Source organism: Musca vetustissima, unplaced genomic scaffold (assembly GCF_032173495.1).
Source record: "Musca vetustissima isolate MV318-11 ecotype Yass unplaced genomic scaffold, APGP_CSIRO_Mvet_v1 utg14119, whole genome shotgun sequence".
NCBI classification, from domain to species: domain Eukaryota; kingdom Metazoa; phylum Arthropoda; class Insecta; order Diptera; family Muscidae; genus Musca; species Musca vetustissima.
The window spans coordinates 1-144,179 of NW_026878456.1; the positions used below are offsets into that span (position 1 = coordinate 1).

The 144,179-nt window shown below is 34.7% G+C and overlaps 2 protein-coding genes across 2 annotated transcripts; one reads left to right on the top strand and one right to left on the bottom strand.

Annotated features, from left to right (window-relative positions):
- Positions 1 to 8,694: 8,694 nt before the first annotated feature.
- Positions 8,695 to 87,710, bottom strand: LOC133323204 (cAMP-dependent protein kinase type I regulatory subunit). Its single transcript, XM_061532157.1, has 8 exons — positions 87,689 to 87,710; positions 85,215 to 85,269; positions 84,945 to 85,143; positions 15,659 to 16,018; positions 15,376 to 15,595; positions 11,812 to 11,966; positions 11,597 to 11,736; positions 8,695 to 8,843 (listed from the first exon to the last, which is right to left on the bottom strand). Exons 1-8 carry the CDS (start codon positions 87,708 to 87,710, stop codon positions 8,759 to 8,761), a joined length of 1,236 nt encoding a protein of 411 aa, XP_061388141.1. The 3' UTR covers positions 8,695 to 8,758.
- Positions 87,711 to 88,151: 441 nt separating this feature from the next.
- LOC133323206 (glutamic acid-rich protein) lies at positions 88,152 to 93,317 on the top strand. Its single transcript, XM_061532160.1, has 7 exons — positions 88,152 to 88,399; positions 88,974 to 89,021; positions 90,183 to 90,559; positions 91,052 to 91,835; positions 91,898 to 92,221; positions 92,294 to 92,961; positions 93,071 to 93,317. Exons 1-7 carry the CDS (start codon positions 88,157 to 88,159, stop codon positions 93,315 to 93,317), a joined length of 2,691 nt encoding a protein of 896 aa, XP_061388144.1. The 5' UTR covers positions 88,152 to 88,156.
- The last annotated feature ends 50,862 nt before the right edge of the window (positions 93,318 to 144,179 follow it).

Genomic DNA, 144,179 nt, shown 5'->3' on the forward strand with positions numbered 1-144,179 from the left:
ATGTACGTAAATCTGTTACACACGGATACATTTTTGTATACGTACATATATAGATTTGTATGTAAATGCATGTATGAAAATATGCAGAGTCATTTATTTCCAGGTTTATCTGCTTTTGTTGCAATTCATAAAAAATCCGAACGAACAAGTGATTATCACTAAGCACTGAAAGGGAGATGTAAACCAAAGCCACTAAATAAGGTATGTGGACTTAAATAAATGTATGTGGTCCACTATGCAGATACATATTTACGTATATACTACCATATTTGATATTAAATTAAAAGTTAAATGTCTGAGCAAATTCTAATTCCAGCAGGGATTTGTCATTTTGATGTGATGACAGAATGACACGAATCTTCATCGTGGTCACAGACACCTGTTTGACACATCTTGGTGTATGTATCCCAAAATTAAAAAAAATCAATTCCAGATATAGATCCTGACTGCAGAAATAATATTCGCCTTTTTAAAAATAATAATTTTTTCCTTCATGGATAGATTTGTGTGAATTAAACCAAAGATTCGTTTACATCAACGTGGCATGAAGAATTATGTGATCTTCAATTCCACAGTTAGACAAGTAAAAAAATGACAGTTGGTGTAGTCGACCTATGATTTGCGGAGTTCTACGGAATTGGCCCATTTTTCCGGTAAGCCCCATGTAATTGTTACCACCATTATTAGGTTTTTAGCCGACTTGCCTCCAATTTGATTCTTCAGTTTCTCATGGGGTATAAAAAGTTCGGCCCGGTCGAACTTAACGAAGTTATTACTTGTTTTTTTTTTGATGCCCTCGTTTGGTTGAGTGTACAAAAAAATCATTAAAAGACATTTCATTGTTGTAATTTTTTTCTATAAAATATTTCGCATCCAAAACACCATTTCATTTACTTTTGTATTTAAAATGTATACGATACAAATGGGTTAATTTGACTGCAATCCGTAACGTTGGTCGTTATCAGACGTCGCATGACAATTTTATACCCTTCACCACACTGTGGTACAGGGTATTATGCCTTTCTGCATTTGCTTGTAACAGGCAAAAGGAAATGAGATAGACCCATAATTCCTTTTGAGAATATGCATAGAATAACTTTTTAAGTCGATATATGCATGCCCGTTCGTCCGTCCGTCTGTTTGTCCATGTTAAATTGTAAACAAAGTACAGCGTATAGGGCAACCCTGCGGACAGTAGCAACACGTAATGTGATGGAGAATTATCGGGAAAATATGAGAGAGGAGAAACGTATTTTCAGAAAAAAGAAGAACAAGAAAAACATGAGCGTGAGCAACTCAAGATGTACAGGAGTCTGAATCAAGTCCCAAAATTTTACCAACGAGTAAAAAACCAAACCAAAGGCTTTGGTACAGGCACATCCTCCTGTATAGATGAAGAAGGAAACCTGCCCCTGTATTCTGTAACTTTTTAACAACATTCGATATTGTCTATTTTACAACAATTTCATTGTTTTTACAATAACAAAAGAAATTTAAACAATATCGAATGTTGTTAAAAGTTACAGAATAGGCCTACTGGTGACAGATACAGACAGCGTGTTGAGGATCTGGAAGGAGCATTATGAAAAGCTTCTGGTATCAAATAGTGGCGGTGAAGAAAATACCCCAGAACCAACAAGAGATGATTGTATAGAGTGTATACCAACTGGCCAAGATGAAGTCAGAATAGCAATCAATCGGCTGAAGAATAATAAAGCAGCAGGTGCCGATGGGTTACAAGCCGAACTATTCAAGACTGGTGGTCAGATGATGGTTAGGAGCATGCACCAGCTGATTAGTACGAATTGGCTAGAGGAATGCATGTCCAATGATTGGAACCTCAGCATCCAGTGTCCCGTGCACAAAAAATGAGACAATACGATATGTGCCAACTATAGAGGAATAAGTCTCCTTCCCATCGCAAATAATGTGCTATCCAGTGTGCTGTGTGAACGATTGAAGTCAATAGTCAATGACATTATTAGACCATACCAATACGGTTTCAGACCTGGCAAATCCACCATTGACCAGATTTTCACTCTGCGCCAAATCCTGGAAAAGACCCACGAAAAACATATCGACGCACACCACCTATTCGTCGACTATAAAGCCGCATTCGACAGCTCTTTTTCATTTAGAGGTGTTTTAAGCCATGTCAACGTTCGGCATTCCTGCAAAATACGGCTATGCAGGATAACTTTATGTGGCACAAAGTCAGCAGGTAATGTCGGAAAGGACCTATCGGAGCCCTTCAATACGGAACGAGGATTCAGACAAAGTGACGGAACTACAGCTTCGAGGTAGTTAAATATGCTCTTGAGGTGTTTTAAAGAAAATTTCTCCGAAAGATCTACGGGCCGATCTGCATCGATGGTGAATATCAGCGTCGAAGGAACCACGAGCTCTACACTTTATACGCGGACATTGACATAGTCAGTTGTGTTGAGCAGCAGCGACTACGGTGGCTTTGCTATGTTGTGCGAATGAATGAGAATGCCCCAACACAAAAGGCATATAAGCGAGCGTACTGATGATTCCCCTAGAAGGGGAATTAGATGGAAAGACCAAGTATAAAACAACAGCTTTTTATACCCTTCACCACACTGTGGTGCAGGGTATTATGTCTTTGTGCATATGTTTGTAACAGGTAAAAGGAAATGAGATAGACACATGGTTCCTTTTGAGAATATGCATAGAATCACTTTCTAAGTCCGTCTGTCTGTCCATGTTAAATTGTAAACAAAGTACAGGTCGCATTTATGATCCGAATTGGATGAAATTTGGCATAGGTCACTTATTCGGCCCAAGGACGAACCCTATTGAAATTGGGAAAAATCGGTTCAGATTTAGATATAGCTCCCATATATATATTTAACCGATTTAATGTAAACGGCCCCTAAATATCTTTCGATTTGCACGAAATTTGGTACAGCCTAATCATTTAGGTCTAGAATGATGTCTGCCAAGTTTAGTGAAAATCTGTCCAGATTTAGATATAGCTCCCATATATAGTTTCGTCCGATTTCATGTAAATGGTGGCTCAAAGTCCCTATATATCTTTTGATTTCCACGAAATTTGGTATAACGTACTGAATTAAGCCTAGAGTGATGTCTGCCAAGTTTCGTGAAAATCGGTCCAGATTTAGATATAGCTCCCATATATAGTTTCTTCCGATTACATGTAAATGGTGCCCCAAAGTCCCTATATATCTTTCGATTTGCACGAAATTTGGCATAACGTACTGAATTGAGCCTAGAATGATGTCTACTAAGTTTCGAGAAAATCGGTCCAGATTTAGATATAGCTCCCATATATAGTTTTGTCCGATTTCAGGTAAATGGTGCACGAAAGTCGCTATATATCTTTCGATTTGCACGAAATTTGGCATAACGTACTGAATTAAGCCTAGAGTGATGTCTGCCAAGTTTCGAGAAAATCGGTCCAGATTTTGATATAGATCCCATATATAGTTTCGTCCGATTTAAGGTAAATGGGTCTCCTAAGTCCCTATATATCTTTCGATTTGCACGAAGTTTGGCATAAAGTACTGAATTAGGTCAATGATGTCTGCCTTGTTTCGTGAAAATCGGTGCAGATTTAGATATAGCTCCATTTTATTATAGATTGATTTTATGTAATTGACGTACTAAGGAACCAATAGAAACAAAACGTTCTGAAATTAGTACAACCTAACCTGTGACAAGTTTGTTTGAAATCGCTTAATATTTGGATAGAGCTTCCATATATATTTTCGCCCGATTTCAAGTAAATTGGGCATCAAACTCCTCATGTTAGTCAGATTGACATCAAATTTTGAACAACGTATTGAGCATAGAATTACGTAGTTGCGTTTTCTAGAAGTACCGACATAGCCCAACGGATGACCTCTTTATACTTGTTTGAAGTCGATTGACATACTTTATGGATAGATCTAGGTAGATTCACAGTTAGGTAAATATCACATATTTTTTTTCATCCAATTTTATGTTAATAGTCCTGTTAAATATACCCATAGTGGTGAAGGGTATCATATAGTCGGCACCGCCCGACTTTACTACTTTCCTTACTGGTTTAAGCTCGGCTTATATATATATATATGTTCAGAATGACATATTTCTGGGTTCATTTAATTTGGTATATATATATATATATATATATTTATATTACATATTTTATTTAGTCCGATTGTATGTTCTATCGACAAGATATTGTACGTATTTACAGAAAGTGGTGAAGGGTATTATATAGTCGACCCAGTCCGACTTTCCTTACTGGTTTTCCACTATTTTAATTAAATTTATATTTTAGATTGGTTTAGGTATAGATACATAATCGTGAATAAGTGTTAGAACGCATATGTTTGTTGGTATATAGATGTCTGACCTTAATTCATATTATTCGGAGGAGGTGATAATTAAGAGAGAAGGAATTTTTATATTTTAGCACATTTAAATTTGTTAAATAAAATTTGTCATCAATACGAGACTTGACATAGACGATATTTCTTTAATGGGAAATGTAGATATTGATTCTGTACATTCAGTGGGGGGAATGGAGAAAAACTATACAAAATTGTTTAAAGAAGAAGAAAAATATTGCCTCGAAAAGTGTTCTGTCCTAGGAACATTTCTAAGTTAATTTACTTATGGGGTATTTGTCTTGTCTTTACAATAATACGATTGCAGAGATTATAACAGTACATGTGATAATTTTACTTACATACAATTACCAAAAGGAAAATCATTACACAATTTTTTTAAAGTTTTTAAATAAAAATATTATTTTATTGTTTGCTTTTTCATTATTATTATTATTGATAATAATAAGTAGTAGTTAGTTTATAGTTAAAAAGATTTTATTCAGACTGATGGGAAGGAGGAGGGGGTCTTGGACTTGATTTTCAAAGAAATAAACCTACTCGATAAATGTGTACATGTTATTAAACTGTTTAAAATATTTCCGGAGGGGACTGAAACATAAACGATGAGAATTTATGTAACTATTTAAATAAAAAATAATAAATTGATTTTAATTACTTTGCTGTACTTTGTATATAAAGGAAAACTTATTTTTTTACAAGTCCAGGGTGGTATAAATTTCCTTTAGATTTTAATTGTTATTAAATTGTTCATTTCCATACCATTTGAATTTGCATGTGCAGGAAACCCGCCGGCGGGTAATAGAAAACTAAATACATGGTAGTATAAATGTACGTATGTGTGTATGTATACATTTCAATATCAACACAGTTGTGATATTGAAGAGTTGTTCTATTTATTGTTGTTGTTTGCTTTTATTTTTGCTAGTTATTAATTGTAGAGGCGCCAGCACTATTTAACAATGTTTGCTTCTATTAATTTTTATTGGGTTTTTTCTTTATAATAATAAGTGGTCTGTGTTTTCGGGAAGTAATAAATAATATATATATATATATTTATATATATTAAATTCATTATATTTATAATTATTACTATAACACCTTTTCTATAAAATGTTATACACAGAAAATTTATTTAAAATTTCTAAAAAAATAAAAACAAACACTTCTTACGAAATGGAACTTAAAAACATTTGAATCATAATAGAATACCTTTAAAGAAGTTAGTGTGTATTTTTAAGCGATTTTTCTTATCTTTAATCTGAATTACAATTCATATTTCTGAAATAAAAGAATTTAAATTAAAAAAAAAATATTCCTAGGAATACATTTTTTAATATATTATAACCGTAAAGAAAATAAAACTTCCTATGAAAATTGATAAAACCAAAAATACAGACCACAACAGTGTCAGACAAAACAGTTAGTCGTTACGTACAATTTGTATAAAGCCAAAGGTCTCAACGTTTGTATTTTATCACGAGCCTCTCTGACATGCCCAGAGAGAACTTTTTATACTATATTACGGATGCTAAACTGAAATGTCAAACGAATATCTAAATGACCTTTACGGTATATCGAATCTGTTTATAGAGGCAGTGTCAAAAACAGGAGCTATTTTTAACCTATTTGTGAGAAGTTCTTCAATCCATCAATACAGTCACTAAGATTGAAAAAAGCGAATACCGAGAAACGGGCAATTGCTTATATATGTGTATCTAAAATACGAGGTGTCGGTGATATGGAATTAAAATTGTATCTTTGGGAAAAAACCTCAGAGAATTTAAATTACCATTTCAATAATACCCTAGGGTTAATATCAAACATCCGAGGGGTATTTTTGTAAATATTTTAAATATTGCGAGCTTCTTCGTGTTGTCAACAGGCAAACGGACATTGTGAAGGACCAACAAATGACTAAACATGGAACTTTTCCCAAAAATTTATATTTTTATACATTGAATGTATAAAATTTTTTATCTGACACTGTTTTTATCATTTTAATTTACTTTTTTCATTTCAGAGGTTATGGTAGTTTCTTTTGAATATAAAAGGGATATAATTAACATATTTCTCTTACATTTGCTTATTATATTTCATTCTTTTGAAAATTGTCTTGCTTTCTTCATAGAATTTGTCAGGCTATTGCTGACGTTTTATTGATTGATTTATTAATCTGTTGTTTTTTTTAATACATAATAATAGTAAACTAAGTAGTTTCTAATATAATAATGATTTAAAACAAAAAGGCAAAAAAATAATAAAAATGTTAATAATAAGAATTAAGAAAACAAAATAATGCTTTAAAAACAAAATTAAAAAAAAAAAATAAAAAAAACTGAAGTTACTGTTTTATTGTTGAATTCTCATGAATTATATTTGAAAATAATATTATTTTCAATTGTTATTTATTGTTTTAATTATTTAGAAAACATACTAGAAAATTCAGAACAATATATTTCAGTTTTTCCATTTTCTATTAGGTCTCTAACTAATACCTTGGTTATGCGTTTCAAATTCATGCACTGTTATTGAACAACGTTACCAACAAATATTGGGAAAACGTATTTGAAAATAAAAATATGTGGCCTGTTCTAGAAACCTGCAAGAATGTAAAAATGTTTACTACGATAACAATTTCTCTTTTATGATATCGAATAAAAATAGTAAAAAATAGTAGATTCTTGCGTCGGGAACAGAGCAATAACTACAGAAAAATCTATTGCGTTTTTTGATTGAGAACATAATCTTGTCGATACATTTAACTGTTTTTTTCGGCTGTACAACAACCTTGTTTTGTGATGAAATGGTGTATGTTTATAAACACATAGGCAATGTATTAGTTAGCCCCCGTAATTCCTTGAAATATAACAAAATAAAAAAATACATTTTTAAAACCATACATTATTTTTAATTTTTTTTTCGTTCTATAACATCTCGCATTAGAAAGAAATGTATTTTAAGTCAAAACACTACACTAACTGTTGGGTGCAAAAACAAAATCAAAATCACCGCAGTTGTCCTCATAACAGGAGTAGGTTACCTTAAAGAATTAGTAATTTGAAAAGCCATATAACCTTCATCATGAAGACGAAGAGAAGTGTTTAAAATAAATTTCAAATTTTCTGAAGACTTGCATATTAAATATAATGGAAGATTTTTCCACAAAGATCATAGAGCCAAGAAGTTGACAGATTTTTCTTTAAAAATAGTACTTAAAAGTACTGAAATGTAGTACATATTGAAGGTATTGAATTGAAGGTATGAATATTTAGTTTTCATAAACAAATTATGTAGGTAAAATATAAAATCAACCAGTTCGTTTAAGCGATTTGGTTTTGTTAAATTTGATAAATATAAAAAAGGGAAGCAATAATTGAAAATTACGGTTATGTGGAAATTATTTAAACTTGTCTTGTGAATTCTAAATTTTGGATTAAAAATCTACGTTGGAACCTGATGATTTTGTTTTATTGCATATTCCAACCTGTGTATGTGTGTCTTACAAAATGCACTCCATTTAAATTAAATGTTCTCTATATATGTTATTTAAAAAATAATGTGGGTTTTACTAGCATTAGGTATAATAAAGTTTATATCTTAATAGAATTAAGATTCTTCAGTTCCTTTTGTTAGCATTATATTATTTTGTTTTCTTCAAATACTTCTTTGAATAAATTCTGAGATGGTATTGAACATTGAAAAAACCACAGCATATTCATAATAGTTAGCAGTTATTACAATTTGAATGCATATCTTTTGAGTTTACATTGAATTTGTGGGGGAAAACAATAGCTTAACAATTAAAACATCAAATGAAAGTGAGCGTACGTATTGATGAGAGATGAACATGTTTGTTGTTTTGTTTTGGTATTTATTTTCTTTTTTGTTTGTTTGGGTCTATAAATGTTCAAGTGATCCAGGGCCTAGGTGTTATGAAATGGCGTTTCGGTTTTTTGTTCCTTAATGAGCTGCATGAATTTGTAGTAGTTTGCATTACATAAATACATATTTGTTTTTTTTTTATTTATTTCAAACCATTGTTTTTTATTTTTGGCTTTAACTGCAATTTTCTCCAAAATAATCCATAGATATTTTTTGCCGAATTTTCTATGTTCTATGTTCACGTTGATTAGCAGTGTATTTTACAAAGTGTATTATTCTTTGTTGGTTTGTTTTGTATTTCATTTATAAATATATTTCAGTATTTTTGTTTTAAACATTTAAAAAGATGTTTGATTTTTTATTATATATAATTTTTTTGTGGTTTTGTTTTAATAAATAATGTTGGTTTTCTTTTGTTGTTTTCACACATATCCAAAATATTATTTAATTTATTTTCTTTTTTGTTGTTGTGGTAATTTCCGTATGAAAAGTTTTTAAACGGACAATGAAACAAAGCTGTTATATTGGGTAATGTTGCGTTTCAAAATATCTGCACAGGGTCCCAATACACGTTCAAATCTGTAAGAAAGAAAAATTATTTATTAGTTTATATAAATTATACTTAAGATATTAATGGTAGACAGTAAGGAATGGAACAAAACTTAATGGGGTTATTTAAATGATTATTGGCCATTTGATATGAACTTAAAAAAAGGACCACAACAATGTAAACACCTGTAAGGAAAGATTCAAAGCTATATATATATTAGGTAGAGCCAAATTTTTTGTCGATTTAATCCAGCCCCTAGGATGATTCTATGGGCAATTCTAAGCAACTTTGGTGAAGGAACCATAAGTCTATCTTGATTTCATGCTATTTGGAAAGAGTTAAGTTGTTTGGAACATAATTTAAATTAAATCAGACGAATATATCTATATGGGGACTATACACATTATTATAGTCTCAATTCAGTAATCTATGTCAAACCAGTGGGCGGAGCAGAATAGTCGGACGGGACCGGCCATGTGTTACCCTACACAACTACCACTGAAGTCTAACTTCCTGTGGGTCTATATTCTGTACAAATATACAATATTTCTCCATATTTGTACTCTCTTTACTGATCTTTATTCTTTCCCTGACATCTTTTCCGAATTATAATTTTCCGGAGTGAAATTTAAATCATAAGATAATTTTTTTTTCATTTTACACACAAATGTATTGGCTCATTTGACCTGTTAATATTGATCTATAATTATGAAAACAGTCTTTCCCATTATTTAGTCAGAATGCCTTACCCGTAAAAAATATCTAATGTTCGGCTTTAAATTGTGGTCTCTAGAGCGACATTAAAATTAGTTTTCGGTTTCCCTAAATATCATCTGATCATCACAACTAATATAGGTGTCGTCATTGAACATAACCAGAACCTCATACAACATTTCTAGTCATCAGCGCTACGATTCCACCTTGTAGTGTGGTAATGGTAATCAGTGTTGCCAAAACTTCGTTGGGGAAAAATGCCAGATTTTGTTGAAAAAAATGCTAGAAAGTGCTAAAAATTTTAAAAAGTGCCAGAAAAAAGTGCTAAAAATTTCTAGAACAAAATTGTTAATATTTAATAATGAAATATTAATCAGAAACCCCATTTATTCTTAACGGTTATTCGTTGTCGATTTAACCATGTTCGTCCGATTGAGGTCGCAATATTTAAGTCAGAGCTTTGGAATTTTGCACATACGTTGGCACTACTGCTATGAGATTTGATATTGGAAATGGAATATATCGGTCGTTTTTGGGTACACCATACCCCAATATTTGTTTTTTTAAGCTTTTAGGCACATTTTTATACCCTTCACCACACTGTGGTACAGGGTATTATGCCTTTGTGCATATGTTTGTAACAGGCAGAAATAATCGAGATAGACCTATGGTTCCTTTTGAGAATATGCATAGAATCACTTTCTGAGTCGATTTAAGCATGTCCGTCCGTCCGTCTGCCCGTCTACCCATGTTAAATTGTAAACAAAGTTTTTAAGTAAATAGCCCACTAAAGTTCCTATGTATCTTTCGAATTGCACGAAAGTTGGCACAGCGTAATTAATAAAGTCTAGAATGATGTGTGAAAATCGGTCGGCTCCCATATATAGCTTCGTCCCATTTAAGGTAAATTGTGTACCATCTATCTTTCGATTTGCACGTAATTGGCATAGCGTACTGAATTAAGTCTAGAATGATGTGTGCTATGTTTCGTGAAAATCGGTTCAGATTTAGATATATCTCCCATATATATATATATAATTTAAGGTCATTGGTGCGTCAAAGACCCAGCCCGACTTTACAACTTTCCTTACTGGTTCAACCTAAATTGCTGTATATTTGTATATTGTGTCCTACCTGGATATATAGTCTTTTTACTAGAACTTATCAGTATTGGTCCACTCTTAAGGGTAGCCCTCATCAATTGCTTAATTTGATTGTTTAAATTTTGTTTTTTTTCTATTTTTTGTTTTAATGGGGTTTGAAGTCTTCCTACTAAAATATAAATGCTAATAATGTCCAAATTTGGTTAAGGTAAATAGCTGTAATTTTACATTGCGTACAAATATGAATACAATTATCAATTTCGTCCCATTTGCGCACTTTTAAGGGCTTATAATCTCATTCCCAACAGCGACTTTAATATAAAAAAAATATGTTTGTCGGAATTTTTCTATTTGGTATTTATAAAGGGGTACGCTCGCCTTTTCGGTAATCTAAAGTGGTTATAACTTGGCATTCGGGATTCCCGCTGAATAAAAACCTTAAAAAAAAATTCCTAACAAATTAAAAAATGCTAAAAAAAGTGCTAGGTGCTATATCAATTTTTTTGGTGCTAAACGAGTTCAAAAAGTGCTAAATCTAGCACTAAAAGTGCTAAATTGGCAACACTGATGGTAATACTAATCAATATTTGAATAGCAGATCGTCTTACACCAACATAATTGGTATAAATATAAAGGTCAATCTTCTTTGATATATTATTAATTTCTCGAGTCTATGTCCTTCAGGACTGGGTCCATTTCACTCGCTAAATATTAAACGATACTCATCAAAACAGTCATGCTTATTCCATAGTCAAACCCCCTTGTCTGTGTAAAATTTCGAAATGTTCGGATCATAATCGTGATCTCTAGAGCGAACAGAAAAACAGTCCATTTCACCCCCTAAATATTAACTGATAATTACAATATTCTGGTCTGATATTCTTTTATTTTATACTGTTCTTATAGTACTTTAAAATATGTAAACCATATTGGTTAAGAAATTAAAAAACAATTATTTTACTCACCTCGCTCTATCTAATTTAACACATTTTAAAGGTCCTCTAGCAACAACGGTAGCCGCACGTGGTCTATCCAATAACAAAGCAATTTCGCCAAAATAATCACTTGGTCCTAAACGTCCAACTTCAGCAGGTTCATCTCCTTGCTAATGAGGTGTAAATTAGGAATTTTTAAAAAAGAAATGTAAAAAAAAACAATTCAATTTTATGAAAAAACTCACCTCAGCACGTATTTGTAATACAACAGCACAGCCTTCAACAATAATATAAAAGTCATCACCAGCTTCACCTTGTTTAACAATTGTTTCACCATCTTCAAATGTAACAGTTTCCAAAGCATCAGCCACAGTCAAACGTTCCCATTTATCCAAACTCTCTGTAAAAAAGAAAATGTTGATATTATTCAATGGAAATTTTTGGAATTATGAAAGAATGTATATATATTACATATATATTGTAAAACTTCAAGTCGATTAAACATGTGGTAACTATTTATATATTGGTCAGGAGATGTGGATCATTTGCTGAAAGACCGGCATAAATAAAAAACTGATTTTGCAGGAATAGAGATATTGATTTTAATTTTTTACACAAAATGAAGTCTGGTATAGCGAACAATTCTGCACCATAAACTTAATAATTAGGATTTTTGATTTATGTCGGTCTTGCAGAAAGTGAGCGATATTTGCTTCAAAATTGCACATATAAAAGTGTGGACTTAGTTTAAATTATTTCGATTTTAATATTCAAAGAACCTACCAACTCAAATCAAAATATAGCAAAGACAGATCATATCCTCAGATTCCACGTTGGTTGGTGAGAAATATTAGGAACGTACCAATAATAAGAAAAATATTAGGAAGATACAAGCAGAAGTGGACCAAAAACGCCAAGGTTTGGTAAAAACATAAGATTGAACTGAATTTGGATCAAATCGGATACTCCGTTCGCAAGGTGATATAAATGTATATTTTATTAAAATAACTTACAAAGCGGTTACTCTATTCAAGAGTACACCAGGCACCAATACAGACGGGCATTTTTAAAAGAGAAGAATTTTGATAATTTTCGAATTATGATTTCTTGAAATCCTTGCATTTTAAGTATATAGTGTCTTCGGCAATATTACTGATAAAATATCGAGGAATATTTTGGTATGCAACTTTAACCCTCAACCGACTCATTAAAGGGGTCTTTTCGGTCCCCTTTTCCAGGAGTGATTGAAAACTCATTCAAAACGGGGTTAAAGCTGCTCAGAATATTCTATAGTTTATTCTGAGACTTGACGTGGATTTTGACTTTGTCATTCTTTGTCATTATATACCTAAAATTAAGTTTCATGTTACTTTAATGCACTTTGTCGAAAAAAATACTGGGAAATGTCTTTGAAAAAATACAAGAACATTTTGAATTTTTGGTTCAAAATGTATGACTATATATTCGGTATATACATTATATATACAGATTTCTATGTTCAGTGACTTATGCTAAAAATTGATGTCCTTTATACCATCCTCCTAAAATGACATCTTGTGGGAAAAATGGGTAAAAACTAGTAATAAGTACGATATTAACCCTAAAATTAGTTTTTGTTTTTTTTATGATTTTTGACGTTTAGGCTGATTTTTGAGTTTTAGTCTATTCTGAGACTTATAGTAAAACTTTATGGCGAACATTTCTGAGCAGATTTAACCCCGTTTTGAATGAGTTTTCAATCACTCCTGGAAAAGGGAACCGAAAAGACCCCTTTAATGAGTCGGTTGAGAGTTAAAGTTGCATACCAAAATATTCCTCGATATTTTATCAGTAATATTGCCGAAGACGCTATATACTTAAAATGCAAGGATTTCAAGAAATCATAATTCGAAAATTATCAAAATTCTTGAAAAGGGGGAATATTACCCCCCTTTTAGGTTATCTACCGACGTAAACTTTCCAAACGCTGATACACGTGTTTTCTTTTTTAGCCCCTCTTTCATAATCTGTTGGAATTTCCCGGTAATTATCAAAAAAATTCAAATTTGTCGGACAGTGTAATAAATTGCTTAAATTTAGCAATTTAATTTGTAATCGACAGACTTTATTCGAAGTGGGACTTCGAATATCGTCCGTCTTTTAAAACATGGCATTTGGCATGAACTTTCGACCAAGGACGACTCCTACAGCAATCAAATGACCAACAATTTTTATACCCTCAGTCTTATTGCTAATTAGGTATATACACATTTGCTGAATATTAATTTTAAAATATCGTGCGAAGGTAAATCAGATTTAAAATAAACTTTGCACAACCTAATATTGTAACCATGAATGTACATTGTTAGATGATGGGACTTATCGGTCCACTCCCTATGGTGGCTCCCCCACAAAGGGTCAACAGTTTTAAAACTTGTAAAGCGAACGGAGTATTCAATATCATCCAAAATTTACACATCGTAATATTTTTACAAATCCTAGATCCAGTTCGAAGAATGGGCCATTCTTACTGATACCTCACAAAGTGTCAAAGTTCAATATTTATAAATCCAATATTAATCGAATGAAATGTCCAATTTTACCCGAACTCTGGACATCAAGTCCGAAGATGGGACATATTGGTCTATTTCATCTGGTAACTCTCCCACAAAGTATTAAAATTTTGAAAATTTATCAAGCTAATGGAACGCCCAATTTAATAATATTTGTTCATACCTAAATCAAGTTCGAAGATCCCCAAGGGTCAGAAATTTTGTTTTATATTAACATGCGAACGGACTCATAGATTTGCAAAACAAAAGGGTCAGAAATGTTGCCGAAAAGCAATTTTACAATAACATGCGAACGGACTCTCAGATTTGAGCAACCTTATCGGTCCACTCCTTCTAGTACCTCCCTCACGAAGGGTCAAAATGTTGAAAACTTGTTAATTCAATATTAAACAAATGTGCAATTGAATCAAAATTTTGCTAATCGTTATACTTTAACCAAACCTAGATAAAGTCCGAAGATTGGACCCATTGGTTCACCACTTCTGGTATCTTCCCTTTGGGCTAGGCATGGAAGACCTTAATATTTATACTAAATATAGATTGAGTGAAATTATCGGCTATATAGGTTCATCATCTGGTACCTCCCCTAAATACTGTCACAATTATGACAAATTATAATGTTAATAAACAATAGCACACCTCGACACTAGAAAGTAATTCGGTATACCTCGGCAAACCATAGGCTAAGCGTATCCATCTATCGGCATCACCGACTGGCACTTTTTTGCTTGTTTTCTTCTCAGTTGAAAGTCTAATACGAACTTCATATAGATGCAGATCTACACCAACATCCACATAAGGTCCAGCACACGCAAAAATGTAAACCTTTTCACCATTCACAACGTCGAAGTTACGTGGAATAGGTGTTTGAACAACAGGCGGTGGGCGGTAATTTTTCTAAAAAAAATGTCTTCAGCGATGAAGCACATTTCTCTCTTGGTTGGTATATTAAAAAAGAAATTATGGTATATGTGATTCTGAAAATCCTCAAGCAATTAAAGAGAGATCATTACATCCAGAAAAAGTCAGGTTTGTTTGGGCCGCACTTCTTCGAATTTGTCAATTCTATTGAATAATACTTCTTGGACAATATGCGATTTCAAGAAGACGGTGCCACATGTCACACAACTCGAGCGAATATTATTTCAAGAGACATTTCCTGGCCGCGAAATTTCTCAACCTGGCAATTTGACACCAAAATACTTTTTATGGGGTTACGCGAAAGTGATTTTATAACTATTACAATAAATAACTTACCCAAAATCGAAACACGCGACAGGAATTCTTCGTACATTTTACGTTTGCGTATGGTTGAGCCCATCAAAATGCGACGATATGAATCACGATCAATTCCCCATAGTTTGACATCAGTTTTGGCACGTACAGTAGCTGCTCTGGGTGTACCATAAATCAGGGCCAATTCACCGAAACTACCGCCCTCACCGATTGTGGTAACCATTTCGGAATTGACGAAAACCTACAAAAATTAGGTATTTTTTAAAATTGTTATACCATCAATATATAAATAAATACTACTTACCTCAACTTCACCCTGATCAATTACATAGAAGTTGTCACCTTCATCACCCTGTTGTATGATATTTTCACCCATTAAATGTGTTACGGGGAACATGGCATCAAATATATCCGAACGTTCGTTTTCGTCCAAATGTGAAAAGAGTACATTTTTGGCAATGGCCTTGGACAGGGCAGCCATTGTTTTATAGTCTTTGGGTACGACCTTTTTCACATAGCTGGTGGCGTCTTCTTCACTGACTGGTTCGGCGGAAATACCGCCACGTCGTCGTACTGGTGGGGCGGCTGTTTGTGGCATTGGACTGAGATCTTCACAATCATCGGGACTGGTTACCTGTTTGGTGGAATCAAGTTTTACTTGTTCCTGAAAGGAGAAAAATACGAATAATCATATGTTAAGAATAAATATTGCGATTGGTATTTTTCTGTTAATTTGGTAAATAATTTTGTATTGTTATTGCGTAAAGGAGGGTGGGTCAAGATTGTCCAACACAAAATTACGCTATTATCTGATTTTGGGATTCAATTTGAATTATCGGAAATTGTGATATGTTAAGTTTTTTGTAGGTAAGGAAATTATTTATATAAATTAAGGTTTTAGAAACACTCGAAATTATGTATTGTAACGTTTTCAACTATAAATCCATGGCGCCCAATTGGAATATTTAAAGTATTTAAAAAGCCTAGTCTTTAAATATGCCCCTGTGACTGGATGCAAATATAACAGAGACGATAAACAGCTCCTTCTGCTTCTTTATTATCTTGTGACATTTATTAATTGACAGTTTGATGAGCATTGGAAAGTAAAAAAAAAACTATGCAAACATTTCAATGAAGATTCCCTCCTCGTCATAACATTACGCAGTATGAACATGCTATTCCTTTTATCCGCATTTTTTGAAAAAAGAAATATATGAACTGATGTAATTCGCATCAACGCTTTATGTCTTATTTCCGAGAAAATTGACAATTCTGTTTTATGCGGACGCAAGGCATTTACAGTTGCTGTGTGTTGTTAAAAAACAACACAATTTGATTCAATGTTAATAAGAAATGTAGGGGATTAAAAAAAACATTTCAAGGCGGCCTGACTTCCTGAGAAAACCACTGATGGAGAAATAATAAAAAGACATAGTAAGCAACGATATGCACCATTCGAATTTAAGGAAGTTGCAATTGCTCCTTTGATATTAAGTTCAGTTTACTGAAGCTGGCCATTTGTAGGCGCTGGAACAACAGGCGACCGACGACACTTTTTCGAGCCAAATTTTCTTCAACGATATTTGGGGTTCTGAGAATAGTCAAGTAATTGATAAAGGCTATTACATCCTGAAAAGTCACTGTTTGAAGGTCCGAAGGTGTGAATGGACCTTCGAAAGAGTCCTGGCCGCGAAATGTACATATTTAATGTAAACGGTCCCTATATATCTTTCGTTTTGCACGAAATTTGGTACGGCCTAATCATTTAGGTCTAGAAAGATGTCTGTCAAGTTTAGTGAAAATCGGTCCAGATTTAGATATAGCTCCCATATACAGTTTCGTCCCATTTCATGTAAATGGTGCACCAAAGTCCCTATATATCCTTCGATTTGCACGAAATTTGGCATAACGTACTGAATTGAGTCTAGAGTGATGTCTTCCAAGTTTCGAGAAAATCGGTCCAAATTTAGATATAGCTCCCATATATAGTTTCGTCCGATTTCATGTAAATGGTCACCAAAGTCCCCATATATACTTCGATTTGCACGAAATTTGGCATAACGTACTGAATTGAGCCTAGTGTGATGTCTCGAGAAAATCGGTCCAGATTTAGATATAGCTCCCTTTTATTATAGATTGATTTTAAGTAATTGACGCACCAAGGAACCAATATGCTGATAGGAACAAAACGTTCCGAAATTAGTATAACCTAACCTGTGACAAGTTTGTTTGAAATCGCTTAATATTTGCATAGAGATTCCATATATATTTTCGCCCGATTTCAAGTAAATTGGGCATCAAACTCCTCATGTTAGTCAGATTGACAACAAATTTTGCACAACGTACAAAATTGAGCATAGAATTACGTAGTTGCATTTTCTATAAGTACAGACATAGCCCAACGGATGACCTATTTATATTAGTTTGAAGTCGATTTACATACGTTATGGATAGATCTAGGTAGATTCACATTTAGATAAATATCACATATTTTATTTCATCCTATTTCAAGTTAATAGCCCTGTTTAACATACCCATAGTGGTGAAGGGTATCATATAGTCGGCCCCGTCCTTTCAAGTGAGTGAGTCTTTTTCAAGTGAGTCTTTTATAGATAGGGGTTATAATTAAAATTTAAACAATAACATTACACATCTACATACATATGAGTCGTTTATTTTGAAGGTGGTTTAAGTCAATTTTAGATTCTGATACATACCACGGTTTTCTAGTACAGTTTACTGTCATGTTTAAGAGCCCAAAGCCACAAACAAAATTAATACCGCTTAAGTATATTTTTGAAACAAATCAAACCCAAAACTTTAAATATCTCAAAATGTACTGAAGGATATATGTATCAACGAACACAAATGTTCGTATGATTTGCATTCAAATCGGAATCATAAAAGTGAAACCATGAAATGAAAACAAACCCAATTCTTTTCAAATTTGCCTGAATTTCAATAATAAAAAAAAAACGGGAAAGGTGTATTTAAAAAAAAAACAAGCTTTGATCTCTCTATATGTCTTTTTGGTAAATCAGTGGTGTCCAATTTACGTAGGGGTTGCGTCACAAACCTTGACGTGGACGCAGCATTTGATTTCATTTACATGCATTTTAAATTCTCATCAATCGAATTGTGAAAGATAGGCCATGAATTGTAAATTTCGATTATTTTGTTGTCGGATACACAACAGCAACAACAAAAGGTTCAAATATATTCATTGATAAATACATGGTTAACAATTTACATTTTTTTGTAGGAGGGGGGTTTCAAACGAAAGGAATAAAAAATAAGCCTCTTTAATTTTAAATTCAGGAAATTAATGAAATGCTTAAATGTGTGGGTCAATGGTTAAACAACAAAGAAGGAATAATAATTTATTTCGAATATTGTGGATTTATTCTACAAATAGTAGGTTTTATGGTAGAGGCAGTAAACATTAATAGTGATTTTTATGGATATCGAATAACAAATCTGTATTCTTCTATATATTCTTTATACCGACTAGAATGAAAGACAAATTTCGAACTTTGAAAATTTTGAATTTAATCGCATATGCAAGTTTCGCATCAGGGCTGAATAAATACAAATTATCAACTTGTATCAACGACATTTGTAAAGCAACATAGCTCAATATGCCTGATGAGCCGCTTAACCAACGACGAAACGCGTCGCATAATGGTGGGTACGTAGGTTCTTCTCCTGGCTTTCCTTTTCATTGCAACACTTCGATCAGTAAGCTCGACTCGAAAGAGTATAAATAATCACTTAAAAATTCTTTATACTCCATACAAATATATTGTCAGGGTATTATAGCTTTGTGGGGTATTAAGAGTTTGTAACGCCGCGAAATATTGACCCTAGACCCACCTTTTAGTATACCGAATGTCATATATTGACCAGATGAGTAGATCTAGACATGTGTGTCCGTCCGTCACTCCGTCTGTTTATATAATTTGTATACACGATACAGGCCACATTATGGACCCATCGCATGTAGGAGATTTCTGGCCAAATAAGACCCCTCTTGTTTTTAGTAATTATCGGTTAATATTAAGGGGATGAAATGGGTCAAAAACTTTCTTTCCACAATTTTGATCCGCATATCACGAAATTGTATACAGAATAAGGGGCATGTCCATGGAATACACATGACTGTTGTAATAAAGATCGGTCAATATTTAGCAGATCAAATGGACTCAGACCTTTGTGTGATAAATTACCAAATTTGTATTTATTTACACCTGAAGGACATGAGACCTTTAAAATTATAACATTTATATTGTTTTGTATACAACTATCAGTTGTAATTCGAGAATTTCATTTGTAATTCATAGAATACCTTTCGAAATTCATAGGACTCCATTTGAAATACAAATAATTCCATTTGAAATTTATAACATTTGATTTGGAATACATAACATTTCATTTGTTATACATAACATTTAATTTTAAATTTGACAAATATTATTTGTAACATACAAAGAGTATTTATGAATATGAAATGAATTGTTACGCATTACAACTGAACTATTATGAATTACAAGTGAAATGTTATTAATTTAAAGTTTTTGAATTTTAAACTATTTTTTTGAATTTCAAATGATAACTTTTAAATTTCAAATGGAATTATTTTAATTTCAAATGAAAAGTTTTAAATTACAAATGAACTCTCGAATTACAAGTGAAATATTTTGAATTGCAAATCGAGTTTTCGAATTACAAATGAAATTCTCGAATTGCAATTGAAAAGTTTTGAAAAAGGTGTATAAGGCGAAAATGTCGCGCTGATCGTTATGTAATTTAACAGGAAGTTCGAGTTATGGCAAGGCCGACATCTACGGCGATGATCAGATGATAATTAGGCAGTGAAATGGAACGGAAACTGTATTATTGAATTGTTTCTTAGGTCGAACCTCACAAATTTTACGCGGATAAGGGTACTGGCCAACTATTTAGAATAGCTGTTTTAAAAATGATCGCTCAATATTTTGAGGGTCAACTGAAGCAACTGTGTAAAATAAGCAAATTTGAATCGCATGACGTAAATGTTTACTCCATGAAAAAATTATTCCGAAAAGATTTTAACCTCCAATCGTATTCTTATCTTATCATTAATGTGGTCGTCGTAACGATGTCAATGCAATAAAATGACTTTATTAAAACTAAATTGAAATGTAATAACCTCTTACACTTTCATACATTTTTTAGGTCCATCCCCATATTTCGTATGCTGACGGCCTTAGTTTAATTTTAAACCGAAGTGGTTGCAATTTGAAATTCCGCGTTCTTTGCAGAAAATGTTCGATGTGGTTATATATTTTTATAAATCACCTATATATGAAGGCACAGCGCCAATTGTGAAATGATTCTACATATGTATCCCAACAGGCGAGGCGTTTTTGTTATATATCTATATCTGAACCGATTTCAGGGAAAATTGCCAGAGACTAATTTATATTACTTCAGTACGTTGTGCCATTCGGCCTTGCTATGGATCTTTTCACGCAGCTTAGCAACATCATTTTAGACTTAATTCATTACTTCAGTAGTGTTGGCGGTTTATTTGGGATACCATTTGTATTTTGTTTTTATAAAAAAACAACTATTTATTAGTGGGGAATGTATGGCATTGATTGCCGAGGGGAAAGGCAGGGAAGACTATAGTTTCGGATCACGCCACTGTTCCTCATCAGTTCCCTTAGTTTTTTGTTGGGATATTCTCCCCAGAAGCTATTGCTTCTATACAAAAAAACCTTTCAAACCCAAATGTCTCTTGTAACAAAGCGAAGTACTTAGCTGACCAACGTACCCTATACCAAAATTCGTGCAAATCGAAAGATATATAGGGACTTTGGTGCACCAATTACATAAAATCGGACGACAATATATATGGGAGCTATATCTAAATCTGAACCGATTTTCATGAAACTTAGCACAAATTATTATAGACCCAAATGCCAGTACGCTATGGCCAATTTCGTGCAAATCGAAAGATATATAGGGTCTTTGTTACACAAATTACCTTAAATCGGATAAAAATATATATGATATAAATCTAAATTTGTACCGATCGCCACGAAACTTTGCACACATCATTCTAAACTTAATTTAGTACGCTATGCCAAATTTCGTGCAAATCGAAAGATATATAGGAACTTTTGTACACAATTTGTACACCTTAAATCGGACGAAGATATATATGGGAGCTATCTCTAAATCGAAACCGATTTTCATGAAACTTTGCATACATCATTCTAGACCTTATTCATTACGCTGTGCAAATTTCGTGCCAATCGAAAGATATATAGGGACTTTGGTACACAATTTACCTTAAATCGGACGAAGATATATATGGGAGCTATATCTAAATCTGAAACGATTTTCACGAAACTTGGCATACATCATTCTAGACCTTATTCATTACGCTTTGCCAAATTTCGTGCAAATCGAAAGATATATAGGGGCTTTGGTACACAATTTACCTTAAATCGGACGAAGATATATATGGGAGCTATATCTACATCTGAACCTATTTTCACGAAACTTGGCATACATCATTCTAGACCTTATTCATTACGCTGTGCCAAATTTCGTGCAAATCGAAAGATATATAGGGTTTTTATTACACAATTTACCTTAAATCGGACGAAGATATATATGGGAGCTATATCCAAATCTGAACCGATTTTCACGAAACTTGGCATACATCATTCTAGACGTTATTCATTACGCTGTGCCAAATTTCGTGCAAGTCGAGAGATATATAGGGATTTTATTACACAATTTACCTTAAATCGGACGAAGATATATATGGGAGCTATATCTAAATCTGAACCGATTTTTATGAAATTTTACACACAGCATTCTAGACCTAATTTATTACGCTGTGCCAATTTTCGTGCAAATCGAATGATATATAGGGACCGCTTACATTAAATCGGGCGAAAATATATATGGGAGCTATATCTAAATCTGAACCGATTTTTCCCAATTTCAATAGGGTTCGTCCTTGGGCCAAACAAATGAGCTCTGCCAAATTTCATCCAATTCGGATCATAAATGCGACCTGTACTTTGTTTACAATTTAACATCTACAGACGGACAGACGGACGGACGGACGGACGGACATGCATAAATCGACTCAGAAAGTGATTCTATACATATTCTCAAAAGGAACCATGGGTCTATCTCGATTATTTTTGCCTGTTACAAACATATGCACAAAGACATAATACCCTGTACCACAGTGTGGTGAAGGGTATAAAAATCCATTCATAGATCTTCCAATTTTGGAAGAATACCTGTAGGACTTCCATAATTAATTGAAATTTCCACACTTTTTTTGTCTAATTACTTTAGTGCCAAAGTTGCAATTAGTACAGCTTATAACAAGTACTGGAACTAACTAAATCACATTAATTGAAATTTCCATCGCATTATTTCAGTGTTTTTCATTTAGTTTCTTGCTGAAAGAATCCGGAAAAAGATATGATCATTGACGACATCATTTGGTTGTCGAAACTAGCATAACATTTTGTCATGAACCCTCCCTTCTCCTCCTCCTCCAAACATGATTAAACTTGTTGCCAATCCTCCAGTGTTTATCGTTCAATGTCGAAAAAAATAAATGGCTGCTTTGATAGATTGATGGGTTTACTGATAAAAAGAAAGAAAAAAAACGGGTGTCTGGTTTCGCTTTTAACCATTTCCAAGTGTATGGTATAGGTTATGGTATTTCTTGATTTGAAGTGATTAATTTTTTTTGTTTTGTTTCAAATATCGATTGAGTGAAAAGCAATCAACTGGTGATGGTGATGATGATGTAGTAGTGTGTGGGCGCATTGAGGTCTTTGCAGGTTGAGTACTTGCGTTTGTTAATATAGAGCAGCATAATAGTGATTGATTGTATTTGTTGTGATTTATAGTTGGTGGTACATTCGTATGGCAATTGCGCATACATATGTACATACTACATTCGAAATAACAATATATGAAAGTCGTAAAAGAAGGCCACAAATTTATTGACGAATTACAAAATGGGCATAAAATGTTTTTAAATGTTGTAGACGTATATATGATACGAATAATTAAAAAATAAAGGACAAACATGTGCTAAACTTTCGACCAGACCCAGACTATGTATACCTTACACCATGAGGTGGGTATTCAAAATACACATTTTTTACGAAGAGAATTTATTTTGAGGCGCCAGAACACCCTGCCTACTACCTCCTCCTGCTTGAGTCTTTCATAAATAAATACATGCTATTTCTGACCTATGCTTTGTATTTTCTCCAGTCATTTGACATATCCATTGGAAAATATGAAAATTTTAGCATAAATGTACTTTGTACGTTTTGACGTGTGTTGTGTTTTTTTACAGTGACTAGGTTTCTGGCTATAAGTGTACCAATATTGATATTTTTATAGAAAGATGAAAAAACCAGTAAGGAGAGTAGCAAAGTTCATTGTACAAAATTGTGTGGCAATCGGACACACAAGTGCACAATTTACAAAAAATTAGAAGAAAATATATATGGGAGCTATAACTAAATCTGGACCGATTTTCAGGAAACTTAACACACATCATTCTAGACCTAATTCACTACGCCATGCCAAATTTCGTGCAAAACGAAAGATATATAGGGACTATGGTGCACACAACGATATGCCAAATTTCGTGCAAATCGAAAGATAAATAGGGACTTTGGTACACCATTTACATTAAATCGGACGAAAATATATGTGGGAGCTATATCTAAATCTGGATCGATTTTCAGGAAACTTTACACACATCATTATAGAACTAATTCATTTCGCTGTGCCAAATTTTGTGCAAATCGAAAGTTAAATAGGGACTTTGGTATACCATTTACATTAAATCGGACGAATATATATATGGGAGCTAATCTAAATCTGGACCGATTTTCAGGAAACATAATACACATTATTGTAGACCTAATTCAGTACGCTGTGCCAAAATTCGTGCAAATCGAAAGATATTTAGGGACTTTGGTACACCATTGACATTAAATCGGACGAACATATATATGAGAGCTATATCTAAATCTGGACCGATTTTCAGGAAACTTAACACACATCATTCTAGACCTAATTCAGTACGCTGTGCCAACTTTCGTGCAAATCGAAAGATATGTGGGGACATTGGTATACTATTTACATAAAATCGGACGAAAATATATATGGGAGCTATATCTAAATCTGAACCGTTTTTTTCCAATTTCAATAGGGTTCGTCCTTGGGCCAAATAAGAGACCTATGCCAAATTTCATCCAATTCGGATAATAAATGCGACCTGCACTTTGTTCACAATTTAACATGGACAGACAGACAGATGGACGGACATGCATAAATCGACTTAAAAAGTGATTCTATGCATATTCTCAAAAGGAACCATGTGTCTATCTCGTTTCCTTTTGCCTTTTACAAACATATGCACAAAGACATAATACCCTGTACCACAGAGTGGTAAAGGGTATAATTACGAGCAATATCAAATAAAGAGAAGCACTTTTTCGGGACTTTTGGGCACCGACGTGAAATAGGGAGTCGTTATCGACGAATATTTCGAGGTGGCACTCAATAAATGCAGCAACCAAATTTAATGTACTTAGTCAAAAAATAATTAAATAGTAATAACACATCGTTAACAGCATAAATTTATCAAGTGGACCAAACTATTCATCAATTTAATAGAAGAGAAACTGAAGAGAGCAAGCAATGGAGGACCCCACACATACAAACACACACAACCACAACGAGCCACTGTAATCTGTCTATGGCAAATATTTAAACAATTTTCCACTAGACTGGGTGTTGTTGACATGAACAAAAAAAACCTCCCAAATACCCCCAATTCAAGTAAATATTTATAATGTTTTCTTTTTTTTCATACAACCACAACAAAAACAAAAACTACTACTATTAATACTAATACTACGACGTCATAGATGACAAACAACAATGTTCAGCAAAAATGTTGTAAATATTAATGGATGTGTGTTTGTGTGTATGTTCGTCTAAATATGGTAGCAAAAGAGAGCCAGAGAGAATGAGAAAAGAAAAGTAAAACAAAAATCAGTGAAAAGCCTAAAAAATCTGTGGCACTGCCATTTTTAATGACCTTAAAAATATGAAAAGCTTTTATATATATATATATATACAGAGGCATGCAAACAAACACACACACACTCAGCCTCATATATATAACACTTTTTGTTTTTTTTTTTTTTGTTGTTGTATGCATAGATGTGTGTTTAATATTAGCAAATATTTTACACATTATTGCTCTTCAGTTTTACGTCACTTAGAAAAGTAAAAGAACAATAAAAAATAAAAAAACCACATCAACCCACCTATAACATAAAGACATGACAAATAAAACAACAAAATTTATTTAAAGGTGGACTAACTTGTATATATATGCATGTAGATATGTTTATTTTACAGTACTATGACGAACTTTGAAAGGGTTGTCATGAAAGGGATTATCCGTATCATTTGACCGATAAAGGACAATTAAATACATTTAAAACACTAGCAATCGTTCGGGACCTTCATAAATGGCAGGCTATAGAAAATTATTGTCAATTTGGTTAAAAAAAACATGCTTCAAACTCTCCAACATATCGAATAATGGGGAGTGCAGTTATATGCGGGCTGGCTCTGATAAAAAGTGTACCGATATGAATAATTTTTGGTACAAAGATTTTCTACCCAATGATGATTCAAAATACTAAAGTACCGTTATATATGGGAGTTATCCTCAAAATTTGTGCCGATGTCAAGAATTTTTTTGTAGGAGATTCGGTATCTAATGGAAACTCAAATCACCAAATTACAGGCAATTCGGTTGAAAGGCGAAGCGATATATACTAGGAGCCTGTGAAAAATTCCAAATCTCTATCTTAAATATTGCAAGTTCTGTAATGATTTCAACAGACGGACAGACAGAGATAGAGACATCCTTCGGTATTTCTATAACAAGCATACATTTGATATTGCATTGAACATCTGGTAATGTGACAATGGTTTCCCTTGATGATGCCTGAAATCTTTGAAGAAATAAAAAAAACCGTTCACACATCGGCGTAAGCCTTCGCTTTAAAAGTGGAATTCTATTCTATTTATTATCCTGAGTACCACAGTCTGATGTAGGGTATAAAGATTAAAATCAAATTTGGAATTTTTTTCATTTCAATTTGAAAGTCTGACATTGACGAATACGGATTGCTTACAATCTACAACAAGTAAAAAGTGTCAGTCGATGTTGCCGACAGATATAAATCCTCAGCCTATGGTTTGCGGAGGCTTTCGAAATAAAACATAGATTGTTTCTCTATATATACGATATATGTTTTCTTTTTCAAAGAGTTGACCATCTTTGGAGAGTTTCCAGATGAATTTGAATTTTTTGGATAATATCCGACAATTCGTAATTTTCATTTTAGATTAACAAATTTTCAAAATTTGTGACATTTTGTGTGAAAAGTACCAGAAGGAGTGTACCAATGGATATTCCATTCGCTCCATATGAGATGTACAAGTTTTCAAATTTTTTTTCTTGGGGAAATTGGGGGATTAGAAGGGGTAGATTGGTGGACTAGAAGGGGGGATTAGGGGATTAGAAGGAATTGTCCGATAAATACCATCTTCCAACAATATAATGGCATGGTTAAAATATCCGTTCGCAAGATATTATAAAATTAATGTTCAGAAAAAATTTTACCGTTTGCGGCGGATGTACTAAAAGAAGTGGACCATCTTCCAACTTGAGTTAATTTTGAAAGAAATATTACGATGTGCATATTTGGCCTCAAATCGGACATTCCACATTATTGTTATTGAATTAACAAATTTTCAATGATGGACCGATGGATTCCATCTTTCGATTCTATCTAGGCTATGAAAAATATTGCAATGACCAAAGTTAGGGACTTTGGCGCAACATTTACATTAAATCGGACGAAAATATACATGAGAACTATATCGAACTCTGAACCGATTTTTCCGAAACTTACCACTCATCATTCTAGACTCAATGCTTTACGCTATGCAAAATTTCGGGTAAATCGAAGGATATAAAGGGACTTTTGTGCACTATTTACCCAAAATCGGCCGAAAATATATATGGGATATAGTTCCCATATATATTTTCGTCCGATTTAGGGTAAATCTGAACCTCTTTTCACGAAATTGAAAACACATCTTACTTAATTCAGTACCCTATTCCAAATTTCGTGCAAGTCGAAGGATAAATAGCGACATTGGTGCACCATTTACATAAAATCGGACGAAAATATATATGGGAGCTATATTTAAATCTGAACCGATTTTCACGAAATTTAACACACATCGTTCTAGACTTAATTCAGTATGCTACACCAAATTTTTTTCAAATCCAAGAATATATAGGGACTTTGGTGCACCATTTACATAAAATCGGACGATAATATATATATATATATATATATATCTGAACCGATTTTCACAGAATTTAACACACACCGTTCTAGACTTACTTCAGTACGCTATACCAAATTTCGTGCAAATCGGAAGATATATAGGGACTTTGGTGCACTAGTTACCTAAAATCGGACGAAAATATATATGAGAGCTATATCTAAATCTGCACCCATTTTTCCCAATTTCAATAGGGTTCGTCCTTGGGCCAAATGAATGTGTTGTGCTAAATTTCATTTAAGGGGACCCCCCATTCTCGGGGTCATAAATTTTTTTTTGATATAATTCGATTCTACAATAATTCAAAAATGTGTCTACAAAATTTAAAGTGAAAAACTCAAGAACTCTTGAAGATATAGCCGATTTATTGTGTCAGCATCAAGTGACGGCTAAAGGGCTTCTCAAACTTTAAACGCGTTTTTCTCTTTTGTGAATGGCGGGCACGATAACTCAAAAACTAATAACCCAATCGATTCCAAATTTTTACACGTTTCTCTGTGAGTGTATAGCTATCGTATGAACTAGGATAAAGCCAATCGGTCAAGATCTTGCTTATTTTTTAACTTTGTTTTTGGTCAAAATCGGCGATTTTCCAAAAATATTTTTTCAAAGGTCCGCCATTTTGTTAATTTTAGAGCAAAGTCAATAATCCTAGAGCCAGACATGTACTCTTTCTAACACCGTTGGAATTTTCGGATTCCGATGTTCCAGTGAGGAGTTATCATGCCCGCCATCAAAAATAAGGACTTTTCTTTAATTACAAAAAACAACAACAAAACAATAACAAAAATTTTTTGTAAATTATTTTTCTTCTCTTTTAAATCTTCAAATATATATGTGCAAAGTTACAAACCTTAACAAGCATTGGTATTGATTTACCAGCCCATTGAAAATCTTGAAAAATTAAAATCGAGAATGGGTGGGGTTCCCTTAACCAAATTTGGCATAGCGCAATGAATTAGGTCTAGAATGGTGTGTGTAAAATTTCTTGAAAATCGGTTCAGATTTAGACATAGGTCCCATATATATGTTCGACCGATTTAATGTAAATGGTGTACCAAAGTCCCTACATTTCTTAAGCCCATATTGGATATGTTTTTCAATCACAAAACACACGAAATATACAAAATTATAATCACTTCGGTGGGCAAATTATGGTAAAATCATAAGAGTAGCGAAAATGCTTAGGAAACTTTATATAGGTAAACCCTTGAAAATATCGAAATATTGCAGTACCATGAGATTAGTATGAGAGCTATTCCACCAAAAGTGGACCTAAATTAATTTGGTAAGTGGATTTGACAATTGATGGATCCCCAATTATAAAATTAAATCTAATTCGTTTGTAAATCGTATTTAAAGTCTGAAAAATGCTGACTAATGGGAGGTATCGTTATATTGGGGGTTACCGTCAAAATCGACCAATATTAATTATTTTATGGTAGGAAAACTTAATGAGATGAATATACATATAATCAACAGAATTAGATGTAATTAACAGAATTAGATATACGGAATATTGGGCGGTATGAGGGTTAAATTTGTTTTAAAAACGTACCCAAAGTCTAGAATATGACGAATAATAGTTATATCTTTAAAATCTACCAATATTATTAGGTGGATTTGCAATTTAATGAAAACCCAAAATACCAATGCCGTTAAAAACGTGGCCACACTCTCCAAATTACGGGATATTGGTGGGTAGCGTTATATGACCGATATATCCTGACGCAATGCTATGCAATGTGTGTGCAACAATTAAGAACTCGATATTTTCGACATATTATGGTGGAAGATATACAAATTAATTTCAAATCCACGAGAGTCGGGAAAATGTTTGAAAATCGAATAAACGTAGCCTGTGGAAAATCCAATTTACCGTTTAATTTTATATTGTGTCTCATTCTGCCAAACAATGTTGTGTAATTAAAAAGTTAATGATATTTTTTCTTTAATGCTAACGAAATTAGAAAATATGAAAATAAAATTCGTCTGAAAAAATAAAATAATTAAATATTTACAAACCTCTGACGACATTGTTTAGACGTTTGTGTATATTCCCTTGCTTAGTTTAAAATTTGGGTTGATGTTGATTGTTTTCGGATTCGGATGAATCGGTTAATAGCACTTTTAAATATTTCGTTTTTGTATTTATTTTAATAACTTATTTTAATAACTGAACACGCTCAAAATAATTATATTTACAAAAATCCGAAGATTTCCAAATTATATTGGCTTTACAAATGCGATTTTTTTAATTTTTAAAATACTGGCACATTTAATGTTGTATATAACTTTTTTTAATATTATTGGATTATCGAATTGATTGTGACCACTTAAGTATGATTAGTTTCGTGCGAATTTTTTCCTTGTCGTAAGCGTCACCAAAAATCAACTGAAAAAAATCAAACCGGCCACTTTATCAAAAACGAAACAAAAAAATCCTATTTAACACACAGCGCGACCAATGACAAAACCAATGTCACAAAACGAAAAAAAACAAATATCTATGAAAATTATTAACACACTCGAAAATATAGAATAAGAAGAAAAACAAAACAATTTAAACATTTTCATATTTATTAGGCATCGGCAAAAATATAAAAAAATATAGGCGAACATTTTTGTATTTACATAGAAAGTATGAAAAACGAAAAACAAATAATATATCTGTTTGTGTATTAGGTGGGAACGTATTAGGGAATGTGTACACATGGGTTGGAAAAATAAAAATAATTAAAAAAATAACAAATCAGCTCAGCTTATTGCGTTGATAAAATCCAATTGACAAGTGGCTAAGGGGTTTCCCTCCTTAAAAGGGGAATTACTACACACTTTATAGATGAGGACAAGTTACCAGGAATACGTTCTTTCTCACGAATGCTCACGGCGAGAATTCGAATGTTTTTTTCATTGTACGAAAAATTCACGAATCGACGACGCTGCAAGCGTCTTTCGCGAGCATTTGTTGCTGAATAGTATTCGCTCGAAAAACTCAAAAAAAAAAAAAAAAACAAATGTTCTCGAATGCTCGCGAGCACGGTTAAAACAACAACGAACAATAATATCATAAACATACACACAACGAATGCATGTGTGTGTGTGTGTGTAGCAGAAAGTGTGTGGAATAACAAAACACATGTCCAACAACTATTGAGTTCATGAATGTTTGTTGTTATTTTGTTGCTGTTTTGAGCATTCGCAAGAATTGGGGAATGTTTGTTTTCATTCATCAGAGAATGTTGTGTGCTCTCACTCGTTTGTTATGTGTGTGCGAACATTCTTTGGCGATTGCTCGTTTGGTAAATTCTTTCGTAAAATGAGCACAACACGAAAATAATGTATTTTAATTCGTTCGCGAGCGAATTTCTGCGCACCCTGCAACTTAACGATGTTGATACCCATGTCTGCTGTACATGCAGTCATTTTGGATTGCCAATTTATTTTTATACCCTAAACCATAAGTTGACTGTTATTTGGTATTCTGAATTCACATTGGGTAGTAAATCTCCCTATCAATATTGGAAGTTTCACCAGATTTTGTAATGGCCCCCATATAAATGTACACCCCATTATTCAATATTTTGCGGATTATGGGTCCATATTTTAATCGAATTGGCTCTAAAGTTCGGAAGGAAGGTCAAGACGATGACAATAACGATGTACATTCTGGTCGCCCGAGCACGTCAACTACGGATGAAAACATTGAGGCAATTGAGTCGTTTATTTGGAAAGATGTTTAAGTCCACTTTTGAGATATTATAATATTTTGGTTTTTAATATTTTAATATTTGGGTTGGATGGATTGGGGTTGGGTTTGTATTAATTTTTTTAATGGCTTTAAAGTCTTAAGCATGATATAATATATAACGTTATATATAATTTAGTTTCGTTACAACCCAATGTATTTATCACTTTCTATAAAAAAATGTTCACACAAAATATATGTACATGAAACAAACAAACAAATAAATGTACGTATGCTTGGTGGGCTGAATGGATGGATATATGTGAGAATTTAATAAAAATTTAATAAAAAAACAACATAAGAAATTCTAATATGAATTATTAAAAATAAATTGTGCTAAATATTTCTTATTGGTGGTCTATACTACAAAACCTTAATATGTTCGACATTTGTAAATGAAGGTTATTACTAAATATGGACTTATACTAAATATTTTCTGCGAAGAAGAAATTAAACCGCTTTGATTGGGTAATGAGCCAAGAGCCATAAAAATTCCTACAACGAGGAGTGACATTTATATAGAGCCTATTTCAAAACATGATATATTAAAAGATGGAAATTTCCCTCTATGAAACCAAAATGCAGAATTACAGACGCTTTGGTTAGAAAAAATTTCTAGGACCATGAAAATACCTTAAATGGAGCGTAATATACATGAACAGTTTTGGGTACTCTCCTGAACTTTGAATACCAATTTACAGCCACTTCGGATGGAGAATCAAATCGAAAAAAAAAACACAAAAAAATAAGTTTTAGGTCCACTTCATCCCAAAATTATAACCTGATCATCACCGAAAATTATAGGCGTTGTCCTTGACCACAACTGGAACCTCATGGAACATTTCAAAGCGATCAGCGCTAATTCCCGACCTCTAGTGTGGTAATGTTTTATTAAATAATATCTGAATACGTAAGCATCTGTAAAGATTTACGTATAACTCCCACATTCGAGTACATACGACAATATAATTGATATCAATTGGATATACTATAAACTTCTCGGGTCTATGTCTTTCGGGGGTAAATATATACGCTTTATCAAAGCATGCCTATTCTTTGGCCTAATCCCCTTCTTCATGTAAAAATCGAGATGTTTGGGCTATAATTGCGGCGTTTGGAGCGAACAGAAAAACGTACAAAAATTAAGTATTTAGTCCATTTCATCCCCTAAATATTAACCGATCTTTAGTAAAAACAATAGGGGTATTCATTGGGCCGAACCCTTCCTACATGCAAAATTTCGTGAAGATTGGTCCATAACTGTGGCCTGTATCGAGTTTACAAATTATAATGGACGGACGGACGGACACACATGTCTAGATCGACTCAGCTAGTCGAGATATGACGACTGCACAAAGCTATAATCCCCTGAAAACATAGTTGTGACTGCACAAAGCTATAATCCCCTGAAAACATAGTTGTGTAGGGTATAAAAACTTCACATATGACGGATTTTTATACCCTTTTGATAAAATTTGGCACAGCTCATTTGTTTGGCCCAAGGACGAACCCTATTGAAATTGGGAAAAATCGGTTCATATTTCGATATACCTCTCTCATATATTTTTTTCCGATTTAAGGTAAATGGTGCACCAAAGTCCCTATATAACTTTCGATCAGCACGAAATTTGGCACAGCGTATCGTAAAAATCGGTCCAAATTTAGATATAGCTCCCACATGTCATTTCTTCCAATTTTATGCAAATTGTGCAATAAACACCCAAAGTCCGTCTGATTGGCAAGTTTCGTTGAAATCGGTTCATTTTTAGATATACCTCCCACATATATATTTACGTTCGAACGTTCGTGGTAAATGGTGCACGAAACTTCTAGCGTTTGTCCGATTGACACGAAATTTTGTACAACGAATCACATTGACACTAGAATGGCGTATTGGTTTTTTTAATTGGTGGAGATGCAGACATAGTTTCCATACAAACGACTCAAAATCTGCCGAGTGAAGTGAAATTTAGCATAGGTTGCCGATTGATCGAATCACTTATAGATAAAGTCACATATTTAAATTCGTTCAATTTCCATCGAAGTAGTGGTGAAGGGTATCATATAGTCGGCCCAGCCCGACTTTACTACTTTCCTTACTGTTTCCTTTTGAGTTCTTAATATACACCCCAAATTTTCCACCCACCAAAATCAAGTTGCACAGTGTAATTAAAAATTAGTTTTCTTCAAAAAAAAAAAAAAAAAGCATTTTAAAATTTTAGAATTTAAATTCACAACCATTTGTGTTTTAATTTGCATTGTCTAAATGACAGAAGAATAAGAAAAGAACTCATTTAAAAAAGAAAAAAAAATAGTAAAACAAATTGTGGGAATTACAATGCAATTTTCCTCTCACACTCTCTCTCTCTCATCCTAGCTCTCTTGTCTGCCATTGTCTATTATGCATTTCCTTTAAAAATATATATATTTCCAAGACATTTGAAAGGAAATTAAGTTTACAACGCTAGGAACAACAATAGATTAATTTATTACAGACTTCCGTCGCGTCATCGTCGTCGTTGTGGACGTAATTGTTGACATTCGTTTAGTTACGTTACTTTGCCAACGATCCGAGCGACCGACCCGATGTTCTTCAGCGGGAGAACTATGTTTAGCGCGTAGTTGTTGTTATTGATTGTTGCAACTTTTAATTACCACTAATGTGTGTTTACTTCGGAATCGGTTGATGGGGGTTTTCTGATGTGGCACAGTTGAAGTCATTTTCATACTTGAAAATGAAAAAAAAAAACTATTGGCTTAGTTGTTAATGTGTTGGTGTACGAGTATTGTATGTGCGTAGGAATCATTTAAATGTAGACTATTATAATTACAAAGTGGTAACAAAATGACAATACAATGCAATTTGAGACTTGTGCATGACATTACCAAAACATGCAATTGGAGTTCTCGGAATATAAATGTTACCCTCAAATAGCCTAAGATTCCAAATTAATGTCTGATATTTTCCCAAATTCGTAAAAACAATCGTGTCGGGATATAGTGAACTAACTAAAGGCATTTTCACAATACTCAGGTTGTTATTAAGTACATTGGAAAAATTCTAGAATAGAAGTTTGCTTCGTACACCTATAAATTGACTTTAGAACCACTTTTTCGCAAATTGTTACTCTTTAGGGTACTGCATGTATGGAGGTGTGCTATATCCAGACACGACTGTAGTATTATTGAGAGTCTATAGCATATAAATGTACCTAAAATCGTTTATAACGACGATCAAGGGACCGATAAAATGGGCCTCTAAAAGCGATAGTTATAAGCAATAGCATAGAGAGGGTACAATTATTTTCAGAACTTGGTGATACCGTCATTATAACCTATATATCGATTTCGATATTATTATTATTATTCCCTCAACTGAAAATGCATTTAATTCGTCATACACTTAGCCACTTTACTACTGGGTATATCAATTCACCAAACGGTGCCATGTATAGATAACTTGAAACTTATGTAGGTAGGGGTAGGGTAGGTATGTGCTTGTAGTAATCAGTATTACTGGTAACCAATGTTATTGTTGTTATTGCTACTGCTGTTTGAACAATGCAACGAACACACACACACACACAAATACATACATATGTCTATGACAGAAATACGATTAAAGATAGTAATGTATTTTAGCTAATGTTCATACGACATCTAGGGTTACCACAGGTAGGGCAAATTTTATTTACTTTGAGATAATGGCCTATTGACAATTGTCATGTGCCATAGAAATTAGGTGCGAGAAATACAGATATTTGAAGCTAGTAAAAATGGTAAATTGTATCGAAGAATCGTAGGAGGTTTCTATAACTAGGAGGTCTACAAAAACCCATAAAGGAGATTTACTATTAATAGAATTCCTATTGGAAGTCTAGTTTTAATAGAAAAAGTGCACGGCCGGCGACTTTACGATCGATATGTATATGCTAAAGTAGGTCTTCTTTATATAGATAAATATAAAAATTCAAAGCTATTAAAAATTATAAACAGGGTAGAAAACATTTAGGAAATATAAAATCATTAAAGGAGATCTTCGATTAGTATAAGACCTCTAAGAATTCCAGATGTTTGGGGTATAGACAAAATATTAATTCACATCCGAAAGTTGTCAAATGTATGTGCATGGACGGGAATTTATCAATTGTTTTGGTATAGGTGATTCCGAATATAGTTTTAAGACCAAGGAAATGTATTCTATAAATAGAACTCATATAATTATAAATCTATAGGCGACCGATAGGTGATTTTCTATATAAAAGAATTTTCAAACTAAAATATAATATATATTAGAAGACTGGCAGGGGGGAAGATCAACGTTTGCCTTCCCCCCCCCCCCTTATCGGTGTCTAATTTTTTTATTTAATTTGAATCCACGCTAATTCTAGAATGTTCCTACAAAATTTCAAGTGAAAATCCCTTTAACCAATATGAGGTCTTAAATCTATCGTAAAAACAGGTTTTCTATTCATAGAAAACCGGCAGGAGATATTCGATCAATTGAATTATATATAGAAGGAAAACTTAGACGTTTTCCTTCTATATATAACCGCTATGAGGTATTTAATCTATCGAAGATTAAAAAGATTTAGGAGCTCTTTAATTTATAAAAGATTAATAAGAGGTCTTTCATTTGTTAGATGACCAATATGAGGCCTTCAAACATTAGAAGGTCGAAATGAGGTCTCCTTTGCATGGAAGACCGATATAAGATATTCTTTCCATAGAATACCAAAAGGAAGTCTTCTATGTAAAACCGATAGGATCGCCAATAGGAGGCCTTCAATCTTTATAAGGCTAAGAGGAGAGGTTTTCTACCAATATCAGGTCTTCTATCTATAGAAAACTGATAGGAGCTCGTTAATTTTATAAAAGGCCGAAAGGAAGCCTTCTTTCTATGAAAGATCGATATGAGGTCTGTTTTCTATAGACGGCTGATATAAAGTCTTATTCCTACAGAAAACCGATTTGTGGTAACGTTTGCATAGAAGACCTATCCATATAAAACCGATATGAGGTCTTTCCTTAGAATATCAATCTTTAGAAGACCAAGAGGAGAGGTTTTCTACCAATAGGAGGTCTTCTATCTTTAGAAAACTGATAGGAGGTCGTTCATTTTATAAAAGGCCGACAGGAAGCCTTCTTTCTATGGAAGACCGATATGAGGTCTGCTTTCTATAGAAGACTGATATAATATGATATAAAAGGAGCTATTCTCATTGTCAGTATATTGAAGGTCAGTGGCTGTCTTTTAGAGTAAGGAAGAACACATCTCGCTGAATGACACCAACTGATATTCATAATTTTGCATTCCGGATTATTGAAATATTCAATGTAGGTCTATGTTCTGACATAGCCCCCATATAAAGGTCCAAACTTATTTTACATATTTTCATGGTTTCCTATATTCATTTAACAACTGTGAATGAAGCACATCGAAGCGAATCGCCAAAATTGGTCATGAGTAAAGTCCGACAGTCAATTCTGAGTTCAACACCACAATTTGTTTGTCTGAAATCTTAAGAGAAAGTCTAAAACAAAAAAACGAAGAATGGAAGGCGACAAACGCCTTTTTCACCGCCTTCATAGTACAATAGACAAACGTTAGAATGCCATCGATCTAGAGGAATCCCGTTGGAGGACCTTTAATTGGTCTTATATTTTTCTCAATCGCAATCTCGCTAATTAATTAACCAAATACTGTGGTATATATATATATATATATACTTTAATAAACATAATTAATACAACGTTGACATGGATGAAAGAGTTAAGATACATATACATAAATATCATACAAATGTATGTATGTATGTAGCGGTTATATCAAACGACAACAACAATAAAAAAATTATAGATAAAATTAATATCAAGAGAATTGCAACCGTTTGACGCAATACCATTTTTTATATGTGTATATATGTGTGAGTGTGTCTATCCACAACTGTTTGTATTCATCCAAACATCCGCACATCCATCCAATATACATACGTATGTGTGAGTGTGTGTGTGTATTTGTGTTATTTTTGCAAATCAATTCAATTCGATATCACATTCCGTTAAATTGTAAAATAGAATTGACGAAGGTGGATGCGAGGATGATGCAAAGACAATAACAAAATTGAATTTGAAATCGATCTCTGCATAGTTCAAATGAATTCCAATCATTCATTCATTCATTCCGTCATACAACATAGAATACCAATAAAGTTGAAACAAGTAGTTGCATAAATAACAGTCAGTCACTTGAGATGCGGAGGTCAAACAGACGTGACTCATCATACTACTATCAATGTAAAGTTTTTGTAAATAAGCAAAAGTGATGTACAGTAATTTGTAATTCAGAGAATTACAAACAAATATAACAAAAAAATTGTTGTAGGTTCAATATATATAAATATATGCACATGTGTTGGTATAGCTCCACATAAACCATATAACGTTACCGACTAATATTTTAAAGGCTTTAGACATATTTCCGACCAAAAGGGCTGCATTTTCGCATTCCGGATTATTAAAGGTAAAAAAATCTTTACGGACAATTGTCAGTGGGTCCTAGGTTTATTTTCTAACCAATTGCCAGTAATTTGCATTCATGGAGGTTGAAAAATATAAATTCTAACAGGGTATAAAGTTTCCAAAGCCATTTTTAAAGATTATGATGACCCTAGGTATGGTAGGAAAAAAATTCTTCTTAGACCCCATACAAAGGTCCTGACAAATTTTTGATATTTTTATGGTGCTAGGCGTACCCAACTGGCTGTCTTTTGGGATTCAGAGAGTAGAAAAAACATAATTTTTTTGATAATTTTCTCATTTTCTAAGTGAAATATCGAATTCCGGGCTCTTATTGTGAAAACAATTTTGGTCGTAGAAAATTTTGAATAAATGTAGATGTTTAAATAAACCCGAAATAATAGTACAGCCCTATATTAGGTATGTTCATGACTGGTTGTAATTTAGGAAATTTGTCAATATACCTTTTGGTATAGCCCAATATAGGCTGGAGGTCTTTTTATAGAAGAGATGTAGCTCTGTTTATAGAATAGCTGGATCTCTTCTTATTGAAGAGCTGAAGGTCTTTTGGAGGACTTCTTATAGAAGAGTTGGAGGTATTATTTTCGAAGATTTGGAGGTTTCCATATCAAAGAATTGGAGGTCTTCCATATATGAGGCTATAGTCCCATTTTCGGTATTTTGAAGGGTTTTAGGTATTTATGCATTCCAGGTTCTTAAATGTAAAAAAATCGTGAATTTGTTCCATTAGCTTAGAAAAATCTGGGTACTGTAAACAGGTCTTCCAAAAATTAGTACACTTTATCCAGACAAGATTGATTTTTCAATATACAGTCAAAATCATTTATAACGTCATATTGATTATAACAACGGTGTCCAAACGTCTCGAAAAATGTTCTGCCCTTTATTCGATATCACTTATAACGATCAACCAATTTTATGCCGACCAATTTCACCAGTCAGTAAGGATGCATTTTGGAGGATAAAAGCCCGCCTCATGATATTGAAGGTCTATGACGGATTTTTCAATTTAAATGCCTGTAAATTGGTATTTTGAAGGTTTATAGGTATTTATGCATTCCAGGTTCTTAAATGTAAAAAAATCGCGAATTCTTTCTATTAGCTTAAAAAAATCTGGATACTGTGAACAGGTCTTCCAAAAATTAGTAGACTTTATCCAGACACGATTGGATTTTCAATATACAGTCAAAATCGTTTATAACGTCATATTGATTATAACAACGGTGTCCAAACGTCTCGAAAAATGTTCTGCCCTTTATTTGATATCACTTATAACGATCGACCAATTTTATACCGACCAATTTCACCAGTCAGTAAGGATGCATTTTGGAGGATGCATGATATTGAAGGTCTATGACGGATTTTTCAAATTAAATGCCTGTAAATTGGTGTATATTTCGCTTTCTCCTAGAATAAAAAAAAATTGCCTGGCTGGCTATTTATAATGATAGCCCCCATATAGCCCGCATATAAATGCCCCGACAGATTTTACATATTTTTAATGAGCCCATCATGCGAACAGACCGAATTTTTTAAATATATTTTTTATGACACATTTAAAATTCATAATTGTGAAAAATAGGCCGAAATTGTTAAATATATTTTTTATGACAGCTTTTTTAATTCATAATCTTGAAAAATAATAAACATTCCAATCACTGTACTCGTATACACCTCTAAGCCTCTTTTATTGTACGAACGATTGTTCGTGTTGTTGCATTAAATATGACACCGGTAAAACGAAATGCCTACAACAGATACTTTACCATTTACAGCTGCAACACTAATTTATCTATCATCGATGGCATTGAGTGACGAGGGACTTAAGAGACAGCAAGAGAGAGAGAGAGAGGTAAGTATGGCAAATCGATTCTGCATTTATGGCAATGACTACTTTAATCACGATGTTAATTTGATGTTGAAATGGAAAATAAAATTGTTTAAAAACTTTTTAAAGCTCTCATAGATAAGGTATATGTAAAAAAAACAAAAGATGGTTGTTTAGACCTAGAATCTACATAAATTTATACAATTGTAATTAATTATGTGAAAACAAAAAAGAGAAAATTGTATTAAAAATAAATGCATGTACATATAATTGATCTCTATTAACCACCATATTAAGACATACCTCGTAAAAATATAGTCTCTATCATATTTTAACGCCGTCTGTTGATGTGTAAGTGTTTTTGACATTTAATTTTATCACCAAATTAATCTTGACTTGTGAACTCATATATCGACCTTGTCAATAGTATTGTAATCGTAATCGAAAAATTACACTATGGAACAAAACGAAGCTCATGGCCTGGGAGGTGGAAAAACAATTTTTAGGATAAAAATAACCCAAAATTGAGGTATATCTTTTATTGCAATGTGCATATATTTTTCTCAATGGACGGTATTTGAATATTTTTAATGTATTTACGGTCATACCCGATACATTTTCCGAAAGCTCTTTCAATGTCCTTTCCAACGATATATGAAAAAGTGACTCACTTCGACCGGTTTTCGTACAGTGGACCTCGACTTTTTAATACCAGATTCATGATTTCATCTCACATTTACTCCACGACCTTTAAATTTGTCTGTTATTGTAATTAGTTAAATACTCTAATTAAAAATTATAAAAATTAATTAATAATTGTATACCATTTATGTGTTCTAAATTCGAATTTCATTCTGTTACACTGTGTACCAAAACTGTTATACTATCCGTCTTCGCTTAAAAAAATCTAATTTTATTTTTATTGTTTTGACATATTAAAATTAAGCATTAAAAATGCTTAAATTCCATATGAAGCGAACAAAATGTCCAATTTCATTCAAACTTTGGATATCGTTACGTATGGGGTACATGGTCACACCCTTTGAAATACCACCCCCACAATATCTAGCGAATGGAATTTGCGGTTCGATCCTAATTTTACACATTGATTATTTGTAAATTTTATATGAATGAAATAGAATTCCCGCAACACTGATGTTCTATATATGGTCATATTTTAGCATAGACCCCGTTTAAAGTGCCAGTTTAGGTAATAGGTACTACTTGAAAACTGTTTCGGAGGATAACAGAACTTTTGGCCGAAATTTTCTATATAAGCCATTGGTTCCGCCCCATTTTCGGTCCTAGTGGTAATTTCAAATATAAGTCTCTGTAATTAACGATTTTCTCTCTCAGAGGATAAAAAATCATTTTGATCTATCCATGCCCATATAAGCCTATATAACGGTCTCGACCGATTTAAGTACATTACATTTTAATTCACCTCGTCGCGAACGCTCGCATCGAACCTTAATCTGTACTAACAGGACGATCCATCGAATTAGGCTCATAGCGTACGTTGCAGTAACATATTGATTACCTTCTAATATTACATAAAATAAGATCTTGTATTTTTTTTAAGGTTGCGTATTCTATATTTAAAAAAAGATAATATATTATGGAACACCTCTCCTATATTATAAAACAAAATCTCTTATAAATAAAATTGCTCGCCTTAAAGTGCGACATTTTTACATTTCATTGTGGAATTTTAATTAACCTATAAAAATGCTAAAGCCTCAACGACGACAACTGTAAAAAAAGTAATTAGAAAAATATACAACACAAAAAAATTAAGTCCAAGCTAAAAAAAAAACAACAACAGCAAAGAAACAAGCGAATAGATGCTATTTTTTAATTAATACGTATTTAAAAAAGTGTGTGTGTGTGTTCACACATAAATTGCACTTAAGATAATTTAATTCAATTCTCTATTATGTAGTTCCAGAGAAAGATTCCTATTGCAATAAAAAATATTCTTTAAAATTTTGCAAATATTAACCGAATTAAATGCAGGTCAGATTCCTTGAAATATTCGTTGGAGCTTGAATAACGAGAATAAAATGCTACACCGTTTCTATGTCGTAATCTCGACAGAGATCGCAATATTTACGATAGTGCTTTCATATTTTGCACTGACATTTCTATTACTTCCTAAGATGTTTGGAATTTTAAATGGGATATTTTTTTAATACAGCTTCCGTATATCTGTATTTTGAAGTTTTTAGGAAAGTCTGACACACGTCTATGCAGAAAATAATCAATACAGGTCTCTCTTTTGAATTAGCCTCCATATAAAGATCCCGCCCCATATTACGTCCCCCCCCCCCCCCCCCTAGTTTTAGACGCATACTCCAGTCGAAAGGACTGTCATTTGGTTTTAAGGACTGGCATACAACTAGGCAGAAAATTATAATTATAAAAATCCCACCCTATTTGAGGTATTTTGAAAATTTTAGCCATATTTTCCCACCGAAGTGACCGTAATTTGACATTCAGGGTTCTTGGAGGGCGAGAAACATTTTTACCAAAATGATTCGATAAAGATCAATGTCTTGACACATCCCCATATAAAGATCATCTCTGCTGAAGATGTTGGATATAGGTTAACATACCCTCAATATAATACGCAAGACCGACCAAAATGTCGGTATTTTGAAGGTGATGAAAATATTTCTTCCCGGAAGGTATCCATTTCATGGTTTGAAAAGTATGGGACTGGATAAGATATTAAACTAAGACGTTAAACCAATTATTTTTTTTTATTTTCAGTCCGAATTCTTACATTAACGAAAATGGATAGTTTAACTATGTCACAACGCAAAAAAAAAAAAAATCAAAACCTACTACAAAATAAAAAAAAAAAAACAGTAAAAACAGACCGATTTTCAGGAAACTTAACATACCTCATTCTAGACCTAATTCAGTACGCTGTGCCAAATTTCGTGCAAATCGAAAGATATATAGGACACATGGTACACCATTTACATTAAATCGGACGAAAATACATATGGGAGCTATATCTAAATCTGGACCGATTTTCACGAAATTTAACACACATCATTCTTGACTTTTTTCAGTACGCTATGCCAAACTTCGTGCAAATTGAAAGATATATAGGCCCTTTGGTATACCATTTACATTAAATCGGACGAAAATACATATGGGAGCTATATCTAAATCTGGACCGATTTTCACGAAATTGAAAACACATTATTCTTGACTTTTTTCAGTACGCTATTTCAAATTTCGTGCAAATCGAAAGATATATAGGCCCTTTGGTACACCATTTACATTAGATCGGACAAAAATACTGACCGATTTTTACGAAATTTAACACACATCATTCTTGACTTTTTTCAGTACGCTATGCCAAATTTCGTGCAAATCGAAAGATATATATGCCCTTTGTTACACCATTTACATTAAATTGGACAAAAATACATATGGGAGCTATATCTAAATCTGGACCGATTTTCAGGAAACTTAACATACTTCATTCTAGACCTAATTCAGTACGCTGTGCCAAATTTCGTGCAAATCGTAAGATACATAGGACATGTGGTACACCATTTATATTAAATCGGCCGAATATACATATGGGAGCTATATCTAAATTTTAACCGATTTTTCCCAATTTCAATAGGGTTCGTCCTTGGGGCAAATAAGTGACCTTTGCCAAATTTCATCCAAATCGGATCATAAATGCGACCTGTATTTTGTTCACAAAAATACATGGACGGACAGACGGACATGCGTAAATCGACTCAGAAAGTGATTCTATGCATATTCTCAAATAAAACCATTTGTCTATCTCGTTTCCTTTTGCCTGTTACAAACATATGCACAAAGACATAATACCCTATACCACAGTGTAGTGAAGGGTATAAAAAATTTGATTCTTCCACAGATTATGGTTTACATCATTTTCCAACTACGGGTATAAACTACTACTACTTAATAAACAAAATTCACGTATTTGGGTTCTGAGAATCCTCAAAAACTCGAAAACAATGAGGGAACGACTGCCACCGTCAATTCGGAGCGTTATGGTCATATGATATTCGAGTATTTTGAAGAATACAACTTGGAGAATATGTTGTTTCCGTGAGATGGTGCCACACAACTCGATCGAATGATTTTTTTTGAAAGATAAAACACTTTTGAACCGCTCAGTGCACACATCGATTAATTTCTTAGAATGAAAAACTGAAAAATGCGACGATTATATGTGGATTTTTTTTTATCCCTTTAGAGGGCATAACTGCGCTAATCTTTATTATTCCGGAAAGATATTATAAATTAAGAAAGATATGACTATACCAAGGCCTTGGACACTAATGGGTCGATTATGGATATCAATCAAACTCCAGTTGCTATTTCAACTGGCAACGCCACTGAAAAAAAAAAAAACTTGGCATTATGAATATCAACTTTTCTCAGTTGCTGTCTATAATACTGTTTTGACACTTCAGCAACTAGAAATATTGTAAACAAAGACAAAATTGAATAGAATATTTCAGAAAAACTAATTTTAAGTGATGATATTCTCACTGGAACTATTTTTTGGTGATGAAAATAATGTGCAAGGCGTATCATCTATTGGAAGGCATAAAGAGATAAATCCCGACGGTCAACAGCAATTCCTCCTCTTTTAAAAGTGTGTGCAGCTCTGAGGTTTTTTTTTCGGAGGCAATGACTTCAACCTTGGCATGGCTCAATCTACAATGTCGGTGGTTTTGACCAAAATGGTCCGGCTAATAGAGGAAAAACTGTGTAAAATTTGGATTGTTTTCAAATTAATAGAGGAGGAAAAAGGGGAAGAATAAAAATGTGTTTTATTCGAAAGCAAAGTTTCCGGGAGTTGTCGGATATATAGATGGCATACATATCATGGTCCCAAAAGAAGATGTTCACCATTTTGTAGTGATTTTATCCATTATTCCAACCAAATAAATGGTTGCCGAAAAAATTCTATTTGAAGCAACTGAAGTTGACAACAGTTGCCATCCATAATTCAAATTTGGCAACTGGCAACGCCACTAAACTATGGTTACCATCCGTAATCGACCCATAAAATTTAAGATTTTTCACTCGGTTTGTAGGTTTATAAACACAATTGTCATATTTGAGAATCGTCAAGTAATTGAGAGAGGCCATTACATCCAGAAAATGTCACTGTTTGGTCGACGCTCTTTGGTTAGAAGGTGTGATTTGATCTTACTTCTTCGAATATTACATTGGATCGGGGCGTTACATATCATGGAAAACATATTTTATATGTATGTTTATTTATGTTTGCTTTTAAAACAACAATTATCACTCCCGGCTATTGTTTCCACCTCTTAAGTTTATTTTCAATATGATTAATATTTAGCCTTAAAGAACAACTACTAAAATTGGATATCACTTTTATTTAACTTACCAATTTTAAGGACAGGGAATTTGACATATTGTTCTATGCAGTATTTAAATGCTGGGAAGGTGGGTATTATTTTTTTTATTTTTACAATATTTGTAAAAAAATGATAATCTATAAAAATATTTTAAATTTGGATTTTTCAATATAATCAGGTGTATATATATATATTTGAACACGTATTTATTTATGTTAAAATTTTCTTAATTTTTTTGTTCTAAAACACATGTGCTTTACACCACTCACACGACTGGGTGTTTTTCTTCTCTGAAAACGCAAGACAATATAAAATATTAAAACACTTGAAAACGCAAAAAAAATCGAAAAAACGAGCGACCGAATAAGCGAACCAATAAAATATTTAAATATTTTTCATAACAAACGTCTAAGAAGAAAAACAAAAAAATATATCTATTTTTTAATATTTATTTTTCGATACACTTCTCACGACGAACGACAAGATAAAATAAACGACGAGAGATGAGTAGCAGCAGCAGACGACGGCAAAAGAAAATCCCAATCACACACAGCAAAATAAGAAAAATAAAGCGACTACTTGCGAGGAATAACGTCGTCCGTTGCCGTCGTGAACGTCATCCACACTCAGTTCACTCGAAACAAATGTTTGCTGCGAGTAGGCAACTTTGTTAAAACAGGGGGTGTAGGAGTGAACGAACAGCAGAGGCGGCAACAGCAGCATAGTCATCATAAGTAGTGGCTGTTCACAACGTAAGCATCATTAATTCCATACGCTGCGGCCAAACTGAGCGAAAAACAACTCAACATACAAATAGCACACTCCATTAGACCGATAGCTGCTAGCTTAACAGCCAGCCAGTCAACCGACTAAACTAACTGGCCCACCATCAACCATTCATCTATCCATCCATCCATTTTGGTCAATTTAACAATAAAAACACATTGAAATATTGAAGGCAAACAATAATCATAACAATAGAATAATACAATAACTACAACAATCATTTCATATATAGCAATGTAACCACAATTACATACACACACATACTCACACAGATTACTAATGGGAGTAGAAAAACAAAAATAAACATTGTAGGTGCCCCAGTGTAAATACAGAGTTTCAAATGCGTAAAGCTAGTGTGAAAAATTCGAAAAATCAAAACAATAAAAAATTCAAGATTTGTTCAGAAAGTATCAGAAATATTTGTTTAATAAATATATATTTAATATTTTTAAAAATATAAGAATGGAACGAGAATTCGACATACGTCAAACTAAGTTGTTAAACCAATTTTTTATTTTCAGTTCGAAGTCTGACACTGAAAAAAAATGGATCGCCTAACTATACCCCAACGTATAAAAATTATCAAAACATACTACAATTCTGCAAAGCTAGCAATTGACAACATTTTGAAGAGACTGGAGCGATTATATATATTGTCAGACCAGTGCATCAAGTTTCGCTCGTTTCACTGAAATGGGTGCTTGAACATCAGGCGGTGTACGGCAATTTTTCGAACAAAATTTTCAAAAATTCAGCTTGAGCCCGGCTGGGATTTGAACCCTGGTTCTCATGGCATCTGTTGATTATTGTCCGGCAGCGTTCAAAGCCACCTCCTTATCTTCCTATGGAAAAAAGTCCGTCACTACCAGAAAAATCTGCTCTGAAAAGGAATGTTTTGGTGTGATGCCAAATGTCCGAAACTTGGCACGGTTGAATTTAATTCGTAGATGCAATTTTGCAACAATATTCGACATAAATACAACTTATAAAGTAACGACATTTGTAAGCCACATTGCCCAATATGCCTGATGAGCCGTTTAACCAACGGCGAAACGCATCGCATAATGGTGGGAATGTAGTATCTCTCTGGCTTTCCTTTTCATAGCAACTCCGATCGAAAAAAAATTCTTCTGCTATGAAATCCATTTTTTTTTTGATATATTAATACCCGACGAGTGTCGTATTTGGGGTTCTTAGAATCCCCAAGTAATTGAAGAGAGGACATTACCTCCAGAAAAAGTCACAAAGTGGAGCGCTCTTTGGTGTGATTGGGCCTTACTGTGTGATTGGGCTCGAAGGTGTGATTCGACCTTACTGCTTCGAAAACGACGGTGGAACGGCTTTCACCATCAATTCGGAACTTTATGATAACCGATTTGCTTACCTACGACTTGGAGAAAATGTGGTTTCAACATGACGGTGCCACATGCCAAGAAACTCAAGCAAGTATGGCTTTATCGCAAGAGAAATTTTTCATCGCACCCGTATAGAGTGACCACTGAGATCATGCGATTTGACAGCATTACCCTTTCTTTATGGGGCTACGGAAGAATACCATTTTTATGCGAATTAATATACTATTTATTAATATACATATAACGGTACCGCCACATATCCGATTTCCTATCGAAAGGGCTGTAATTTGGCATTCTGGGTTTTTAGAGGCTAACATCTGTGCAGAGAATTAACAATATAGATCCATGTTTAAACGCTTTGCGCTCTGATTTTTTCTTTGTGATAATAGAACGAATAAATATGATTTGAACAGAATTTTACGTCGCTCCATCCCTTTCATTCGGAAGATACAGTGCTTTCTTTCTGAAAAACAATATCAATATCAAGAAAACCAAATGGAATATAGACGAACAAAAATCTTTTTTAAATTACTATCCATTTTCTTTTCAACAAGAAACAAAAAAATCGGAAGACTGTATAAATATTTTGGGCTGTATACACAACATGGTACTGTACACATATATCTGTCCTCTTCCCTGTACTTCCCTGTACCATTTTCTTTTCAACAAGAAACAAAAAAATCGGAAGACTGTATAAATACTTTTGGACTGTATACACAACATGGTACTGTACACATATATCTGTCCCCTTCCCTGTATTTAAAAGCGCATAACTTGAACAAAACATTTTAATTTTTTACATTTTCCTTTTGATATGTGTCGTCCATAATTAGGTCTCGACATATGTAGTCCAAAACATATATATGTACTAGTTGCGTATTGAGTATAAGCTCTAAAAAAATTTGTTGCTTTAAAAAAACATTGGGCCGCAAAGGGCTAAAATAGACTCCATATAAAATTCCGGCCCATTTGTGATTTATTATGACAACGTCGTATTTTCGGTTTTAAAAAGTCTTGGCCGCAATTTCCCAGCGAAAAGGGAAAGCATTTCGGATTCGGAGAAGTCGAAAACATCCTTGCAGAAATTTTTGGTATAGAATCATCACAGAAGAATCACTGCCCTTAATGTAAAGATTCCGTACCATTTTGATATTTTGAAGGTATTGTCTGCAATTTCCCAACGATGAAACTATAATTCTCTGGAGGATGAAAAACATCTTTGCAGAAAAATGTCTCCATATAAATATCACGCCGCTTTTTATCCCCATGGGCGTATTCACAATATTTATTATTTGTTATTCTGACGGCCATGGGGTCGTATAATTAGTTATAAAAATACGTATACGACAACGGAAATATTGTTTTTTATACCCTTCACCACACTGTGGTACAGGGTATTATGTCTTTGTGCATATGTTTGTAACAGGCAAAAGTAAACGAGATAGACACATGGTTCCTTTTGAGAATATGCATAGAATCACTTTTTAAGTCGATTTATGCATGTCTCTCTGTCCATGTAAAATTGTAAACAAAGTACAGGTCGCATTTATGATCCGAATTGGATGAAATTTGGCACAGCTCGTTCATTTGAGCCAAGGACGAACCCTATTGAAATTGAAATCGGTTCAGATTTAGATATAGCTCCCATATATATTTTCATCCGATTTAATGGAAATGGTGTACCAACGTCCCTATATATCTTCCGATTTGCACCAAATTGGTGTAGAATTGAGTGTAGAATGATGTGTGTAAAATTTCTTGAAAATCAGTTCAGATTTAGAAAAAGCTCCCATATATATTTTCGACCGATTTAATGTAAATGGTGTACCAATGTCCCTATATATCCTTCGATTTGCACGAAATTTGGCATAGCGTACTAAATAAACCCTAGAACGATGTGTGTTAAGTTTTGTGAAAATCGGTTCAGATTTAGATATAGCTCTCATATATATTTTCGCCAGATTTAATGTAAATTGTGTACTAAAGTCCCTATATATCTTTCGAGTTGCACAAATTTGACATAGCATACTGAATTGAGTCTAGAATGATATGTGTTAAGTTTCGTGGAAATCGGTTCAGATTTCATATAGCTCCCATATATTTTCGCTCGATTTAATTTAAATTTTTAATTTTGCACAAAATTTGACATATCATACTGAATTGAATGATGTGTGTAAAGTTTCCTGAAAATTGTCCGATTTTAAGGCCCATAGTTACGCCGATTGGCACACAATTTTGCACAATGTACTAAAGTTCGGATTTAGATATACCTCCCATATATATTTTCTTCCGATTTTAAATAAATGGTGCACCATAGTCTCAAAGTGAAGCCGATTGACACAAAAATTTGCACAACGTACTTAAAATAGTAGAATCAAGTTTTGTTGGAATCCGTCCAGATTTAGATAATCAACGGGTGCCCGATTGATATTTGCTTTAAGGGAACCCCACTAATTCTCGATTCTAATTTTTCAAGATTTTCAATGGGCTGGTAAATCAATACCAATGCTTGTTAAGGTTTGTAACTTTGCACATATATATTTGAAGATTTAAAAGAGAAGAAAAATAATTTAAAAAAAAAATTGTTATTGTTTTGTTGTTGTTTTTTGTAATTAAAGAAAAGTCCTTATTCTCCTCGCTAAAACATCGGAATCCGAAAATTCCAACGGTGTTAGAAAGAGTACATGTCTAGCTCTCGTATAAACTAGGATTATTGACTTCGCTCTAAAATTAACAAAATGGCGGACCTTTGAAAAAATATTTTTGAAAAATCGCCGAATTTTGACCAAAAACCAAGTTAAAAAATAAGGAAGATCTTTACCGATTGGATTTATCCTAGTTCATACGATAGCTATACACTCTCAGAGAAACGTGTAAAAATTTGGAATCGATTGGGTTATTAGTTTTTGAGTTATCGTGCCCGCCATTCACAAAAGAGAAAAACGCGTTTAAAGTTTGAGAAGCCCTTTAGCCGTCACTTGATGCTGCCACAATAAATCGGCTATATCTTCAAGAGTTCTTGAGATTTTCACTTGAAATTTTGTAGGGACATTCTTGATTTAGTGTAGATTCAAATTAAATCACAAAAATTTTTGACCCCGAGAATGGGGGGTCCCCTTAAATCGATTTATATGATTTTATTCCATTGTAACAAACGAATGGCATATTTATGGATTGATCTAAGTCGATTCGCATTTAGATAAAGGTAACATATTTTAGTTTTTTTTTCAATTTCATGTTAATGGCCCATCTGTTAGGATGCATCTCTTTAATATACCATAGTGGTGAAGGGAATCATATAGTTGGCCCCATCCGACTTTACTGTTTTCCTTATTGTTTTTTATCACTGTTTGCATATGTTTGAAAACAAATAAAAAATATATAAACATGTGTCTATGCTTTTCCAATGGGCAATGAAGAATGTGTGTATGTTCGTTTGCCTATATTTCAATAGGATAATCGATACATGAAGAATAATATTTATATGCATTTAATTATGGGTTTCAAAGAAATTTCTAAACCTAGAAAAGGCCAGCCTTATCTGTCCAAAGGTGACAGATAAGGCTGAGTTTTTTTTTTTTAAATTCGTACTAGTACGGTACGAGAATTACTAAATTTAGTATTTGTATTTGACGAACCGATAGAGCTATTTGAAATTTGAGCTGGGATCTAGAAATTTGGAGTTAGGGTCACTTTTTGAGCGCTATATTTGGGGAATGTAGGAAATTTTTGAAATTTGTACTAAATGGTACCAAATTTGGATTTGGGTAAAGCGGGCATATGCTAGTATATTATATGTTCGATAACACAATCCTATCATTAAAACACATTGAACCCAAGAACAAAAATCTCAATTGTTCTTCCCTCCAATTTTACTCTCTCTTGCTCTTTTTTTTCTCGCTAAATAAATTTCAATCTAATTATTAGAAAATTTGTTTATTTATGCTCTGTCTATAGATTCGTTTCTGGAAAAACAAAAAATTGCGATGCCTTTTGTGAATTTTGGCATGGAGTGAAAGAAACAAAAAAATGATTCCATTCATTATATTTAACGACTTAATTTATTACCACTTTCGTTCGTCTATCTATTATGGAATGAACAAAGCAAACTCAAAAAAAAAAAAAAGAATACGGTATGTATATACCAAGGAGGTCAACACAAATAACAACAACAATATATTGATTTCTTACTATTAACACCTGAGTGTTAATCAAAACAATTGGCATAGCTCTGTGAATGAACACCCTACCGACCGACCTGCCATTAAAATTTGTGGAAAATTTGGAATTTTTATTAAAGATGCCATTTAATTCGGAACACCTACACGCCAAAATTTCAAATAGATGCTGATATCTTCAAGGCTATTTGGGCGTATTCACAACATACACTCCTGTTCGTCTAGTCTTAAATTATGATTCCTAATTAATTTTAGGTCTACTACGGCTGATCTCTTACTACACATTAAAGAAACATATTCCGTTTTTTACGGGGATTTCCAAGAAGAGGTATTATTTCGGTATTATTTCACAATAGCAATCAAATAGCCCCAACGAGCATGCTTACAGGACCATATGCCTTACATGCATAACCAAAACGCAAAATGGCTGTACTATGTTCCGCCTGACGTTGGGTTCTTTCACGTGACCCCAAAGAATGAAGTCGCAAGGAGACAAATCACAATATATCGGTGGTCTATTGCAAACTCTTCCCATGGAAAGATGAGATTTCGTTGCATGTGTCGCATGTTGCGCCGTCTTTATTGAAAATAAACATTTTTCGGACCAATATAATACAAGTCCGACCACAAAAAATTATTACACATTTCTCAGAAGGCTACTCCAAAAATACACCATCAAAATCCTATTTAACTACGAAATTGTTTTTGAATTTCTTTCAATCATTTTTCAATGGAAATGGTTGAGATATTTGTATGCACCTTGCATCCGGCTACTTCAAGTTCTTGCAACAAACCCACAACTACACAAAAGGAAATTGTTTTTTAATTAAAGTTCAATTCATGTTGTTAACAACAAAAAATTTTTGCTGCGGAAATTACAACCCAAACATGTACAACCCAAACATGGCAACAAGCCTAAACAGATGGAAAATATTGATTTATTTAAAAGGATAAACTGTTATATGTCAATATGCACGAAAATAATGAAATAACAATTAAAATTCAATTAAATTCGTAATTAATTGTCTTGTAGGTGGTTGTAATGGTTAAGATGATGTTATAAATGAATGTTCAGTGCATACTTTCAGGCGTCCCAAATGAAATACTACGTCTGATCAAACAACCGTTAAAATTTAGTTATCAATAATAATCTGGTGACCTCTCTCCTGTTTCGATTTTTATATTCTCAGCTTTATACCTTGCTACGGTTCAATGTGTCTCTGTCTTTTTTGTGTGTCTGGCTTTTAGACCACATGTTTCTTTAAACCAAATCCGTCTCAAACGTGCGTCTGGCTGGACAGAATTCAAATTCCAATTTCATTCCAAATTTGCATATCGCAATATTTTTGAGATTCCATTTAGCAAATAAGAGACCTCATCGGTCTACTATTCTAGTACCTCCACACAAAGTGTAAAAAAAAAACAATTAATAAAATGTCAGTCCGTTGTAAAAAGTACTAAATGTGGTATTATTTTTTATTTACGAGCAGGTAGAACTAGAACTCTTAAATTTGAAATGAGGGTCACTGATGGAGTGTAGAATAGATTTAGCAAAGGTCTTTTTTTGGAAATTCGAACTATAAGTATCCGAAAAGTACTAAAATGTACTAAATTTGGTACAATTTCGTAGCATGTGAATGAAAAGAGCTGAAATTTGGAATGCGAATTAGGGTTGAGATGTAGGGTATATTTAAGGAGATGAGATTTGAAAGCGTGCACTCATGTGTACGAAAAGTACTATGTGGTACTATATTTGGTACAAATTTAATTTGGATATAGAAATCCAGCTGGAATCCTGAAATTCTAAATTAAAATCACCATCGGATTGTGGAATTGGGATACTTATGTGTACGAAAAGTACTAAATCGTACTATAATTGGTACAATTAGGATTTGGGTGCACCGATAGAGCGGGAACAATGAAATTTGGAGTCATCAGGATCACTTTAGAGATGTAAGATTGGGATCAGAATTCAGATTAAGAAATTAATACTTAATGGTACTAAATTCAAATTTTAGGTGAATCAATAGAGCTAGAATCAATTCCGTTCCAGAACCTAAAAGAATCTACTCATTTTACATGTTTTGCAACTTTTTACTCGAAAACCGTTCCTCAACCCACAAAACTGGTAAAACATTGAATCAAATTTAAGAAAACACAAAACAAAATGGTTTTCTCTTTGTAAACTTTTTACTCGAGAAATTTGGCCGAGTAAAAATGGTAAACAGGAATACCTAGTTCTGATTGGCTGTTATGTTGATTTTGAAATATTGCCATCTAATTTTGGCATATTTACCAGATTTGCGTTCCCAAACTTTTCAAATTATTTTGTATTCTGAGAGCAATTTTGAAATGTTCCCCTTTTACTAGATTTACTATTAAAAAAGTACTGGAACAGACCAATCATGAAATTTGGAGTCAGGCTCGCTGTTGAGGTGTAAAATTGAGATATGTAGGAAATTTGTACTACTGTGTACTAAATTTGGTACAATTTAAATTGTGGGTGAACCGATCGAGTTGGAATCCTGAAACTTGGATTTAGAATCACCGTGGGGGTGAAGATTTGGGTTAAGAAGGGAGTTTTGGTACAATCCCAATTCTTGGATCTAGGATCACTGTCGGGGTGTATGTTTGGGTTAAGTAGGATATTTTGGAAATTCGTACTACTGTGTACTAAATTTGGTACAGTGTTAATTGTAAGTGAACCAAAAGAGTTGGAATCCTGAAATTTGAATCTGGAATCATTGTGGGGGTGTAGGATCGGGGTATGCAGGAAGTTTTGCTAGATTGTTGAGGTGGATACTTATGGAAATAATGTACATATGCTAAATGGAAATTTTGGATTTGGATGAACCTTTAGAGTTGGAATCATGAAATTTGATACTAAATGGTACTCAAATTTAATTTATTGTCGATATTAATGTGTGGATTGTTTTTTCTGACATATGCAGTTTTCTGTGAAAATAAAAAATGTTAATATATTTCCTGGTTTGCCAAGGTCTACGGAATTACATTTTGATAGGGAGGTATCAAAGATAGCGGAACGATGGTTCTCATCTTCGAACTTGATGTAGGTTTGGTAAATGTATTACAATAACAAATCGGACATTCAATTCGGGTGATATTGTACTGTGAGGGATGTACTTATTTTTATACCCTTCACCACACTGTGGTACAGGGTATTATGTCTTTGTGCATATGTTTGTAACAGGCAAAAGGAGACGAGATGGACATATGGTCCTTTTGAGAATATGCATAGAATCACTTTCTAAGTCGATTTATGCATGTCTGTCTGTCCATGTTAAATTGTAAACAAAGTACAGGTCGCATTTATAATCCGAATTGGATGAAATTTGGCATAAGTCACTTATTCGGTCCAAGGACGAACCCTATTGAAATTGGGAAAAATCGGTTCAGATTTAGATATAGCTCCCATATATAGTTTCGTCCGATTTTAAGTAAATGGTGCACCAAAGTCCCTATATATCTTTCGATTTGCATGAAATATGGTACAGCGTAATGAATTAGGCCTAGAATGATGTTTGTTAAGTTTCGTGAAAATCGGTTCAGATTTAGATATAGCTCTCACATATATTTTCGTCCGGATTAAGGTAAATGGTGTACCAAAGACCCTATATATCTTCCGGTTTGCACGAAATTTGGCACAGCGTAATGAATTAGGTCTAAAATGATGTGTTAAGTTTCCTTAAATCGGTTTGGGTTTAGATATAGCTTCTATATCTGACCAAATGACAAATTTAGTATCGGTTGTAGAATTACATGTTTATGGATTTATTTTATTGGTTCTTTAAAAATGCGGCGTCTGTTAGGATTCATCTTTTGAATATTCCCAAAGTGGTGAAGGGTATCATATAGTCGGCCCCGTCCGACTTTACTACTTTCCTTACTGGTTCAATATAATACAGTCTTTTAGTATTATATTGTGCTAAGATTAGATAAAATCGGATAGTCCCTTCGCGTGATATCCTATTTTCGGACTTAATCTAGGTAAGGTAAACATATTACGATGAACAATGTTTCGATGAAATTAGATATTCCGTTCGCTCCAAATGAGATGTACAAGTTTTCAAAAAATTGGCCCTTTGTGGGGAGATACGTGAAGTAGTTGACAGACGGATCTCATTTTCGGACATAGTATTGGTAAGATAAACATATTATGATGTGCAAATTTTCGATGGAATTGGATATTTAGTTTGCTCCATATGAGATGTTCAAGCTTTCAAAATGTTGACCGTTTTTTGGGGGAGGTACTAGAAGGAAGGGGCAATCTTTTAACATTATACACTCACGTTTAAAATATTTGGTCGAGCAAAATTTACTTCACATCGGATAGTACGTTCACGTATTATTATAAAATAAATTTTCACTAATATTTTTTGCAGTTTTGTAGTGAACGTACTTGACAACGTGGACCGATATCCATCTTCAAACTTGAATTAAGTTTGAAATAAATATTACGATGTGCCACGTTTAAATGTCATTCCCAGCGAGAGTTGTCGTGCAGACTAGTTTGCCCGACGGACATTTGTAAATCGACTCCAAATTGTCTGAAACTGATTTGGTAAAAAAAGCTGAGGGTATAATCAATATTTGTAAATCCAATATTAAGCGAGATGAATATCCGATTTAATCCAAAGTCTGCAAACTTTTAACAACTATAAATTAGTTTTGAAAATGGGATCCACAAAAGGTCAACATTTTAAAATTTTGTAAATCTCATAAGAAACGAACGGAATATCCACATTTAATTTAAACTTTGCACATGGTAATAGTTTTAAAAATCTAGATCCAGTTGAGACTCAACGGTCATCTACTTTTGTTATCTTCTATTTTAATCACAATTAAGGGCTCAGAAATACATGTACAAAGTTGAGGGTATTTTTCTTCGGTCTGTAGTTAAACAAACGTCCTCTACAGGATTTCTACTACATTTCATCTTCAATAGATTTCCTTTAATTGCTGTGAAACATATTTAACTCCTTTAACACATTAATTAGGAATTTTTATTTCCAATTCCGATTAACAAGGTAGTTATCTAAGTGACAACAATAATTGTCCATTACACCTTCTTAAGTATTGGTTAATAACGAACAGCAGACATTTTCAAAAGAAAATAATTTTCTTATTATTCTTGAGAAACAAAGGGCACTGAATGAGAAATTCATTGTCCTCAGACTAGAAATTAAAATTCTTTACTCTTGTTGGACCACAACAACAATAATCCCTGATTCAGGTGATAACAATGAAGTTCTAATGAACTTCCTTAAAAATTCCAAGTGACATTACATATTCAAGGTTTGTATATCACAACTCTGTCAAACGCACACTCATAAATTTACAAAGTATTATAACAGAGTATTTTAAGGACTTTAGAGAAGAGAGGTGGGTAACAGGTGATGGTGGTGGTGTTTTTAAAATGTGGCTCGTGATCATCATTAGTCAACCCTCCACGACAGAGAAAGGATGGCAATTGACTTAATTAATTACATGGCCATTGGTCTAGAATAACAAACAACTTATCTCCATTGTGATACACTGAAAGGATGTGCGAACTTTGGTATGCCAGCATGTCTGCCTTCTGGCTGTTTGTCTGTCCGACTTGAAAGTGTTAAAATAAATTTATTTCAGATTTTGTCACTTTCACACTTTAAAAGTGTGGAAGGTGATTGTGTCACTCATACTGCAACATACTTTGTGAGTGTATTAAAAAAACAACGCAATCAAAGTGTATCCTTTGTGTACGGAAAGTGTATTTTTATTCTCTAGTGTATGAAATAAGTTTGTGTTAGTGTATGTAAGCCACCGTAAGGTTTCTAAGTAAATATTAAAATAGAAATTCGGAGAGACATTATGTGTTCATTAGGGTTATGACATTTTTTTATAACATCAAATCTCTGTATCACAGTTTGATGAGTTTTTACGTAAGATTGGTTAAAACCTTAAAACGTAAGGTGATCCGATAAAAAAAACTCACGCACAAGTCATCTGAAAAATGTTGTTTATTGAAGCACACTTTATTGAAGTCACGGTAAGAAGATATACAGGGCTATCAAATTCGTGGTTTCAAAAGTTAGAGTCTGGAATTCGACATTTGTAAAACTAGGGTTTTAAACCAATTCGAAATGGTGTCTTACCGAAATATTTTGTGTCTCAACCCATGTTTCTTTGGACCAAATCCGTTTCAGACAATTTGGAGTCGATATACAAATATCCGGCCGTCCGTCTTGCCGGCTGGTGCGCACGATAACTCTCAAAGGGAGTAACCGATTTCATCAAACATTTGCACATTCGTAATATGTATTCCAAACTCAGAACAATTTCGAAGATGGAACCGGTCATTCTAAAGGGTCAACATTTGAAAACTTTTACATCTCAACGGAACAGAATATAAAATTTCATTGAAGCTAATCATATAGTAATATATTTTGCCTTCTTCTTCTAGTATCCCCACCCAGTGTCAACATTTTTATACCCTTCACCACACTGTGACACTGTCAGTTTGTCCGCCCCTCCTTGTATTTTTGTGAGCATGTACAGGTCGCATTTATGATCCGATTTGGATGAAATTTGGCACAGGTCATTTATTTGGCTCAAGGATGAACCCTATTGAAATTGGGAAAAATCGGTTAAAATTTAGATATAGCTCCCATATGTATTTTCGTCCGATTTTATGTAAATGGTGCGCCAAAGTCCCGATATATCCTTTGATTTGCACGAAATTTGGCGTAACGTACTGAATTGAGCCTAATGTGATGTCTACCAAGTTTCGTGAAAATCGGTTCAGATTTAGATATAGCTCCCATATATATTTTCGTCCGATTTAAGGTTAATATTGTACCAAAATTCCTATATATCTTTCGATTTGCACAAAATTTGGCACAGCGTAATGAGTTAGGTCTAGAATTATGTGTGTTAAGTTTCGTGAAAATCGGTTCAGATTTCGATATAGCTCCCTTATATAGTTTCGTCCCATTTTATATGAAAAATGGTGCACCATACTCCCAGTATTGATCCGATTGAGACAACATCTTGCACAGAGTAATGAATTAGGTCCTCATTGATGTGTACGATTTTTTTTTTTTTGATTTTTTTTTTCAGATTTAGATATAGCTTCCATATATAGTTCCGTCCGATATTATGTAAATTAAGACAAAATTTTGCATTGAAGTTACTACAGGTTGAGATCCGTGAAGTTTTGTTGAAATAAGTTCAAATTTAGATATAGCTTCCATATATATTTTCGTCCGATTTTTTGTAAATGGTGCCCCGAAGAGGCTATGTTTGATCTATATTCACGAAATTTAACAGCGGGTATAAAGTTTAGTCTATAATGCTTTTTGTTATGTTTTAAATATAGATCACATACAAACTTCAGTCCAATTTTATGTAAATGGCGCACAATATTTTTTTGTTGCTGAAATCTGTTCAGATGTATTAAGTTGGTGCGTGCGTATGAAATTTCGGATTCTTAAGTGATTTTATAAAACTGTATATCTTTCTTCAAAAACTGTTTATTCAATCAAAGTACGCTCCATTCGCTTCAATATACTTCAACCAACGAGATTTTAAAGCGTATATGCCCTTTAAAACAGCCCTAAAGGCTTGAAAAAATGAAAATCGGTCGGCGAGAGATGAATATGGTGGAAAAATGATATGGTGGAAAATGATTTCACCGAGAAATCGAGTTAGCAATGATGAGCATACGTTTAACCGCTCAGTCAGCTCGTGCGGTACCCACTTGTCCATCTTCTTAACCTCAATCAATCTGAGAAAGGTGTCTCAATCGTTGTATGGTTCATTTTTTAATCCCGATAGCAAGTTCCCTCGTGAATATGGCTGAATCCACTAGAGCCTTCAGGTCATCATTCTTCATAGATGTTTTGGGTCTTCCGCTCGGCTCATTTTGCAATGAAAAATCGCTAGTCCGAATTTTTTCGAACCAACGCTGCACTTTCCGATCGTTATCCGTATTCTTCCCAAACGCTTGGTTTATGTTGCATGCAGCTTTTGCACCACTATTACGATGTTTGTACTCCTGTAAGAAAATAACGCGAATGTCGACAGAATTCATATCGGCAATAAATTCAAAAGAAATATGAAAGGGAAGAACTTCGAGAAACCCTATATTGCTGAAATGAGTCTCTGGCAATGGACAATACGACTATAAATGAGGTTATGCCAAAGACAAAAGTATAACGAAAACGGGGAGACAAACGTCCACATGTAAAGAGGATCCGACATTTCATACGCACCAACCTAACATATAGTTTCCACATATATTTTTGTCCGATTATATGCAAATGGAGGAACCTATGGCAATGGCAATGGACAATACGACTATAAATGAGGTTATGCCAAAGACAAAAGTATTGAATTGAAATTGTTTCATAGCACCAACCTAACATATAGTTTCCACATATATTTTTGTCCGATTATATGCAAATGGAGGAACCTATGTCTGTTCGCTTTACATGAAATATAGCATAGCGTATGGAACCTATATTAATGTGTATTGGATTTTTGTCCAGATAAATTTTGGAGAGCTCACTGTGCTGCAAAACGGTTTGTTGTTAATCCAATATAAAGCATATTTAATGTCCGATTTGATTCAAAATTTACAAATTGTAATATTTTTACAACATCTAGATAAATGCCGAAGATGGGAACTATCGTTTCACTCTCGTTGGTATCACTCAATAAAAATTTTAAAACCTGTGTGAATTTCCGTAGATCTCTGAGGGTATACAACTGTCAGCAAACACCGACTTACATTGATGAAAATTGATCGCTTAGTTGTCTTACTGGGGTTCTGAGAATCCCCTAGTAATTTAAGAGAGGTCAGCAAAAGTTAATATTTGATGTGCTTGATCGAAACGACGATGCTTGTTATTGAAGAATACGACTTGGAGAATATGTGGTTTGAACAAAACGGTGACACATGGCATACACGTTGAGCGAATATGGCATATTTTATGTATGTATTTTATTTACGTTTACTTTTAAAACCACGAAATGTATAACCATGTATCTTAATATGTGCATTTTCAAAATTCTCATAATACCACTGTTTATGCAGTATGATTTTATGACGATACTTTCGGCAAGTCGAAGAAAAAACATTGTAAACATCTCTCAATGATTTTAACACTCCTAAAAGTATGCAACAAACAATGACTACAGCTGTTGTGTTTAATATATCTTTAATAGTGTAATGCAGGGATGCGAAATGAAATTATTCAAATTGTACTGGCTTTCAATAAAATGTGTACTTTTTTCAGTCCGATTGTACTTTTTATACATTTTTTTTAATAAAAATTTGATTGTTACTATCAATTAATAAAAACATACATATATATGATACCTTAATTTAGAAATAGTGCTAAATAAGTTATTGGGGTGCTATTGTACTTTTGACTTCCAAATAGTGCTAAAATTAGTACAATTGTACCAACTTTTGCATCCCCGGTGTAATGTATATTTACAAAGTATTACAAGTATTACAAAATTCACTGGAAATTTGTTAAAGTAAACATTTATTTGTAGAATTATTATTCCATGACATTATTATTTATTTTTGACAATAAACCGAACACAATTACTGTAATTATAGCAGCTAGATCAAACCATGAATGTGCACACAAATCCAAAGGATTTCCAAAAACAAAAAACAAAACACTTTTTGAGTATTGCCATTTGTTGTTATTTCGTACACAAAATTTAAGACAAGAAAAAACACGAGATAATGTTAAGAAAACAAACAATTAAATAATTATTGAAAACAAATAAAAAATAAAATTAATACATAATAGCAAAATATGTAAACAGCAAAGGAATATTTTTAACCGATTCGATATTTCAATGATTCACTTTCACGGCTGTGAAAACACTCACTTGCATTTCAACCAAAACAGAACAGAAAAAAAGAACACAATTTGCAAACAAAGGACGGACCGACGAACTAGGGCGATATTTGTTTATTGCGCCGCACCACACCGCAACAAGAACGAAGAAAAAATCGCAGATTTTTTTTTTTACAATCACCACGAAACCGATTAACAAACAAAACTGCAACAAATTTTATTACCAACCGTGGACTTAAATAATGACACACACAAAATCTAAGTCTTGTTTCGTCGGAATTTGATTGGCAACTAAACCGTCGGTGATGATGATGATGATAGTTACCCACTGGCTCACTCAAAGACTAGGGGTGGCAAAGCAAATAAATGATGCCAAAATAGCTGCCGAACACAGCACCTACCGACCAAAACAACCCCAACAAATGTTGAAAGTGTGGGGGTGGGGTGGGGGTTGGTGTTCATATTATACATTAGATGGCGACATTCTTCGTCATTGGCATTGTCGTCTCATGCCTCAGCTCACTAGAAGCCAGTAGCAACTTTTTTCGGCTCACTGCCATTTTGTAACAAATGTTTTGAACTGGAAAAACACCTCCAGTGTTTTTTTTCTGCTTCGGTTTTTGGTTTGCTTTGCTTAAAAATATATCACAGCTTTTTTGTTTTTGTGATAACTGCTGTTAACTGGCAATGGGTAAGGAGGATAATGACAACTAGAAAATGAAAACAAAATTTTGTGACGACACAATGACCTTCACCATCATTTGTATCACAAACACACACACACTTACAAAGTTTATTTATATGACGACTCTGCAAAAATCGCTAAAGGCTCGTTTGTGATTACGACAAGGAGAGAGAGAGAGAATGTAGAAATTTGAAAGAGAATTTATTAGAAAAAAGAAAACAATTGAGAGCAAACAAACGACAAGGAAAGGAAAAAAAGCGCCAAAAGAGAAAGTCTTAATAAAAACACAAACATGTTATGTTAAGTGACAAAGAAAAGCTTTTGTGACAACAGTGTTGCCAAATATTTTAATTATTTTTGCATAATATATCACAAAATAAACTGGATCCATAAACATGTCCTTCTGTAATTCATTACGCTGTGCCAAATTTCGTGCAAACTGAAAGATATTAAGGGACTATGGTACAACATTTACCTTAAATCGGACGAAAATATATATGGAAGCTATATCTAAATCTGAATCGATTTTCACGAAACTTAACACACTTAATTCCAGACCTAACTCATTACGCTGTGCCAAATTTCGTGCTGATCGAAAGATTTTAAGGGACTTTGGTGCACCATCTACATTAAATCGGACGAAAATATTTATGGGAGCTATATCTAAATCTGAACCTATTTTCACGAAACTCAGCACACATCATTCCAGACTCAATTCATTAAGGTATGCCAAATTTCGTGCAAATCGACTTTGGTGGACCATTTACATTAAATCAGACGAAAATATATATATGGGAGCTATATCTAAATCTGAACCAATTTTCAGCAAACTTAACACACATCATTCCATACCTTATTCATTACGCTGTGCCAAATTTCGTGCAAATCGAAAGATATATAGGGACTTTGGTGGACCATTTACATTAAATCGGACGAAAATATATATGGGAGCTGTATCTAAAACTGAACCAATTTTCAGGAAACACAACACACATCATTCTAGACCTGATTCATTACGCTGTGCCAAAGTTCGTGCAAATCGAAAGATATATAGGGACTTTGGTGGACCACTTACATTAAATCGGACGAAAATATATATGGGAGCTATATCTAAATCTGAACCGATTTTCAGGAAACTTAGCACACATCATTCCATACCTCATTCATTACGCTGTGCCAAATTTCGTGCAAATCGAAAGATATATAGGGACTTTGGTGCACCATTTACATTAAATCGGGCGAAACTATGTATGGAAGCTATATCTAAATCTGAACCGATTTTTTCCAATTTCAATAGGGTTCGTCCTTGGGCCAAATAAGTGACCTATGCCAAATTTCATCCAAATCGGATCATAAATGCGACCGGTAATTTGTTCACAAAAATACACAGAAAGTGATTCTATGCATATTCCCAAAAGGAACCATGTGTCTATCTTGTTTCTTTTTGCCTGTTACAAACATATGCACAAAGACATAATACCCTGTACCACAGTGTGGTGAAGGGTATGCAAATTCGGCATAGGTCAAAGTTCGGAGATATGACGTGATAATTTTTTTTTTTTTTTTTTTGCTGGCGACCCTATACATGAATATATTGTTTGATATTTGATTTGTAGCGATTGTATGTATTTGTATTGAGATTACATTACGAATGATCGAATGACGAATTTATTTGTAGAACATTTCGTCCTTCTAACTCGATTCCTTGTGAGTCCTTTTTGTCCTTAATTTATTTATTTCAATTATCACAAGATGTGATTTTGGTTATTGGAGGGAGAGAACCATATTTGCAGGAAATTGTCGATATATGTTCGTAGCTCCATACAAAAGGTTTTAAGTCAGTATTTAACTTAATTTTTGCCACTTACCCATTAAGGAAATATATACGACATTGTAAAAAGGACAAACACTTACCTGCAAAAAGAAAGAAAATATATATATATATATATATAAGATATTATTATACATTTAATTAGAGTATATTATTTAAGAAAAACCAACATTATTTAGGAACAACAAACCAATTCAGATGGCAACCCTAACTAGGTCGCAAGCTCAAATGCAACAAAAAATGTTTTGACACTGTTTTGGAAAAAGCTTTTTGATATCCCAGTAGTAAACTGTTAACTTCTATAAATCATTTAAATTTAATATATAATTATAATTTTGAAAGTGCTCACAATTTAATGGTATATATATAGGGTGGCCCATTTCATGGTCTCAAAAGTATGGAACTGGAATTCGACATCTGTCAAACTAAAGTGTTAAACCAATATGTTTCGGTCTAAAGTTTGAAATTGACGAAAATGGATCGCTTAACTATCTCACAATGCATAAAAATTATCGAAACCTACTACAACAAGAAAAATGTGTCAGTCGGTGTTGCCGAGAGATGTATACCCTCAGCCTATGGTTTGCGAAGGTCTTCGGAATTACACACAAATTTTATTATTCGCTTTATATAAGGTATGTTTTTATCAAACAGGTTTCAGAGTTACAGTTTTATCAAATCGATTGTTCAATTTGTTTCAATTTAATAAAATTTACAATTTAATAGAATACTGGCCATTTCTGGGGGAGAACTGGATCTAGGCTTTGTAAAGATAATAGATTGTGCAGAGTTTGGTTCAAATCGGACATTACTTTCGCCTAATATGGGATACAAAAATATTGAAAATATTGATCCTTTGAAAATAATAGTACCAGAAGGAGTGGACCAAGGGGTCCGATCTTCGGACTTCTTCTACAATTGGTAAACGTAAAAGTTTGTACAAAGTTTGGTTTAAATCGGATAGTCCGTTCGCATGAACGTTGACCCGTTGTGGGGTAGGTACCATAAAGAGTGGACCAATGGGTCCCATCTTCCTACTTTATCTAGGCTTTGCAGAGATAATAGATTGTGCAAAGTTTTGTTTAAATAGGACATTCAATTCGCCTGATATTGGATTTATAAATATTGAACATTTTGACCCTTTGTGGGAGATGTACCGGAAGGAGTGAGCAATGGACCCCATCTTCCTACATGATCTAGGCTTGGAAAAGATAATATGTTGGACATGTTTTGGTTCAAATCTAGTCATTACATTGGCCAGAAATAGGATTTATAATTATTAAAAATGTTGACCCTTTGTGGGGGAGGTACCAGAAGGAGTGGACCAAAGGGTCCCACCTTCCAACTTAATCTAGACTTGGTAAAGATAATAGATTGTACAAAGTTTCATTAAAATTTGTATGTTATAATAAAATTAATTTTTAGGACAATTTTGACCATTTTGTGGGGGAGGAACCAGCAATAGTGGACCAATGGATCCATCTTTAAACTTGGTCTAGGCTTTGTAAAGGTAATATGTTGTGCAAAGTTTGGTTCCAAACGGACATTCCATTAGCTTGATATTTTTATTATAAATATTAAAAATGTTGACCCTCTGTGGGAGGGGAGGTACCAGAAAGCGTGGACCAATGGGTCCCATCTTCCAACTTGATCTAGGCTTGATAAAGATTATAGGTTGTACAAAGTTTCGTTAAAATCGGATAGTCCGTTCGCATGATATAACATTAATTTTTTGCACAATTTTGTCCATTTTGTGGGAGAGGTACCAGAAGGAGAAGAGTGTTATTCCCCATCTTCAATATGTGCAAAGTTTGGACGGTCAGACAGACCGACGGGTGGACATTTTAATATCGACTCCAAATGTTGTGAAACGGATTTGGTCCAAAGAAACGTGGAGTATAAATCCATTCGCCTGACATTCGATTTATAAATATTGAAATTTTTGACCCTTTGGACATCGTTATATTTATAAAAAGTCGGTCCACATCTTTCAGTACCTCCCTCACAAAGGATCAACATTTCATCGAAACGTTGCACATTGTTATATGTTTGCCATACCTAGATTATATCCGAAGGTGGGATCCGTCGGTTCACTTCTTCTGGTACTTCTCACACCAAGGTACAAAATTTTGAAAATTAGTATGAAGCCAACGGAAAATCCAATTTCATCGGAAAATGGCACATCGTAATATGCTTACCATACCCAGATTATATCCAAAGGTGGGACCTGTCGGTCCACTTTTGGTAGTACTTCACCCCAAAGATGGTCAACATTTGGCGCAATATTAATTTTATGATATCTCGCGAACGGATTATCCGATTTGAAGTAATCTTTGCACAACCTTCTATTGTAACCATGACTGTATAATATTGACAAATGGGACTTATCTGTCCACTCCTTCTAGTACTTCCCTCACAAAGGGTCAACATTTTGAAAATGTGTACATTTCATATGAAGAGAACGAAATGTCCATATTTAATCGAATCTTTGCACAAAGTGATATTTTTTGCGTACCCTAAATAATGTCCGAAGATGGAACCCGTCAGTCTACTACCCGTCAGTCCCACCCAGTGCGAAGCGAATTTGATTCAAACATTGTTGATTGTAATATTTTACCAAACCTGAATCAAGTCTTATGATGGAAAACATTGTTCTACTCTCGTGGGCGCCTCCAATAAAAATGATGAAACCTGTGTCTAATTCCGTAGACCTTCGCTTAACATAGGCTGAAACAATGTATGCGTCGGCAACACCGACTGACACTTTTTTAACTGTTTTCTCTGCTACCGAAAGCACCTGTACATATTTAAGTGTAACTCCCACATCCGAGTACATGCTACAATGTAATTGGTATCAATTTAAAAGCCATCCACTCCTCTTGGATATACTCCTTCAGGAGTAAATATATACGCCATAGAATACAAGTTTTGTCAATTTTCACACAAAAGTCAGGGTTCATTTGACCCGCTAATATTCTTTGGCCCGATTCCCTTCTCCATGTAAAAATTCACGATGTTTGGGCCATAATTGCGGCCTCTAGAGCGACCATAAAATCAGACAAAAATTAATTTTTTGGTCCATTTCATCCCCTAAATATTATTCGATCTTTACCAAAAACAATAGGGGTCTTCATTGACCAGAACCGATCCCACATGCAAAATTTCGTGAAGATTGGTCCATAACTGTGGCCCGCATCGTGTTTACAAATTGTAATGGACAGACGGACGGACGCGGACACACATGTCTAGATCGACTCAGCTAGTCGAGATATGACGATCGGTATACTTAAATGTGGGCCTAGGACTAATATTTCGCGGCGTTACAAATTCTTGGGGCTGCACAAAGCTATGATACCCTGACAACATAGTTGTGTAGGGCATAATGAATAAATTGTCTTTAATTGAAATATATTTTTTTCTTTTCCCTTTTCTTTATTTTCTTAATGGTACTATTGTTGAAAGGATTTCTCTCTGCAAGTATAAACGTTACCTGTTGCAATTATCAGGATTTTTGTGTTTGTTTTTTTTTTTACTTTGTCTCTTTATTACTATAACGAAAATATTTACGATAAACTCAAGAAATAGAACAGGAAAGAGGAAATTAAATGTATTAAAATTCAAAGTAGGGCACCATGAAGCAACGATTTCAGTTCACTTCAACTGACTTTAACGAAAGTGCATGTTTACATGGTTTTTTTGTTGTTCCTTTTCATTAATAATTGCAACGAAATTTATGTAATCTGCATAATTTATTGAGAACGATACTGGAATTAACATTATTATAGCAGCTAATGCAGCAGCAGAGTTAAATCAATTATCTTCTAATTAATTAGTTTAAAGTTTCGTATGAATTAATTAATGTTGTGCAAATGGTACTCATATGTTTAATAACATATTTGGGAAATATTTTCCAATGACTTGTAGCATTTTTGTTAGTAGAAGAGCGATGTTAAGACAAGCCGATTAAATGTATGTAAAATTAAATGTATCAAAAATTCATCATACATCGGCTCAAACCATAAAAGGGCGGAATTTATGGGTCATGCAGCCATACAGCTCTGAATTGGCAACCTAACTTCATTCCTTCCCGCACATCAAGTGAAAAGAAAAACAAGTAAAAAAGTGACAGTCGGTGTTGCCGACAGATGTATACCCACGATATATAGATATATAAACTCACCCTATTACTTGCGGGGAAGGTAATCGGATTTTCACACAGGTTTTATTATTCGTTTTATATATAAGATATATGTTATCAACAAAAATGTTTCAGATTTAATGTTGATCAATTCGGGTATTCAAATAAAATTTACAAGCCTATATAATACTGACCCTTTTTGGGGAAGGTACCAGAGGAGAGGGCAGACGGGTTCCAACTTCGGACTTGATCTAGTCGATGTAAAGATAATATGTTGTACAAAGTTTGGTTCAAATCGTATATTCCGTTCGCCTGATATTGGATTTACAAATATTGCAAAATTTGAGCCGTGAGTCTCAAGGAGTGGACCAGTGAGTCTCAAGGAGTGGACTTGATCTAGGATTCGTAAAGATAATAGGTAGTACAAAGTTTGGTTCGAATCGGACATTCCATTAGCCTGATTTTAGATTTATAAATATTGAAAATGTTGAGGTACCAGAAGGTGTGACCAATGGGTCCGATCATCGGACTCGATTTAGGTAAAGAAAGTATGTTGTGCATGGTTTGGTTCAAATCGAACATTCCATTCGCCTGCATTTGGATTTATTTAGTATTGAAAAGTATTGAAAATTTCCACCCTTTGTGGGCGAGGAACTAGAAGGTACCATCTTCCTACTTAGTTTAGGCTTGGTTTAATAGGTTGTACAAAGTTTGGTTCAAATCTGATAGTCCGTTCGCATGATATTATAAAATTATTTTTTTAACAATTTTTATCATTTTGTGTGGGATGTACCAGAAGTAGTAGTCCCATCTTCAAACTTGAACTGAGTTTGGAAGAAATCGATTGGATGAAATCGATTATTCCCTTCGAGTGTTATCGAGCGCACCAACCGGCCAGACAGACGGTCAACCGAAGGACATTTCTCCAGATTTTCTGAAACGGATTTGGTCCAAACAATCATGGGGTCTAAAACCAATATTTCGATGAGGCACATTATCACGGTATCTGAGTGTATATACCCTCTGTAGCCATACAGCGGAGGGTATAACAAATAAACACCTAGTTAAGTTCGACCGGTTCGCAATTGTATCCCCTCCACCATGTGGACTGCAATCAAAATATCTTAAATCATTTGGGAAGATGACAACCCATCTGTTTTAGGAAAACTCGACAAGAGACATCAATGTACCAAAAATTAAGAGGGCCCGGAAAAGGGGTCACGTCCCTCTTTATATGGGGGTAATGTCGAAATAGCTCGACATTAGGTGGTGTTGCTACCGGAATAATAATTTTAATATACACTCCACCTTATGGCTATGGATATAACATCATAACTCTATATAAGTTGTGGCCCCCTTAGTCATACCGATTGACACATCTCGACTACCTAATTTCATTGAGACATGTGTATCCCTCCTCTTATCCATTTAAATTTGTAAACAAAGTGCATGCCACAATTATGGGTCAATCGAAATTTGCACGAACTTTCAGTTCTGGCCAAAGGCGACACTTATTTATGCGAATCGGAAAAAGTTTCCAACACGATTTGAATTAGACGAGTTAGACGTATGTAGTTCGAATAAGAAAAAAATGTCCGTGCAAAAAATCTTGGTTATAAATCTACAAGTGTCAGATAAGGCTGGGTTTTTGGAAATTCGTACTAAAACAGCATGAAAAGTACTAAATACGATACCATTTGTAATTGACGAACCGGTTGAGCTAGAATTCTAAAATTTGGATTGAGGGTTATTGAGTGTAGGATAGATGTACCAAAGGGTTTTTGACATTCGAAATACATCCAAAAAGTACTACATTGTACGAAATTTGTTACAATTTCATAGCGTGGGAATGGATAGGGCACAAAACTTAAAATTTGATTGAGAAATAGGGTCGATATATGGAGGTGGTTTTGAGAGCGTGTACTAATATATACGATAAGTACTAAATTGTACTAAATTTAGTACAATTTGAATTTGGAGACATGGATGGAGCTGGAATCATGATATTTGAAATTTACATTACCGTCGAAATTTTGAATTTTTTTATTGTGTATACGAAAAGTACTAAATCATACTATAATTGGTACAATTTGGATTTGGGTGAACCGATAGAGTTGGAATCTTGAAATTTGGCGATAGGATTTACTTTTGGGGCTTTATATAAAGTTTTGAAAGTTCGTAGTAATGTTTACTAAATTTGGTACAATAAAAATTTGGGTAAACCAAAAGAGCTCGAATCCTGAAATTTGGAGTTAAGGTCACTGGCATATGTAGAAAGTTTTGCAAATTAGTACTAATGTGTACAAAATGGTACCAAATGAAGACTTGGGTTAACCGATAAAGCTGGAACACTGAAATGGATGTAGTTTGGGAAATTCATACTTATGCGTACTAAATTGTACTAAATTTGGTATAATTTGAATTGTAGGAAAACTGATACGAGTAAGTCTGGGATCCTGAAATTTGGAGTTAGGATCATTGTTGGGTTGTAGGATTGGCGTATGTAGAAAGATTTGGGAATTCGTACTAATGTGTACTAAATGGTACCAAATTTGGAATTGGGTGAACCTATAGATAAATTTGAAATTTGATGTTAGGATCAGTCTTGGAGTGTAGGACTGGGTTATGGAGAAAGTTTAGGAAATTCGTACTAATTTGTACTAAATGCTACCAAATAGAGATAGAGCTGGAATTCTGTCATTGGATAATACGATTTCCATTAGATTGCGTGATGTAGTTAGTAATGATGTAGGTAGTAAATATGCTATAATTTGGATTTAGCTGAACCGATAGAGCTGGAATCCTGAGATTTGATGATTGTTAATGTCGTTGGTTATGGAAATTTATATTGATGTGTACTAATTGGATTTGGGTTAAATTTGGATTTGGGTGATTCTACATTAGATTAGTGTAGGACTCGGGTCAGGATTCAGTTCAAGAAATCAATACTTATGGGTACTAAATGGTACTTAATTTGGGTTAAGTAGGAAGTTTTGGAAATTCGTACTACGGTGTACTAAATTTGGTACAATTTGAATTGTGGGTGAAACGATAGAGTTGGAATCCTGAAACATGGATTCAGAATCTGGTATGGAAATAATATGTGCTAAATGGAACTAAATTTTGTAAACTTTGGATTTGGGTGAACCTTTAGAGCTCGAAGCATGGCATTTGGTACTAAATAGTACTTAAATTTAATGTAATTATTGTGTGGATGGCTTAGTTGTTCTGACACATGTTCAAATATTTCCCACATTCGCTAACGAAGTAGCGGGCATTAGCTAGTAATAAAATAATAAATCTCCACGTATCATGTGGCGTATAATTAATGAAAGAACTGAAAATAGTTATCATACGGTGCACAGTGGGAACAAATGCAGATCTAGCGCGCAGAAAATAAAAGTAGATATTTTACTGTATGTTTATCGATATTTTGGATAAAAATAGATTTAGATGGACAATTTTAATTATTATATGAACAAATTTGGCAATTTCGTTTTTTTTTTTATTGACCCATTGAACGCCGATTTTTTTTAGAAAAAACTTAAATTTTTAGGTGAAAATTACTATTTTGAAGCATTTGAAACCTTTTATAATAAGCAACATTTTTATATATTATAACTAATAGTACTCCTAAAATGGGAGCTTCTTTTAAAAATGCCGAAACATTTGGGGGGTAAAAAGTGGGTTAAGGGCAAACACTATTGTTATTATATATATCTTCATTATTGTTAATATTACATATCTAAAACATTAAGCTATATATATTTTACAAAATATAGACGTTACTAAATACTAATCACATTCAGAATCCGAGTTTTGATCTAAATTAGTTGGTAGCATTGGAACCTCCAGTAGTTTAAGGACTTCTTCAGATAGTGGCTCACTATATCGATGGTTAAGAGATGTACTACGAGACAAACTTGATATTTTTGGATCAGAAGAAAATAGTAACATATTGAAAAGATACCTCATTGTTTCCTCAGGACTAATTTTTCTAGTGTACAGTTCCCTGTAGTTCCGAAAGTCCTTATTTCTGGATTCCATGGCTTCTTCAGACAACATTCCTATGGGCAAAGCTGCACATTTAATTATTATGTGCTTATAGCGAAAACCATGTAGGTAAAACCGTGTATATATGAATGTTACACCAATGATATTTTTCAGGGTTCATAAAGTGGACCCTTTACCTGCGGTATTTTAGAAGACTCTTACAACCGATTTCGTTGTAATTTCACTTTTTATTTAGAAAGACATTTGGAATAAATGTATACCCTCAAAAAATAATACCCTCATTTTCATACTCACACCCAGTACTCTGGAACCTTAGGATGGACATTTTGAACTTGTTTTTTTCTTATCTGCTATGCTGTGATCTATTCCAAGTCATATTTATTGAATTATATAAAAAAATCACAAATTTTTAATTTTATTTGAACAAAACCTAAAAAAAAAGCTTCCTACACCAAATTGGCATTTTTTAAAAAAATTGTCATAAATCCGAGAGTCGCGGGAAGTCGCAGGAAAAAATTTAGTATGATGTTCTGGGCAGACACACAAAACAAAACCTTAAAAAAAGCTTCCTACACCAAATTGGCATTTTTTCAAAAAATTGCCATAAATCCGAGAGTCGCGGGAAGTCGCAGGAAAAAATTTAATATGATGTTCTGGACAGACACACAAGAACAATAAAACAAAAATCAACGCTGAACTCGACTGCACTCGATACTAAACCCCTATTTTAATTGAAGGTTTTTAAAAAAACGGACCTTACATATATTTAGCCCGAAACACCTAAATTAAAATAACTTATGGGTTATATAACTATACCATTTAATTAAATACCAATACTATAAATCAAAAATGGACAAAATTTTATAATAATATATTCACAGAATGCACACGACCATCGCAATTTTATAGCTAAAAAATACCATACCGTTATTCCGTTCTAGCTTATTAATTCGGATTATTTTATACGGACTTAAGTACTCTCAACACTCTACTTTAAAACTGCATTAATTTTTTAAAGTTTCCTTCAACTTCATTTTTTTTTATTTTCTGCGCGCTAGATCGGTATTTTTCTGACATGAAGTCTGACATGAAGTCTGATATAGCATACAATTATGTAACATTAACTCAAAAAAGTCTTCTTGGCCTGCATGTTTCTTTCTGTGTGGTCTGCATTTTTTTTTCTCTTTTTCTTGAAACCACATGTTTTCTCTTGAAAAAAGTGCATAAAACCAATGTCGAATTTTCAATTCAATTATAAGATTCAATTTTAAGTTTATTAGTTTTTAATTCAAATAAGAAATTTGAAAAGAGCAACAAAAATCTGTCTTGCAAAATGGGTCCTTGTGTAGAAGGCATGAAAAAAAAAACATTTAACATCTTCTAATAAATTTGTACACCAAAATGTGGTTATATCCCTGCCTCATTCCAAAGCTAATAAAACAATAAACTGAGGCATGTGTGACTGAATGCGTTGGTGAGATGTGCATACGAATTACAAGTTATCATCAAAACATTTTATTAGAAACTGTTCGTCAGGGTAGCTTTGAGTCATTTCAGGAATAGTTGAACAAAGTCAAGTTGATCTCAGACACAATTCCGTGAACACACAAATTGCTGAAAATGTGCAGCACAAAAAAAATATAAATGACCGTTAAATGCGTAGTGAGATATAAGGCAGCTATTGAACGAATTATTTTTTTTCACCGTTTGCATTCAAGCTGAGGGGACTTATTTGTACAAATAAATAAATCACCTTTTCCGAAAAAAGTTGTGAATAAACGTGACAAAGGATGATGTTAACTTAATATCGTAATGCAATCTCTAGAATAAGGGGAAGAATTAAAGATCTCAAAATCATATTTTATAGACGGGGTCGAAATCTGCATTTTGAGTTTCTAGAAGCATCCGAAACAAATGTTCAAAAATGCACCATTTGCACCGAATACCTTTGTTGAGTGGGAACTTTATTATTCATTTTATAATATGATAGTGTCCAAAACGGTCAGTCTAATTCTCCACTACCCTAATATCATCCGGGGCATATCTTTGACAACGGCATTTGAATGTGTACATGTCTACAGGGTGAGATTAAGAAAACTGCAACAAAGTCAATCGCCATAATTTTTACAATTTTTTAATTTTATTGAATGAAAGCAAAAAATTCGGAAATGGCATAAAATTTTAGTAGAAGTTTAGATTTGTTCGCATTGGTCACCTTTGGCACGAGTTATTGCCTTCAAACGGCCAATGAAACCGTCACATGCTGCCCGAGTGTTGTCTACGGTATTTTGGCTCATTCCCGGCGAAGCGCTTGCTTGTTGTGATCGACACTTTGGAATTTTTTAGTGCCAACCTTGATTTCCAAAATACTCCAGACACAATAGTCCAACGGATTGGTATCCGCAGATTTTGGTGGCTATTGTGCGTTGGAAATGAAGCGAGGAACCTCATTTTGTTAGGTGCTTTTGAGTCCTGTTGGCTATATCTTCAAGACTTGTTGAAAACTTCACTTGAGATTTTAAAGGGACATTTTTGACGTAGATTCAAACTAAATAGGAGAGGTTTTGCCAAAAACATTGGTCTAAATTTTTTAAATTGCCTCTAGCCTCTTCTTTTAGAGTTAGAGATATGGTTTATTATTTAAGAAGCAGAAGTATTCAATTACAATGATTTACAATGGATTAAAAATATAAAAGAAGAGGTTGTTATGTCCTTTTGAAAATGGACCTATATTGCAAAATATTCAATCTTGAGGACATTTTATCCTCTGAAATGATTGATTATAGGAACAATTAATTGAAAGCTCCAATGCGTATTATCAAACTTTTAATATTTTATTAATTTAGCGATGATTTAATGGTTATATGTATGTTTTTGCCAGCGTATACCCTCTGCTACTTCGTTAGCGAATGTCTAAATTGTTTAAAAATCAATACCGGTCATAATTAAAATTATAGTATGTTCCCTTATAGTACGAATTTCCAATAGTAACTCCCTATCTCAACTCTACACACCAATTCTTACCGCAAAAGAAATCTAGCCCTATATTAAATTGGTATCATTTATTACCCTAATACTTATTTCGAAAATAATTCCAAATTTCAAATGTAGATTCACCCAAATCCACATTTAACCCAAATTCAAATTTAGAACACATCAATATAAATTTCCATAACTACCTACTTTAACAATCGTAAGTAGGAATTTCCAAAACACCACAATCTTAATTCCAAATCTCAGGATTCCAACTCAATGGGTTCATCTAAATCAAAATTATATCATATTTAGTACTATTTAGTACGCATACGTACAAATTCTCATTACTACCTACATCATGTAATCCAATGGAAATGTTATTACCCAATGACAGAATTCCAGCTCTATCTATATTTGGTACCATTTTTGTACACATTGGTACGAATTTCCAAAACTTTCTACATAGCCCAAAATCCTACAGACCAACAGTGATCCTAACATTAAATTTTAAGATTCCAGCTCTATCGGTTCACCCAAATCCAAATTTGGTACCATTTAGTACACATTAGTAGGAATTTATAAAACTTTCTACATACCCCCAATCCTACGCCCCAACAATGATCCTAACTCCAAATTTCAGGATACCAGCTCTACTCATATCACTTCTACCAAAATTCAAATTATACCAAATTTAGTACAATTTAGTACCCATAAGTATGAATTCTCCAAACTACATCCATTTCAGTGTTCCAGCTCTAGCGGTTAAGACAAGTCTACATTTGGTACCATTTTGTACACATTAGTACTAATTTCCAAAACTTTCTACCATTCCCAATCCTACACTCCAACTGTGACCCTAACTCCAAATTTTCAGGATTCCAGCTCTATTGGTTCACCCAAAATTTTAGTTGTGCCAAGTTTAGTACATATTACTACGAATTTCCAAAATTTTATACAAATCCCAATTCTACATCCCAACAGTGATCCTAACGTCAAATTTCAAGATTCCAGCTCTATCGGTTCACCCAAATCCAAATTTTACCAATTATAGTACGATTTAGTACTTTTCGTACACATAATTAAAAAATTTCCAAAACAATGTACATTTCCCAATCCTACACTCCGACGGTAATGTTAATTTCAAATTTCATGATTCCAGCTCCATCCGTGTCTCCAAATTCAAATTGTATCAAATTTAGTACTGTTTAGTACGTATCGTATACATTAATACACGCTCTCAAAACCACCTCCTTATATCCGACCCTATTTCTCAACTAAATTTCAAGTTTTTAGCTTTATCCATTCACATGCTATGAAATTGCAACAAATTTAGTACAATTAAGTACTTTTGGACACTTTTAGTTCGAATGTCAAACACTCCTTTGGTACATCTATCCTACACTCAATAACCTTCAATCTAAATTTTAGACTTCTAGCTCAAACGGTTCGCCAATCACAAGTGGTACCGTATTTAGTACTTTTCGTGTCGTTCTAGTACGAGTTTCCAATAACCCAGCCATATCTGACTCCTTTGGACCAAGAGTGAAAGTGTTGCTGAAGATCCGAATGTGTTCCCGTTCCCAGTCGTACACAGAAATTAGAACTGAGAAAGTCCAGTTGTAGATACATGCAATGGGAGCTCGAACAACAGGAGGTTCTTCAGGTAAATGTTTGTATTTGAGAAAGTGTCACTGTTTGGTGCGTTCTTTAGTCCGAAGGTGTTATAAGGCCTTACTTCTTCAAAAACGAGATTGTCGCCGTAAATCCGGTGTTTTTTTTTTTTTTTTTTTTTTTGGTTGAAGAATACGACCAAAATCGAATGTGACTTTATTGCAGGAGTAATTTCCTGGCCGCGTACAGACGATGATATCAACTGACCATCAAGACTATGCGAATTGACACCATTTTAGACTTTTTTATGGGGCTACGCACTTAAAAATCAACATTCGTCATATTATGTCGGAGATTCCGACTAATATGTGTCAAAAATACATCCACCTCAAAAGAATCAATGCGGGAAGATCATTTAAATTTCTTAAAAAAAAAATTAGGGTTTATTTACGTTTTGTTTTAAAACCACAAAATTATTAACCCTATACCTCATAATTATTTAATTAAATTCCATATGTATTCAAAAAAAATTCCGATTTCCATTAGTGTGAGACAACATCCCGCCAAAACAAAAAAACAAATATACATCACACACACACATACACGCACGCCCAACAAAAACTTACAACATCCTCTTCCGGTATTGTGGCAAACGATGTACGCATATATCGTAATCGCGTCGTATTGTCCAAACTGTAACGATGCTCCTCGAAATGCGTATGATAGTGGGTCATACGCGGATCCAATTGACCGCTATCCGAAAACGAACGAAAACGCATTGCCCCATTGTCCGATGTTACCGAGATGGCACGAAAACGTTCCATCACCGCATCCTGTAGGTTGCCAACATTTATGGTGTTGCCCATAATTGGATGCAGTGGTTGGTGAATAATTTTCTCGTCAAGTGCACTAAGAAAAATACGACGAACCGCAAAACAACAACTACACAAACAACCAGACGATAATGCATCAAATGATGAAGTGGTTGTTGGTTGGTCTTCAAGTGTTAATGGGTCACGTTGCAGGGCACCGATACTACTACTGAGGACACGATGAAACCAAATAAACGTAAACTACTGGCGAGAATCGAACAAAACACACACAGTCGAAACGAGACGAGTCGAGACCAGTCCAGACAAGACGAGAAGAGCCGAGCCGTGATGACAGAAATGAAAATCTAGACTTCCGCTCACCGTTACGATGAAAACAAAACTGAAACTCCAGATGAATTTGCATGTCCGAAACAGTCTGTTTGTTTGCCTGTCTGCCTGCTTGCTTACTTGCATATATTCAACAGGCTGTTGTTGTGGCTCCCAGTAGAAGCAGCATCAGCATCATCATTATCCAACAGAAGACTTCGGCAAAATAACGACATTATCATCGTTTTCATAGGCAAAATCCTACTATGTATGTGAATGAACAGAATATGCATATTTAAGTGCATATGTGTATGTGTGTGTGTGCTGGGGAGGTTTGAAGAGGAACAACGGATGTATGTGGCCACAATACGACGACGTCGACGACAACAACAAAACAGCACAGTTGTTGTATTAACAAGAACTCCTCTCCATCATAAATACCAACGAAAAAATGTAAAAGGGTTGAAATACTACACACACACCCACACATCTCTATTTATATACCCTGTAGGAAATGTTCAAGTAACCCCAGACAATGTATTTTGCTACAGTAGTTCTTCAGAATCTATATAGAGGCATTGTTATTTCTTAGTTGTTTATGCGAGAAGTTTTATCAGAAGATCTGCCAATGTAAAAAAGTTTTAATATATTTCCTAAATTTAAATGCGATGGAAAATTATCGTGAGAAACGTATTTTCAGAAAAAGAAGAAAGAACAAGAAAAACGCGAGCGTGAGCAAATCGAGATGTACAGGAGTCAGAATGAAGTCCGGAAATTTTACCAACGAGTAAAACCCCAAACCGAAGGATTTGGTGCAGTCACATCTTCCTGTAGACATGAAGAAGGAAAACTGGTGACAGATACAGACAGCGTGTTGAGGATCTGGAAGGAGCACTTTGAAAAACTTCTGGTATCCAATAGTGGCGGTGTAAACTAGTACAACACCAAACCGAAAGCTTCGGTGCAGGCACATCTTCCTGTAGAGATGAAGAAGGAAAACTGGTGACAGATTCAGACAGCGTGATCAGGATGTGGAAGGAGCATTTTGAAAAGCTTCTGGTATTAAATTGTGGCGGTGAAGAAGACACCCCAAGAACCAACAAGATATGACGGTATAGAGTGTATACCACCTAGCCAAGAAGAGGTCACAATAACAATTAATCGGCTGAAGAACTAGCCGAACTATTCACGACTGGTAGTCAGATGCAGGCACCAGCTGATTAGTACAATTTGGCTAGAGCAATACATGCGCAATGATTGGAACCACAGCATCCTGTGTCCCGTGCACAAAAAAGGAGATAAGACAATATGTGCCAACTATAGAGGAATTAGCCTTCTTCCCATCGCATATAAAGTGCTATCCAGTGTGTTTTGTGAACGACTGAAGCCGATGGTCAATGACATTATTGGACCATACCAATTCGGCTTCAGACCTGGCAAATCCACCATTGACCAGATTTTCACTCTGCGCCAAATCCTGGAAAAGACCCACGAAAAACACATCGACACATACCACCTATTCGTCGACTATAAAGTCGTATTCGACAGTCCTATCCCTTCAGAGGTATTTAAAGTCACGTCCGCGTTCGGCATTCCTGCAAAATTAATATGGCTATGCGGAGCCCTTCAATACTGAACAAGGATTCAGAAAAGGTGACAGTTTGTTGTGTGATCTTTTTAACATCCTGCTGGAAAAGTCATACGAGACGCAAAGGTGAACAATGATACTCTGTACACCAAACAACACATGTTAATCGCCTACGCCGATGACATCGATATAATGGGTCGAACATTGCGAGCGGTAACAGCCACCTTTGAACAAATTGAGAAGGAGTCTGCCAAAGTGGGTCTGGCAGTAAACGGTGAAAAGACCAAGCTGATGGTATTAACGCACAAGACTTTCAGTAGACTCGGACCAACTACGGAACTTGAGAATTACAGCTTCGAGGTAGTAAAAGATTTTGTATACCTTGATACCGCCATAAATAAAACGAATCACTTCAGTTTCGAAATTCGGAGAATTATAGTGATGGCCAACACATGCTACTATGGTCTAAGTAAGCAGTTTAGAAAGAATGGAGGAAGCCTTGGAGACCAGACAAAACTCACACTTTACAAGACGCTGATACTAACCGTGCTGTTATATGGATCTGAAGCATGGGTACTTGCGCAAACAGATGAGGCAGCTCTTGGGGTGTTTGAGAGAAAAAATTTCCGAAAGATCTACGGGCCGATCTGCGTCGACGGTGAACATCGCCGTCGAATGAACGACGAGTTTTACAGACTCAAAAGGTATTGAGCTAGGCCATGTTGTGCGAATGAATAAGAAAGCCCCAGCTCAAAAGGTATATAAAAGCGAGCCTACTGATGTTTCACGCAGAAGGAGAAGGCCACGAATTAGATGGAGAGGTCAAGTAGAATACAACATCTTGGAACGAGGTCTTTCAAATTGGAGGATATGCGCACAAGACCGAGGCGCTTGGAATTTTTGTTAAGCTCGGCTTATGGAACAACCGTTCTGTAACAAGCCAGCTAAGTAAGGTACGAGACCTTTATATTGGAATTATGTCAAAACATGGATCGAAAATCATATCCAAAAGAGTTTTTCACCCGCCAACAACCCGGAATGCCACATTACAGCTGCATTGGTTTTCATTAAAAGTTATAAAACACCAAAAATGGGTCGGAAGGAACAAGGAATGTTTCGAGTTGTTGCAAACGAGTACACTCTAGCTTATGGCGAAGACAATTCCTTTGACAATGTCACCATACATAAAAAGCCGACATGATGACTTGTGAGAAACGTAAACCCAGATTTCCTACAGGGTAGTACATAACATGCATAAACTTCTGTTTTTGTTTTTTTTTCAGTTAAAAAATCTGTGAAGATGTTAAAGTGACCTATCTAAATAGGTAATAGAAAAACACATTTACATTAATCATTGCATTGAATTTCATAAAGGTGGATTGACACTTTTGCGATACAAATATAGGATAGATTTTTATTAGCACTGGACTAGTTGAAGCAGTTTACACCTTCAGCGCATTTATCTTTAACACTAGAAAGACGGGAATATTGTGTATACCTAATTCGCCTAAAATCGGTCAAAATGACCCCATTCTGAAAGAATTTTTATTGTGTAAAGAATTTTTTAAACATATTTTTTAATATTTTTACATTATTTACAATCATGCAAAACGTTGGTATTATTTGTTTCTCGGTGGGAGGGCTCTCGAGTTTCCCTTTTTGAAAAATAAGAACGTGGACAAAATGTTCGAAAAAGAGTAAGTGTTTGCTCTAAGACTGAACTCGACTAGAAATATAAAATTTATTTTTCCCGATTTGGGTTTGTGTTTCTAGAGTAGGAAATCAGGCACGTATTGATTATTTGGTGTACAATCACCATTAATAAGTCGAAATTATATATGGAAACTATGCTATATCTAAATCTGAACCGATTTCAAGGGAACATGCAGAGATTAATTTATATTAATTTCAGTGTCAATCGCCCTAGCCATGGGTCTTTAGTGCACCACTTACTTAAAATCAACCGATAGTATATATAGGAGCTATATGTACATATGAACCGATTGCAAGAAAACTTGACACACGAAAGGTTGTAGTGACTTCCGATATTGTACAAAATTGTGTGCCGGTGGGCCAAACTTTGGGGATTTAGTGCACAATTTACATTAAATCGGACGAAAATATATATGAGTGCTATATATAAATCTGACCCGATTTTTTCGAAACTTAGCACACGTCATTCTAGATTCAATTCAGTATCCTATGCCAAATTTCGTGCAAATCGAAAGACATATAGGAACTTTGGTGTCCCGTTTACCTTTAATCGAACGAATATATATATATATATATATATGATTTTCACGAAACCTAGCTCACATCATTCTAAACATAATTCAGTACTTTATGCCAGATTCCTTCCTTCCTTCGAAAGATATATAGGGACTTTTGTGTCCCATTTACCTTAAATCGGACGAAACGATATACGGGACCTATATATAAATCTGAACCGATTTTCTTCAATTTCAAATCAAGTGATTCTATGCATATTCTCAAAAGGAACCATTTGTCTATCTCGTTTCCTTTTGCCTGTTGCAAACAAACAAAAACGAAATGAAAATTACAGCCAATTCTTTAGACATCTTTAAGCCACTGCAACATAAGCTGTATTATGTTCGAATGTTTCGAAAATGACACAAAATATATTTTTGTAATGTACGATATCTCAAACTTTCACAGTTCGTGGTTAATTTGATTTTCATCTTGGACAACAACTGTATTCAATAAAAATCATTGACCCATCTTCCGGATTATCACCTTCGTAAATAACTGAGTTCATATTTACGTACATCATAAATGGCCATCCTCCCATGTTGTGTTCCGGCATATGTATTTACGCTTGTTAACAGTTTTTTTTAAACCAGCAACCAACCCCTTTATTGTGTTATTCGGCCTACTTGGTTGTTCGTTTGTAAATATTTGATGTCGTTCAATGTAATTCGTCTGCTCGTCCATGCATAGCTTAATCCATGAATGTATGTATGGATGAATGGGTAGCTGGATGGATATCTGTTATATTGTGTAACAGAAAAAAACCAAAACCAGACAATGTCTCCAGAATTTCAGTTAAAATCAACCTGAGCTGGAATGGACATGCATATTAACAATGGACTGTAGAAAATTCAATTAAATACAAGTAAAAAAGATGGCTTATTCGGCCGGACCGATTCTTTTATATTCTCTTCCACATGGCCCGTAGATCTTTCAGAAAATTTTTCTTTCAAACACCCCAAGAGCTGCCTCATCTGCTTGCGCAAGTAACCTTGCTTCAGATCCATATAACAGCACGGATGGTATCAGCGTCTTGTAAAGTGTGAGTGAGTCTGGCGGGAGGTGGCCTTGTTTCTAAACTGCTTACTTAGGCAATAGTAGCATCACTATCCTTCTCCGAATTTTAAAACTTATGTCATTCGTTTTATTTATGGCGGTACCAAGGTATATAAAACCTTTAACTACCTCGAAGCTGTAGTTCTCAAGATACACAGTTGGTGCGAGTCTACTGGACAACCTGCGCGTTGATACCATCAGCTTGGTCTTCTGCCGTTTACTTCCAGACCCACTTTGGCAGGCCCCTTTTCAATTTGTTCAAAGGTGGATGTTACCGCTCTTAATGTTCGACCCATTATATCGATGTCATCGGCGTGGGCGAACAACATGTGTTGTTTGGTATAAAGAATGTCATTTATGTTCACCTTTGCGTCTCGTTTGACCTTTTCCTGCAGGATGTTAAAAAGATCACACGACAAACTGTCACCTTGTCTGAATCCTTGTTCGGTATTGAATGACTTCGACTTTCAACTTCGGACCTTATGCCACTTAAAGTTATCCTGCAAAGCCGATTAATTTTGCAGGAATGCCGAACGAAGACATGGCTTTAAACACCTCTGAACGAAAAGGGCTGTCGAATGCGGCTTTATAGTCGATGAATATGTGGTATGTTTCGATGTGTTTTTCGTAAGTCTTTTCCAGGATTTGGCCCATAGTGAAAATCTGGTCATTGGTGGATTTGCCAGGTCTGAAACCGCATGGGTATGATCCAATAATGTCATTGACCATTGGCTTCAATCGTTCACACAGCACAGTGGATGGGAAGAAGGCTAATTCCTCAATAGTTGGCACATATCGTCTTGTCACCAATAGCATTTTTCGGCTCGGCCGAACTTTTTTGTTTATATGCATTTCCAGTATGACAAACTTCACAACTGAATACCCTATTTAATAGGAACTATTTGTGACTTTCTCCTATGGACAAATGTCAACAACGGCTACTCAACAGATTCTGTTTTAAAAAGCTATCAAAGTTTGAAGCCAATTTCTCGGAAAGTAGGTAGGTACTTAGAAGCCAGAACTGCTTCAGAATGATATCCACATCCTCAGAATTAAATTTGCATGCCCATATGTCAGGAAGTAAGGAGCAAAAATATCGATGCAAATTAAAGACGTTCCCCAACAGGGCCTTAAACCAAATTTCCAACTACAAAAATTAATCAATTTAAATATAAATAAAATTTTTTAATATCGTTTCTAAGTAATGTTGAGAAAACAAGGGTCCAAAAAGGTATTCGCAAGTTGAATTTAGGGGCTCATCTCGGATTTTCTGCCACGAGTAGTTATCGTCACCCTCACCACGATAATATATCTTCTTGGAGAATGTTAAAAAAACCACTTATACTCAGCTGTGCTTAAGTATAGTATATGGGCTCATTCCGAAATTTATATGTTCAAAATTTAGAAGAAATTTTCGATCGCGTAGCCGAATTTTCCCTTTCTCCAAAGCAGCTATTTTTAAACCCACAGCCGAAAGCCGTCTATCTTAAAAAATAGTGGTATGTCCAGTTTTAGGCAAGGTCGCGGATCGTTTTGAAAATTTTACCCTATGTAGTTCTTGGGCCCTGATTACAACGGCATAAATTATTTCTGGCTTAATTCTAGTTTAGTTAAAACTCAGATTTTTATGGTTTTTTTCTAATTATGAAGATATATTTTTTCTTTGTTGACATACCCGGTTATTTGATCCGGAAGTTCAGGAACGGGTACTCGGTTCTACGGATCCATTGATATGAAGGAAGGTAAAAGAAACAAATATATTTCCATAATGTGGGTAAATATACCTACATCAGAAAAATCTGGTCGTTTATACTTGAGTTGTTCCTAATTCCGTAATTCCAGAGATATGGGTCTCCAAATTTCGTTAGCCCAAAAAACACATGTTCATCTGTCGGCACAAACCGACTGATTCTTTCTAACATTTGTATTTTTTTCTATTTTCTTCTTGGCATTTAAATACCTTTTCTTCATTCCATTTACATTAGCTTACACAATTTTATTGTAGCACAATAGCCATTATTTATAAAACACCAAGGACATATAGCAGACACACCGAAGGACATTGGAGAGAGAGTTCACTTACCTTTTCTAGTTTTTGAAAATACTGTCTTAAAAATTGTATGGGATTTTCGGGGCGGCTGACACACAACTGCACAATGCAATCCTTGAGTACGCGTTGTATGCCATGCGACTGTATGTAATTTTCACACTCCCGTAGACTTTGTTGTTCCTCCAGTGTATTGGCCATGTTTGTAATGTAAGACGTTTGTTTGTTCGTTTGTCTTTTTGTTTGTGGTGGATGAATGAAACGTAGATACACCAAAAGTTAAAATGCAATGGGACACGCACGCACGCCCTCGTATCAATGAAGTCCTTCTTCTTGCCGGAGAAGAAGGATGCAGTGAAAACTAATAAATAGTTGTTAACAAAAAATGTCAGTTGCAACTTCGTTGAATGTGGAGGAGATTGTGTGGCCTCTACTTTCTCAAAATAGTATTGGAAATAGTCCTCTTTTTCCAATTGGATATTGGCACAATTTTTATTTATATATGGTTCTAAATACTGCAGATAAATTTGCCTTGAATATTTTTATTGGTCTCTAAATTTTTTTTCTTTGTTTTCTTTTTTGTTATTTCAATTCGTTTTTGCAGAAGTTTTAGTTTTTTTCACTGACAGTCTACACTTTTTGGTTTTGCCAACTTTTTTGCTCTTTGTTCTGTGGAAAATACAATTGTTGCCGTGCAAAAAATCGAAATGCCAAGGAAACTTCCAATTTCGAAGATTATTTTGAGAATGTTGAAATGTTAAATATTCTTTTTTGTGCTGAGTATAAATAAATTACACGATTTTTTGTGGGTCGAATCAATGTATTTTCACTATTTTTCCTTCTTACTAATCAATCTACAATATTTTTTTTTTGTTACTTTGACAGGCGAATTTCATGTAAAGGGAATATGGGTATAAAAGTCGATATATCACTAATCGATTAATCGGTTTTGACTAGAAGACAATTTATGGCATGTTCTGACGGGTATTAGAACAACCCAAGGGGTATTTAATAAGAAGATACAAGAAACATTTTTGGCCTGTTCCTGTACTGCAAGAATCTACAACTTTTTACTACGATAACAAATGGTCTATTCCAAAACCTGTTCCAAAACATGTACAATTATTTACTACGATAACAATTTTTCCTTTGTGTTATCGGAAAAAATAGTAAAAATTAGTAGATTCTTGGTCTATTTCCGTACTGGTAGAATCTACTCGATTTTACTATTTTCTTCGATATCATAAAGGAAAAAAGTGTTATCGGAGTAAAAAATAGTAGATTCTTGCAGTACGGGAACATACCATCTTACAGTACAGAAACAGACCAAAAGTTTCCTTTAAGCTATCGAAAAAAATAGTAAAAACTGCACGAAAGTGCGGGAACAGACCATTTACAAAAACAACATTTGGTCTGTTCCTGTACTGCAAGAATCTACGATTTTTTACTATTTTTTTTCGATATCATAAAGGAAAAAGTGTTATCGTAGTAAAAAATAGTCGATTCTTGCAGTACGGGAACAGACCAATTGTTTGTTATAAAAAATAAATTATTATGTTGACAATAAACATGAAGCTAATTTTCATATTCATGGTTTTTTGAAGATTTTTGGACTATTCAAGGAACTTACTACGATAACATTTTTTTCTTTTATGATATCGGAAGAAATAGTAAAAAATATTGTATTCTTGTATTACGGGACCAGATAATTTAATACAAGAAAAATCGTAAGTTCTCGTAACATTACGTTTACATTATACTGAATTTCGTTAACCCAGTGGGTTTAAATTGGTATTACGTAAAAGGTTTTGCAATATTTCCATAAGCGTGTGTCAAATTCTCGTACACTACCCACAAAAATGTACAATTTAAAATTTAAATTAAACGGCATTTACATTAGACCTTTTTACCGGGTTAGCCTTCCTTATGGGGATTTATTTAGCATATATTCAAAGGCATTGAAAATTTAAATTAACTGGGTTAACTAAATCCTGTATGATTTAAACGTACTATTACACAAATTTGGTCTGTTGCCGCCTCTTGGAGGCGAGTCTCTCCTATGGTTATATTATTAATACAGGCTACGCAACATAATCTCCTTTTAAATTGTAAAAACTTTGAGTTTATCTGGACTTCCATCAAAGATTTTGGTAAAGACCAATGGACAGATTTCAATAATGGCATAATGGTACGTTTACATTTAACCGGATTTCGTTAACCAATTGTATTCAAATAAATCCTCAAATAAACCTCATATGCCGTTTAACTTTCTTGTAATCAGTAGGCCTACTCTGTAACTTTGAACATCATTCGATATTGTTTAAATTTCTTTTGTAATTGTAAAAACAATAAAACAAACAAATGAAATTGTTGTAAAATAAACAATATCGAATGTTGTTAAAAAGTTACAGAGTAGGCCCAATGTGTAGCTGTAAATATATGCCCAAAACCTCCAACCGCAGGAGATTTTGAAAAATATCATTGGACAGATAAGGGATGCGTAACATAATATCCTTGATTTTGAGGGCAGCTAGGGATTTTTACCATACACCTGTGGATGAATGTCAAAAAATAACCCTGCAAATTTTAGATGATATTTTAAACGTCCATAATCAGGAACATTGTTTAAAATACCATTTTTCATAAAATATGATAGATTCTTGCAGTACGGGAACAGACCAAATTATTGAATCATTGCGAAGTCTAAACGTTCCTGATTCCTGAAAGTTTCCTGCTTTACGTTGCACATTGTGTTTAGTTAAACTCTGTTGGTAACTCGCACTCATTGGCAACTGTCGCCATCTTCCATAATTTATTTTGTACAACGAGTTGCCAACTCATTATAATATTAATTAGACAGAAAGAAGCTTGTGAAAATTTTCTTCGCGTGTTTCTGAGTAAAAATAAAATTAATAATTTTCATATTTAATATAATTGTATGTGCTCAGTATCATCAACAAATACAAAAAAGTAAACTTCCTGAAAATATTTCGAATAATTGTATAAAACCAAGGTAATTATTTGTTGTTGTGAAATAATAGTTGCAATATTACGTGTGTGTATTATCCTATCCAAGTGGGAATCCAGAAAAATTTCCCCGGCATCCCTTGCGAACAACAGACGCCGGTCAGTGCTAATAGATACATACACAAAAACAAAATTAAAAAGTTAAAAAGATAGATTTTAACATAAATTTGTGATTTTTTATTTTGAATTTAATTAATCGAAGTGCTTGCCTTTTCCTAGATATGGCTCGTGGTTTTAATAGGGGCTACGGTGGTAACCGTGGTGGTTCCAATAATCGTGGCTCATCATACCGTTCATCGAATTACAATAATAACCGCATGCAGTCGTCTGGTGGTCGTTCTTCAGATCGTTCTGGCCGCTATAATTCCAGCAGCAACAATGACAGCCGCTATGATTCACGTAGAGATCGTTTTAATAATTCCAGTTCTAGTCGTCATGATTCTGGACACAAACGCAGTTACAGGGTAAGTAAAATGTGTATATTCAAACGTTGATTCTTTTTTATTTTCGCAGAGGTTGAAATTTTACCCTTATTACGGGATATATTTTTACTTGTGCGACGTTGCCGGTTATTTGAACCGTAAGTTCGGTTACGGATCCCCTATTATGCCCGGTTCTATGGGATCGTTTAATACAAAATTATTTCAAGTATTTGGAAATATCTTTCCATTGAGGGATTAACTGAAAACATTTCTGAGATACAATAAAAAAACTAGATTTTGAACCAGTACCACTTTTTCCAAAATGGTGCGATATGCGACTTATCTGTTTTGGATCAAAAAATCTGTGCCTTAGAACCATACAATGCATTGTTGGAATCAGTCCATAGGATATAGTCTTAAATACTCATTTTGTATTAATCGGTTCCGTAGAAACGATACCCGGACCAAAATAACCGGGTATGTCTCCCCAAGAAAATTATATATATCCCTATAATTACGGTAAAAATGCCTAACTTCGAAACAACTTAAAAAAAATACTTAAATATATATATTACAACTTGAATAAAACTAATAATTTCATATATCTCTTTTCTAGGACTCATCACGTGATCGTTCTTCAGATCACAAAAGATCTCGGCAAGACGTAAGTAACATAAAAATATCTACGATTATTGATTTAATTGTGGTCAATTCAAATGAAGAAGTAATTATATAATTAAGCCATCAACATATATCTAATCCATATATATTGATATTTATATCTATATACTTGTTGTAAACATTTCAATATTTAATTACATTCTCATATAACTATTTTACATGTTTTTGTTGTAACGAAAACCCATAGAGTTATATTTAGGAAGAATAATGCCGTTGAGTTTTCAAAATCAAATCCGATGAGAAAATTCTATGAAACTCACAACTCTACTTGTACTGCACGTGGATATCATAATAGACTATCTACTGCTACAAATAATGTAAATGATTACTCCTAGTCTAGATATATAGGAATGTATCCACGAATATGCTCTATCTACCTCATTGTATGTCCAATTGCAGTAGTGTGGCTGGGTAAGGAAAGACTTTATGAAAAGAGAGAGCATTGTCTAGAGATAAATGAAATCACTCAGGCATTCCTTATAAAGGATCAGCAAGCGTACAAGAAAACATAAATGTCTATTATAAACACGAATGCGGCTAAGAAAACAGAAAAGATGCAACACTACTACCACTACATACAGTTCATAATATATAGATGAAGAAAAACATTTGTGAATGAATGAACCTCCTCATAACCTTACCTTATCTCAACCATTGTATATTTTTATGTGTAGACTTGAAACCTTGGGCTTTGACAAGGAATGTGCAGACAGCTTATACCTTTAAATGCAAATTCTTCTCCGTGGTGTTTTGATAAGATTCAAAAAACAATTCATATGATTCGAAAGATTAACTAAACTCCATTCACTCACTCTCTACTGCAGATGTAAGCAGAAATAAATACGGCAGCTTTGTAAAGCTCTTCTCCCAACAAACCAACTCCCAATCAAATAATAAATAAAAACATCCTCTTGTGTTGTAATGTGTTTGTAAAGACAAAATCAACCCACAAGATCAGAATCGCATAGACAAATTATATTGAATATTGTTGTTGTTTGGTTGAATATGAAGCACTCTAGCCAATTCTGAAAAAGTTGAAATGACAGATAACTTACAAAAACTATACAAACAAACATTGCTATAGAAATATAAATCCAAAAAAACATTCTCCTCTACAAATCTGTTCTCATCATCGTCAATATAGGATTATAGACGCACGTCATCATCAACTGGAAGGGGCAATCGCACGCCTCCACCGCCACCACCTCCAGTGGTAACGTCATCAAGTTCAACGTCAGGCTACAGAGGTGGAAACTCCTCAAGACACAGCGATCGCGAAGACTCAAAGTCCAGACATCGTACAGATATGGGACCGCCAAGTAAAAGACCACCGGTTCGCAGCAGTTTCACTTCACGCATGCGTGGCTCCACTGGTCGCGTCGGAGTACGCTCTGGCCGCGGAGGCGGATCCGGTCGTATTGTACGCCGTGAATCCAACGACCTGCGAATTATGAGACGTAAACTAATGTACGCTCAACAGAAAGATCGTGCCCGACTTTTGAAAATTGCACGTTTAACGAGGTAAATACTTGAACAAACAAACAATCCAAGAAAATTAACGTTTTAAAGCTCAATTACTGACACAGTCGAATCATAAGAAACTGGGAATGAATTTTGAGACAATTGCCGATCGAATATTCTTAATATAAATATTGAGTGGGCATTTATTTTTGCGAACAAACGCCTAATTCCCGTGAGATACGATTCTTCGAGAGATATTAGGTATATGTTTGATGAAGTTCACCCGCCCCGTGCAAAACAAATGAACGAAAACTCTCAAAATTGAATTCTGAACAAACAATGTTTGTTTGTGCGAGTGGCTCGCTTGGCAGCCGTTCTATTTTGTGATGACAGCAATTGATCTCGAACATAATTTTTATGATTTCTTGAATTTCTATTTCATTTCATCTCTAAACTGAAACAATTGATCTAAACGTATTTTTCCTCCCATATGTGTTGATTACCTTTCGCCATCGAAAAAACATATACAAATCAATCCAAAACAAATTTTAGCTCACTTAGACGTCGTCGCTTTGAAAGACGATCTTCAAAGAGTCCACGCCGTTCATCGAGGAGTGCTAAAAAGTCAGCATCTGGATCCAGTGATGAAGATGAAGACAAGAAAAAGTCCAAGCCGAAGGGCAGTGATGACGAGGATGAGAACAATGAAGAGGATGAAAGAGAGGGCATTGATGATAAGAAAGAATCCAAACGAGGCAAGTCTAAGCGTGCAAAATCAGAAAAGTCAAATGCCGAAGATGACGACGAAGAGGATGAGGAAGATAATGAAGCCGAGGACGGCGACAACACATCCAGGACAAAAGGTGAGGGTGATAACGTCGAGGATGAGGAAGAAATCGAAGAAGACGCAGACAAAAAGTCCAATGCCGATGACAAGGAACATGTAGAGGGTGAAGATGATTCTGCCGAAAAGAATGATGATAATGAGACAGCAGATGGTGCGGAAAAAGCAACAAAAGATGCTGATGGGTCCGAGGTGAAGGCAGACAAAAAAGAAGGTAAGAAAACAAAGGAGAGTTCTGCGAAGAAAGAAAAATCATCGACGGCCAACAAGAAGTCCAGCACATCATCCACTAAAAAGGATGACAAGTCGAAAGATGACAAGGATAGAAAATCAAAGAAGTCGTCGCGAAGTGACGACGACGCCGATAATAGCTCTAAGGAACGCAAAGGTCGAAACACTCGTCGTGGAGAGAGTCCTTCACGTAGGGGCGGTGGATCACGTTTCATTAAATTGACATGCATTCATTGCCACATGAAATGTGTTACATTTACGGTAAGCCACTACAAATAAAATGTTGACCAAATGGAAATTTATTGGCATGCCCATATTTTTAGGATTATCTCTACCATTTGTCCTCACGCGTCCACAAGGCGGCATTGCGCCAGATTGCTGTTCGCCAAAGGGCCCATCTATTGCGATTGAGGGCACGACAGCGTGCAGCTCAAAAAGAAATTGAGGAAAAGTCCAAGGAAACTTATGAATCGAAATTTTGTCATCTGTGCCGTTTACATTATAGGCAACCAAAGGCCAAGCATCAACTGTCTGAGCATCATAAGATTATGAAAAAATTCCTGATGCCATACTGTTCCACCTGCCATTTAGCATTCAAAAGTCCCATACTCTATGAGACCCATCGTTGTTCGTTGGAACACATCAAAGTACGTAGTCTCCATCAACGTAACCAGGGGGATTTGTAAAAACTAATCTTTTCTCCTTTAATTTCTCTACAGAACAAGGCACGCAAACAAGATTCCGATTCGGATAATAGCGGTGACGAAGAAATGCGTGAAATTGATTTAAATAAATTTATGACTGTCGATTCGGTGGGTGAAATTGACGATGAAATGGATGCTGATGTTGAGGCCCTATTGAATGATGCCAATGAAGATTCCGAGGAAGAGAGCGATGACAAGGATCGTACGCCGGTTGGCAATGAATTTGTCAAGGAAGTTTCGGCATTTTATTGTGAATTGTGTGAACAATTTGCATCAACTGAGAACACAACCTTGGAAGAATTCTCCAAGAAACATTGCTTACAGAGATCTCACTTGAAGGCATACCTGCGCCACAAGGAAGAAGAAAAGAATGCTCAGAAACGTAAAGAAGCAAAGGAGAAAGCCATTTCGGAGAGTGAAAATAAAGATGAAGGGGATGGCGGTGATGAAGAAACAAAAACAGAGAAGGAAGAAGTAACTAATGAAAATGAAGAGACTGAGAAGGCTGATGGTGATCATGATCAGGACGAAGAAGAACACGATGTGGACGATGATGCTCAAGCCGATGAAAAGCTTTGGGAAGATGTCGACAAAGATTTGGGAGATCTATTGAGGCATGTTGAGCCTGAGGAACGTGATGAGGATGAAGAAAATGATTCGGTGCTCAATATTGATATAGAAAGGTTAGTAGTGCATGTTTAAACATTGCAGGTGTTACCTCATTAAAATAAGACATATTTAACTAAACAATGATCATTTAAAACTATTTTATTATTTGTTGCTATTTTCTAGTGAGAAACATAAAAATAAGGATTTAAATGGAAAAAAGGAAGAGGAATCTGAAGAAAAGGAAGACTCATCAAAGAAAGCACCTGCTAAAGAAGATTCGACAGATGTTGCATCGACCACCGAAAATGTTTCTACATCAACACCACCTGCTAAAGGCAAGCCACAACGAACAACAAGAACACCAGGCAATGCAGCAAAGATTAGCGCCGCAACTAAGGAGGCAACAGTTGAGGAAGAAACCAAAGAGTAAATAAGAAGCCTGGACAATATGTATGGAATGACATTCAGCTTGGAATTACTCTTTGAGTATTTGTCAGAGTCCCTAAATCTTTGGATACAATATGGATTTCTTAGTTTTTAACTAAAACATCCATTTAATAACATTAATAACGTTCTTTCTTATCAATATTATTATATTATTTTTTTGTTAATATTTTTAATTTTCTAAAATAACCTTTTTTATTTTCTAGGTAAATCACTACCTAATTAATCCCATTTTTTTCACGTTTACGTTCTCCCTCAATCAACATAATGTAACAGATTTAATCTCTAAATAAAAAAGAAACGGAAAAGTAAAAAAATAAATAAATAAGGATATACATTTTAAAACAATAAACTTTGTATGCATTTTGGCTTTCTCTTATAGCAGATCAAATAGGGCGTTAGTGGCGGCAAGCATATGGATGTGTTGTGGTCCAATATATGTAACATTCATTTCATAGCTGACCAAGTCGTGTTGAGGTCTTTATACATGAACACATGTGTGGTGCACGATTCATTCAATTATTGCATTTTACCGTTTACTTCCGCTGTACTGCTTGATAGGTAAACCTTATTTAATAATACGGTCGCCGGCAAGAAGTTCACTTAAAGTTCATATTTGGTTTTTTATAATAATAATTGCATTACAACAACATCATACCTACATTCTACATTGGCGATGGTGTTTTAGTTTTTTTTTTCAAACGAACATTCACTTTTCACTCTCTGAAAGGTTGGTCACTGTTTCAGTTGGGTAACAATTGTTTGCCTTGCTTTGGCGCTCTCTTTTCCCCAACGACATTAATTGTTCATTTTAATGGCATTTTGTACAAATCTTAATCTTAATGCCGTTTTTTTACTTGCTATGTTTACATAACCGAATATAGACTAGTTAATTAGGTTAATATAGGGATACAGGGTACAGAATTTGAAAGGAACGCAAATAAGATAAAGCTATTTTATAAAACAAATGTGCATCCATATTTACGAAAGTATTTCAAAAAAATTAATTTTAATTAGAGCAGTGATTGAATTTGGTGAAAAATTATCTAATTAGTTCCAAGTTCTGATATATCTATACATACAGGTCTTGCCCCATTTTCGGTATTATAAAGACATTGACCTAATTTTGTCATAGAGTTGGCTATAATTAGGAATAACCGATTCCTGTGGATAGAAAACATCATCCCAGAAATTATGCACTATAGCTTGTCGTTTTAAAAAGACGCCATAATTATTTCCCGTTCAATTTTCGGTATGTTGAAGTTCTTACACCCGTTTTCCAAACTGAGTGTTATTGGTAGTTGGCATGTTCAATACGAATATGTAACATCGGACGGAGGTTTTGGTATAACCTCCAAATTAGATATTATGCTATTTTTTTCTAATATTGCTGGTTTTTTTTTAGTTGTTCTCTTTACAGCTGAACTTAATGATATATTTTTGCAAAGAAAATATCACGTATATTAGTTTGCTCTGTGATACACATTTTTGGTATCGGATATATGCGATATTGAAAGACGATTAGGTATATAATCACCTGCTTTGATATTTCCCGTGGCATATCAACATTTCAGGTACTTTAAGGATCAACATGTTCCTAGGAACAAATTAATCTAGGGCATGGATCTTAGGATCCGAATACCCTGAATGGCCACGAACTCCACTCAGAACGTCTTCTGACTTTCCATCCTTGCATTAGTTCCAAAATGTACGTGCATTCTATGGAAAACCTGTACATTCACTGATATACTTCTCAATAATTTGTTGTATTCTCCAAAAAAATGTTTCAATACAATTAAAAAAATTAAATATTTTGAAAATGTTCAATAATTGACAAATGTAGACTTAACGGAATGATACGCTACCAATTTTCGCCCAAAATACCTCAAAATACGACGTGGTGCTATCAAAATAGAACGACACAAAATTCGAGGAAATGCAAATAGGCTGCATACTATTTTTATGCAAATTTTTCGCGGTTTTAGATTTTTTCTCACCTTTTAAACCTTCCCTAGACCTCCACGAACATTTCAAGACTAAGATAAGATAAATCCGTTCAGACGTTCCCGAGTTTTAGCGAGACTAACGAACAGCAATTCATTTTCATATACAGTAGATATCTTATATGCGTTTTTTTCTTATATGAAATTATTGGATATAAGAAAATTGTTTCTTATATGCGTACATACGCGTATATATAAGAGTACAAAACTACTGAATTAAAATCAGTTCACAGTTTGATTAAAAATAGGTGCATATGTTTCTATTCATATAAATAATATTCTTTTAAATACAATTAAAAAGTATTATATTTTTTTAACATTTTCAATGTTAATAAATTGGCCAACAATCTTACATATTTTCTCATATGAAACGTTTTCATATACCTTTGTCAGCTTTGGTGTTTGACAAACATTTCATATATCAGTGTTTTTCTTATATGAAGCAATTTTTACACTGATGATATGTATGTGTTTTTGATAATCTTTCTTATATGCGATTTTTTCGTATATGAGATGTGCTTATATCCGATATCTACTGTATATAGATTTCGGCCGGATTTATTAATTTTTTGCAAGAAAAACAAACTTATGTAAAAAATTCATCATTTGGCAGCTAGATGGCGGAGTTCTCTCATTATGGATAACAATAGCAGTCCGTATACGTAAAGAGAACAAAATCAAAAAAGAAAAAAAAAATTGAATATATGATATATCGACGCCTCCGAACCATAGTATGCTAAGTCGACTTAGCATGTTTTAAAGTTCTTTACGTTTTTAGATACTACGGTCCTTAATTTATATTCTCTGAAATTTTGGTAATCATCGGCCAATCCAAACCAAAGTTATAAGCAAAAATTTACTTAGCATGGCCCGTAAGATATATGAAACTTCCATACTTTGAGAGCTTCTACTGAAAAACTCACTTTTTAGACTTAGCATACTATGGTTCTGAGGCGTCGATATATAAGGATGCTAGATTTTTTGTTTTCACAGACAATAAATTTCATACATTTTTGGATTTTTACATTACATACCTTGAATAATTTTTATTATCATGGGTGTACGAATACGGAATTTTCATACTGTACGCATACCGGATACGCTACGCATACCCGATAATAAGGTCGCTATCTGTTTTATACAGATATTACAAAAGATTTAGAAATATAATTTTATGTTTGGCATATTTAGGGATCCGGATCTGTCTCCCGCGAATAATATTGCGAATTTATCCGTCAAGCATTTCCAAAAGAAATTTCCCAAACCCCATGAGCTTGATGTTGTAGTATAGTGTAATAATTTCAAATTTAACTTGACTTTTTAGTCAATTTGAATATATTTCGGTTAATATAACAATGATGTTACCTCATTTAGTATTATGTAATGCAAAATATTTCACAGCTTTCATTTATTTACATATTTTTTGTGATTCCCTTTTTATTTACAAACCTTCCCCTCAAATTTGCATTTTTTATTGTATTGGATTTGACCGTTATTGTCTTCATCCGCCCATACATTCATTTATTATAATGTTACTACAACGCTAATGTGTGAATGGATAGTAACATTTTGAAATTAATATTTGAATTTAATAACCCTTTAAGGAGAAACTATTGCCCACAGACAACATTGTATGTATTTGGAACTTGTATATAATGTCAATTATTTTTCCTACAATTGTTTTGTTGATTAGGATAATTTTTAAATTTGGATTGTTTCCCTTGATATTAGTTTAAATTGTTAAATTATATTTATAAATTATTTAAAATAATTTAATATTAAAAAATAATAAATTTATAATGTGTATATCTGGTACAATGGGTTAAATTTTATTATTTCTAAATTTGGCAAAAGTAAACAAAAGTCAAATGAAAGTCTGTGGAATGAGTCGTTGGGTCCAAATGAAACATTATTAGGGCATCCATTCCGTTTGCCACAACGCAGTATGTCGGAAATTTAAAAGCATTTGACGTAGGTTGTCGTAGGCGGATTAAAACTGTTACAAGTGCTTATTATTGGCCTAAAAACAAGAGGCAATAAATGGGATAGATCGGACCAAGATTTCCTATACCTCCCATAAAATGGGTCCTAACTTTGATGAAAATTGCCAGTATACATGTAATTGGGCTATAGATATAAATATGAAATCGTTATCAATAAACAGGTTATGTAAGAAGCGAATATTATCGGTGATTTTTGTAGAAAATCCCTCAAACTGTTAAATTTTTTATTTACGTTTTCACACGATTAAGTCAAATTTTAACAGTTCGGTTGAAATCATTTCGCTTATTACTTATTCAGGCAAATGCGATTAAAATTGGGAGTATAATTCTAATTTGGATGAATACAGTAACAAGTGTTCCAATTTATCGGATGGTCTGCTCTGCTCTCAAGTGAAAATCTCAAGAACTCTTGAAGATATAGCCGATTTATTGTGCCAGCATCAAGTGACGGCTGAAGGGCTTCTCAAACTTTAAACGCGTTTTTCTCTAAACATTTTTTTGCAAATGGCGGGCACGATAACTCAAAAACGAGAGCCAGACATGTACTCTTTCTAACACCGTTTGAATTTTCGGATTCCGATGTTCCAGTGAGGAGTTATCACGCCCGCCATCAAAAATAAGGACTTTTCTTTAATTACAAAAAAAAACAACAACAACAAAACAATAACAAAAAATATTTTGTGACCGTTGCTTTTGTACTTGAAATTGGAAAGCGGTCAAGTGTTAAGTATAAACATTTTATAGCATTCTTTCTCACTCAAGTATTGGCAACACTGTACCCACTACCCACATTTAAATGTTGAATGGAAAGGAGCAGCTACCACAACTGTACTCAAAAGGGGAACACTACATAAGTGAATCTGAGTTTTGTTTCTTTGGTGATATGTAAATTTTGCGCTCTAATATAATAATTTAATTTAATTAAATATCTTGGAATCACATTATTAAACATTCAGAAATCTTATGTGTGGTTATGCATCTAGACATATATATATATATTTATATATGTACATGTATGTCTATCTCTACAAGTACCACATTCCAACGTCATGTTGCTGTTGCAGCCATCACATATCATTCGGTCTGCAACAGCAACGAAATGCTGCTGAAGTGAATCTTCAATCTTTACATGGATTCCATGCAACTAATTAAATCTTGTGTCATCAATAAACCAGACAATGTAACATCTCTATTATTTCTCATAAACTTGTTTGTATGTACTATATTGTATTGAAAATTGCCAATGAATTAATTACTCTTATGAAAATACTGAATTACTACACTAGTTAACAATAGAGGAAATAAATAAAAAATTGATTTAAAGGGTTTCTATTCTCGTAAAATTTACCATTATTAAGAGTCAAATTTCCATTTTTGATAATTATCGGGAAATTCTAAAAAAAACTGATAGAGGGACTAAAAATAGAAAATTTATGTTTTCGAATTCTCAAAATAAAAATTGAAAAATATGAATGAAAATCTATCAAATTTATATTTCTATCGCTTTCACATTTTTTCTTTAACATTATTATTTTAGAAAATGGCTTTTTTATTTATAAATGGGTCTTTGCAAACTTACCTCGGATTATTTCGGATATGGTTTACGCCTGGCATTGCGCAGAGACAAGTAATTTTCTCGTAATCTGTTTTGTATTATGCCTATGGATATGTTGTTGTGGACGTTATTCTGAATCTGTTTCGTACGATGCACTATGTCGCGAGTTCATATAAACAGCGGCCAAAAATAGAAGCCGTTATCGTAAGTTAATGAAATTTGGTACATGTGCTTATTATTGGCCTAAAGAGCAACTGACAAAAAATTGGATAGGTCGGACCAAGATTTGGTATACCTCCCATATAATGGGTCTTGAGAATGTCGCGCTTTTTGGCCTATAAAATCTTTAATATTCAAACAAATTCAATGAAAATTGGCAATTTACATTTAATTAGGCCTATAAAGCAACTGACCAAAAGCTGGGTAAATCGGACCAAGATTTGATATACCTCCCATACAAAGGGTCTTGAAAATTTTACTATTTTGGGCTATAAAATCGTTAATATTCAACCAAATTCAATGAAAATCGACAATTTACATTTACTTATGCCTATAAAGCAACTGTCCATTTGATATACCTCCCATACAAAGGATCTTGAAAAATCCGCTTTTTGGACCCATAAATTGTTTATATTCATCCAAATTCCACGAAAATTTTCATGTCTTCGTCCAAATTACATCAAATTTGGGCGAAGGCAGTAATAGGTGTTGTAATTTAGTTGTTGGCCCATATTTCAGGTACCTACCATACCAAAAGTCCCTAAAATTTTAACTTAACTTTCTGTATTATAACTTTCTGTACTATAAAATCGTTATATGCAGATAAATTAAGTATAATAGTTTTATTTTTGTTATTTTTATTATAATATAAAAACTATTTGATATCCTTTAATAACTAATAAATTACTTTTTTATAATTCACAACATTTTCAAAACACACATCAGATATATATATAAAATTGTCTTCCCAAATGTACGATTTAGTATCATCCACATTATAATCTCGGGCCTTTACTTTATGGCTGTTTAAGGATATTACAAGGTCGGTTTGTAATATAAAATACTAAATAAAATCCTTATTTAACTCTGCTTTAACAAAAGTTCGGGCAGCTACTAATTATTTGTTGGCTTGACTTGTTAGCATCTTGTGAAAGTCGCTCAAAAGGTATTGTACTGCACTTTGCATATCCCATGTCATGAACTAATATTTTTCTGTATGAACTTTCCACAAAGGTAATTCAGGTGCGACCTCTAAATTTAGATTATAAGATTATGTCACAAATGATCTGATAAATAAGTATAATCTTCAAACTGACTGAAAATTTATTTAAAAGCTATATTTTAAAACCAATTCTCCCATATCTCCGCTTCGAATAACGTTTTCACCACTTAATTGCACATTTTATGTAAAATATTGTATTATTACTATGTTCTGAATCCATTTTCTCCTTCCTATTTGACCCTCAATAACTTATTTAATTGTATACATAACATATTTGACCATTCGCTTCTAACCATTTCATGAATATGCCATATTTTTTCATAAGGTGGTCACCAAACACGTTAAATAACTCTTAGAACCGCAGGACTCCGCAGCTAATTTTTTTTATTCCTTAAATAAAACACTTTTCACCACTCAAATAAAAAAAAATAAAGCTAACCTTTTTTAAACTTTTTTTTTTCTGCTCCACTACTTTCAAAATTTGTTTTACAAATTTGATGAACTAAGTACTACAAGTGTGGACGACTGTATACACCATATGATATCTATATACATACAAACTAAAGCGAATCTTAGTTTTTACATCCACAGCGACCAAAATAAACACTTTTATAGTAACCATTAATTCGAATATTCAAATATTTGAGCATCAGAAAAACACACCCATTTTTCAAAAATATGGTAAAAAATCAGTTTAGAAATAATTATCAGATTTGAACCTTTGTAGAGACAAAACTACTCGACATATCGATATAAAATTTCATATTTATTCTAATTGGAGTATTTTCTATCAATTCTCATCAAAAAATTTGTCCTCCGTGGTACTTGGTTTTGACCATTTTTGGCCGCGGTCGTGACACTGTGCGATGGCTTGAAAATATTGAGTTTTTTATCCTGTGTAATAGCGATATTATATATTTTAAACTATCATATGCCCGCAATTTCGTAAGCGAATGTAGGAAATATTTAAACATGTATTAATATATTATTTTATTTTCACAGCATATGCCAGTAAAAACAATCCACACATTAATATCGACCATAAATTAAATTTGAGTACCATTTAGTATCAAATTTCATGATTTGAGCTCTAAAGGTTCACCCAAATACAAATTTTCCATTTATTTCCATAGGTGCCCTCTTCAACCATCCAACAAAACTTCATGCATACCACGATCCTACACCTCCACAATGATTCCTAATTCCAATTTCAAAATTCCAACTCTATTGGTTCACCCAAAATTTAAATTGTACCAAATTAAGTACACAGAAGTACGAATTTTCCAAACTTCCTACATACCCCAATCCTACATCCCCGATAGTGATTCTAAATCCAAGTTTCAGAATTCCAATTCCATAGGTTCATTCACAATTCAAATTGTACTAAATCTTGTGCACAGTAGTATCAATTACAAAACATCCTAAATACTATAATCCTACACCCCGACAGTGATCCTAAATCCAAGTTTCAGGATTCTAATTCTATCGGTTCACCCGATAGTTTAAATTGTACCAAATTTAGTACACATTAGTACTTATTTCCAAAACCACCTTCCTACCCCAAACCTACACTTCCACAGTCATCTTAATCCAAGTTTCTGGATTCCAGCTCTATTAGTGCACCCGCAATCCAATTTGTGCGGAATTTAGTACATAGTTGTACCAATTTCCAAAACTTCCTACATACTCCAATCCTACACCCCCACAATCATCCTAAATCCAAGTTTCAAGATTCCAACTCTATCGCTTCACCCACAATTTAAATTGTACCAAATTTAGTACACATTAGTACGAATTTCTAAAACTTCCTACATATTTCAATCTTACACCTCCACAGTGATCCTGACTCCAATTTTCATGATTCTATCCAGGGATGGTCCGTGCGACGAATTTTTAGGTTTTCGACTGGCAAAAATGTGTAAACGTCGAAAACGTCATATTACTGTATAAAATGTAATAAATGTAGTAAACGTCATTTATTTGAATATTTTTACCATATACAGGTATTTTCAGGAATATGTATTATTTTTACATACATATATCTATTCCTTACTAGAACTGATAAAAAATTCTAAACATTTTGGAGAAGAAAATTTTGAAATTTGACATGGATTTGAGTAAAGCATACGTAATTTCCAAACTGATTAATGGAGATAGATATTTTGTCAAAGCCCTATTGGCTTTGGGTGGGTTTCCGACGTTTCTGGCGTATGTATTATACGTCGAAAATGTATGTCATTTACGTTACTGTTTCTGACGGACTACCTCTGATTCTAGCTCTATTGGTTCACCTAAAATTCAAATTGTACCAAATTTAGTACCATTTAGTACCCATAAGTATTAATTTGTTAAACTGGATCCTGACCCTATCCTACATCCCTACAATGATCTCAACTCCAAATTTCATTGTTCCAGCTCTACATGCTACGAAATTTTACCAAATTTAGTACATTTCAGTACTTTTCGGATACTCATATTTCGAATTTCCAAAAAACCCTTTGCTAAATCTATTCCATCTATCTCAAGAACTAATGACCCAATCGATTCCAAACACACGATTACACGTTTTTTCTGTGAGTATATAGCTATCGTATGAACTAGGATAAAGCCAATTGGTGAAGATCTTCCTTATTTTTTAACTTGGTTTATGGTAAAAAATCGGCGATTATTCAAAAATATTTTTTCATTGAAAATCTTGAAGAAATGAAATCGTGAAGGGTGGGGGAGGTTCCCTTAAAAGAGTACTAATCGCGCGTTAACAATTATACATTTTCAAATTAAAGAAATCACAACAGAAGTTCGTTGCACTTTGGTTTACAATTTTACAAGTTAATTTGATTTAAGGCTGTTAATGCAAATTAAGGCTGTCGTCTGTCTAGGCTATTAGACAATTTTTATACCCTCCACCATAGTATGGAGGGTATATAAGTTTTGTTTTTCCGTTTGTAACGCATCGAAATAATCATTTCCGACCCTATAAAGTATATATATTCCTGATCAGCGTAAAATTCTAAGACGATCTAAGCATGTCCGTCTGTATGTTGTAATCACTCTAGCGTCTAAACACTATAAATTATAAATATAGGTCCATTTTTTCGGACAGCCCCCATACAAAGGTACCCCCAATTTTCAGTATTTTGAGGTTCTTGAGCGCGTTTTTCAGGCGAATTCGCTGAAATTTGGTACATTGGGTTCTAATTGGATACCAAATTTCTCCACTAAAAATTTTAAATATAGGTCCACTTTTTCTGGTAGCCCCCATATAAGGGTACCACCCAATTTCCAGTTTTTGGGGGGTTTTGACCGGATTTTTTACCGAATTGGCTGTAATTTAGTACTTTGAGTTCTTATTGCGTAGCAAATCACTCCACTAAAAATTATAAATATAGGTCCATTTTTTCGGGTAGCCCCCATATAAGGGTATCCTCCAATTTTCGGTATTTTGGGGTTCGTGAGCACGGGTTTCAACCGAATTCGCTGTAATTTGGTATTTTGCAGTGTTATATGGTAACAAATCTTCCTACCAACAATTATTAATATTCACCCCCTTTTAGGGGTAGTCTCCTTATAACCCCTTTTTTATATTAAAATAGTTAGAGGATTAGAGGATATATAGCTGTATTCCACCATAGTAGGGGGGATATTCGGTAGACGAAATTTTCAGTTTATATCCCACATAGTATGGAATTCTAAAACTATTTAGTCGATTTAGCCATATGTTTAATAATTTTCCTCTCGGAGGATATCGACATAAAAACTAAAACGTGAGGTTTGAGAATGAACTGTATCGACCCGCATTTAGAACCAGGTCCTATATAAAACATCCTTCCTATTTAATATTTATCGTGATGGACGGAACTTGAGTACATCGGCCCTTAATTAGGCCTAACCCCTTATATAATGAAAACACAAAGTAGTTCGTAATTCCTACACAATGTTGTCAATATTGGTCCTGCTTTAGTATGCCTCATATATAATATTGCCCTCTAAATTGGAGTATTTTCAGGATTTTATACACATGGTTCACCGTACCATGCGTTAATAATATATGTCAACATTTTGGGGTTTTGATATTTTAGGAAAACCCCCCATTGAAATTGCTGAATTTTCTATTTAGTTTACAACAATCGATTGGAAGAATTGTCGTTATATGTATGTTCCCTATGTTTTCATTTCAAAAATTTGTCAGTATTTCTATGGTGGAGGGTATCCAAAGTTCTGCCCGGCCGAACTTAACGCTTTTTTACTTGTTAGTTTTAATTTTTATACAAATAGGTTAACAATTTTTTTTGTAATGTCCAAATATTGTGGTGCATCCATCATTGTTGCTATAAAGGCCGAGTCTCACACGCCTTTTCTTGATATGAACCTCCAAATCATCTTTCTTCGGAATACCTGATCGCGTTAACTCCCGTCTTTCCTCGTTTGTTGCCCGGCAACATTTTCGACAATTCAATCACCCTGGTGGTTGTAATATATCAACTTAATTACATCATAGTATAACCTTTTAATGTCTACCCATGTGTAAACTCATTCTTGACATACTGTATATGCTTTGTATAGCCGAAAATGAATATTTCCCACTTACATGCGAAAGTACAATATTATCAAACAATCTACCGTACATCTGCATCCATCATTGGTATGGCTAGGACAATCGAAGTTGAACACAATATTTTTAATCTAAAATGTATGCACTTCCAGTTCATTAATGGTATTCCGCTGAGAGTCAAGTTGTTTGGCCTTTTGATTTGCACCGAGTGCCTAGGAATTTTATTTGTAACATCGTCAATATCGTATGAATGCAAATCACCTTGACATTTGACCAAATACCAATTAACAACAACAAAAACTCAACTCATAAAAAACTCGCATGAATATGGAACAAGGAAGGCATTATCATCAGCATCAACATCGTCATCATCAATTCGAGTGACATAAACAAACTTCTAAATGGACAATTGTCAACGAATTTGCTCTAGTGATCATCCATCGATTCAACGATCCATTCATCCATCGATCTTCGGATATGGTTCGATATCGAAAGAGTAATAACAAACAATTGTTGTTCTACAACAACAAAATTGTACTTTTATGTTTATGTTTTGTTCGAAGTCGCATCCACCAACCGCGAGTCTATCGAAGAATAATGATGCACTTTTTTATTGAAAGAAAATATCAATGTTTAATGAGAGTTGATACGAAAACAAAATAAAAAAAATATGTATGACAAACCGGATTGTTAAGTTTTCTAATCCAACTGGAGGAGACGACCAGAACAATACCGAAATAAATCTTTTCAATGCGAAATAAAAAAGAAACACAAAGAAAAACTCCACAGAGACGGCTATTTGATGCGGTTATAGAGGCATCCATCTGTTTGAGGTTTTGGGCTTTTTGTTTTGCTTTTGAATAAAAAACTGTGAATTAAATTATGTAAAATATTTTGTAATTTAATGGAAATTGAAATAAGGCAGAAATGTGCAATCTTTGGTAGTCTCGAAAATGATTTTTTTTTAATAAATAGAAACCCATAAAAGGAAAGTACAAAAGGTGGGCGGTGAATTTCTACATTCTATGCTCCTAAGATTCTTATTGTATGGTACAATAATATATACATATATACCGTTACAAACCAAGCGTAACAAACGTAAACGTACTGTAAAGATTTTGGTCCTATATGTACAAACCCCTTTCGAAGCAATATACATAAAATCGTACGAAATTAAATATGTGATCTATATAGGAATATGAACCTATATTTTTAAATCCATACACATACCAAAGTGATATCTATTTTTGGATGAAATCTGATGAAAATATAATATGACAGCTATATCTTTATCTGAACCGATTTCAACAAATCTTAAAAATTGTATGGATTGAATACGATATGGTATTCCAAATTTCGTCTTAATCGGAACTTCGGGGGTTTTAGTGCACCATTTACTAAAAGCGGCCACAATATATCTAAATATAGTTCCCATATGTAGTGGCCGCGTAGGGGATGATAGATACCAAGCAACGGCTCTGATTGGACACTGACCTCCCCGCGGTATCACCTGGAGTAGCTACTTTAAACATCCGTTGAAATAGTGAACTGATATGTGCCGCGAGTTCACCCATAAAAACTATAAAAATTGGTCGTACCGTCGGGTTAGTTGCCCCCCTAGTGTGGGCAACTATGAAAAAGCAACGAAAAAGAAAACCAAACACCCCAAATGTTGACGATCCCCCCAAACGTAGAAAGGACCACGATTTGCGAATCTGCACTTGAAATGTGCGCACATTGTACAGAACATGTGCAGTTTTCGCTTTGGTGGATGTACTCAAGAAGTATATAGCTGATGTTATTGCCTTACAAGAAATACGATGGAAAGGGACAGGCGTAAGTAAATCAGACAATTAGGCACTGTATTATAGCTGCAATGAAACGAGACATGAATTTGGCTGCGAATTTGTGGTTAATAGGAGAATAAAAGACCTTGTCTCCAGATTCACTCCAGTAGATGAGTGGATTGCTATAATCCATTCAAAAGCGAAGTTCTTCTACATCAGTGTTATTTGCGCCGATGCTCCGACGGAAGACAAAGATGAACAGACTAAAGACATTTTTTACGAGCGCCTAGAAACAGCATATAACCGTTGCCCTGGCCATGACATTATAATTCTACTAGGAGATTTTAATGCAAAAAAATGGGAAGGGAAAATATTTGTAGACCCACCGTCGGAAAATTCAACCTCCATAAAGAAACATCAGACAACAATTGACTTCAATGCAAGAAAAAAATGGTAGTTAGCAGCACCTGATTCAAGCATCTCGATATACACAAGGTCATCCGGATTTCTGGTGTTAAAGCAACGAGAAATCAAATTGATCATGTTGTGATAGACGGAAGGTATTCATAGTGTTTTAGACGTTCGATCGATTCGAGGAGCGAATACAGATTCGGACCACTACCTTCTAGCAGCCAAAGTTCGCACTCGAATTAATATAGGTGCGATCTAATGTAACACGGAAAATCGACGTGGAAATGCTGCAAACACAACAGATAGCAGAATCCAACACCGCTCAACTTACCCACCTGCTTGAGGAAAACAATTCTCCCGATAATAATATAGAATAGCCCTTCTCAACCATGGGAACTGGTGCCCTTGTTTACATTTATAAAAAAGTTCGTTCTCTTTTAGTAAATCATTTCATATGGCGGTTTCTCATTTGTTCTCTGAGATTTTTTTCGTTGCACATCTCTAATATAGAAGCGCAATGGCAAAGAATTGCCCACTCTCTACAAACTGTAGCAAAAGCAACACTTGGAGACCAACGACCACCATCAAGAACCCGTGGTACGATCAGGCGTGCCGTAATGTTACTGTGGTAAAAAAGCAGCGTACAGGGCAACCCTGCAAACAGTAGCAACATGTTTTTCAAAAGAGAATTATCGGGAGAAACTTATTTTCTAAAGAAAGAACAATAAAAACGTGAGCGTGAGCAAATCGAGATGTACAGGAGTCAGAATGAAGTCCGGAAATTGTACCAACGATATCTTGTAGATGAATAAAGATACCTGGTGACATATACAGACAGCGTGTTGAGTAGTCTTTTGCAAAGCTTCTGGTATCAAATAGTGGCTGTGAAGAAGATACTCCCGAACCAATAAGAGATTACGGTATAGATTGTATACCACCTAATTAATTGATATACTGACCTTATCTTGGGGTCAGAATAGCAATTAATCGGATGTAGGATAAAAAAGCTGCAGGTGCCGATGGATTGCCAGTCGAACTATTGAAGGCCGGTAGTCAAACGCTGATCAGGAGGAAGCACTAACTGATTAGTTAAATTTGGATAGAGTAATACATGCCCAATGATTGGAACCTCAGTATTCGGTGTCCCGTGCACAAAAAAGGAAACAAGACGACATGTGCCAACTATAGAGGAATTAGTCCCCTTCCCATCGCATATACCATCGCTATCCACCGTGTTGTGTGAACGACTGAAGCCAAGGGTCAATGACATTATTGGACCATACCAATCCGGCTTCAGGCCTGGTAAATCCATCATAGACCAGATTTTCACACTCAGCCAAATCCACATATTCGTCGACTACAAAGCCGCATTCGACAGCCCGATCCGCTCAGAAATGTTTAAAGCCATGTCTGCGTTTGGCATTCCGGCAAAATTAATACGGCTATGCAGGATGACTTTAATTGGCACAAGATCAGCAGTTAAAGTGAGAAAGGACCTTTTGACAGTGACAGTTTGTCGTGTGACCTGGTTAACATCCTGCTGGAAAAGGTCATACGAGATGGGAATGTGAGCAGAAATTACACTTTGTACACCAAACAGCACATGTTACTCTCCTACGCCGACGATATCTATTCGATCTATTACACAAATAAAAGAGAAGAACTGGAACGATCAAAGGCACGAACAAATCTCAGAAAACCCACTACTTTTTGTCCAAGCTGCCTGGTCAACCGCAACTTTGCAGTGAATGCTTCAATATTTTGCACTGTAAATAATTTTGTTAATAAACGATTTTTAAAATCCACAGTATTATCTCCTGTCATATATTTATCTAAATATGTTGGCCTGATAAGAACTCTTGCTGTCACCCGAATACCGGTGACGTGGCCTGATGAGAACATTTGCTGTCACCCGAATACGGGTGACACGGCAGTTAACGTGTTAAACGAATTGAGATGGAGTCTGTCAAAGTGGAACTGACAGTAAATGGCGAGACTCGGACGAAGTGTGGAACTTAAAAACTACAGCTTCGAGGCAGTAAACGATTTTATATAACTCGTTACCGCCATAAACAAAACTAATAACATCAGCTTTGAAATCCGGAGAAGAATGGTGTTGACCAACAGAGGCTTCTATAAGTAAGCAATTCAAGAACAATGCAAGCTCTTGCAAGACCAAACTCACACTTTACAAGACGCTGATATTACCCGTGCTGTTGTATGGATCTGAAGACAGCAGATGAGGCAACTCTTGGAGTGTTTGAGGGAAAAATTCTCTGGAAGATCTATGGCTGAAACTCTTTTTAAGCTCGGCTGATGGAACAAACGTTCTGTCACAGGCCAGCTAAGTAAGTAATTTAGGAAACCTGTTATTTCTTCCTCGAATTTATTTTGTTATCAAATTTCCCTACAGCGATCGGTCTGTTGGTATAGCCCCCACATAACAACGATACATTGAATTTTCATTGTGATTGAATTTATTTTATAAATTGATAGTAATTTGATAATGAACATTGTACAATGATTAATTATAGGATCCATATAACGGTACCTCCAGTATACCTCCAGTGCTGGGAATGCACCTTCTCATGTCATATTTTATGTCCTTACTTTTGTGATTGCGCCAATCGATAAATCATATTTTCATTTCTTTTGTCTGGTATTTATATTCCAAATTGATGTTCATCTCTGATTGCGGCAGGTATTAATTTTTTCCTGTTTATTGTTTATCCGCAGTCAATCACGTTCACTGGCACCGCTATAAAAATTTGTGGTTGTTGGAAATTATGCGACTTATGACATTCATTGAGTAGAGTATACTGCAAATGAAGTTGGATATAGAGGGGGATTGAATAATATCTGCCTCCCCATATCTGTAAATCAACTTGACATTGGCAAACGTGAAACGTTGTGAAACATCTTCGCTTCCACACTTGAATCTGCATAATGAACGCCATCAAATCCATGGTGGCCTGCTTAAAATTGCTACTGGAAGTAAAAGTCATGGCATGATGCACCAAAACCGTCATCAGCATCGGCACACGGAGTGGTTTCCTCTTTTTTTTTGCTTTCTTGCAATGCTGGAAGTGAATGAAACGCCACATACGATAATGGTGGAGATGGTGATGATGATGGTCATGGCATTGCAAAAAAAAAGATTATGCAACAATTAGTAAACTGAGACTCGCTGTCATTTCAATGACAGTGCATTTCTGAATGAAAACAAGTCCAGTATTTTGTTTTCATTTCGTTTACGTATTGTTTATAATGGTAACAATGTAAATGCTGTTATTTAACTCCCCAAATCTATGCCACTGGTAAATGGACAATTTTATTGGCTAGACGAGCAGGGTGGCAGGCTAGCAAAGAAAATTGCAGTACCACCTAAATTCAATGTTACCTTCAATGCTACTGCAGTTAAATGCAACGGAAAAGGAATACTGGTACATATGTATATAAGTATGCATGCAAGTGAACCAGGTGGGTTATTTTAACCACCACCACCAACAACAACAACATGTTTACATACATACATGTACATAGCATAATGCTATGGCAACAAGTGAAAGTTCAAATGTCGGAAGTTTCCTTTTATTTTCACAGTTCAAAGGGAAGTTTAAATCCAAAAGCAGTTTTGATACTTTTTCCAAAGGTTCGTTGCCTTTTAGGCCACTTTTGGTACACTTTTTGAAGTCTCTATTGTACCAGAAGGTGGAGAAATTTTTAGAAGGGCCACATCTTGGCATGGTAAATATCGGAAATTACGTTGGTACTTAAAACTTCATTATACTTAATCATTTTCAAAAATGTCACTGATTGTGAGAAGGTACCGGACTATATGCAAAGTTATTATTACTACTATATGCAAAGTTTTCATTAAAATCGTATACTCCGTTCGCTTCATATGAGCCGATATTTCCAGGTATTTTCGTAGTGTCAAAGTGACCTCAGAACTGAGGGTATAAACAAATAAAAACGTCTTTGAGTTGGCAAAACAGGACTTTATTTGTCCTCCACTATGGGGTGAATTTTCAAAATACGTTTTAGTGGTCCGATCATCATGCAGGGACAAAACACATTGTATGTAGCTCCCCTCGTTATGTAGGTATACTTCACCTATATCTAGTCATCAGATGATGCTATCGCTTCACACTTTATGGTCCCTCACAAAAAAAAAAAAAAAACAGTAAGGAAAGAAGTAAACTCGGGCTAGGCTGACTATATGATACCCTTCACCACTTTGGGTATATTCTACATATGAGTATTCTCATTATTTTTACTTACTTACTTACTTAGCTGGCTTGTTACAGAACGGTTGTTCCATAAGCCGAGCTTAAAAAAGATTTTCAAGCGCTTCGGTCTTGTGCGCAAGTCCACCAATTTGGAAGACCACGTTCCAAGATGTTGTTTTCTACTTGGTCTTTCCATCTAATTCGTGGCCTTCCCCTTCTACGGGAACCATCAGTAGGCTCATTTTTATATGCCTTTTGAGCTGGGGCATCTTCATTCATCCGCACAACATGGCCTAGCCACCGTAGTCGCTGCAGCTCAATACGATTGACTATGTCGATGTCCGCGTATAAATTGTAGAGCTCGTGGTTCATTCGACGCCGATATTCACCGTCGACGCAGATCGGCCCATAGATCTTTCGGAGAATTTTTCTCTCAAACACCCCAAGCGCTGCCTCATCTGCTTGCGCAAGTACCCATGCTTCTGATCCATATAATAGCACGGGTAGTATCAGCGTCTTGTAAAGTGTGAGTTTGGTCTGGCGAGAGGTGGCCTTGTTTCTAAACTGCTTACTTAGACCATAGTAGCATCTGTTGGCCATCACAATCCTTCTCCGAATTTCAAAACTGATATTATTCGTTTTATTTATGGCGGTACCAAGGTATATAAAGTCTTTAACTACCTCGAAGCTGTAGTTCTCAAGTTCCACAGTTGGTCCGAGTCTACTGGACGTCTTGCGCGTTGATACCATCAGCTTGGTCTTCTCGCCGTTTACTGCCAGACCTACCTTGGCAGACTCCTTTTCAATTTGTTCAAAGGTGGCTGTTACCGCTCGCAATGTTCGACCTATTATATCGATGTCATCGGCGTAGGCGAGTAACTGATGTTGTTTGGTGTACAGAGTGCCATTTCTGTTCACCTTTGCGTCTCGTATGACCTTTTCCAGTAGGATGTTAAAAAGATCACACGACAAACTGTCACCTTGTCTGAATCCTCGTTCGGTATTGAAGGGCTCCGATAGGTCCTTTCCTACTTTAACGGCTGACCTTGTGCCACTTAAAGTTATCCTGCATAGCCGTATTAATTTTGCAGGAATGCCGAACGCAGACATGGCTTTAAACACCTCTGAACGGATAGGGCTGTCGAATGCGGCTTTATAGTCGACAAATAGGTGGTATGTGTCGATGTGTTTTTCGTGGGTCTTTTCCAGGATTTGGCGCAGAGTGAAAATCTGGTCAATGGTGGATTTGCCAGGTCTGAAGCCGCATTGGTATGGTCCGATGATGTCATTGACCATTGTCTTCAATCGTTCACACAGCACACTGGATAGCACTTTATATGCGATGGGAAGGAGACTTATTCCTCTATAGTTGGCACATATCGTCTTGTCTCCTTTTTTGTGCACGGGACACAGGATGCTGAGGTTCCAATCATTGGGCATGCATTCATCTAGCCAAATTGTGTTAATCAGCTGGTGCATGCTCCTGACCAGCATCTGGCCACCAGTCTTGAATAGTTCGGCTGGTAACCCATCGGCTCCTGCTGCTTTGTTGTTCTTGAGCCGATTAATTGCTTTTATGACCTCATCTTGGCTAGGTGGTATAAACTCTACACCATCATCTCTTATTGGTTCTGGGGTATCTTCTTCATCGCCACTATTTGATACTAGTAGCTTTTCGAAATGCTCCTTCCAGATCCTCAACACGCTGTCTGTATCTGTCACCAGGTTTCCTTCTTCATCTCTACAGGAGGATGTGCCTGCACCAAAGCCTTCGGTTTGGTGTTTTACTCGTTGGTAAAATTTCCGGACTTCATTCTGACTCCTGTACATCTCGATTTGCTCACGCTCACGTTTTTCTTGTTCTTTCTTCTTTTTTCTGAAAACACGTTTCTCCTCTCTCCTTTTCTCCCGATAATTCTCCATCACGTTACGTGTTGCTACTGTCTGCAGGGTTGCCCTATACGCTGCGTTTTTCACATCAGTAGCATTACGACACTCCTGATCGTACCATGGGTTTCTTGGTGGTGGTTTTTGGTACCCAATTGTTCTTTTTGCTGCAGTTTGTAGGGAGTGGGCAATTCTTTGCCATTGTGCTTCTATACTATTATCGGGACAAGAAGTGCTTTCTTCAAGCAGATGGGTAAGTTGAGCGGAGTAGGCCTCGGCTACCTGTTGTGTTTGCAGCTTTTCGACGTCGAGTTTCCGTGTTGTATTAGATCGCACCTTTGCTGCAACATTAAGACGGGTGCGTACCTTGGCTGCCACAAGGTAATGGTCCGAATCGATATTCGCTCCTCGGATCGATCAGACGTCTAAAACACTGGATGAATGCCTTCCGTCTATCACAACATGATCAATTTGATTTCTCGTTACTTGATCAGGAGAAAGCCAGGTGGCCTTGTGTATATCGAGATGCTTGAATCTGGTGCTGCTAACTACCATGTTTTTTGCTGCCGCGAAGTCAATCAACCTCATGCCGTTGTCGGATGTTTCTTCATGAAGGCCGAATTTTCCGACGGTGGGGCCAAAGATATTTTCCCTTCCGATTTTTGCATTAAAATCTCCTAGCAGAATTTTAATGTCGTGGCCAGGGCAACGGTCATATGCTGTTTCTAGGCGCTCGTAAAATATGTCTTTGGTCTGTTCATATTTTTCTTCGGTCGGAGCATGGGCGCAAATTAGACTGATGTAAAAGAACTTCGCTTTTATACGAATTATAGCAATTCGCTCATCTACTGGAGTGAATCTGGAGACAAGGTCTTTTATTCTCCTGTTAACCATAAATCCGCAGCCAAATTCATGTCTCGTTTCATGGCAGCTATAATGCAGGGCGTAATCGTCTGATTTACTTACGCCTGTCCCTTTCCATCGCATTTCCTGTAAGGCAATAATATCGGCTTTGTACTTCTTGAGTGTATCCGCCAAAGCGAACACTGCCCCTGTTCTGTACAACGTGCGCACATTCCAAGTGCAGATTCGCAGATCGTGGTCCTTTATAGGTTTGCGGGGGTCGTCAACATTAGGGGGGTATGGTTTTCTTTTTCTTTGCTTTTTCATAGTAGGTTGGGTTTTCCGAGAGTGGGCAACTAACCCGACGCCTCAACCCATTTTTTTATAGTTCTTATGGGTGAACTCGCGGCACATGTTAGCTCACTATTTCATCGGGTGATGAGAATAGCTCCCCAGGTGGCACCGCAGGGAGGTCAGTGTCCACAATTGAGATGAAAGAGGGACCAAGATAAGCCTGGGCTTCGCCATGTTAAAGCCATTCAGAGCCGTTGCTTGGTATCTATCATCCCCTACGCCACTCATTATTTTTAATTCCATTAAAAACAATAGTTTTGGTTTGATCTTTATCAATAAATGAACCGACTAACATCAATCCATATACATGCTTTTCTGCAACCTATGGTAAATTTCAATGGGACAAACTTGGGTAAATCGATTTATAGCACACTTGATACAAACTATTCGATAATATCAATCAGACACCCGTTCGAAATACACATAGAAGCTATGTCTGCATCTGCACCCATTACAAAAAAAAAAACGCAATCAATCTAGTCTCAATTGAATACGTTGAGCAAAATTTCGTGTCAATCGGAGGAGTTTGGTGCACCATTTTCCTAAAATCAGTACGCTATGTCAAATTTCGTGCAAATCGAACGGTATATAGGGACTTTGGCACACCATTTACCTTAAATCGGAAGAAAATATATATGGGGGCTATATCTAAATCTTAACCAATTTTCACGAAATTTAACACACATCATTCTAGACATAATTCAGTACGCTATACAAATTTCGTGCAAATCGAAAGAAATGTAGAGGCTTTGGTACATCTTTTAGACAAAATCGCACGAGAATATGTATGTGAGCTATATCCAAATCTGAACCGATTTCCACAAAACTTGGCAGACATGACTCCAGACCCATTTCAGAACGCTGTGCCAAATTTCGTGCAAATCGAAAGATATATAGGGACTTTAGTGCACCATTTACCTTAAATCGGACGAAAATATATATGAGAGCTATATCTAAATCTGAACCGATTTTCAGGAAACTTAGCATACATTATTCTAGGCTTATTTCAGTAAGCTATACCAAATTTCGTGCGAATCGAAAGATATTTAGGGACTTTGTTGCACCATTTACCTTTAATGGGACGAAAATATATATGGGAGCTATATCTAAATCTGAACCGATTTTCACGAAACTTAGCACACATCATTCTAGGTTCAATTCAGTACGTTGTGCCAATTTTAGTGCAAATCGAAAGATATTTGGGGACTTTGGTACACCATTCACCATAAATCGGACGAAAATATATATGGGAGCAATATCTAAATCTGAACCGATTTTTTCCAATTTCAATAGGGTTCGTCCTTGGCCAAATGAATGAGCTGTACCAAATTTCATCCAATTCGAATAATAAATGCGATCTGTACTTTGTTCACAATTTAACATGGACAAACAGACAGACGGACCGACGGACGAACATGCATAAATCGACTTAGAAAGTGATTCTATGCATATTCTCAAAAGGAACCATGTGTCTATCTCGTTTCCTTTTTGCCTGTTACAAACATATATGACATAATACCGCAGTGTGGTGAAGGGTATAAAACCAAAAAAAAAAAAACAAATTTTTAAAAAATAAAAACGTCGTTAAATTCGACCTTATATAAAGGAACGAAAGAACTTGACCTAGTTGCTTTTTTGGAGTAGTTCCAATGAAATAGTCCGTTCGGATATTACCCAACTCCATAGAATTTTATTCTGATCTTGAGTATATTAGGTTCGTTCGTTTATTAATTCATTTGTATAAATTTTGTCCAGTAAGAGAGGGTGAATAGAGAGACAGAGAAGATTTGGCAGTTGTGTTACTGAGTATTTGCAAATTCTTACAAGGAAATATAACTCAATAAAAATTGTCTTGTACCATCAACTGATATTTAATCAGCTGTTTTGTAAACAAACAACAACATAGTTCTCAAGCAAATTGATTGTTTTGTGAATTAGAAATTGATTTTGTATTATTAAACATTAAAATGGATGAAGAAAATGCAAGTATTTTTAAACAACATACATTTTCCGCTTGTTATCCATTTTTTAAATAAAAATTCTCCATTTTTGTACCAAATTGCTTGTTTTTTTAAATCAGCCGTGTCAATACAATATTTTTAATGGATGTTGTTCATTTGCTTTTTGCAATTTTCTCTCTTGAGAACGAAAAATCCGTATTTACTCTCTGCAAATTCTTACTGGGTAAATGTTACTGAGAATACTTCGAAGTGTTGCAAACGCAATGGCAAATTTTATGTAAAAAAATATATAATCCGAAATAATCTAAACTTTGCACTCTTCCTGGTGCTTGGAAGGACATCATTCTAAAAACATGAACATTTCACAGAAAGCGAATGTTTCGAGTCAAATATCGTTCAATTTTTAAAAAGCTCAAATAACATCTAAATATGGGTCTTATGTGGTCATTCACTACGTTCACCGTCTTAAACTTTGTATACCAATCTAATATTATTCATTTGTAAAAATGTATTCACCAATTTGTTATTGGAATCTTTTTATGTATCAATATATTGATTTTATTGGAATTTGCCTGCATTTTTCATACACATTAGTAAATGAGAATACTTTTCAATAGCTGCGAACGTTTCAAACTTCTATACCAAAGCTATACAAAGGCTTCGATATGAGTCATGTATAGAAAATATGAAACAAACGCTGCGAGCCAAATGATATTAATTAACGATAGAGTTGAATTGTAGTGTGGCAATAAATTCAATTGCAATTGTCAAATCCTCCATATATAGACCATAATAACGCTTAAGGAATTCTATGATGTCTTAATACAAAACCGGCAATATAAAAAAACACATTGTTAAATTTAATATTCTTCTTTGATGTTACTCAAATCATGGGAAACTAGATGGGAATTTGAAGCTCTTGTGTGGTAATTTAAAATTCGGTGATACCCTATTTTTTTAATGTGGTTATAGGCGTTCATGCATCATAGTATATGTTAAGTGATATTTTATACAAACCTATGATGATTTGAAGGCCATGAGAATCTCCCAAAAAATAAATAGAAAACATCAAACTCTTTCATTTACAACTTGGCCATGAATTTTTGTGTCGTTTTTTTACTCGTTTGCCAAAAGTGAAATAAAGTTGCATATAATTATTTCTATTGTAATATTCTTGTAATAAATAATTAACTGAGAATCATACATGCAATTATTGCTGTGCTGTCAATCAAAAATAAAAAAATAATGGGGAGAAATTCCCATAAATTGTTGTTCAGATAATATGTGAGGTTAATACACCCATCTAATGACAACTTTTGACACTGTTTTTGCTTAATAGTTTCTGCATTGTTTGTTTCTTTTGCCAACTTCTGCATGACCTTAATAGGGTTAAAACGTTTAATTTCTATTACGTACATAATTAAATTTACATTATGAACTTTTGTGTATCTACTTAGCATAGTGATTGCTCAATCTCAGGCACTGATGAAACTGATTAGATGGTTATCTCTATCGTGATTTCAACAGATGGACAGAGAGACAGACAGAAGGACATGCGTTAATTAGATGCAACTGGCATCCTGAACCTTTAGGAATAAACACCGTTTATTTGAGAAACTCTTTTTTGGATTTTGACATTATAAACCCCTGCTTTTTGACTCCCGCAACCAATCCTTGATATGTTTTGGTGTATGTTTTTGGTGGTAGTTGTCACGCTAAAAAACCCAAACAACCGGTATATTTTCTTCCGATCAATTACTTCGTATATCTCGTAAATATATCGAATTCCATTAAAAGAAGAACTACCCAAAACCATTATTGACCCTCCTTCATGCTTACCACTACCCTTGCAATACTGTGGCATGAAACTTTTTCACCGTAATTTTTTTATGTCTGATTCTTTAACATTTAAATTTGAATTCATCCGAGATCATAATATTTCTCCACTGAGTCGGATTCCAATTAGTATGTGCTTAAGCGAAAGGCAAATTGGCTTTCCGTTTCTTTTCAGAAATTAAAGAACATTCTTCCGGACATGTAGGCTTGCTACCATAGCTCGTCTTCGCTTTAACACCAATCTTCCATCATTTCGATCGATTTAATACATTGTATATCGTCTTTCGTGTAACTGAAAATATTTCCGACAATACGATCACACTTTTCCCCAACTGGCAGTTGTTATATTTCAACTGAATTACATCATAGGATAACCTTTTGCCTGGCATGTTTTAATACTTTTTTTCAATGTAAAATATGGCGAAACTTAGTAATATTTGTTTTGTGGTACGGTTCTATTATTTGCTGTACTTACTTTACTTAGCTGGCTTGATATAGAACATTTGGTCCATAAGCCGAACTTAAAAAAGATTTCCAGGCGCGTCTATATTGTGCGCAGCTCTTTCAATTTGAAAGACCATGTTCCGAAATGTTGTCTTCCACTTGATCTTTCCATCGAATTCGAAGCCTTCCCCTTCATCGTGAACCATCATTTGCCTCGCTTTTATATGCCTTTTGAGCTGGGGCATCCTCATACATTCTCACAACATGACCTAGCCAACGTAGTCGCTGCAACTCGATACGTCTGAGTATGTCGATGTCTGCGAATAGATGGTACAACTCATGGTTCATTCGTCGGCGATATTCACCGTCGACGTATATCGGTGCATTGATGTTTCGGAGAATTTTTCTCTCAAATACTATGCTTGCCACGCTTCAGATCCATACAACAGCACGGGCAATATCAGCGTCTGTAGCGTGTAAGTTTGGTCTGGTGAGAGGTGGGCTTGTTTTTGAATTGCTTACTCAGACCATAGTAGCATCTGTTGGCCACCACTATTCTTCTCCGAATTTCAAAACTGATGTTATTAGTTTTATTTATGGCGGTACAGAGGTATATAAAATCATTCACCAACTCGTAGCTGTAGATTTCAAGTTCCACAGTTCGTACTTGTCTACTGGACGTCTTGCGCTTTGATACCATCAGTTTAGTATTCTCGTCATTCACCATCAGTCCCACTTTGGCAGACTACTTATCAATTCATTCAAATGTGGCTGTTACCGCTCGCAATGTTCGACCCATTATGCCCATGTCGTCGGCGTAGGCGAGTAACATGAGCTGATTGGTGTACAGAGTGTCATTTCTGTTCACATCTACATCTCGTATGACCTTTTCCAGCAGGATGTTAAAAAGGCCACGCGTAAAACTGCACCTTGTCTGAATCCTCGTTCGGTATTGAAGGGCTCTGCGAAGTCCTTTCCGACTTTAACTGCTAATCATGTGCTAGTTAAAGTTATTCTTCATAACCTTATTAATTTTACAGGAATACCAAACGCAGACATGGCTTTAAACACCTCTAAACGAAAAGGCCTGTCGAATGCGGCTTTATAGTCGACGAATATGTGAAATGTGTCGAGGTGTTTTTCGTGGGTCTTTTCCAGGATTTGACGTAGAGTGAAAATCTGGTCAATGGTAGATTTGCCAGGTCTTAAGGCGCATTGGTATGGTGTAATAATATCATTGACCTTTTTCTTCAGTCGTTCACACAGCACGCACATTATATGCGATGGAAAGGAGACTTATTCCTCTATTGTTGGGACATATCGTCTTGTCTCATTTTTTGTACACGGGGCACAGGATGCTGAGATTCTAATTATTGGGTATGCATTCCTCTAGTCACATTGCACTAATCAGTTGGTGCATGCTCCTGATCTGCGTCTGACCACTTGTCTTGAATAGTTCGTCTGGTAATCCATTTCCATATCTACAGGAGGATGTGCCTGCCTTCGGTTCACATTTCTACTATTTTGCCTTCTGGAGATTTTCTATGTATACTGGGTTGTATGTTCTTATTGGTGAACTTAACTTATATACAAACTAATATATAAAAACATACAAAGTTATTAATACCACCAACAATCAAAAAGAAAAAAAAAACAGGTAGTAATTTCGACAGATCAATGAAGTCGTGTTTAATGTGCCATGAATTGAAACTTATACCTCATGTTGTCAGATTGGTGCACAATCTCATGACACCACCATCATGGATGGTTGTTTGGATTCATGAATGAATGGATGGATGAAATCAATGAAAACTGTGAAACGTTAAAAATCATGGTCACTTTGACATGCAATGGCTTTTGTAGCCGATAAATAAAAAAAGTTTCAGTACGTAATATTTTGAAAATTTATGAATACGAAATTGTTTTTAATTACGAAAGAGATACACCAGTTGGCCACACTCAAATAGAAACACTAATTTTGCACAGTTCCCTAACAAAGATATGACTATAGAAATTCGTATCATCACAAAGTACTATTGTGAGAAGCGAGGGGTTGCTAATTATGATACCATTTGTATTGATATTAAATATAGTAGATTTTTTTTAAATACATCGAGAAGATCTAAAGTTCAAAATTTTGTATATAGCTGTGTGTATGTGTGTACGAACGTCGTTCTCCTAATAAATACGTAGGTGTTCGATTTAATTTGTGAGTTATTATGGCCATTGATTGTCGGTTACAACGTAGAATGTTCATAAGTGAAGTCACAATGAGTTCTTAACCAGGCACCTCTTACTGATTTCCTTCTGAAATATTGATGGTTTTACATTAATTCGACAGTTTTTGCTCATCCATGAGGAGAACATATCAATTATCTTTCTCCTCTCAAAAAGTGACTGTATTCCCAATATGTATATAATCATCATTCATCCCGATTGTTGTTGATTTAAATTAAATGATGAGGATATCATTGACAGATGCCGACATGCCATTTCTTTGCCCAGAGTATATTTGTAACACTAACGCACCAGCAATTGGCCAACACTACCGCTGCTTCTGCTATATGATGTAATCGTGTCATCATCGGTAGCTCCATTCATTCCCATCAATAGAGCATCCAGATTCCAGTTGTTAGGCTCTATCAAAGAAATTATTATTGTCAATGGATTGTTGTCATCATCATCAGTAGCTGCAGCAACAGTGGCAGTAGCAGCATCCCATTGCCGGTGCAACAATGAGTGTAACAAAATTGTGCAACACTTGCATTCCATTCGATAGCAGCAGCAACAACAACAACAGCCATCCAACCAACCATCATCATCATGAATATTGAGTTGAGGGAATATTTTGAACACTACACGAACAAACAATGGAATGAATGGATGGATGCAGCAGCTCAGATACAGGCCATCATCAGTCCAATGGCTATAGACAAAGTATCTCATCATTTGAATCTTTTGAATAACTTGGCTAATACAAATAAAATAAAAAAACAAAAAATACCTATGTTGTGTTTGTAAATAAATACAAATATACAGTGAGTGTCAAAAATCAAAACGTACAGAATCATGGTACAATTATAAAAGGTAACAGCAAGTCCCAGCTGGTTTGATTCCAACGTAATTATGTTTTTAAAAATCACCCAACAGGAAAATTGGAACGCATACAATTCGAAATTGTTCTTTATTAAATGTACTCCCGTATTCATTTTACTCAATCTGCCTGTTGGGAAAGTTTGAGGAAGCAAAATTGAATAACTCGCAATTCCCTTCACTTTCATATGTGTTACACATATAAGTGGCCATAGTTCAATCATAGGAAAGATGTGGAAGCGATAGAAATATAAATTTGATAGATTTTTATTCATGTTTTTCAAATTTTATTTTTAGGATTCGAAAATATTTTATTTTCAAAATAAATATAATTTATTTGTTTGTTTACATTTTTCTGTCAAATGACGTTGACACTAGTATAACTTACAAAAACAAATTTCCATGTGGTTGTTGTATCGTTTGTTGTACAACAACACTTACTGTTACCTTCTATTATTATACCATGGCACAGAATATAGAAAAAAATATCTGGAATACTTACTTGTGGCAGCTGGCTTGTGGCAGAACATTTGTTTCTTAAGACGAGTTTAAAAAAAAGATTATCGGACGCTTCGCTATTACGCGCATTTCTTCCAATTTTAAATACCATGTTTCGAAATGTTCCCTTTGCACTTGATCTTTCCATTAATTGGCTCACTTTTATATGCCTTTTATGCTGCGGCATACTCATCCATTCTCACAATATGACATAGCCAACGTAGTGGCTGCAGCTCGATACGTCTGACAATGCTGAAATCCGAGAATGGATGGTACAACTAATGGTACATTCGACGGCGATATTCGCCGTCAAGGCAGATCGGCCCATAGATCTTCCGGACAATTTTTCTCTCAAACACTCCAACAGCTGCCTCATCTGCTTGCGCAAGTACCCATTCTTCAGGTCCATATAACAGCACGGGTAGTATCAGCGTCTTGTTGAGTGTGGTTTTGGCCTGGCAGGAGGGTGGCCTTGTTTCTAAAAAACTTATTTAGGCCATAGTAGCATCTTTTGGCCAACACTATCCTCCTCCGAATTTCAAAACAAATGTCATTAGTTTTATTTATAGCGGTACAAGGTATATTAAATCTATGACTACCTCGAAGCTGTAGTTTTCAAGTGCCACAGTTTGTCCGAGTCTACTGGACGTCTTGCGCGCTAATACCATCGGTTTGGTCTTCTCGCCATTTACTGCCAGACCCACTTTGGCAGACTGTTTCTCAATTTGTTTAAAGGTGGATGTTACCGCTCACAATGTTCGACCCATTGTTTGGTGTACAGTGTCATTTCTCTTCACCTTAGCCTCTCGTATGGCCTTTTCCAGCAGAATATTAAAAATATCATACGACAAACTGTCACCTTGTCTGAATCCTCTTTTGGTATTAAAGGGCTCCGATAGGTCCTTTCCGTCTTTAACTGCTGATCTTGTACCAGTTAATGTTATCCTGCATAGTCGTATTAATTTTGCAGGAGTGCCGAACGCAGACATGACTTTAAACAAATCTGAACTGATAGGGCTGTTGAATGCGGCTTTATAGTCGACGAAAAGGTGAAATGTGTCGATGTGTTTTTCGTGGGTCTTTTCCAGGATTTGGCGCAGAGTGAAAATCTTGTCAGGTCTGAAGTCGCACTGGTATGGTCAATGACAATAATGTCATTGACCATTGACTTCAGTCGTTCACACACCACACTGGATAGAACTTTTTATGCGATGGGAAGAAGACTAATTTCTCTAGAGTTGGCACGTATCATCTTGTCTCCTTTTTTTGTGCATGGAGGTTACAATTATTGGGCATGTATTCCTCTAGACAAATTATACTAATCAGTTGGTGCATGCTCCTGATCAGCGCCTGACCACCGGCCTCGAATAGTTCGGATGGTAATCCATCGGCTCCTGGTTATTTATTATTCTTCAGGCGATTAATTGCTATTCAAACCTCATTTTGGCTAGGTGTTATACACTCAATACCGTCATCTCGTATTGATTCTGGGCTATTTTATTCGCCAACCACTATTTGATACCAGACGCTTGTCAAAATGCTTCTTCCAGATCTTCAACACGCTGTATGTTTCTGTCACCAGGTTTCATTTTTCATCTCCACAGGAGGATGTGTCTGCACCAAAGCATTCGGTTTGGTGTTTTATTCGTTGATAAAATTTCTGGACTTCGTTCTGACTCCTGTACATCTCGATCACGCTGTTCTTGTTCTTTCTTCTTTTTTCTGAAAACACGTTTCTGCACTCCCCTTTTCTTCCAATAAGTCCTATACGCTGCGTTCATAATTACGACACTTCTGATCGAATCACGGGTTTCTTGATGTTGGTATTTGGTACATAATTGTTGCTTTTGCTGCAGTTTGTAGGGAGTGGACAATTCTCTACCATAGTGCTCCTATATTATTATCGGGACAAGGAGTGATTTGGGCAAGCAGATGGGTAAGTTGAGCGAAGTAGGATTGTACTACCTGCTGTGTTTCCAGCTTTTCGAGGTTGTGTTGTGTTAGATCGCACCTTATGACGAGTGTTAAGCTTGGCTGCTACAAGGTAGTCGTCCCAATCTGTATTCGCTCCTCAAATCAATCGAACATTTACAACACTGGATGAGTGTCTTCCGTCTATTACAATATGATCAATTTGATTCCTCGTTGTTTAATCGTCAATCAACCTCATGCCGTTGTTGGATGTTTCTTCATGGATGCTGAATTTTCCGACGGTGGGCCCCAAAAAATGTTCCCTTTTGATTTTTGCATTAAAATCTCCTAGCAGAATTTTAATGTCATAGGCAGGGCAGCGGTCATATGCTGTTTCTAGGCGCTCGTAAAATATGTCTTTGGGCTGTTCACCTTTGCCTTCGGTCGGAGTATGGGCGCAAATAAGACTGATGTAGAAAAACTTATCTTTCATACGGATTATAGCAATTCGCTCATCGATTGGTGTGAATCTGGAAACGAGGTATTTTATTCTCCTATTAACCATAAATCTGCAGCCAATATTCATGTCTCGTTTCATGGCAGCTATAATACAGTGCGTAATCGTCCGATTTACTTACGCCAGTCCCTTTCCATCGCATTTCTTGTAAGGCAAAAATATCGGATTTGTACTTCCTGTGCGCAAATTCCAAGTGCAGATTCGCATTCGGGGGTCGTCAACATTTGGGTGGTTTGGTTTTCTTTTTCGATACTTTTTCATAGCAATAGTTTTTTCCAAAAACTAAGTGGTAGCTTTATACAGGGTTATAATGGACTAGGATTATTGATTTCGCTCGAAAATAAGCCAAATGGCGGTCCTAGGATTTTTTTTAAATCGCCTAATTTGGGAAGCACGCATGTCGACGCTTGATGCTGACACAATAAATCGGCTATATCTTCAAGTGTTGTTGAGATTTTCACTTGAAATTTAAATGAGTCATTTTTGAGAAGTTGTAGGTTCATATTCAATAAAAATAATCGAAACCGAGAATGGGGGAGGTTCTTCTATATATATATATAGTCCAAAAATATTTTCTAACCAAACTATGACAACAAATAACATAGATAACATTCAACACCCATTGTATATTCAGATGTACCTGCATTAGATTATTTCCCTGCAGTTGTTAGCAATTTTATTTATTTTTTCTCGAACCCCATACTGCTGCTGCTTCTGCTGCAGGCTTCTGCCGGCGGCGATATGTGCAAGTGATCTTCATTTATTTATTTCATTGTTCGTTCGCATTCAGTTCATGTTGTGGGCATTTGTGTCTTCGAACATATGTATGTCTGTGTGTTGTTTTTGTCATAGTTTCTTTTTTGTAAAGGCAATTATCCGGTTTTTTGGATCAGTATTACAAACCAATTTTTTTTGGAGACACAAAGCCACAAACACGCTGTTGCTATTGATTTCATTTAACCCCACTGGCCAATATTCAATGGAAAATGTTAATGTATTGACGTTGTCTTCATCTAATTCCGATGTCATAGACAGAGCTGGAGAACTCGTAAATCTTTAGAAACACAAACGATTCTTTTTTTGTTTGTTTTTTTTTCGGAGGGGTTTCTTCAACAAAGAAACTATAAATGTTTATTAACCTATTATGAGGTCCCATCTTAGATAATATTGAATTGAAATTTTTATTCAAGATCAAAATTAATTAATTGAAAAAAAAAATACAAAATTAATTTATGTAATATCATTAAGATTTACATGAATTGTGAAATATTTTAAAATATGGTAATGATATGTGGATCTGTGTCTGAGTTTTATAATATAAACTCTGAGAAATGGTTTTTATACACAATATTAGCAAATTGATTTTTCAAATCACTGAAAGGAACACAACACATGCTTGTACGCCACATGCTTGTGTGTTTATACTAAAAAATGCCAAACTATTCATGAGTTGCCTAGGCCAAAAATATTATATTTAGTAGCCCTCGTATAAGAACACCGCATCATTTTTGGTATTTTGGTATTAACCCCATTATTCAACCGAAAGGGGCTGTAATTGGTCATTGCGGGTTCTCGAAGAGCAAAAAGGTCGATTTAAAGGTTTCGCTCTTCAGATCATTAATTTCTTTCCAAAGTGGTAGTAGTTTGGGATTCAGAATTCTGTCCCATATATACATAGCTCCAATATACATGTTATTTATACATAGCTCCAATATACATGAGTCCCGACTGACTTAGTTATTTTTTAATTCCCACCGAATATTTCAGTTTTATATCCTCCATCATAATGTTAGGGAAGGGAGTATCGGGAATATATGACCATGGAAATATTAACCATAAAAAAATAGGTCGCAATATTTGAGATAGAGCTTAGAAATTTTGCACAAACATTACTCTTGCTTCTAGAATATTTGGTACTTCACAGGGAGTATATCAATTCACGTATCATTATTGCTCCCTATTTAAGTTTACCGCCCAAATGTGTGATATTTTGAAGGCTACACCCGCACATTCCATCCCAAAGTGTTGTAATTTGGCATTTTGGGAGCAGACATATTTTGACAAAGCCCCTACCTAAATATCCCGCCCCATCTTCGTAATTTTTAGCAGGATTATTCCACCAAAGTGACTGTTATTTGAAATATGCCGAAAATGATCAATATAGGTCCATATTTTGAAATGACCCCATATAAATATTTTTAACCCTTTCAGTCGCATTTCCCAGGGTTTTAAATTTACCTTCTAAATTCTCGAAGAATGAACAACATCTTTGAAGAGCATTTTCCATATAGGCCCATGTTTAGATATGTCATCCTCATAGGATTTAGCTAATTTTCAAACCGAAGTTTCCGTATTCTTGAATTCCGAGATTTTTTGAGGGTAATAATATGCAATATAGGTCATATAAAGTTCCTGAGTTATTGTCTTGTCTTGTTCCCACCGATAAAGTAGATAAAATATTTCGAAGGTTTTCGCCGAAGTGACAATAATGTGGCATTCTGTGTTCTTGGATAGTTATACAGGTCCATCTGCGATAAAGGTCCGTGTGTTGGTATGCCCTCCATCTTTATTTAAACTCCTAGACCATTTTCCCATCTGAATCCCTGTAATTTGGAACATAATTCCTTTCAGAGCATGAACAACCTACTAGCAAAAAATGCAATATCGTAATCCTCATACATATAAATTCCTGATCGATTAAAAGAATTTAAAAATCTGGAATTTCTGAAATGGAGGAGAACAAAATAAAATACACATAGTTTGAGCATGAGATGAGACAAACAGAATTAGAGGAGGAGAACAAAATAAAATATGTATACATAGTTTGAGCATGAGATCGGACAAACAGATTTAGCACAAGATAATCGAATTTCAACCCCTAAAGAGGAGACATCAATCTGAAAACCAATAAGGAAAGTAGTAAAGTCGGACTTGGCCGACTATATGATACCCTTCACCACTTTGGTATTTTCTACATATGTATCCTAACAGATGTCGCTTTTTTGTTATATATCTATACCTTAACCGATTTCAGGGAAACTTGTCAGAGACTTATTTATATTACTTCAGAACGTTGTGTCAATTGGCTTAGCTATGGATCTTTTCACGAAGCTTAGCCACATCATTCTAGACTTAATTCAGTGCCCTATACCAAAATTATTGCAAACACATCATTCTAGACTTAAGGGGACCCCCCCATTCTCGGGGTCAAACTTTTTTTGATTAAATTCGATTCTACACTAATTCAATAATGTCTCTACAAAATTTCAAGTGAAAATCTCAAGAACTCTTGAAGATATAGCCGATTTATTGTGTCAGCATCAAGTGACGGCTAAAGGGCTTCTCAAACTTTAAACGCGTTTTTCTCTTTTGCGAATGGCGGGCACGATAACTTAAAAACTAATAACCCAATCGATTTCAAATTTTTACACGTTTCTCTGTGAGTGTATAGCTATCGTATGAACTAGGATAAAGCCAATCGCTGTTGATCTTTCTCATTTTTTAACTTGGGTTTTGGTCAAAATTCGGCGATTTTTCAAAAATATTTTTTCAAAGGTCCGCCATTTTGTTAATTTTAGAGCGAAGTCGATAATCCTAGTTCATACGAGAGCCAGACATGTACTCTTTCTAACACCGTTGGAATTTTCGGATTCCGATGGTCCAGTGAGGAGTTATCATGCCCGCCATCAAAAATAAGGACTTTTCTTTAATTACAAAAAAACAACAACAAAGCAACAACAAAAAATTTTTGTAAATTATTTTTCTTCTTTTTTAAATCTTCAAATATGAATGTGCAAAGTTGCAAACCTTAACAAACATTGGTATCGATTTGCCAGTCCACTGAAAATCTTGAAAAATTAAAATCGAGAATGGGTGGGGTTCCCTTAATTCAGTACGTTATGCCAAAATTCGCGCACATGAAAAGATTTCCACAGACTTTGGTGCATCATTCACCTAAAATCGGGCGTAACTATATATGGGAGATATATCTAAATCTGAACCGATTTTCACGAAACTTTACACACATCATTCTGCACTTAATTCAGTACTCTATGTCAAATTTCGAGCAAATCAAAAGATATACCGGGACTTTGGTACACCATTTACCTTAAATCTTATATCTAAATCTGAACCGATTATCACGAAACTTTACTTTATATAAATCTTACCCGATTTTTTCCAATTTCAATAGGGTTCGTCCTTGGGCCAAACAAATGAGCTGTGCCAAATTTCATCCAATTCGGATTATAAATGCGACCTGTACTTTTTTCACAGAATTCACAGTAAATTTGATAGAATATAAAAAATATTCCTATAATGATGAGAAAGTCACTATGTTGTCATAAAATGTAATCATCTCAATAATATCAAAACTATTTTCCTACTTCGCACTATTTGCGCTCATTTTCCTCTCTCTCTGTGTCCTTTCCAAATTATTTCGATATAAATGGTAAATACAATATATCGAACAAGTGTTTTTCTGTGCCATAGAAACCCGTCACCTCACCAAATGCAATACAATATTCAAATGTTTTTGTTGTTTCACCATCGACATTGCACCAGGGACGCACGCAGGGGAGCGGCCCGGCACCCCCCCCCCAATTTGAATGAAAGAAATAAAAGCAAAGAAACATATTGTTGTTTACAACGTCCCCGCACGTTGGCCTTAACAGCAATATGGACGAAAAATGCGTCAAATTAAAAAAGGAAATTAGGTTATTTTGCATGCATTTCTCAAGATGTACCAAATATCATAGGAAGATAGATCTTTTCCGCGAAAAAAACGAATACACTCAAATTTTGATTACAAAATAATAAATAACAAGACTCGTAAACCGTCTAAAAAGTGGAGAAGAGGAAATGGCGGGCTTGGGGTTCCTTTAGAATATAAACCACCAAAATTTATTTTTTTCAGCATTGATTAAAAATAAAAAATTACATATTAAAAACTTTTGTTCAGTATATCCAGGGTTTACTATAATCGTATTCGACTGTAGGACGCATGGTTTGATCTCACCTTTACATATTATAACATTAAAGAGTAAAAATGGGTACTGCATTAATTGTTATTAATGCATTCTGCAAAAACATACAACATTGTAATAATTATTCCTTTAAAAATCTGATCGCGGGGTCTAAATTTTTTTAACACACTACCCTAACCGTTTGTTGTGTTTAAGAAAACTAATGAAAATTTCTCAGAAAGAATTAGCTTTGTTCGTTATATGTGTAGTTGCATATAACCGTTGTTTGTTATATCCGGTTTCTACTGTGGAAATCTGCGTTTTATCTTTCTTGTACATATAAATTATTTAAAAAGTCAAAGAATCGTTTAACACCGCTGTTATTAATTTTTGCCTCAAAAACAGGGCAAATTACCTATAGTGCATTGACAACACATTTTGAACACTATTAATATCATATTTTTCCTGTACTTAATTTTAAAAAATAGCTATATATTTTTTTAATTTTATTGAAGCATATAATTATGCGAGTAAAACCTTTACAAACATTCGCTATCCTAATCAAGGATCTGTAAAGAATATTTAGCATGGTTCATTATGGTTTAAGTGTTCATATATTTATTGGCATTTGTTAGATATTTTATGACTTTCATATGAACCAAATTTAATACGTTCGGCAGAAAAATGCATAAAACAAAACCTTCAAATATTTCAATCCACATTGAACATCAAGTTTTAAATCTTCTTATTTCTTAAGCTTAACACATGCCAATTTTCGATATTTTTTTGTATGATCCAACATAATCAAAATCATTGCGAGGATAAACAAAGTAAAAAATATTCAGAACATCGGCAACCTTAACATTTAGCTGGACATATGAGTTTGTATGTTTATTTCTTGTGCCTCTCTGTGGCTTTTTCTTGCCAAACGGATATCCACATACCAACATTTGTATCTACGTACATACATGTATATGTCCAATTGTTAAATAATGCTTTATTTAAAGGTTTCCGTTGTTTTTTATAGTTTTCACATAAACAACGATCTAGTTCAGATCTCACCGGCGACCAATTGTGATAGTCGTCTAGTTAAAGTGTATCAATTTTTGTTGTTGTTGTTTTTTTCTTGGTTGCCAAAACTTGCTTCTCATCTAAAACGTCGTCTCATGATAACGTTAGCTTAGCTAGCTAGCATGCATACGTACATACATTATTGTTAATTAAGACTGTAATTAAAATATTTTTTATTGCCAAATCAAAAACTCGGCTTAATTATAGTTTTAGTTTCTATTAATGTTGCCACAAAATGTTTGTGTTTGGCAATATGACCGTTGGTCATGAAAAAAAACTATTTCACTTGGAAATCAGAGAAAATTATGTTATTAATTAATATATATGGGTAATTATGTCAGAAATTTAATTTAGCAGCTATTTGCAAATATTGTAATAGGCCTGAAACAACTCAATTAGAAAGAAATATTTGCTAATATTTTTATTATTATTTAAAATAAATTGAAAAGGTGTTAAGTTCGATAGGTGGGCCAGTGGACATGAACATTTTCAAATGTTTTTTATTTTTTTATTTTGGTACACAAAATAAATCGTATTTTATATGAATAGTGTTCATAATGTGTTGCCAATGTCGGGATTTCTGCATTTTATGAATGCAATTCATAAAACTTTAAATACTGATTTCTTGTCAGAGAGAAAGATAGAGAGAGAGAGAGAGAGAGAGAGAGAGTGGAAAACAACAATTATGGTGTGTGTGTTTGGTGGTGAAGGGGATGGCACAGAAATGTTTCAGTCGATTAAATTTTTCTATTTTGATTTTATGTTTTTTTTTCTTCAAAGTTATGTCTTGTACTTTGTTTATTTACTTTACTTATTTACTTACATATTCATGTTCTGCGTTATTAGAACAACACTTGTTTTATATATTGTATTTATTATTTATATAGTAATAATTTGGAAAATATATATGCGAATTATGTAAAACCAATTCAGAGGTCGGAAAGGGTGTCTGATATAAAGAAGCAATGGTATGCAAAACACACAATCGTAGACAAATAAACGATTGCACAAATAACAAATACCAAGAGAACGACACCAAAGCAAAACACAGACGAGCAATTCGTTTCCACGACAAAGGGGTCTACGATCCGAGTCTTACTCGGCCAACGTCTGTCACCTCAGCCCATTGTGTAAAAGCAATAAAGCTGCTAATGGTGGTGGTTATTTCTTAGGAGGAATATATTTGTTTTTGTCAAAGAGGGAGAGAGAGAAAGCCAATGATCGCAAATAATGGTAAAGTAGTGCGAAGTAGGAAACTAGTTTTGATACCAATGAAATGTTTAAATTTTTTGGGAAAAATAGTGGCTTTCCCGTCTTTATACGAATTTTTACTTGTACTCTAAGCGATGTACATGTACAATATGGAAAAAATTAAGTATAAATGAAATTATGAAAACTTCTTTCTGTGTATGGATTGTATCAAGAAAATGTTACTCTATCGTTAGTTTTTGTGTGTTTTACTCTATTTGATTTATATTGAAAATCATTTCATGGTGAACTTTGTAAGCATCCAAAAGGATATCCTATGAATTTGATATAATTCAGTTGATATATTACAATCGCCAATTGGGGAATTGTCAGAAATGTTTTCAGTTACACGATTTACAATCTATTAAATCGAACAGAAAACCAAAAGAATACTGAAGTTAAAGCGAGGAGGTGGTACGAAGCTTAAAATTAACTAGCGTACTGATCACATAATTATAAGAACAGTTGTGCGAAACCCTCAAATTTTCACTGCGTTATACTGCATAGCCGTATTAATTTTGCAGGAATGCCGAACGCGGACATGGATTTAAACACCTCTGAACGGAATGCGGCTTTATAGTCATATAGGTGAAATGTGTCGATGAGATTTTCGTGGGTCTTTTCCGGGATGAAGCCGCTTTGGTATGGTCCAATAATGTCCTTGATCATTGACTTCAGTCATTCACACAGTACGCTGGATAACAATTTATATGCGATGGCATATAAAGGCACATATCGTCTTGTCCTCGTTTAGGACATGCATTTCTGTAGCCAAATGGAACTGATCAGTTGGTGCATGCTTCTGACCAGACCAGAACTGGTAATCCATCGGCAGCTGCTGCTTTATTATTCTTCAGCCGATTAATTGCTATTCTGACCTTATCTTGGTACACAATCTATACCATCATATTTTATTGGTTCCAGCATATATTTTTCACCGCCACAATTCGATACCGAAGTCTTTGTAAAATAATCCTTCCAAATCCTCAATACGCTATCTGTATCTTTCACCGGCTTTCCGTCTTACAGAAGGATGTGCCTGCACCAAAGCCTTTGGTTTGGTGTTTTACTCGACGGTAAAATTTACGGATTTCATTCTGACTCCTGCATATCTCGATTTGCTCACGCTCACGTTTTTCTTGTTCTCTCTTCTTTTTTCTAAATATACGTTTCTCCTGTCTACTTTTCTCACGATAATACTCCCTTGCATTACGTGTTGCTACTATCTACAGGGTTGCCCTATACGCTTCTTCTGATCGTTTACGACACTTCTGATCGTTCCACGGGTTTCTTGACGGTGGTTTTTGGTACCCAAGTGTTGTTTTTGCTGCAGTTTGTAGGGAGTGGGATCTTCTTTGCCATCGTGCTTCCATATTATTATCGGGACAAGGAGTGTTTTCCTCAAGCAGATGGGTAAGTTGGGCGGAGTAGGCTTCTTCTGTGTTTGCAGCATTTCGACGCCGAGTTTCCGTGTTACATTATATCGCACATTTGGTGCTTCATTAATCCGGCAGCGAACCTTGGCTGCCACAACGTAATGGTTCGAATACATATTCTCTCCTCGTATCGATCGAACGTCTAAAACACTGGATGAATGCCTTCCGTCTATCACAACATGATCAATTTGATTTCTCGTTATTTGACCGGAAGAAATCCAGGTGGCCTTGTGTATATCGAGATGCTTGGATCTGGTGCTGCTAACTACCATGTTTTTTGATGCCGCGAAGTCAATCAACCTCAGACCGTTGTCGAATGTTTCTTCATGGAGGCAGAATTTTTCGACGTTGGGGCCAAAAATATTTTCGTTTTTGACTTTTGCATTGAAATCTCCTAGCAGAATTTTAATGACATGGCCAGGGCAACGGTCATATGCTGTTTCTGGGTGCTCGTAAACTTTGTCTTCTGTCGGAGCATGGGCACAAATAAGACTGATGTATGGATCGGAGGTCAGTGTCCCCAATTGAAATAAAAGAGGGAACGATATATGCCAGGACTTTGCCATGTTAAAGCCAATCAGAGCCGTTGCTTGGTATCTATTATCCCCTACGTCACACGTATGCTATAATTTATTTTTTTCACAAAACTTAATACAGCTTTAACAGACCTCATATTTACAGCTATTTTTAACCAATGCTATACCAATGTTTTTATTAGATGATGAATTAATTTAAATTAGAATGTTGTCAAGGAATTTCAACTACAACAATTACAAAAAAATATATTCTTTAACAAAAAACTATTCATTTATGAGACTTTAACGCCAGATGATCTACAATTTATTGCATGCCACTAAGATGTTTGTTTGACTGGTTGGATAAATGAAAATGTCATCGTTATTCAGGTTCATGAAAACCACGCGAAACCAAAAAAATAAAATATAAATTATAATGTCACTAGGTCTTTTGGTCGAAGTATATTGGGAGCCAGTATAGCCAATAAATGCAATAACAACAACAACACAATAAAACATCAATGCAAAACAAAAACGATAACAACAACAACAAATGTTCATAAGTTTGTGAAGCTGCCTGACAAACGTGCATTTCACAGAAACAAAAGACTTAAGACAGCAACCCGACACTTTTCATTCAGAAAAAAAGCGCAATGACTGCGAACGTGAATTAAACAAAAAACCTGAACTAATTTTCTTTTATGTTGTTGTTTCTTTTTTCAGTTGCTGCCAAGTCATTTAAACATTAAATTGACATATCCGCAAATGTAACAATACTTAAAACACAACTAAAAATAAATCTCGTAAAAAATCCCAAACAATTAATGGTGTAAATTGTTGAAATGCAAAAAAAGCGAAACCAAACCAACAGATCAAAAAACTCACGACAAAAATAGAACAAGATAAACCACCTTTGATTTACTATGATCGATTAGAAACGAAGTTTGGATAATAAAAAGAAACAGAAATATTCCGGATATCAAATGAATTGATATTGTTGAGATTATTTACATTTGTATATATGTACATATGTTGGTTTGTATGAATACATATGAATTAAATAGAAGTATATTTCGTACTTTAATGTAATAGGAAATGACAAATAATTCTCTTAGAAAAGGTGACATAAATTGACAGAATATTAAAAATCGGGGGGTGTGGGAAAGAATATAGCTTTTTATATCAATGTAATAAATTACATTAGACAAACGAACAAGGATAAATCGCCTAAGAATTTTAAGTTGATAAATAATACGCAGGATATTTTCGTTTGTAACACGCCAAAGGAAACAAGATGCATCCATATTTACTTTTGATCATAAATGTATTCTGGTATTCAAAGGAAAACACAAATTTTTTAAATATGAATAACTTCGTTAAGTTCGAGCAATGGACATTAAAAATTCCCAAAATCGAATACTAGAGGTACCGTTATATGGGATCTACGCTAACCCAATGCTACCCAATAAGAACACAAAATACAAAATTACATTCAATTCGGAATATAAATTTGGGAGGTACCGTTATATGGGAACTACCCTAAAGCAGATTTCAATTTGTTTCATAATTATCGGGATATTCCAAAAAATTATGATACAGAAGCTAAAAGTAGATGACACGTATATCGCCGTTTTTAGGGTTTACGTCGGGTTACGGGTTAGGATTTCTTTGTATTTTAGGTATATGGTGTCTTTGGCAATATTACTACAAATTTATATATGCATTTGAGGATTATTCTTGTCTAAAACGGCAAACCTCAAACGACCCTTTGAAGATGTCCAGACATCATTGAAAACACATTTAAAACTTCGGTCAAAATATTCCACAAAAATGTTCGTCATAAAGTTTTATGATAAGTCTCAGTTAAGTTTGTATAATTTTTTCTCTCTAGATGTCGTTTTAGAAGGATGGTATAAAGGACACAAATATTCTCCATCCAAGACGTCCATTTCTAATCGGCCCCTGATTTAAAATAATCTCCATTTCATTGGATAAACCAGTAAGGAAAGTGGTAAAGTCGGATTGGGCCGACTATATGATATCCTTCACCACTTTGGGTATATTTTACATATGTATCTTAACTGACGTCGCCTGTTTGAAGGAACATTGACATGAAATTGAACGAACTTAAATATGTGATCCTTATCTATATCTAAACCGACTCTAAACATGAATAGGTCGAAATTATTTATGGAAGCTATCCTATATCTATATCTGAACCGATTTCAAAGAAACTTGCCAGAGATTAATTTATATTAACTTCAGTACGTTGTGTCAATCGGCCTAGCTATGGATCTTTAGTGCACCATTTACTTTATATCGGACGAAAATATATATATATATAGAAGTTGTATGTAAATCTGAACCGATTTTCAAGAAACTTAGCACACATCATTCTAGTCTTAATTCAGTACGCTAAACCAAGATTCGTGCAAATCAAAAGATATATAAGGACTTTGGTGCACCAATTACCTTAAATCGGACGAAAATATATATGGGAGCTTTATCTAAATCTGAACCAATTTTCATGAAACCTACCTCATTATTTTAGACGCAATTCAGTACGTTATGCCAAATTTCGTGCAAATCGAAAGATATATAGGGACATTAGTGCACTATTTACATAAGATCGGACGAAAAAATATATATGGGAGCTATATCTAAATCTGAACCGATTTTCACGAAACTTTGCACACATTATCCTAGGCTTAACTTAGTACGCTATGCCACAATTCATTCAAATCAAAAGAGTTGCATGGACTTTGGTGCATCATTTACCTTAAATCGGGTGAAACTATATATGAGAGCTATATCTAAATCTGAACCGATTTTCACGAAACTTAGCACATGTTATTCTAGACTTAATTCTGTACGCTATGCCAAAATTCGTGCGAATCGAATGATTTTCAGGGACTTTGGTGCACCATTTACCTACAATCGGGCGAAACTATATATAGGAGCTATATCTATATCTGAACCGATTTTCACGAAACTTAGCACACGTCATTTTAGACTTAATTCAGTAGGCTATACCAAATTTCGTGTAAATCGAAAGATATATAGGGACTTTGTTGCACCATTTACATTAAATCGGACGGAAATATATATGGGAGCTATATCTAAATCTGACCCGATGTTTCCCAATTTCAATAGGGCCAAATGATTGAGCTGTGCCAAATTTCATCCAATTCGAATCAAAAATGCGACCTGTACTTTGTTTACAATTTAACATCAACAGACGGTTGGACGGACATGCATAAATCGACTCAGAATGTGATTCTATGCATATTCTCAAAAGGAACCATGAGTCTATCTCGATTCCTTTTGCTTGTTACAAACATATGCACAAAGACACAGTGTGGTGAAGGGTATAAAAACTGCTTCACAGACGACAAGGTCCATGTTATACCATAGCACCACTTCGAAAAATTGAACATACTAGTAAGATGTTTCATATTGCAAATGGTATTCTGAAGGTATTATTTGGCCTAACTGGTTCATAGTGGACAAAAACATTTCCGCAATATTTGTATACCCTTCACCACACAGTGGTACAGGGTATTATGTCTTTATGCATATGTTTGTAACAGGCAAACGGAAACGACACATGGTTCCTTTTGAAAATATACATAGAATCACTTTCTAAGTCGATTTATGAATGTCCGGCGGTCCGTCCGTCTGCAGATGTTAAATTGTAAACAAAGTACAGGTCGCAATTATCATCCGATTTGGATGAAATTTGGTACAACTCATTTATTTGGCCCAAGGACAAGCCCTATTGAGATTGGGACAAATCGGTTCAGATTTAGATATAGCTCCCATATATATTTTCGTCCGATTTAAGGTAAATGGTACACCAAAGTCCCTATATATTTTTCGATTCGCACGAAATTTGCACAGCGTACTGCATTAGGCCTACAATTATGTGTGCTAAGTTTCGTGAAACCCGGTCCAGATTTAGATATAGCTCTCATATATATTTTCGTCCGATTTAAGGTAAATGGTGCAGCAATATCTTTCGATTTGCACGAAATTTGGCACAGCGTACTGAATTCTGTCTAGAATGATGTGTGTTAAGTTTCGGGAAAATCGGTTTAGAGTTAGATATAGCTCCCATATATATTTTCATCCGATTTTAGTTAAATAGTGCACCAAAGTCCCTTTATAACGTTCGATTTGCACGAAATTTGGCATAGCGTACTAAATTGAGTTTTGAATGATGTGCGGTAAGTTTCTGGAAAATCGGTTCAGAGAAAGTTGCCACATATACATATATATTCGTTTAATTTTACATAAATGGTGCGATTAACACGAAATGACGTTATGGCGTTTTGTTGAAATTGGTGCAGATACAGCCATAGCTTCCATATGTATTTCGAACGGGTGTCTGATTGAAATTAAACGTTTAACCGTGCTGCGTATCGAACAGCGTGTGTCAATTTTGCTATAAATCGTTTTCCATACATTTGTTCCATTTTTTTAGTTATTTCGAATGCCTGACATATGGTGGAGGGAATAAAAATATAGGAATTGTATAGGTATAAATAGAGATTAAAAATATTGTAATATCCAAATCGGCCTACAAATAATATCCATTAATCCCTTCCACCTATTGACCCCCTGTTTATACAACCTCAAACTATAAATACAATATTTCCTTTGTATGACTTTAATTGTAAGTTTTTAATGTCATTATTTCTCATAAAATAAGGCGTTCCCAAAAAGAAACAAAAAACAAATTCCCCCCAAAGTCACACAGACTCTGGGGGAGCAGTAACCTTAAGACATTATAACAACTATCATCCGGTCACAAAATGAATGAATGGAACACAAACAAATTAGCCCTCCTTCAGTTGGGCAAACAAATACAAAACAGATCGTTATGATGGCCTTTCTCTTTTGTTAGGCTAAACGAAGCCTTAACTTCAACAGAGTTAACTATTGTCTGAATTGGGTGTATGATTCGTGTTTCGATTTTGCAAATGTACATTATGGGACCTTTGTCCCTGTAATTTGTTGATGGATGTTAGTATAATCGATTAGAGAAACAAAGAACTTCGAGCTGAGTAATACATTGACAATATCCATAGCTATGCTAAATGTGTGTGTGTGTGTGTGAATAGGGATTAAAAGGATTTCAGTTTAGGTAGAATCAAAAAAGAGTTTCCAAGCTTATAGTTTTCGGAATCTTGAGAGTTCTATTTTTTCAATGAATTTCCCGATTTCTATTTGATTTTTTTTTCTTCTTTTTAATTCATTACCAGTTAATGTGTTAAATTCATAGCTGCTATTTTGATTAACCGTCCGAAAATCTTAAACTTGGTTAAATTAAATCATAAGCGGCGACGGTACCGCCAGCACCAACACAGTTCCGTCTACGGCTGTGTCTGTCTATCTGATGTTTTGCTCGCCTGAACCAAAGCAGAAAAATCGCATAAGCGGAAAATGAGACACTATCGTCGTCACACGGCTGTAACAACATCTGTGTGGAATAACGTTTCAACTTTATTTTCCCGCATTGACTAGTTATGTGGCGAAAATACTAAGACAATTCTTCGTCCGCCACACAAAACTGCACAATGGGAAAATGTTTTACCTCCAACCTAAGATGGATCTGATCAGCTGTAATTTTGTATTTTGGTTTCTTACTTGGTAAAAAAGTAAAAAAAAAAAATAATGTAAAAAAGTGTCAGTCGGTGTAGCCGACAGATACATACTCTCAGCATATGGCTTGCGGAGATCTTCGCAGGTTTTACTATTCGCTCTATATATAGGGTATATGTTTTTATATAAGAGGTTTCAGATTTGGCGGATATTCAATTCGATTAAAATTAATTTTATATAATTCGATTAAAATTTATAGTTCCATATTCGGACTTCATAAAGACCATAGGTTTTACAAGTTTAATTTTGGACAAATTGGACATTCCATTCGTCTGATATTGAATTCATAAATATTGAAAATGTTGACTATTTGTGGGGCAGATACCAGAAGGAGTGGACCAATGGATCTTATCTTCGGACAACAGGGTGAGATAAAAAACTGCAACAAAGTCAAACGCCATAATTTTTACATTTTTTTTTTAAATTTCAAAAATACTTCAAACATTAGTCCAACGGATTGGTATCCGGAGATTTTGGTGGTCATTGTGCACTGGAAATGAACCATTCTTGTAACCATTTTTGGGTGGCGCGTGCTGAGTCCTGTTGGAATGTCCAAGGACTGCGGCCAAAATGTTTAAGTGCCCAAGGCTTTAATACAACCTCAAGAATATTTTCGCGATAATATTCGGCATTTATTCTGATTCCACGGTCGATTAATACGAGCGGAGAGCGACCATCGGCTGTTATGGCGGCCCACACCATCACCATGGCCGGCCCTTGAGTTCTGGTGGCCAACCGAAGGTGCACATTTTCAGCTGATCTCTTTGGCAAGTAAACACGATCATTTTGTTTGTTTACAAACTGCTGGACAACGAATGTTTTCTCAATCGAAGAAAATCAAATTCGACAGTTCACCACTTTCGGCCAAGCGAAGCAACTTTTTAGCTCTTTTGAGTCTATTTTCTTTCTGTTGAGGAGTAAGTTCTTTCACTTATTGGAATTTCAATGGCTTACCCCGAGCTCATTTTCCATTAATTGCCGAATAGAATATTGCGAGCCATTTTTCGGCCACTGCGACGCTGGTTTCGACCTATTTCTGCTGATGTTGTTGTTTTCTTCGGTCCACTTCCTTGATGTCGGGCTACGCTACCAGTATCACGGTAACGAGCGATGGTACGAGACACAAAATATTTATACAGATTTTAATGCTGTAACTCTCACCAAAATGCTTTTGTACGCTTGTAAACAATATAATGAGCTGTCACTGGAATAAGTGTCGGACAGATGGCTTAGAAATGACAGCAGTCTGAAGTTAGTTGTAGTTTTTTCATCTCACCCTGTAGATCTAGTCTTGGTAAAGATAATAGGTTGTACACAGTTTGCTTCAAATCGGACTTTCCATTCGCATGATTTGGTATTTTGGCCAGTTGCAGCCGAAGGGACTGTAATTTCGATAGGTTGTGCACAGTTTGCTTCAAATCGGACTTTCCATTCGCCTGGTATTTTGGCCAGTTGCAGCCGAAGGGACTGTAATTTCGAATTTTCTTTGAGGATACAATATTGGATTTATGCGCATTTTCAAAACGGTGTGCTTGTACCCCATTTAATATTAGGCATTTTTGTGGTCTTAGGATGATCACCCAACCGAAAGGTCTGTAATTCGACATTCCACGTTCTTGGAGGGTACGTCCATATTTTGATATAATTTAGGTATGTTGAATTTTCTAGCCGATTTTCCAATTTCTGCATTTTATGAATGGAATTCATAAAATTTAAATATTGGCTTCTTGCCAGAGAGAATAAAAAAACTTGGGATTGTGTTTGTTTAATTTTTGATTTTTGTTTCTTCTTCTTTGTTATTGTATTGTCACTTTTTTATTTACTGGCACGATTAGGTTCTGCGTCATTTGAACAATTATATACAATCAACCCTTGTTTGATATATGCCATTTAGCATTTATATCGAAATCATTTGGAAAAAACATATGGGAATTTTGTAACACCGGAGTTCGGTAAAAGTGTCTGAAATAAAGAAACAATAAAAACAATAAAGAATGCTAAACTAGTCACACTCGTGTGAGTGGAATGACGACAGTTGTTAGCAACAGAAACAGGTGTTTTTTTTTGTTTTTGTCACAAAAAAAAGAGAGAAAGAGAGAGGAAAAATAAGCCTAAATAGGGGTAGAATAGAGCGAATTAGGAAAAAAATTGTGGCTTTCTCATGATTATTAGAATGTTTACTTTTATTCTAAGTGAGGTACGCGTACAATATGGAGAAAATTTACTATGAATGAAATTATGATAATATTCATAATTTTTTATTTGCTGTGTAAAATTAGGTATGTATGTATTTTTAAAAGATGACAACCAATAATGATTGACGAATTATAAACCGACGAACCTCGGCTTCAATATTATTATTATATTTTTACCCTTCACCACACTGTGGTACAGGGTATTATGTCTTTGTGCATATGTTTGTAACAGGCACAAATAATCGAGATAGACCCATGGTTCCTTTTGAGAATATGCATAGAATCACTTTCTAAGTCGATTTATGCATGTCCGTCGTCTGTCTGTCTGTCCATGTTAAATTGTAAACAAAGTACAGGTCGCATTTATGATCCGAATTGGATGAAATTTGTCATAGGTCACTTATTCGGCCCAAGGACGAACCCTATTGAAATTGGGAAAAATCGGTTCAGATTTAGATATAGCTCCCATATATATATATTTAACCGATTTAATGTAAACGGTCCCAATATATCTTTCGATTTGCACGAAATTTGGTACAGGCTAATCATTTAGGCCTTTAATGATGTCTACCAAGTTTCGTGAAAATCGGTCCAGATTTAGATATAGCTCCCATATATAGTTTCGTCCGATTTCATGTAAATGGTGCCCCAAAGTCCCTATATATCTTTTGATTTGCACGAAATTTGGCATAACGTACTGAATTAAGCCAAGAGTGATGTCTGCCAACTTTCGAGAAAATCGGTCCAGATTTAGATATAGCTCCCATATATAGTTCGTCCGATTACATGTAAATGGTGCACCAAAGTCCCTATATATCTTTTGATTTGCACGTAATATGGTACAGCCTAATCATTTAGGTCTAGAATGATGTCTGCCAAGTTTCGTGAAAATCAGTCCAGATTTAGATATAGCTCCCATATATAGTTTCGTCCGATTTCATGTAAATGATGCCCCAAAATCCCTATATATCTTTCGATTTGCACGAAATTTGGCATAACGTACTTAATTGAGCCCAGAATGATGTCTGCCAAGTTTCATGAAAATCGGTCGTGTTTTAGATATAGCTCCCATATATAGTTTCGTCCGATTTCATGTAAATGGTGCCCCAAAGTCCCTATATATCTTTTGATTTGCACGTAATTTGGTACAGCCTAATCATTTAGGTCTAGAATGATGTCTGCCAAGTTTCGTGAAAATCGGTCCAGATTTAGATATAGCTCCCATATATAGTTTCGTCCGATTTCATGTAAATGGTGCCCCAAAGACCCTATATATCTTTCGATTTGCACGAAATTTGGCATAACGTACTGAATTGAGTCTAGAATGATATCTGCCAAGTTTCGTAAAAATCGGTACAGATTTAGATATAGGTCCCATATATAGTTCCTTCGATTTCATGTAAATGGTGCACCACATATATCTTGCGATTTGCACGAAATTTGGCATAACGTACGAATTGAGTCTAGAATGATGTCTGCCAAGTTTCGTGAAAATAGTTCAAGATTTACATACAGCTCCCATATATAGTTTCGTCCGATTTCATGTAAATGTTGCACCGAAGTCCTTATATATCCTTCGATTTGCACGAAATTTGGCATAACGTGCTTTATTGAGTCTAGAATGATGTCTGCCAAGTTTCATGAAAATCGGTCCTGATTTAGAAATAGCTCCCATATATAGTTTCGTCCGATTTCATGTAAATGGTGCACCAGATTTCTATATAGCTCCCACATATAGTTTCGTCCGATTTCATGTATATGGTGCACCAAAGTCCCTATATATCTTTCGATTTGCATAAAATTTGGCATAACGTACTGAATTGAACCTAGAGTGATGTCTGCGTTGTTTCGTGAAAATCGGTCCAGATTTAGATATAGCTCCCTTTTATTATAGATTGATTGGAAGTAATTGACGCACCAAGGAACCAATAGGAAAAAAACGTTCTGAAATTAGTATAGCCTATCCTGTGACAAGTTTGTTTGAAATTGCTTGATATTTGGATAGAGCTTCCATATATATTTTCGCCCGATTTTAAGTAAATTGGGCATCAAACTCCTCATGTTAGTCAGTTTGACATCAAATTTTGCACAACGTACAAAATTGAGCATAGAATTATGTAGTTGCGTTTTCTAGAAGTACAGACATAGCCCAACGGATGGCCTATTTATATTTGTTTGAAGTCGATTTACATACTTTATAGATAGATCTACGTAGATTCCCATTTAGATAAATATCACATATTTTATTTCATCCAATTTCATGCTAATAGTCCTGTTTAATATACCCATAGTGGTGAAGGGTATCATATAGTCGGCCCCGTCCGACTTTACTACTTTCCTTACTGGTTTTTTTTTTCAACATTGCGATTATAAAAAAAATTTCTATTTGGCTTAGATCGGGAGAGAGAAAATCTCCAAGCCATTGTGCAGAATTTTGGATTAGTTTTGCAGTTGGCAATGAAGTCACAGCAAACTGTTATTCTCACTGTTGGTCGCTTTGGTGTTTAGTTGTTTGGTTCAACGAAAGACACAATATAAGACAAAAAGGTCTCAGCATAATAATCATCTTATACGCGGCGACTGCAGCAGCGGCACCAACACCACTATTAGTATGCGACGATTTGGTGGCACTGTTTTGTCAAGATG

Excerpts from the sequence above, each read along its gene's own strand:
- LOC133323204 (XM_061532157.1), bottom strand. The coding sequence starts at position 87,710 with ATGGCGACAGTTGCCAATGAGT. Across the intron at positions 15,596-15,658 it reads TTGATCAGGGTGAAGTTGAG|GTTTTCGTCAATTCCGAAAT; the intron begins GTAAGTAGTATT and ends TAATTTTTGTAG. Across the intron at positions 11,737-11,811 it reads TATTACAAATACGTGCTGAG|CAAGGAGATGAACCTGCTGA; the intron begins GTGAGTTTTTTC and ends ACACCTCATTAG.
- LOC133323206 (XM_061532160.1), top strand. The coding sequence starts at position 88,157 with ATGGCTCGTGGTTTTAATAGGGGCTACGGTGGTAACCGTGGTGGTTCC. Across the intron at positions 91,836-91,897 it reads TGAAATGTGTTACATTTACG|GATTATCTCTACCATTTGTC; the intron begins GTAAGCCACTAC and ends CCATATTTTTAG. Across the intron at positions 92,222-92,293 it reads GTTCGTTGGAACACATCAAA|AACAAGGCACGCAAACAAGA; the intron begins GTACGTAGTCTC and ends ATTTCTCTACAG.